The sequence below is a fragment of the Spea bombifrons genome, chromosome 10 (genome assembly GCF_027358695.1).
Source record: "Spea bombifrons isolate aSpeBom1 chromosome 10, aSpeBom1.2.pri, whole genome shotgun sequence".
Classification (NCBI taxonomy): domain Eukaryota; kingdom Metazoa; phylum Chordata; class Amphibia; order Anura; family Pelobatidae; genus Spea; species Spea bombifrons.
The window spans coordinates 14,490,980-14,635,158 of record NC_071096.1 but is presented as its reverse complement, the minus strand read 5'-3'; the positions used below and the strand labels follow the sequence as shown (position 1 = coordinate 14,635,158).

The 144,179-nt window shown below is 40.7% G+C and overlaps 5 protein-coding genes across 6 annotated transcripts in view; 4 read left to right on the top strand and 1 right to left on the bottom strand.

Annotated features, from left to right (window-relative positions):
* DRD4 (dopamine receptor D4) overlaps positions 1-10,559 on the top strand; it is a 13,232-nt gene extending 2,673 nt beyond the window's left edge. Inside the window, exons 3-4 of the mRNA XM_053448723.1 lie at positions 2,026-2,582; positions 10,205-10,559. Of these exons, the coding sequence (XP_053304698.1) occupies positions 2,026-2,582; positions 10,205-10,407 (760 nt within the window). The 3' untranslated portion in view covers positions 10,408-10,559. The remainder of the gene's footprint in view (positions 1-2,025; positions 2,583-10,204) is intronic.
* A 3,653-nt stretch (positions 10,560-14,212) lies between these two features.
* On the bottom strand, positions 14,213-25,860 carry DEAF1 (DEAF1 transcription factor). Its single transcript, XM_053448719.1, has 13 exons — positions 25,702-25,860; positions 24,636-24,724; positions 24,111-24,240; positions 23,466-23,612; positions 22,909-23,048; positions 22,627-22,692; positions 21,579-21,705; positions 19,988-20,116; positions 18,854-19,059; positions 17,215-17,277; positions 15,103-15,192; positions 14,628-14,714; positions 14,213-14,595 (listed from the first exon to the last, which is right to left on the bottom strand). The coding sequence occupies exons 1-13, from the start codon at positions 25,853-25,855 to the stop codon at positions 14,587-14,589; spliced, it is 1,437 nt and encodes a 478-aa protein (XP_053304694.1). The 5' UTR covers positions 25,856-25,860; the 3' UTR covers positions 14,213-14,586.
* Positions 25,861-26,471: 611 nt separating this feature from the next.
* On the top strand, positions 26,472-31,689 carry TMEM80 (transmembrane protein 80). The gene is made up of 5 exons (XM_053448728.1): positions 26,472-26,550; positions 27,765-27,781; positions 29,007-29,100; positions 30,672-30,764; positions 31,396-31,689. The coding sequence occupies exons 1-5, from the start codon at positions 26,532-26,534 to the stop codon at positions 31,599-31,601; spliced, it is 429 nt and encodes a 142-aa protein (XP_053304703.1). The 5' UTR covers positions 26,472-26,531; the 3' UTR covers positions 31,602-31,689.
* A 19,673-nt stretch (positions 31,690-51,362) lies between these two features.
* EPS8L2 (EPS8 like 2) lies at positions 51,363-112,347 on the top strand. 2 transcript variants are annotated; one of them, XM_053448713.1, is made up of 22 exons: positions 51,363-51,515; positions 74,429-74,483; positions 75,764-75,801; positions 85,076-85,140; positions 94,382-94,543; positions 95,506-95,652; positions 96,115-96,194; positions 98,508-98,635; positions 99,427-99,506; positions 100,093-100,219; positions 101,211-101,299; positions 102,033-102,107; positions 102,269-102,417; positions 102,939-103,089; positions 104,619-104,657; positions 105,149-105,246; positions 105,672-105,783; positions 106,843-106,971; positions 107,623-107,764; positions 108,070-108,244; positions 108,419-108,551; positions 110,001-112,347. In XM_053448713.1, exons 2-22 carry the CDS (start codon positions 74,440-74,442, stop codon positions 110,070-110,072), a joined length of 2,235 nt encoding a protein of 744 aa, XP_053304688.1. In that variant the 5' UTR covers positions 51,363-51,515; positions 74,429-74,439; the 3' UTR covers positions 110,073-112,347. The 2 variants fall into 2 exon arrangements, with proteins under 2 accessions (XP_053304688.1, XP_053304689.1); XM_053448714.1 differs by lacking the exon at positions 104,619-104,657.
* A 15,111-nt stretch (positions 112,348-127,458) lies between these two features.
* Positions 127,459-136,218, top strand: TALDO1 (transaldolase 1). Its single transcript, XM_053448369.1, has 8 exons — positions 127,459-127,643; positions 132,605-132,728; positions 132,807-132,914; positions 133,637-133,768; positions 134,169-134,344; positions 134,571-134,768; positions 135,306-135,451; positions 135,985-136,218. Exons 1-8 carry the CDS (start codon positions 127,547-127,549, stop codon positions 136,015-136,017), a joined length of 1,014 nt encoding a protein of 337 aa, XP_053304344.1. The 5' UTR covers positions 127,459-127,546; the 3' UTR covers positions 136,018-136,218.
* Positions 136,219-144,179: the final 7,961 nt, after the last annotated feature.

Here is a 144,179-nt window from a genome sequence, read left to right as displayed (position 1 = left end):
GTAGCTAAAAAAGCTGAAAAGCATTTTGTATGTATGTGTATATAAGTGTATATATACCCAGATAACTCTATTGTATAATAATTGTGTATTTGTTGAACCCGAAAAAGATATCTTTTATTTTATACATTAACTTTTCTGTGGGGTTTTGGTTTGGTTGAACACAACCCTGATAGAGGAGCTCCCCACCAGAAGATTTATGCACAGTAAAGATAAGTGTGAGTTTGTATGCATGTATGTGATTTAAATCAAGCTTAATTTTTCCATGAACATTAAAATAAATGACATGTCTTCCACTAAACAGTACAGTATAAAAGTTACCTAAAAGCAATACTAGTGCTGGCTCTACAGTTTCTAGCACCCTAGGTGAAATATGTTTACAGTGCAGGATGATCCACGGTACAGGGGGCAACAGCCTTCTGGACTGACCCTATTTTTCCAAACAGGGCTAGCCCACTTGCAGTGGTAGGTCTCAGCAACGTTACGTAACATGACGCTACGTGACCCAGCGATATTAGCGTTAAAGGTCACAGCATATTGGAATTGCTGTAGAGAACGGCTCAGTCAAGGGGAATGTTTGGGGTAGAGTGTGTTTATGTTGAAGTATTTTTGTTGTATTGGGGGAGGAGGAGTGAGACAGATCCATTTGGCTTTACATGCTCCCAGGGCCAGAAGATGCCTGTCCTACCCTACACCCCTGGCTTAAAAGATGTAAGGGAGAAGACATATATGCCATATCAGAGGAACATATCTTTTTCCAGTGCTCCCATGTGGTACTGCTGCCCATTGTGTTCAAGGAGTGATGACAGTGCCAAAGCAGGGCACTGTGGATGCACCAGAAATAGGTCTATGCTGATGACGGCTGCATAGATCTGACATTTGCACGAGAGAAGAAAATACTCTGTATAGTGAAGCTAAATAAAAAAATTAGATTTAATTTAGGGCTTGTATTTTGTCTAGCCCTGCTCGATTCTGTTCTCTTGGCTGAGAATTTTATGGCTTTTACTCCACACTTTATTGTGTTGATCTATCTAGCTATCACATATTTGTATCAACCATTAATGTAATAAAATAATGTAAATTGTGGGTGATGTTTATAGTGTAGGACAAATGATATACACAAAAATGGGTAATCTTACATGAATGAATTCTGTACAGATCCAGAGTATCTGCTAGAATAATTCTCTTGCTTTAGAACATGACCCTTTGTTCTACCATCTCTCATTCTGAAGTTAAAACCCTTTGTGCACAAGAAAGTTTTAATGTCTCCTAACTTTCTCCTCTACTTTGACCATGTTGAGGGCATGTGACCTTCGTTGTGCCTTTAATCTTCTCTGATCTTTTTCTTGCTGTGAACGGGTTTACAAAAAAGAACAATTCAGTTGATGTCTTGAAGATACTTTTTACAATAGAGAGAATATATCCTGCAATAATTCATAAAAAAAATAAATTAGATTGGCTTTTAAATCCTCAGAGTTAGCTGACCGAAGGTTTGTTTGTACATAAAACAGAATGTTGCTTAGGCACACCTTGTGGCATTTTGTGTTCAATTTCTTTATACTGTAGTAACCCAGGCAGAAAGGATTCTGGGAATTAGGGATTAATTAATCTGCAAATGGCATTTCAGAAACAAGGGGCGCTGTACTCTTAATGACTCACATAATCAACATGGCAGCCACAGCCGTGAAGATACCCTTTAGTAGGGCTGGCCTACTGCCCGTTTTTTGTGTCTAGGAATCATTGAAATTTAACATGTTGCTGCCCAGCTTTTGTGCTTTTTTCTAGGAGCTTATAATAATTGGTGGGTATGTGCATCATGGTGCTCTACAGTTAATAATTGAAATGTGTCTTTAAACACATTAATTAAAATAAGATACATTATATGTAGCAAACAATTAACACAATTAAGTTAGGATTCTGGTTCCTAAGGCCTGGTATCTTTGCATATTGTGTCCTTTTCATAATGCTTTCATGATGTATTTGGATTGTAATGTTCAATGCACAACCCTGTTCTGTGTTCTCTTACAGGTTCATTGCTGTATCCATCCCATTACATTATAATAGACAGCAGGTGGACAATCGCCAACTCTTCCTAATCTCTACCACATGGATTTTTGCCTTTGCTGTGGCCTCCCCGGTTATTTTTGGACTTAACAATGTGGCAGGCCGGGATCCAAGTGTCTGTAAATTGGAGGACAATAACTTTGTCATATACTCTTCTATATGCTCTTTCTTCATTCCGTGTCCCATTATGTTAGTACTGTACTGTGCCATGTTTCACGGACTTCGTAAGTGGGAAGAGACCAGAATGTCCAAGTTACGGAGTCATATGTCTCCTGGAAGAAAGCCACCATGCCCAAACCTCTTATTTGATAAGAGCTCTACAGACAGAACATTTGATGAGCTCCACCTTTATACCCAGCCAAACTGCCATTTCTCAAAGGCTTACGTGGACAATGGTCATGGTATACAGACTGTAGCCTACCCACACCTCAAATACTCAAATAGCATGGAGCCTGAAAGGAAACAGGCCAAGATAAATGGACGGGAAAGAAAAGCTATGAGAGTTCTCCCAGTGGTTGTAGGTAAGTCAATACCTTCAATAGAATGAATAACTGGGAAATTTTAAGATGTAAACACATATCTGGATGATGCTAGCCCCAGATAGTATTAAATGGAATGGGAGTATTGGACAGGTAGTGGGAATCGATAAATGCAACTCCTATGCCTAGGGAAAGAGGAGAGTGACTCGGAATGACAAGTTAACATTGTTGAGAAAGATACCTTTATCACAGGACCCTCAAGATATGTATGGGACACAGAGCCTGTTTGAAACAAATAAATGCACATACGCAGCAATAGGAATTTAATTGTGATTCGTGTCTTAACTGCATTTATCCACATACTGGCAAACACAAACCTATCTTGATCTTAGGTTTTGCCTGGGACAACTTGTTCTGAGCCCTAATCCCTGTGTTTGTGTGTGCAAAGGGCTCCAGGAGACGGGCAGTAGCCAACGGCAAATTAAATGTTTTTTATTAAAATACGTCTCATCTAGCAGTCATTTGGAAGAGCAAACCAAACTGTTTGCTGCACTGATACTTGGTAATAAATCAGGCGTTACTGTTCCTTTCAAAGTGCTCTTCCACAGCATTACTGAGCCTTCTAGACTACCAAGCAACATATATTAGATAACAGATGTCTTAGATAACAGTCTTTTGGGCTGGGTAATGGAGATAGATAGACATGCACAGGTATCAGTGTAGTTTAGGCCCTGGGAAACCCAAAGAAACTAGTTTTTGGTAGAGATAGTCACATGGTGCATGATGGGGAGCAGATGCCCTTCCAAACGGTAATGAAGGGTAAAATACCAGACAGTATAATAACAGCCAACTGTGCCTTGCAGATGAATGTGAATGTTTCACTGTGTTTATAAATACAGAACTGTTGATTCTATTAACCCCTGTATTCCAACATGGTGTTAATTAGCCTAACCAGAATCTCGTCATTCCTCTTTTCTGGGTGACACAGAAATGGCTTAAAGCATGCAAGATGGCACAGATGACACATAGCTGCAACAGTATTTATATTTAGGAGTAAACCATTATTTATTGAATATGGCATAGGTACGGGTAATTACAGTAATAGTACAAGGGGGTCGGATATAATAATTTCAGTTATTGTGAAGCTTTTCTTAATAAACTATTATTTGTACCAGGGTTAAAGCATATTTTTTGATGTTGTCACGTTCTGTACTTCACAGCTCTTCACAATAATAAATGTAATGGTGTTTACCAGTTAATATAAAAAATATATACAGTATATCTTAGAAACCCGCCTTAAGTGTACACTATGGAGGAAGCCATTGTAACGTCACAATGCTAGGATCTGTATGACCATCCTCTCCCATTAGGTTATTGCTCCCCTACTCCCAAGTTGCTGATTGTTGTTGATTGGTTCAGACAGCCATTGTACAGGTGGAAGTAGGAGTAGGGAGATATTGTCAGGAGCCAAAATTGTTAATATGAGAGAATCTCTTTGCCCTGGATGTTCCAATAGATTGTTATGTATAAGATAAGACTCTCCTTCTGAATGGACCAAGTATTAGGAATCGTGAACAAAATGTGACGTGACACCAATTTCCTGTAGATACTACATACTGGTGGGGGAAGCTTTACTGGAAATTAGACTTGTGCATTCGTATTCGGGCGATTATGAAAACAAACACGAAGGGTGCATTTCGTTGTTCAGCCCAAATAGCGAACAAACGAACATGGTGGCGGCAAAATGTATACGAAGACACGTCTTCTTTTACTAATCTTCCTGGTCCCTTCCCCATCTAGCCTACCTTATCTACGCAGCATCAGAGGGGTTAATGGGAGCGGAAATCCAATTGGTTGATGCTAGAGGAGTCCCCTGCTGGCAACCAATAAAGTCATTCATATGGCCCTTTCACTCCGTTAACCGCTGCGATGATGTAGTGCGTACTGCGTTAACCCTGTATTTACCCCTCCAACAAAAAAACGTAGAAAAAACTGAACACGAAGAATGTACACCAATATTCGCCCAAACGGAACACAGGAACGGGCGAATATTCAAGAAATACGCAGATTTTTTTCCCCACAAAGACAAACATGAAGAGTTGGCCGGCGCCCACGTCTACTGGAAATCATATGCAGTCAATGAAAAAGAAAGTACACCCCTCTTTGAATTCTATGGTTTTACAAATCAGGATATAATAACAATCATATTTTCCTTAGCAGGTCTAAAAATTAGGTAAATACATCCTTAGATGGACAACAGCGCATGACATATTACACTGTGTCATGACTTATTCAACAAAAATAAAGACAAAATGAAGAAGCAATGTGTGAAAAAAACTAACTACTGTTTCTATAGGGATTAAGATTCTAAGTAGTAGACAGGTGCTGCTAATCAAATGTCCTTGCTTTATTGACCATCTGCAAGTGTGACCACAATGCCAAGCAGGAAAGACATCAGCAATGATCTTTGAGAAGCAATTGTTCTTGTCCATCAATCTTAGAAGGGTTTTAAGGACATTTCGTAATAATTAAAAGCCCATCACTCTACAGTAAGAAAGATTATTCGAAAGACAGTTGCAAATCTTCCCAGAAGTGGATCTCCCAGTAAATTTATCCCAATATCAGACCATGCAATGCTCAGACAAATTGCAAAAAAGAATTACATCTCAGACTATACAGGCCTCAGTTAGCATGTTAAATGTTAAGGTACATGACAGTACAATTACAAAAAGACTGAACAAGTAGTTTGTTTGGAAGGGTTGCTAGGAAAAAGCCTGTTCTCTCTAAAAAGAACATGGCAGCATAGATTAGGTTTGCACAGTTGCATCTGGAACATTGTCCTTTGGACAGACAAGTGTCTCCAAAGTGAAGATGTTTCGTCATAATGCATAGCACAACGTTTGGGGAACCAAACACAGCATATCAGCCCAAACATCTCATACCAACTGTCAAGCACGCTAGTGGAGGAGTGATGATTTCGGCTTGTTTTGCAGCCACAGGACCTGGTGCCTGGTGTGAGGCCATTTGTCCAACAGCTTAAGCTTGGCCAAAAATCAGGTCATGCAATAGGACAGTGATCCCAAGCACACCAGCATTTGATCACATATCTCAACTTTCCTGGGAAAAACAAGTTTCTTAGTTGTAACCAAATTTTGCAAGAACAAATTTAGACTATATGAAGTTTAAAGAAATGTTTTATTTCAGTTATGCTTAACCCCTTCGTGAGAAGTTGTACCTTTTGTGACGATGTCTTAACATCTCTGCTAATGAAAAAAACCTGCTAAATAGATTCTACTATTTGTCCTGAGTTTAGAAATAATGTTTTCATTTTTTGCACATTATAGGGCAATAAGTACAAGTAGCATATTGCTATTTCAAAATTTTCATTTTTTACTAAACTGGTCATTCTGCCCTATGTGCCAGTCGGGGCAACTTTGAACCCCCATCAAACCATATATTTTTGAAAACTAAACACCCAAAGGTATTTCAAATGCTAGTATTTTAACTCGTCCTATGTACTAATTCTACCACCAGTCTTTGTCAAATGTTTTTTTTACACACATAGTACTTCAGGTATGAATTTCTGGTATAGGTATAGGTCACTGCCAAACAACACCCCAATATGCCTTCAGGAACATCTCCTGAGTACAGTGAATGCATAAGGGTTGTTTGGGGGTTAAAAGGTCATATTTGGAAGGTGCTCAGTTTTTAAAATATTTTGACATCTGGTCAGTTTGCACCCATTCCCTATTTGTGACATCTTTGAAACCAGTCAATTAACCCCATCAAACCATATATTTTTGAAAACTAGGCACCCTAGGGTATTTCAAATGCTGGTATTTTTACTCTTTTCTTGGAAGGATTTTTTAAATATTTTTTGGACATTTTTTTCAACTGGATGATTCCCCTTACGGTGTCATGGTGACATCACTGGGGTCTTTTTTATGAATAATTTTTAGAACATTTTTATTTTTTTCACTATTTTTCATTGTTTAATTTATTTCAATGAGCACATAGTGATTAACGAGTTGGGCTCCATTGACCTGCATTGGCTGCAGTACCTGTTCTCAGTTCTTTTTTAATGGTGAATACGACAGCTTCTAGGAGCGATTGTACTGGGCCACTGCATTTTGTTTTAGTGTTGGTGGATTCCTCAATGTCAAGCGTTGATTGTTTAACCTCATGTTGTGCCAGGCACATCAATTGTCGTCAAGGGGTTAAAGTAACATCAGATGACAAACAAAGACAATGCTTGTAAGCAATGCCCTTGTCACTGTTCTCTTCCTCTCTGCTCCTCATAGTAATGACGAGTTGGAGGGAGACAATTAAGAATGACGAAACAATGATTCTTGTGTCCCAGGTTTATGAAAAAAATGTATTTGATATTTTTTACTTGACTCTAAGGGGTTCATTTTTAAGATTTTTAACATGTTCTGGTCCTGTAGGGATTAAATGCATATCAGAGTCAATTTTACACCACTGTACATAAATTGGTGACAAAATGAGTTCACTTAACTCAGCAGGAAGCATTCGTATGAACTCTTCTACTGCTGAGAACTTCCTAGTGTGTGTAAGAAGTGTCAATGGAACATTGATGCTTTGCAAACATGCATGTGGGTGTTCACTAGACTTGTGCACGGTGAGCAAAATCGCTTTGGAAAAAAAATGTGTTAAGTTTTTGTTACGTACGTTTTTGGGCAACAAATTTGGTTTCCCAGACATTCTGCTCGGATGAAATTCGGGTGCCATTTTTTATTTGGAAAGAGATTAGGGTGGCATTCCTAAATGGGGAGGTCCCTGATGCCTTCCGGACTCACCTTTCATTATAGCAATTAAATTAAAAAAAAAGATTCCTCAAGAGTAAGGATGTGCAGTAGAAGTAGTAGAAGAGCACTAGTCATGGGCAGGCAGACACTGGCAGATGATAGGAACATGCAGTCCGGGGAGCAGGACTCAATTTCCACAATATTATGGAAATTAAAAAAAAGGTTCCCTCAGAGCAAGGATGGTGAAAGAGGTGCAACAGCAGTAGTAGTAGTAGGGCACTGGGCCTGGGCAGGCAGACAATGGCAGATGATAGGAACAGGACTGAAGTTCCTCAGTGTTATATCTTATACATATTATATTTTCACCAATATGTATTGCCTGTCACTGTCTTACACTCCAACTCCCATCAGCCTGTAACTGCTGCTACTGAAAAGTTAAAATGGCGTCGGCACACGCTTCCCCTTCCCCTTGTAAATGCTTATTGGCCAGAGTGAAAAAAGGAGAAACTCCCACAGGTTTTTGGACCCATCAATCGAAGCCTTTACCATCAAAGTGACCACACTCCATTTTTTTGGCTGCTTCTACCTATCAATCATTGATATGTACCCGCCTATACACAGTCCCTCCCACTTTACCTCATCAACGAGCGCCAAATGGCTTGTAATAGCGCCACAACAGTTTTCGGCAGTTTTGTTGATTGAACAGGCAACTTTGACAAAAATAAAGTTTGTATGAAAACAAATGCACAAGTTATTACATACAGAATTTGAAAAATGGATAAGAACCATTTGGCACATCTAGCCTGTCCGTTATGCCTTGTTTTAACATTAAAATTAGGGCTGGAGTGGGCTTTAAGGATGTGAAGACAGTGGCTCTCCACTTACTGGTTTTCCAAGATTTACCAAGTTTTACCAAGCATCTCAGAAGTTTCATAACAAATCTGACAAGAGGCATATTTTCCATTACAGCAGACCCTACAATCAACAATATGAGATTCACTGTGGCAGTGCGTCAAATCGAGATCTCACGTGCCAAGTGTCACTAGCTTTACCAAAAAAGGAAATGTTTGATAAACATTTTGTCCAAACAGCACATTTCCATTTATCTTCTGCTTTTGTTCTGTACGTTTCCTAAACCTGTTTAACCCCTTAAGCACTAATGGTATTTTTTAACACTTAAGGACAATGGGCTTGTAGCACTTTTGCTATCTTTTTTCCAAGCATATTTAATCACGCAAATGATATACATAGACAGTGCAGATGAAGAAAAATATATTGATGTATTTAGGTATTTGCAATAGTATGTTGTGTTTTTCCAATGTAATTGGGTTAAAATTCTATCATGTCTATATACTTTTTTTTTTATTTTGTTTTAGTTTATTTTATTTTTTTTTTTTCCCTAAACCTATAGGCCTGATCCGGGTAGCTGTACAAAGACTGTTTTAGTACTCAAGCCAGCTATCTTTTTTGTCTCTCTCTGCCTTGAGATCAGTGTAAGGCAGGGAGACGCAGCAAGCACATACAGGGGCAATGATGGTGGACATAGGTTGTGCTCAAACAGCTTAATAATACCATTGGTGTGACCAAACAGCTTAACAGTGCCATCTTTGTGCCCAAATAGCTGAATAGTGCCATCTTTGTGACCAAAAAGCTTGTCTCTGCCATCTTTTGTGCCCAAACATCCTAACAGTGCCATGTTTCTCCCCAAACAGCTTAACAGTGTAATTTTTGTCCCAAAACAGCTTAGCAGTGCCATAAATTGCTTGTCTCTGCCATCTTTGTCCCCACACAGTTCCATGGTGCCACCTTTACCCTCTAACATCTTCCCAGTGCCATCTTTGTGCCCAGTAAACTTAACAGTGCCAATCATGTCCATACCATTACACATATGCTTACACACACATATAAACAGGCTCACGTACCAACACTTATACACTCTTAGATATATAGAGTCATACATGCATACTCCCTCCCTTACCCTCTCCCTCCTTCACTCATTCCCTTACCTAAATCACAGCTTTCCCCCGGCTGTGAGCAGCCAACCATGGGGTCACATAACTCCCACTGAGCAGGGATTGTGAGTGAGGGGGTATATGTGGTTCATGAGCCCCTTTGGGGTTATTGTATGTGCATACTCTCTCATCAAACTGGTAAAAATGCATGCCCTTGCAAACTCATATGTTTGTGAATATACTGTTTAAGTTGCTTTGCAAGTGTTGCATGCAGCCTTAGGCAAGTCTGTGCCTCTTAAAAACATTCTGTTACTTTAACCCCAAAAGGGAAGGGAGTGGGAGACGTACATGGTATCTTTGCCCAGAATGTGGTTTTTTATTAACTCTTCATCAAATTGTGCGGCGGAAAGAGGTGTGTGTGTGTGACTATGAAATAACAATTAAATATCTCTCATCCTTCCCCTCTTTCCTCCTTGATGTCCAAAATGTTTGCTGAGTATGAGTGTAACAGTGTTCTACGGCCATAAATACCACTGAATGTGTATAGAAACAACTCTAACCACAAAAGTTTGCCTATTATGGTTGCCACAGACTGTATAGTGTAGGGTGGTACTAATGGTGCTTAGCATGGAAGATAACGTGTTTGCGTATGGATTGATTAGTCTGATTATATACTAATCTAATTAGCTGTACAACCAGTTCAGGCTCAGAGTGAGAGGACCTTTATATAGATTCGCACGCAGCAGTTTCATCTGCAAATAGGGATAGCCTGACCTGTAGGAAAGTGGATTAAATCAGCATTGTTTGGTCTGTAACAAAGAATTAGAATTAAAACGTTGCATATAAAACATATTACCTCTAATGGCATGTGTGCTTGAATTTCATTGCTGCTTCTACACTTCTACCACTCCGATCTTATTTAACCCCTTGTCTTTCTCTTTTGTAGGTGCGTTTCTTTTCTGCTGGACACCTTTTTTTGTGGTTCACATTACCCGGGCTGTCTGTGAAACGTGTCATATCTCTGAACCCCTGATCAGTATTGTCACATGGTTGGGATACGTCAATAGTGCTTTGAATCCGGTGATATACACGATATTCAATACCGAGTTCAGGAACTACTTTCGCAAGGTACTTAGGATTTGCTGCTGACACACCTGAGCGACAAAGAAGAATAGCTTGATCAACCAGGACAGTTCTACTGAAGCTTGGAAGAAGACAATTCCTATTGTAAATGCATTTTGACTTGAGAGGACCTGTAATAACACATATTTTATAAAAGGGTATGCATATTATGACCACACTATGGCTCTAGGGATTCTTGCCAAAAATATCTGTAGTTACTCCGATAAAAGGAATGCGCATGTCTTTAATTTTTTTGTGTCTTGATAACCTAGGACACTGCTGTTATTAATACCTTCATCATTAGTGCTGTTGCATTAAATTCTAGGAGTGGACAACCAGTATGCCTCTCCATGAACGAACAGTATAATATACAAAAGCATAAGAGAGGCTTTCAAATAGCAGCAGCTAAAAAAGGAACTGAATTGTGAATGTACACTGCAACTGTATACCCCATTGAGCTATAATTCAGTGGATATTTGTCCATTTGTCAGTGGTCATCTGGTTTTAAACGTTCATAATTTGTTTTATAATTCACTAATGCAAATGAAGGCGATCCTCTCCAAGGTGCTGAAAGCTAAATTTCTTGGGGGGAGTCATAAAAGCTCTGCAGCAAGTGGATTTTATGATATTTCTCCCATCTTATGCTTAATGCGAGGTGGTGGTTTATATAGGTCAATAAATGCATTGTTTGATACTAAGTGTGTGCTATTCATGAAATGAGATAGAAAACATTACACAGCATTTTGCCCAAAGGAAGAGTGAGTATGTGAACCCCAACAGTTCCCATTACCATCAGCTTCATTAGTCTAATAGCCGGGGTGCTACATGTGTCCAAGAATTCAAGTCAAGAGCAGTGATGGGGTTTATTTACTCCAAAAACAGTGGCTTCAGCTCGCTAAACTGAAAAATTCTGTAGTTTTGCATTGTTTTTACTTTAAACATGGCAGTGTCCAAATGTAGCAAGGATGACTGAAACCACGACACCATGGTAAAAGATAAATTCCTACAATAAAAACAGTGGAAAATCTAGGAAAAATATATAAAGGGGCACGTAAGATACCACAGCCAAAACTGGGGGGCAGTAATAAGTTCCATCACTAATCATACCACTGAAAAAAATAAATATATATAAAAAAGATGCCAAAGTAATGCAGCATACATTCGTAATTGGACTAACATAATGTTTAAAAGACAAGATTTCAAGAGTTTTCCTCTCTTTCTCAACTCTGAAGCAATACTTCTTTATATGGCTATATTCAGTATCTGCCAAAGCTGTGTACATTGGATTAGCCGTATAAATCCAGTAGAGAAGATGCCAAAATACCAGAGTATAACAGTATGCAATGATACCTTTTTTATTGGACTAACATAATACGTACTTAAAAGACAAGATTTTGAAAGTTTTCCTCTCTTCCTCAAGTGTTGTTTGAGACCTGCGAAAGAGAGTAAAACTCTTGAAAGCTTTTCTTTATAGTTTATGAATAAATGCAGAGTAAGAGTGACAGGCTCTCACACTGTCTAGTTGTGAATAGAGCCATAGCTAGCTCCTTTTGCTCCAGAGGCAAGAATGGAAAATTTTGCCCCCCACCATTTTTTCACGTTTTATTTACACTGCCCTTACACACGATTGCCCATACACACTGCCTTTACATACTTCTGCCCATAAACATGCATATACACATACACTGCCCTCATACATGACTGCTCATACACACTGCCTTTACATACACACCTGTTCATGGACACGCATATACACATACACTGCCCTTACACACACCTTCCTATAAACACACATATACACAAGCACTGTCCTTACACATGACTGGCCATACACACTGCCTTTACACACACCTGTCCATAAACACGCATATACACATACACTGCTTATACACGACTGCCCTTACACACTGACATTACACAACACTGTCCATACACACTGCTTTTACACACACCTTCCCATAAACACACATATAGACATGTACCTGCCCATAAACATGCATATACACATACAGTGCCCTTACACAGGACTACCCATACACCTGCCCATAAACACAGAGGTACACATACACTGCCCTTACAGGCGACTGCGCATACACGCTGCCTTTACACACACCTGCTCATAACCACACATGTACACATACAATGCCCTTACACACAACCGCCCATACACACTGCCTTTACATGTACGTACCCATAAACATGAATATTCACATACACTGCCCTTACATATGACTGCTCACACACAATGTCTTTACAAACACCTGCCAATAAACACACATACACTGCCCTTTTACACACCCGCTCCTATACACACATATATACATCCACTCCCTTACACACACATCCGCATTATACATATTCACATGAATATAGTGCCCAAGAATACATACATATTGATGCTTGCCCATACAGCCTCCCTTTCTCACCATCTCTTACCTTTCTCCTCTTACATATTCTGTCTTCCATCTTCCATTCTGTCGTGGGAGCACAAGGTCTGTCACTTCAGACCTCTGCTTTAGTGCTCCCTCATCACTATAGGCTGGCTATTGATGCAGAATGCCAGGACGTCATATCCCGGCGCTCGGCATCAATTTCCTCCTACCCTGACCAGCGCTCATGGTGCCTGGGAGCACACTGCCCACGGGGGTGCCTGATAAGTAAGGTTGGTTGGGAAGATCACAATCTTGCACCTGCCTTGGTGTGGACCTGGAAACCATCTCAGGGGAGGCAGCCTCAACCCCTACCCCCTCCCCTATAGATACGCTAATGTTTTAAGGGCTCTGTGGTGAATTATATTCACAGGCCCTCCTCTTGAACGTGCCAAACATCTTCAGCAATACATTTACACACAAAGAATTTCACAGCAGATCAGAATTTGGCCCATCAAGTCTGCCTGTTTTTGCCTGCTATAAAACATAAAGGCATAAATGACCAGGCTCCTCTGGCACGGAATTCCATTTTTGCACATTGTAAAAGCTGCGCAGACTGGAATGCTTGGGTATGATGTCATGCCCAGTGCTCTACTCAGAGAAGTTGCACCAGTGAACAAGTAAGGGGGATCTGAATTAGAAGCACAGATCTCTGATCCCTAATGGATGGGTGGCTACTGCTATCCTTAAATATGCCTTAGCAACATTTGATACATGATAAGATTAGTAAAAACATGTTGGCGCTAGTAAATTGTTGACAGTCAACAAAACAGTTGCTCTGATTACAATGATAATCATCGTAGGTGACATTTATAAAGGAAAAATAAACCTGTTAACATTCACTATTTGGCTTTCACTGCTAATGTTTTTTTAGCCCAACTATTTTATGTAACAGAAATATGCAGAACTGCACTTGTTAAACACAGGACAAAAGCAAAGACCTGTACAAAAAAATGTAATTTTATGTATATCTGTCCAGAAGATCAGTGAACAGTAAGATCAAGCCGAGCATTGAAAAATCTGTACTAACACAATTCAGCTGGAAGGGCAATATATTAATCTCCAGAAGTTAGCTTTCCAGTCTGGTGAGGACACAATGTCACAGGGGCTTGAAGACAGACAGATAACAATGGTAGCATAAAATTGAGCAATAGAACTTATAACAATCTGTATGCCATTGAAAAAGCATCATACTCATTCTAATTTGTTTACCTATAATACTCTTGGTAACAATATAGCGTTATGGTGGTTTTTCACGCAGAAACCAATTTCTGCTCTAATACATTAACCACCTTGTGTGTGTGTGATATATACCCTAATTTGTGTATATATATTTAAAAAAGAAAGTTATAAGAAGTTTTGTAATGTTAAGCAAAGTGGATTTGCTAGACACAAACATACCATTTTAGTTCTTCTATAAGATCCTTTAATTAATACTGAGATTATTGTCTTCATAGACACCATATCAACTTAATCCCAGTTTTAGACTTGAGAGTGATACTATGGCTATTCTTTTTGACAAATGTATTTATGGTCTGATTTAAATCAGAAGTTAACCAAAATCTTGCAGCAGCTATAGTTCTCTTCTAATATAAAGATGGAATTTCCACAGGCGATCGTCTGCATGGTGTGAGATTACAGTTTCCAGACAGTTTCCATTATAACCAAGTTGACAGGGCAGACAGGAGCACATCATCTATGTAGGTGGCCATTCCTTGACTCTTCTCAACACAGTGTATAGTCAAAAAATTAGTTTTATGCTTTCAAAAAAATAGTTTTATGCTTTCTGCAGGACCTTAAGCCCAAGATTCATCAAACTGGCTCTTTGTCTGTGACATGGACCTCTTCTGCATGGACTGATAGCGTAGAAGCTTGTGCACAAAGGTGTTGGTGATCCTTCCAGTCCTGAAAATAAGAAAACTGTAAATATATATATATATATATATATATATATATATATATATATATACTAAAGATGCATTTCCATTATTCAGAGTCCGTACATAAGGGTTCAGGACGCCAAGTACATAAAACTAAGGGCGATAAAGGAATAAACCAAATGCATTGCATATGGTTTATGGAAAGATCATCGCATGCCTAGTGCTCTTATTCTGTCATACAGGTGACATCATTGTCACCGAGCAGGGATAATGTCAATGTGAAGATCAAGCAAGATGCTGCAAAACACTGTATAATTCATTAATGGATCTGTACAAAGAGCAGGTCACCTGGCCCGGGAAATGGTTAATCAGCCACCCCAAACCCACCCATCCCCCACCGAGCTAATCCATACCTTTCGCTGGCAGAATATGGAGCAATAATTGACTTTGTGACAGCCGGTACATTCATTGAGGGCCTCTCTGCCGCAATTAACACAGGACTGCTAAATATAGAACAGAGAGCAGGAGCGTTATACAGACCAGTCACAGGGTGCATTGCTCATACAGGTAAATACTCTATGGATATCGAGTAGTCACCCAATCTGTATGATTTAACTAACTTTCCACCCCATCAATCTGGCCACTCTGATGGAGCGGTCAGATGTGTAACATAGGCTGTGACAGAAAACATGAATGTGTGGCATATAATGGAAAAAAAAGAATTCATAAAAGGATAAACTCTGGGGCTTGAGCCACTAAACAGTGGGTTACAGTGAGATAAATATTACATCTTGTAGTAATAACTATGCCGTGTGCAGGGCCGCCTCCACTATACTCTGCAGAAAACCTCCTGGGAATGGAACCTTATAAAGCGCGAGGCACGTTTGTGTTTCATAAATGAAGATTTGGAAAGTTGCCATGATATAGCTAAGCTGGGAAACAAACATGCAGGGAGTTTCTGGTGTATATTCATCTTTTTCTGGCTAAGCATCACAGGAGTTGTATTCCAGTAACACCATGACCTGCTGCCTATTTTAGCAGCGGAGAGACTCCATTTACAATGAATCAGCAGCTTATTCACCAAAACAGTCATTAAAGGAATAGTACCATCATTTGATGTTATTAATATGGAACGGTAGGACATGCCATTTGCCTGTTAACTAATCTCGAGACTTGTGTCCGATAAAACTATAGCAAAACATTTTCAATAAGGCTTTCTTTTGCGCATAAATCAATGAGCCTGATGGCTGACCATGTATAGCATTGCCATAAACAATCAGCTCAGTGTGGTGTTTTAGCAGGGAAAATCACCCAAAATATCTCATGACTTTAAATAATGGCAGCCTCCAGACCTGCAGATAAAGGAAGATTTTCGGAAGAGAATGAACAGGTTTTCATTAATGTCAGCCTACATTACTGCATAAAGCACTAAACAATTAAAAATGAATAGTATTAACAATTGAATATATATATATATATATATATATATATATTTATATATATATATATATACACACACACACACATATACATACACTATCATTCAAAAGTTTGGGGTCACGTAGAAATGTCCTTGTTTTTTTAAATAAACCGCAAATTGTGTCCATTAAAATAACATGAAACGGATGCGAAACGAGGTGACGATGAATTTTGTAAATGACTAATGTAGCTGGAAACGGCAGTTTGCTAATACAAGTTTAAGTTTAAAAGGCTAATTGATCCTTAGAAAACCCTTTTGCAGTTATGTTACACCTAGAATTGTCCTTGTTCTCCATGAAAATAGCTACGTGACCCCAAACTTCTGAAAAGTAGTGAGTGTGTATATATGTTTTACAATTCAGTCCCTTTTTTTAACAGCATTTATGCAGCCCTTTATTTATCGCTTAGGCAATTGGCATTCAATTAATTGTTTCATGTTATTGGCATTCCAAAAAAAGATGAATATAAAATCACAGAGAAATACGCTTTATTCTGAAAATGACACATTGCAGATGGTAACAATCTCTAATAATTACACATTAACTCCATGAGGGGAAGCCACAAAAAGGGCGAATATTGCCTTGTATGTCAAAAAGAGAGAAAACAAAAGAAAAAGGCGAGGGTGAGAAGCAAGACTTAAAATAGCGTGGTAATGATATGCAGAGTGAGAAGGGGAGAGAGTGCCGCCGCGTGACCGGGCTATGACGCTGCATTCACAATCCGCTGACACCTTCGAGCTTCCAGTGCTCTGTGTGTGAACAAGTATTTATACACACGGGGGGGATTATACACGCACTATAGCTAGAATAGCACAAATATAGCGATAGAAAAGATATAAGAGATATATATCAGGAATATAAAGAAATGCCTGGGCAAATACATATGTTATTTTCATGGTGCAGAATAAAAGTTATATATAGAGAAAATAAACGTGTCATCTGTTGCAAATACCGCATGACAGATTAAGAAAGGTTATTTTTTGTGCTTTTTCTCTCTATATTTTTTTATTCTTTAGTTTTATGACATACATGTATTACTATTCTTACCCTGAGGAGAATTTCATGTTTTCCGTCCATTTCTTCTGTGTGCTGAAACAAATGACTTGGAAACTGCATGGGGAGAAAGAACAGAATATACAATGGGAGATCAGTCACATGAAGACCAAAGGGTGAGGCGTCTGATATCAAGTTTGCAAACTTTAGCCCTAAAACAGATTAGCAGAACCAGGTTTTGAGGCTATTTTGGTTTGAACATCGATTCAGTTCAGTTTGTTCATGCAGTGCTGGTTATATTAGGTATACCTATGTTTAAACTACTTACGGTTAACCGATTTATTATGGTTTTACAAAAAAGAACATTTAGGAGAAAGAAGAATATTTATTTTATTACAAAGCATCAACATGTCATGTCACAGAAGTAAAATGAAAACTAATCCAATAATGGGCATGACTACTATAAATTAAAAAAGACCAGTGATCAGTACCACCTTAAGATAGTGGTGGCTAGATAGTAACGGGAGTGGAAATAGTTAATTGCAATACTGCATTAACCAAAAAAAAACAAGTTTATACAAAATATCTCAAGCTCACGGCTTTATGTAAAACAGGAGAACGAGAGCTTTAAGTTTGGTCCTGAGTGGAACTGACACTTTAATACAGTTCAGCCATTAAGGATTTAAACCAGGTTTCAGATGCAATGGGACCTGTCTTTTAAGAAGATTAAGGATTTAATTACAGATCATCTCAATGACCTGTCTCGTGGGTATGAAGAGGAGGGGGCTGCTAACACACTCAGCTGTGTCTGGAAAGGTACTAAGAACAAAACGGCTGCCTATTCTGAATGGAAAAAAAGATGCAAAAAGAACTTCAAACTTCATCTTATCTTTAAGAGTCAACAGGTGTCAACCTTTCTAGTTTTAACCTTAAATAAACATATTATCCGTGTGTTTGTTATTGTAAAAGTCAGTAAACCCTTTCACTGTAACAACAAGTCCTGTACTAAACAACCAATTATCTGGTCTTGGTACCTTGGCTATCTTAAAATTCCAATTGAAAGAAACAGACCAGAATGTCTGGGATAGTATAGTAACCAGCAAGTACCCTCAGTACCCTAGATCAGCCCTCAGTACCCTAGATCAGCCCTCAGTACACTAGATCAGCCCTCAGCACCCTAGATCAGCCCTCAGCACCCTAGATCAGCCCTCAGCACCCTAGATCAGCCCTCAGCACCCTAGATCAGCCCTCAGCACCCTAGATCAGCCCTCAGTACCCTAGATCAGCCCTCATTACCCTAGATCAGCCCTCATTACCCTAGATCAGTCCTCGGTGCCCTAGATCAGCCCTCAGTGCCCTAGATCAGCCCTCAGTGCCCTAGATCAGCCCTCAGTGCCCTAGATCAGACCTCAGTACCCTAGATCAGCCCTCAGTACCCTAGATCAGCCCTCAGTACCCTAGATCAGCCCTCAGTGCCCTAGATCAGCCCTCAGTACCCTAGATCAGCCCTCAGTGCCCTAGATCAGCCCTCAGTACCCTAGAGCAGCCCTCAGTACCCTAGATCAGCCCTCAGCACCCTAGATCAGCCCTCTGTACCCTAGATCAGCCCTCAGCACCCTAGATCAGCCCTCAGCACCCTAGATCAGCCCTCAGCACCCTAGATCAGCCCTCAGTACCCTAGATCAGCCCTCACCTCTTTCCTTTCTGATGCGGATTCATTCTTTGCTTGTTCCAGGTAGGACTTAAGTTGCTGAGCAGTACTAATGAGAGAGTTGACCATTTCCTCCAGGTACATCCAGTGTCTTTGCTGATCTGATACCTCCAGTCCATTTACACCTTGAGAAGATTCTTTCGTAGGTGTGCTTGGTGCCAGTGCCAGGGCAGGAAGAGAGGTCAACACTGCAAAGGTAAAAAAAAAAAAGGAAAAAAGGTGAAAAGGAGGAAGAACAGAAATGCCAGGTGGAAAGAAAGAAATCAACAGAAATCTTCAAGTAACACAAGATTCAAAAAAGGTCACAAGAAAGGCAGGAGATTATTGAGAAGACAGAAATGAAATCAACATGCTGTGGTTGAAACACACTATGTACACCTGAGTGAATGCAGCGTGCCTTGTATATCATCGAGGTTTACTCCCTTTAGCACATAGCTTGTTTTGTTTTGTATATGGTTTCCTTATTTGTCTTAAACTAGGATGTCATAACAGAACCTAGTTTTGAGAGCGGTACTATGTCAACATGCCGCCAACAGGAAAAACGGATTACACGCTGGAAAAAATTCATGTTGAATGCGGACCCTCGTGGTGTCAATATTTCTCTATTTACAAGACATAAAAACAGAAGAGGTTGTAAGAGGGCCAATCTACGAGTGAGAGCAAAAACATCATTTTAAAGTATTTACTAGTAGAGGGAAGAAGAGAACAGAGATAATAGATTATAATATGTAACATGCTAGAGTGAAAAAACATGTGTGGAACACAAAATTGATAGTCTTAACATGAAAAGTATTAACAATGTGAACAGTGTGTCTTCTGCCCCCCATTTCATTCTGATGCTGGCAATTTGCACCTCTGGGTGAAAACACTGAATTTATATTTAGCCTTGTGAAGTCTCACATAAGGTTAACACCACCACAAGAGAGGCTCGTCATTCATTAAGAAGAAAAAAAGTAAGGAAAGAGAAATAAGAAGGGAATAAAGAACAGTGTCTACATGAAAAACAAATGAAAGGGAAAGCAGAACAAAGACAACCAGGAGACAAAGCAAGAAAAGGAGCTGGAACAAAGACTACATGAATCCAGAGTGCATACTCTCCTAATTTGTGTGGCGTACCTGTTGCCCCTGTGTATACGTCTCCCTGCGGTGGGCTGTCAGAGAGGATGGCTGATGCCTCTGCTGTGGTTGCGCGCTCAAATGTAAGCGATTCTGAGGCGGTGATCTGGCCGGATGATGATACCGTGACTGCAGGAAGGAAAAAAGTGCGCTTGAAACATAGCCACGGTTTTCTAGTACTGCCAGGAACTCATTCCACAACTGCAACTCCCATAATGCCTAGCCAGCAAGCAGGCTACAGCTGTCCACATCTAATTCATACATAAATCTGAAACGCAGAGCCCTTATTTAATGCAAATTGGACAAACATTATTATTAACCATCTTACACTTACTTGTACTACATCTTACACTATATGACCAGCAGTATGTGGGCGCCTGACCATCACATCTATAGGAGCTTGTTGGACATTCCATTCTTAAACGGTGGGCATCAATATGGAGTTAACCCCAGCACCACCACCTACTCTTTTGTGTAGTTGTCTAGCTTCAGCTTCACAAAAAGAGCACTTCCAGTGTACTGGGCAGATCTAGCAGGGCAGAGATTTCATGAACCGACCTGTGGCAAAGGTGGCATCCGATGACAGAGCCACATCTAAAGTCACTGAGCTCTTCAGTATGACCCATTCTACTGCCAGTGTTTGTCTATGCAGATGGCTGCCTATGTGTTTGATTTTATACACTCGTTAGCAATGGGTATGGCTGAAAACACTTAATCTCAATAACTAGGAGGTCATCTGGTGTATGTTATGTTTATATAGTGAAGATGTGCTGCCTATGTGCAGCTGGAGTCAGGGGTCAACAGGGGTCAACAGGGGTCAACACCTATATTGTCCTGTAGAGTCACTGAGCAGTCAGAAAATCTAAAGTACGAGCACCTAAATTTGAAGTCATCTATATTAATGTCACAAAAGCCCAGCCTTAGAGTTATCAAAACTGATCATGTGGATCCTTTACTTGAATAGCCTGGCCCAAAAGCAAATTCTGTGATTTCCCAGCTGAAAATAAAATATTAATACGTTCTACCAAATTAAAAGCCACAATTTAAAATTCAACTCATGTTGAATGGCTGAATGAGTTCTTCTCCCAACGTCAGCTCACCCATAGATTTAATATTGGACACAGCAGGGAACTCGCTGCTAACGGTTCCGGTTGACTCCAATGTTACAGAGAAAGGGTTGCAAGCGGAGTACATGAGATGTCTAAAAATGTACAGCAGTTTCCATAAAAGCCCTATCAAGATTAATCTGGTTGGGAACAGAACCCACGATGCTTCTTGATTAGCATTCAGCGCATTCATAATAAGTTGTAAAGTACTTTGAAGTTGGCCACAGTTCACACCTGACCCTTTACATCAGACATGCCAAAAATACAGATAATGGCTTATTATAAAAAATGAACATTTAATATAAGCTTATGCTTCTTAAGTATTAAAAGTCTTTAATGTTATTTGAAGTAATGGCTCTAGCGCCCGTTCCATCTAGCGATAACGAGCAAGATAAAGAGAGTGCGGCTTCGCTGCCATTAGGTCAGTTTAGGTCATTACGTATTTTATTGTGAATAGGCTACTACTTTGTTCGTGAAGTTCTTACATGTCGTTGCTGCCGTAGCAGGCAAGAGAGTGATGTTTTTTGCCGTGTCTTTTTTTGCCGGGACAGCTGGTATCTCGCCCTCCTTTTTACGACGCTTGTACGGGACAAAGAGACGCACAGGGCCGCTCTGTTGCAGAGAACAAAGGAAAGAACAAGTCTAATTTATACATTTTAGTACATCCAATCAAAAAAAAAAAAAGGAGCATTTTAAAATAGACGGAACTGAAGGGTTATTATATGGAACAAACAATGCTTCGATTATATTTACTCCGCATATTTCAACTTTCAGAAAGAGGTATCTGGGTTTTTGACAATTAATTTACAAAACTGTTCTTTTGTATATATTGAATATTCTTGTCTTTTTTGACATGTATTATATGTATGTTGCCAAACCTCCCCTTCCCTGTTTTCCCTCCCTTTTTCTTTTGTTTTATTCAGGCTATGCTGTTAAATTCAGCTATGCTTTTGTATTCACTATGTATAATTTTGTATTATTTGTTATGTTTTTGGAAAAAACTTTAATAAAAATATTTGAAAAGAAAGCATTAAAAGAATTCGGGAAAAAAAGGCTAACCTTTCGGTATATTAATAAAGCGTAGTGTCACCCCTTACCTTTTCATGCAGTATACCAGTCTCCCTGGCTAGTGCGCTAATACCATGGATGTGGCACGGCTGGGTTTAGTGGTGATGGCCATTACCACGTAAAGCAGTTCTTTGAGGTATTATGTGGAATGTATAAACTAATTAATCAAATAACGTATTCCCTTGTGTAAGTTTATACAGCCACACACTGCAGGGTAGCACTTTACAAAGCGCTGGTCGGCAACATGTAAAACTCATGTGTCCAGAAAAAAAAATGGCTGACGGGGGACTCCAAGTTATTAGGCCCCTGAGGAGGAGTGACTGAGCCAGGGAACAAGGATCAGTAAAGCAAAGCAGTTTGTTTCATTTAACACTCAAACTGTTTGCTCATGACTGCCATGTTAACTGCATGAGAACCACCCGCCCATCGCGTTTATGTCATAATCATGTGATGCGTTTCCCTTACCAGACTCAGGTCATCACAGCAGGCTGCGCATGTACAGGAAGCAGCATGAGGGGTCAACAGGCCATCCTGCAGTCAAAGCATGTGAAAAATGAGCTGCTGGCATTGGTATATTATAGGGTAAAGAGCTCTTTATTATAAAGGTTACAGGATTAACATAGTCTATCCCATATTTCTGCCCTTATATAGAACCTGATGTTTTTGGATCTTATATCTATATTCATTGACGTGGTATTTATATTATATTTGTATTTATATCTGCAAACAAGGTTTTCTGAAACTGACCTGAATGAGGCATTGCAGTGGTCTTCCTGCGTAGCGAATACTCCTCTTCCAATCCTTGCTGCTAGCCCTGCCAGCCATAGCCTCAAACTCAGTAGGTGTATACCAGCCATCCATGTGCTTCACGCAGCGCCCTCTGCCACCTGTCAGCGCACACCGCACACCGTCGGATAAGATCTCGCCCTCAATGTCTTTACTATATCAGCAAAATGCCTCCCTTACCTACCAGTCAACCTGATCATCCTGTCTGTTCATTCATTTAGCATAAAAAAACAGCTCGTCTTAATAAACATCTACTCAAACTCCTATTTATTTGCGGATTCCCAGATGCCCTCCTTAAATTCAATTAAGTTGGCCAGCAATCTTTATTAATATTCCTGGCTGTGTTTACTAACTTGATGCCAGGCTGTTCCTATGGCTCTTCTATTGAGGTGAATGTGAATGTATGTATGACTGTCACTGTTCACTTTGGTTGTCTCTGTGCCAAACGTGTTGGGGTGGCATTCTACTGGGCCTGCTGTCTTCTTCTGGTGATAGCACAGAAGCAGGAGATGTATTACCTGATCCCAGACGGTTCTTATAAAGGATGCCACTGATATTCCGACACCGTACAGGCAACTCGTTATCATAAACAGACGGATCCCAGTTGTATTTTGTGCCATCTTTCTCAGGAACTGGCGACAGTGGAGTGGATGAGCCATCTGATCCTATTGAGAACATAATGAATTCCACATTGGCCTGGTTATTACGGTGTCTTAAAGAATACATGTTTCTATGAAAAATAGCGATGGCGGGAAGCCAGGTGCCTGCCACAAGTGTATATTAAACCAATGTGAGTGCATGATGTTATTTCTAAGACGTAGAGTAAAGATTTCAATGGTCCTACTAACTTCATTATATGCGCACAAAAGTTCAATGAGAACATCATTTAAAATGTGAAGCAAATTAACTATTCCCGCTATACAGTGTGGCTCAATGCAGAGATTGTAGAAACAGGAAAAAATACACATTAAAAACACAATTATTTTTGAGTAATGTTTCATATTCAGCATTGAGCTGTCTCCATAGAACACTTATCCCTAGCATCGAAGAGCGCTGCCTTCATCCACCGTACAGGGAAAAAATATTGTCCTATATGAACCTGGCAATATAGTTAAGACCAGCTTCATGTCACTGACAAACCTGCGGACCTCTCTATATCATACCTGGTGTCATGGGGTCTGTTGGCACCTTAAGGTCCTGGGTTTCCACAATACTCCCGTCGGTGTGCACGACAATCAGAGTGGCCTTCTCTGTGCTGAGACTATCCCCAATCTGCAGCGCCGCTCTCTCCCCCTGCCCAAGAGAGACATACACATGCATTACACGCTATGTTAAGAGAAGGCTGCGTTATCTCAAACAGATGTGGATCATTCAAACAATCTAGAATCATGTGATTGAAAGCAACTGGAAAATAAGAACGAAAGACATATGTACGATTCAGCACCATTCCTTCATCGGTCTTACGCATGTTTAAAGTTTAATTAGTAAAGTAAAGTTTATGGTATGGGTGCACTTATTTTTAGATGATATTTTTATTGAACACAATACAAACTAATAGCTTTACATTGTCTGCCTTTGACAGATTGGGACAGGTTGGCTAGGCTCGGTACAAAGGAGATTCTTATATAGCTGATCTTGTTGCCTGTGGCCACTTGGCTCTTATGAATTCCACAATATGGACTACTCACGAGGACGTGCTCAGAAAGAGAGGCTGCGCTGGCCACGGACGTCGTGAAGACATTCTCTCCCGGGGCCCCGACACTGGACACTGTGACTTCTACGGAAGCAAGAGCCAATTAGACTGATGAACGTGTACACGACCTCCTCTTTTTTAGTAAAATGCATACAAAAGTCTTTCTCTGGAATATATTTATTCCAAAAAATACCCACCTTCTAAATCTATATGGCAATATATAACTAACCTAAACACATGTATGACAGTATACACTGTGTGCCCATACAAACTGGATCTAGGAAAGCCCCAAAGCTTCGACTAACACCGCATCAGCTGGTTTCATCAGAAGTCATCACTTTGATGAGCATCCGGTTCTATGACATTTTCCAAAGCAACCATCTCTGGTTAGTAAATACCTACACTATTCAGGTCATCTTCATCTACCATGGACAGCACTCGCTTCTAGATGGTCAATTGCACATCTTATCCAATCAGCACCTCGGATAGCGGTCCAGTGCATGCAACTGACAGAGCTGAACAATAGGGGGCGCTAGTAGTTAATGCATTAAAGGGCCACATTTATTACATCAAAGCTGGAACAACTTGGAAAGTTTAAATCAACCCCAAGCGGTAACGCGATAAATGACCATGGGTTACATAGGGTTTTAGGGGCCCTAAGTGAGGCGCATGTGATATGCAACTGATGAAAAGAATATCCATAAATGGGGATGATGATGATGATAATATAAGTGATAAAAACGGTAAAATTGAGTAGCATTCAAAGCCACATATAACAAACAATGATACAATAACAAACAAACAGAATTTGGTTACAGAAACATAATATTAAAAAGAAATTCAGGTCTATTTCTGGTCTATTCTATGTGAGTGAAGATCTATCAGCAGTGGGGTATTTCTGGTGTCACAGCTGGTATTGACAGGCTAGAATGTCTGAACTAAGAATTACATTGAAAATAGTAAACACTGCCCCCTATAGGTCATTAAGTGATTACACTTGAAAACCTAAAAGAGTACAGTGCCCTCTAGCGGCCACATGTAGGTACAGCATCACAAGTCACCTGTGTACCCGCTTCCTGCTGCACTTCTGCCTTCGGGTCCAGTCATAACGGTGACCGAGGTCACCTCCGGGCTGTCCCTTACAGCTGCAGCAACAGCAGCCACTGCAGCAGCCGCTTCAGAGAGCCCAAGCCGAGCAGCCTGGGCTTCATCCATCGGAAACAACCGAATACGATTCCGGAAACAGACGAAAATTAGTTTTTTCAATATTCGATTCCTCTTCTGAACCGCAACTATAACACGCCGAAAGTAGCCGAGTACTTCCGAAAATTCCCGAGCGCTCCGCGATATTTATCAGCTCCTCTTGATCACGGAAACCACCGAGTGCAGCCGAACCGCGCCGAAGATGGCTCCAGGGCCGATCGGACACACCCGAGCGTAGACGAAGTCTTACGCATGCGTAGTAAAGCGAGGTATTGATTGGCTTACTACCTTTCGTTGCCAGTGAATGGACGCCATTTTTAATGTGGGCATGTACCAGGGATGCAATTCGCAATCTTTGTTTTCTACGTTTTATCTACAGCCAAGTTGTATAATTTAATCATAAAATACTTATGTATAATAAATAAGCCGTTGCGGTACTTATAGCTAGGTTTATATATTTCCACTCATACCTAAATGTCTTCTTATTATTAAAATATAGGTATATTGCCTACTTGAAATAAATTAAAAACATCTATATGAAATATCAAACCATCTTTTTATATGGCTAGCCTGCCAAAACAAACGCGTCCACTTCCTCATCGGTTACGTAGACGTAACGCTCAATAGAACGTGACGTCGCAACGGAGAATGTCGAGTTATTCCGAGAGTACCCGAAGAGCAGAACAAGATGGCGTTGGCCAGGAGAGGTGAGTGTGAGACGCGTTGCCATAGTTACACACGGTGCACCCCTCGAAGTTGCGCCTGTGACCCCTTTTAAATAATTCCCGTTATGCATAATTTAAAGTAATGCCCCCAGGTCGTTTTCTAATGATTTGTTCAAAATGGAGTTACTTCATACAGCGTGTATTTAACTGACATACAGTTTGATGGCAGATAAGAACCATTCGGCTCATCTACCCTGTCCATTTTTTCTGATGTAGAGACTTCAGACCTTAATCAGTCCTTGGACTTGTCTTAGATTCAAGAGCCATATACCTATCCTATGTATGTTTAAATTCCCTCACTGTTTTAGCCTCTACCACTTCTGCTGAGACACTGTTCCGTTTATCTACCACCCTCTCGGCAAATTACACCTAAGTCTCTTGCCCCCTAAATGTTAGTAAAACTCTAAAATTATAGAATTAGATGCAATGTAAGGGATGTAAATTTACCGAGAAGACGTTAGATAAAAGGAACAGCCTCCCAACAGCAGCAGTAGTAGTAGAGACTCATACAGTGAGGAAACCTAAGCATCCATGTAATAAGCCTAGAGATACCCTGGATCTAAGACGGGACTGATTTACATCAGGACTAGATGGCCAAACGGGTCTGATCTGTCATCGGATTCTATGTTTCTATTGTTGTATTTTAGTATTTTGATAAAAGCAGCCCTGTACCCTGGGTTATGTATACACATTAATGTATATTGTCATATGAGTTAACTTGTAAGGCATAGGATCACTTTAGATTGTAAGCTCACGTGCAGGGCCCTCAAAAGCCCACCACTGCTGCCAGGAACATTGTATAGAAGTACTATAAGGCTAGATGGCCGCTCACGGGCAGGGTTCCCAACTCCTGAGGTGTCTGTATGTATTAATGTATATTTATTATGTATGTGTGAACCGCACCATTTACATGGTACAGCACTGCGTAATCTGTCGGCGCTTAATAAGAATAATAATACACCAGTGTTGGCTAACGTTATTTTGAATTTGATTTGTAATACATTGTTGGTATATATAAAATGAAATTGTAGTGCAAAGTTCCAGAACTGTTGCACTTTAATAAATAACGGAATGATCTTTTTTTCGTAAGTGTTAGAATATAAATAGCGATGAAATAAGGAGAATTACGATCGTTTATTATTTAGTGTCTTTTTATTTACAGCTTTTCTCTAATTATTATTGTTTTTTTCATGCAGGAAAGAGTTCTGTTCTTGTATCCTTTTCAAGAATTTATTTAATATACAATATACTTATTTTTTAGGGTGTTATCACCCAAATTGTATGTCAGCGTTGCAATTTCATGATCGACCTACAGTTTTGCCCATTTCTGGTGTGGGTGATTGCCAGCTTGGTCAATGTGCCGGGCGTTTTTACTTTACTGACAGAGTGGTAGATAAGTGGCACAACCTTCCAGCGTAAGTGGTAGAGACTAATTCAGTGAGCGATTTAAACATGCATGGGAAGACAGAAGACAGGACCAAGGCCTGATTAAGGTCTGAGTCTGTATATGGAAGATGGGCAGACTAGATGGGCCGAGTGGTTGTCCTCCGCTGCTTCTGTATTTCTGGGTATTTTCAGTGATCCCACAAGCCACGTCCCTACCGGGAACCTTCCAAATAAGCTAGCCCTGAGACTCTTCAACTATTAACCCTTTAATAGCCCATCGTCAAGTTGTGGAGTGACTCACAAAAGGTATTAACCGAATGGCTCAAATCTGGTCCTCATGGAAACCTTCACTTGTCATTATTTAAAGATGCACTTATGTGAGGAGTCACCTGCATTCAAGCAGGGATATCAGCCGTAGCTTACTGGCAGTAAAGGCACCAATTGGGTCTCTTATATATGATCACAGCAGCGTAGAATAGGAAGGAGTCCGTTTCAGACTGTGTGACCTGAGAATCTGCCCCTTCATCGTGAGACCTTGAGATTGGGGCAAAAACCCTGAGATTTTTTGTTTTCTTCTTATAAGCAAGAAAATCTACCAGAATCAATCCTTTATGTTTGGTGAATTTACAACTGTATGACATTTTTTGTTCCGAATCTTGTCTGCCTGTTACTCCTGCTGTAAATACCCAGTCCTTAATCAGTCCTTTTCTTATATTCAGGATTGCTTTATGGCTGCCCCATGCATATTTAAATTCCCTCACTGTATTAATCCACTATTGCGTCTGCTGGGACGCTGTTGTGTTTATCTACTACTCTTTCAGTAAAGTAAAACATCCCTACAATACCACTGTGTAGGCCCCAGTAAGATTTGAACGCATGCCCTGCTGTAGGAGACCAGCGCTCTAGAGCCTCTGAGGGTTTGAGTCATTACTAAATTGTAAGTTCGCTCGAGCAGGGCCCTATTATTATTATTATTATATTATTATTTCTAATATGTCGGTGGTTGTACCTTTTTCATTTCAGAAGTTTATGTTCCTTGACTTATTCTGCAGCTCTCATCTATTCCCCTGCAAATCCTGCTGTACCTAAATGCCGCATATTATATATTTTACTTCTTAGCAACGCTGCTGCTGATTATTTATAAAAGTAAGTACACTCTGTGAGTAACCCCTGTGCATTTCACTGTGCGATGTATAAATGTGTTCATTCGCACTGAGGGATAACCCAGAAACATGTCAATGGTGTGCTCAAGTCTCTCCCTCTCTTGGGGCCCCGGTGGGAGTCTGCGACCCCTTGTTCCTGTCTCCTCATACCGGTTCGGCACGGGGAGACAAGAGCGAATCAGGGTCACGTGACCCTGCGGTGAAACAGAGAGGTAAGCCAGGGCAGGCGGGATATATATATATACCATATTTGCTCGATTATAACACGACCCCCCAAAATCTGAATATTAATTTATGAAAAAAAGAAAAAGCCTGAATATAAGACGACCCTATAGGAAAACAGTTTTACCAGTAAATGTTAATTCATGTAAACTATGTGAACAATTGTTTGTTAATAAAAGCTACGATTGAGAAAATTATAATACGAGGGGGATTTTTCAGAGCATTTGCTCTGGAAAAAACCTCGTCTTATAATCGAGCAAATACGGTATATATATATATATAAGTGTAAATGTATTTTTATGTATGTATGTATGTGAGTATGGATGTGTAATGGTGTGTGTGTGTTTGTGAGCATGGATGTGTAATGGTGTGTGTGTGAGCATGGATGTGTAATGGTGTGTGTGTGAGCATGGATGTGTAATTGTGTGGGTGAGCATGGATGTGTAAAGGTGTGTGTTTGTGAGCATGGATGTGTAATGGTGTGTGTGAGCATGGATGTGTAATTGTGTGTGTGTTTGTGAGTATGGATGTGTTATGGTGTGTGTGTGTTTGTGAGCATGGATGTGTAATGGTGTGTGTGTGTGAGTAAGTATAGATGTGTAATGGTGTGTGTGTGTGAGCATGGATGTGTAATGGTGTGTGTGAGTAAGTATGGATGTGTAATGGTGTGTGTGTGAGCATGGATGTGTAATGGTGTGTGTGTGAGCATGGATGTGTAATGGTGTGTGTGTTTGTGAGTATGGATGTGTAATGGTGTGTGTGTGTGAGTAAGTATGGATGTGTAATGGTGTGTGTGTGAGCATGGATGTGTAATGGTGTGTGTGTGTGTGTGAGTAAGTATGGATGTGTAATGGTGTGTGTGTGAGCATGGATGTGTAATGGTGTGTGTGTGTGTGTGAGTAAGTATGGATGTGTAATGGTGTGTGAGTAAGTATGGATGTGTAATGGTGTGTGTGTGAGCATGGATGTGTAATGGTGTGTGTGTGAGTATGGATGTGTAATGGTGTGTGTGTGAGCATGGATGTGTAATGGTGTGTGAGCATGGATGTGTAATGGTGTGTGTGTGTGCTAGAATGATTGTGCACTTGTGTTAGTGAGTATGAGTAATTGTGTGTAATTTGTGTAAGTGTGTTTACATATGTGTGCCAGATTGTATGTTGGAAGGGGGAAAGAAGGCACAGACAAGTTGTGAAGTTTGGGGGCCCTGTGGTTTCTAGTAACGCCCCCGCTCTCTCAACACCAACCTATATGATGCAGTCTTGGGGTTCTGATATTGTCCTATATGGCTTAATTTGTGCTTTTGTCATTCATTGTTTTCTGTCCTAATTTCAGGCCAGGTTTTCAGTTATCCTGACAGCAACCTAGCTTTGGATCTGGGTTTACTCTTCGTTATGGCTGTTCTTGAATCTGTGAGGATTTACCTTGGTGAGTAATATTTTTGAATAACAATATTGCTAGAAACTTAATGAAAGACACTATACAAATATATGTAATATCGGTACATTTTTTCTATGTGAAGTGACAGTTCCAGGCAAAGATTATGAATGAGGCAAACTTTTGTATGATGAAGTAATTATTTCTGCAAGGGCTTGGCAATGATGTTTCTAATGCCGCATAAACACAGCACCTTTAAGCGATTTAAATTTCAATTTATTAACTCTGACATCCAGCATGTCTCTGTGGAATGGATAGCGAGGCTTTTTTATATCATTGTTTCAACATTTTCCATCATCCCTAAGTGAACATTGCGATGGATCCTCAAAAATCAGCCCAACTTGGAAGTTCTGCAATACCGCCTATGATATGTATGCATTGTTTTAGCAGACTACACTTGTACTTCTACAACCAGACATGTTAAGTCCTTGCTGTTCCACGTAGTTATTCTTTATAACACGTAAAGAACACATCAGCCATCTGAAACATCTGATGGGGCAGCAACGTGGCAGCAATACAGAAGAATAGCCCAGGAACTGGCACTCAGATGAAAATTAAAGAAAGACGTGATAAAAATGACGATAATGGCATTAACTTTAATTTTATTATCTACTTTTTCCAGGAACAAAAGGCAATTTGACAGAAGAAGAACTACCCTTAGGATTTAGCTTGATCCTCACTGCAGCTAATGTCATCCTATGTGTGTATTTCTTAGTTTGGGAAACATACATTCTAAGGGCAGATGTCATCATTAACGCCATCTTACTGGTTTTCTATGGGCTGGAGGTCATCCTGGAGCTCTTCACCATTGCGGCATTCTTCCGTTAGCATGTTAGAGACTGTTCCACCAAATCTACTTCTAGTTATGTCACGAACAACTACCAGAAAACAGATAGTAACATCGTCATTTGGGTTAAAAGAAGTCCATCAGGTTCAACCTCATCAAGTTTACATCATTTTATTTATCCTGGATTGAAAGTTAAACAATACATTTGCCTTTCATTACCCAAAATCTTATTATTAATTTGCTAACTTCTATTGCGACTTCAAGGTTTTCATATTTTTGTCTAATTGAAGGATTATTTGTCATATTCTGCTATCCGAATCAGATTAGAGGTCCTATTTATCTAAAATGATTGCGTTATCTTTTATTTCATTAATACTGATGCTGGACATCTTTTAATATTTTTTTATAGATCTGCTTTTCTAATAAAAGTAAAATCTTTAATAATTGCTGTGGTTTTCATTTAATTAAGCTTTGATGTTGTTGTTTTGCACTCCCAATCCATGTGATAGAGTACTCTTAAGATACATTAACAATGTCTGGTTGAAGAGTGTATATATTATCCTGGTACTTAGTGGTTACGGAATAGAAATCTTTGGCTGTTGCTTACGCCCGCAGTAGACGTTCCTGTGCAATCAGATGTCTGAAGCTTTCTGCCTACATTTCTTTTTGTGCCAGCACTTCATCTACTAGAAAACAGCCAAACTAATCTAAAGGTATGGCCATCTCTGTGTTTTTTTCCTGGCTATTCTGTTATATTAAATCTGTGTGTACCCAATGCTCTGCAGGTTGCTTTCTTGTGAAACGATCTGCAGGGCTGCTTGCCTGCATCCATTCGGCTTGGTGGCACATTAGCCTGTCTAACAAGGAACAGACTGTTGATCCTGTTTATTAAATAGGAAAAGTCCCATCATACACGGAACTAGCCAAGAGGGGTTATTCATAGTAAATAGCTAAGTTGGTGAGTTAATGTTTATTTCACCTCAACTCTCAGTTTTGTAAATAAAACCCCTCTGCTGGGTATTTTTTCCAGTCATTGGAAAACAGAGTCTTGTGAGTTTCTGCCCCAGTGAAACATTTGTGGCTTCCAAGTGAAAGCAGGCTTTTCACCTTGCAAGGCTTGGTTATCATTAATTCTGCATCATTACAATGGTTCGGTCAAAGGTTGAGTTGGAATATTCTCATTGTCGGTAACAAAGTTCAAGGCAGGCAGTGGAGAATAGTGGTTATGTCAAAGGCAAAGGTGATAGATTAGTATTCATATGCAGGCTGTAATTTTTGTTGAAACCAAAACTGTCACCAGTGCATAGCAGTTCCTGAAGCGGCCAACCAGTGCCAGGGAAGTGCTACCACTGAAATCAACGGGAGTGCTTTCCATACATGCACACAGGTGTCTAAACAGACCATCACACTCCTTGTTTCCAAAGTTATCACTGGAGTTGAGTATATCAGGTGACAGGAGATGTATTCAGCTATACAGATCTCCTGCACAGTTGGGGTGGTTTAAGGGGCAAATGCATATGGAGGTTTCTGCAGAATCTCCCGTAGTATTTGCAAAAGGAATACCATAAAAATGAAGTGCAAGCGATGGCTGGCGTGTCCCTTTAAGTGGCTCCTCTTTTACATATGTGGGTCCTTTGCACGCATCTGCAAGGCCTTTCCATACATGATGTATGCAATGTGCGACTGGGTGTGCAGATCCCACCAATAATTGTAACAGTTTTTTAAAAAAAAAAATACATTTACATTTCTCAGACACATTCTAGGATTTAAAAGCATTGGTTCCAACCACTTGTGTTCTAAAACACAATATAACAGTTTAAACATGAAGTGTCCAGCTAGGTGAGCTATTGCATCGTTTACCCTAGGCGGTATAATAAGGACTCAAGGTGTTTGTCTGGTGTTTGTCTGTTTTATTTTGGAAAAATAGTGGTTCATTTTTAACCTCCCTTACAGAACCTCAATATACCACTAGGGGTCAGTATTGATGTCTTGCGTTAACATGAGTAACCCTTGCTAGCATTCCTTGTATTAATGATAAAGCGTAAAACACAATTAAACAATTATAAACAATGCTATGTGAATGTGTAGATTACTTCTTTAGAGTCCCTGGTTTATTTTTGGACACATAATGGTAATCAAAAGGTTAATCTCATTCTATACAAAAATTAAAGGGATAGTAACGGTTCACATTACATAGGGGCTGCATAAGCAAACTCTTCTATGGGAAGGGTTCTGCTGAATTGCTGTATTTTAGGGTACCACATTTGTATCAAGCATTCCAATTTCTAACAAAAATCATGCTGTACTACCCCTTTAACGTTGCATGCCAGCATTCTTTATATTGTTTTGGTGCGCCATACTGTAGGGTAACCTCTGATTTCTTATTCTTTTTCTTCTTGACTGGTTTACTTAAAGCCTTGCAAGCACCTTCTGTGCATTGATCTGCCCATTTTAACCTGTAACACACAAGTCTCCTCATTATATCTCTCTTATCTCTCCATTTTCTTACTATCTTTCTCCTTTCTTGTTATCTATCTCTCCCCTTTGACACTTTCTGTTTCTCCTCATCACTTACCTTGCTAAATTTCTGTGGCCTCACTCTCCTAGCACCTCAGTCCTCCACTGTCTTGGACTGGACTACCCACTGCTGGCCGGGCTCCTCCAGCAGTGGGCAGTCCAGTCCGCAGCAGAGGAGGTGTCCCCATTGAGATCTACCGTCTATGCTGGCAATTACCTTGCCTATAGGTACTGCTGCCCCTGTAAGTAACACATATACTGTATATCTTTTAGAATGAGTGTTAGCATATGGTGTAAGGATGTGTGTGCATATTAGTGTTAACATAAGGTGTTAGCGTGAGCAGGTTTGTGTTAACATATGCATGCTGCCCAACTGTCCAGATTTGGGCGGGACAGTCCTGATTTGGGCAGGACACTCCCAATTTTGGGACTCTGTCCCACCTATCTCTACCTCTGTCCTGCTTCACCAGGGCTATAGGAAGGGTGAGGCGAGAGAGGCACTGGCCTCGGGTGCAGATGTGATGGGGTTGGGGAGATCACAATCCCCCAACATTAGGGAGCGCGAGGTATGTCACTTCAGACCTCAGCTACCGTGCTCCCTAATCACTATGCACCATATCCCGGCACTCTGCATCAATAGCCAATGCATAGTGATGAGGGAGCACTAAAGCAGAGGTCTGAAGTGACAGGCCTCGCGCTCCCACGACAGGATGGAGGATGAGAAAGGTAACATGGGGAGAAAGGGGTGTAAGGGCAGTGTATGTGTATATGTGTTAATGGGCAGGTGTGTCTAAAGGCAGTGTGTGTAAGTGCAGTGTAAGTGTGTATAGGCAGTTGTGTGTAAGGGCAGAGTATGTGTATATGTGTGTTTATGGGCAGGTGTGTGTAAAGGCAGTGTATATGGGCATTCGTGTGTGAGGGCAGTGCAGGTGTGTGTAAAGGCAGTGTATATGGGCAGGCATGTTTAAGGACAGTGCTTGTATATATGTGAATTTATGGGCCGGTGTGTGTGTTTGTAAGCTGGTATGTGTATGTGCATATGTGTGTGTATAGGTAGTCGTGTGTAAGGGCAGTGTTGTGTAAAGGCACTGTGTAAGGGCAGTCGTGTATAAGTTTATGTGTCTATGCATGTTTATGGACAGGTGTGTGTAAAGGCAGTGTGTATGGGCAGTCATGTGTAAGGACAGCGCTTGCTTATATGTGTGTGTTTAGGGGCAGGTGTGTGTAAGGGCAGTGTATGTGTATATGCATGTTCATGAGCCAGTGTGTGTGTAAAGGCAGTGTGTATGAACAGTCATGTATAAGGGCAGTGTATGTGTATATGTGTGTTTATGGGCAGTGTGTATGGGCAGGTGTGTGTAAGAGAAGTGTAGGTATTTGTGTGTTTGTAAGCTGGTGTATGTATGTGCATATGTGTGTGTATAGGTAGTCATGTGTAAGGGCAGTGCATGTGTATATGTGTGTTTATGGGCAGGTGTGTGTAAAGGCAGTGTGTAAGGGTCCTGGGAGGAAGCCCTAGTAACCCCCCCTAGCAACACCACTGCTGCCAGACACAGACTGGCCATCTAACCCGATGGGTTGGTGGGTGATAGTACCACATACTCACCCATCTGCCACTATAAAACCATATGTTTTTATGTATTTACTCAATCTTTCCACAGTCCATTCGCATAGAATTGTTCTTTATTTATTTGCAATTTGTCTTCCCTTTGCTTGCTTTTAAATTATATTATGTGATGAATGACCCCTATGGAAAAACTATGGAAAGGTATACTGTGAAATTAGAGGAAGGTATAGAATTCTTAAGTTGGGGGGGGTGACATCACAACATACTAGTTTAGCCATTCTGCTTTTGCACAATTTATTATTTAAAGTGACTTGTGTTTAGCTAGGTCTCTATAGAGATGTATTGCATTCCCCTCCTCCTGTGAAAGCTACAAAGAAGTTCAATGATGAGATGAGACAGCTACAGCGGCCAGATCAGACTGGATGTGTCTACATAAAATTGGTGTTGGAAGTTGCTTTAATATACACGCGTAAATTACTTGGTACTGTCTATCATGTAACCAACTATTTTGCTTTTAGGCTGAAATGTGTTATGTGTGCAAATCTAGCAAGTTGGAGACAAAGTTGGTTCCATGGACTAGGCATGGACATGGTTACTACTACTGTGTAGAAACATACCTCCCCCTACACCTTTTTCTGGAACAAACATATTTGGCATAATGATGTACATCAGGCCTGGGTTTATAATTATGTCACCTGGTACCTTTACATAAAATGATGTCCGCCTACCTTAAATTTGCAAGTTGTTCATTGTTTATGGATTTTCAATAAATTATTAATTATTCTAAAAAAAATTGCATCCATGTAATGTTTGTTTTTTTATGTTGGCTGCAAATGGTAAATGTAAGCGTATGCAGGGGTTCCTCTGGGATTAATTTTACTGTATGCAAATGTGGGAGTTGAAGGGAAGTGGGCGTTCAACATGAGAAAGAGCATCATTATTCATTTCATCTTTTATTTATATAGATTCCGTAGTCTTGGAGTTATACATGAAAATTACATTTATCATTATTATTATATTTTATTTATATAGTGCCAACAATTTACGCAGGTGCTTCTACAATACATACTCAAGGGGTATGACAAGACTAGAATTGACAGAATAACATTTAAACAGAGACCAGCAGTGCGAGGGGTCATGCCCGCTAGAGCTTACAATCAAAGGGTGTCTGATACAAAAAAACGAATATGCATACCTAGGAACCGTCTGGGTTTCGCCCAGGGACTCAGGGTCTCCGACTTCACAAAACACTCCCCGCACGCTAACCGAGCGCGCAATATCAGCAGGACCGCCCGCCGACCTTCCGAAAAGGTAGGGATCTGGGTTGCTGAAGCCTGGATGTTCCCAGGTATGCTAAAATTCATCCTGAAGGTCATACATGTGTACCCTGTAAATGATCTAACTCTGAAACCACATCATTGGTGAACATTTTTATGAAAAGAGTATGATAAATACCTTATCAGGAGGTAATGATTTTCTGATTACAATCACCTCTACTCAAGCACAGATTTCAATTGTGATATACCAGTGAGAAAGCACTACTAGGGATGTGACTGTAAGAACTCGCCCATCCATTCTTAAGTCAACTCGGGACCCGTTGTCAAACCCTGTGAGTTCCCACATAAGCAAATCAGGGAAATGTAAAAATGTAATTTGTAAACAATCTAATTAAATATTAAAAACTCAATAAAACCATGTATGACCCACACGGGCATTAGAACCTGTTAGATCAGCCATAAGCCAGCATCCTAACTTCATAGAGGTGGACATTAGTTTCACACTATTCAGGTAACAGTGTCCTCCCGTTCTTTTGTATTTCCTGTCTGTCAGATACGATCTAAATCATTCGAGATAGGCAAATGACCTACAGATGGTATGTTTCACACCCAGCTGGGGAGGTGACGGCTGGCAGTGGAAAAATGAGCATAGTTAGCCAATGGTATGTGTCAAAACAAGTGGACTCTGAATATGTCTGACTCATTGTCTTACAAAACATAACTCCTTCATTCAGAGCAGCCGTGAAACAGCCCATGTGAAGAATGCAAGAGATTAACTGGTTAAAGCATGTAAACCTGTTCATTGACCTTGGCGGACGGATTTCACTGCAGAGCATACAGAAAGCTTTACCTTCAGTAACACAAACCACTTGGTTTTTTTTTGTTCCAGGATACAGTCTAGCACAGTTTGTAAACAGAGCTAAACTCTCCAAACCTTTGAAATATGTTACACAGCTTTCCCGATAATTGTTATTTTATATGTGATGCCAACCACTGAACACCTGAATGAATCTTTGGTTGATCTCCATGAAAGAACGTCATGGTAATATGGAAGTATCATAATTTGATGTCACTATGTTCTTTACAAAATGTTAATGGGATAGTTTAATGTCCCAAGAAGCTATTCCAAAGTATAATATTTATTAAAGTAGCTTAATATGCATTCTTGAAAAAAAAATACTTAGGTAAAAGCTGCATCTTGGGAGCCGCACGTCTCCTCCAAGGTCCGATGATTTCTACCACTTATTGGCTGCTTGAAATTGGATGGAGAACTTCCACAAATGCTCATGGGACGTCTCGGCCTCACTGGATCGCTCGCCAGTTACGACTAGGAGCTACTTACTGAAATACGTTTCCTCCTTTCAGCAGATTCCGCTGGGGAATCAAATGCAAAATCTACATAGGGCTGGAGTATACCTTTAATTTGCATTGTTGCCCAATGGATCAAAAGGTATCATACATGTTCTCTTCATATGAAAACAGAGAACTTGACGGCAGATAAGAACCATTCGGCCCACCTCGTCTGCTCATAATTCCTGATATAAATACTCAGACCTAAACCAGTCCTTGGTCTAGCCGGATGCCGGTCCCATGAACATGTAAATTCTCTCACTGTATCTGCCTCCATAACTTATGATGGGAGGCTGTTCTACTTACCTACCACCCTCTTTGTGGAGTAAAACATATCTGGTATATATTCAGTCGTACTAATGAGGACTTGATTCAAGAGATCAATTGATAATTGTCTGCAAGCTGTAAAAACTACAAAAGCTGATGTGGTTCAAGAATTGGTAAATCAGGTATTTTATAAATTCCAAAGTTCCAAACATCTCTTTATGTCAACAAATAACTCTATCCTCTGATGAACTGGCTAGCAATATGGGGAAAGTGAATGACCCCTGTTATAGCCAGTCCTGTAAAATGAAAGACCTTTACATAAAGGTGATGTATGCTCTGCCAAGTTAATGGTATCCAACCTGACCCTAAGGATAAGTCATTAAGGATTGCTTAACCACAGGCGAATCCACCCCATGTCAGGACAAACCACTACTTTCTGGGCAATATATGTAAGGGTGGGTCCCTCCTTTCTAATTGCACTTGTTTTTAGGAAAAAGGTATAGAAAGTTACTATTTAAAATAAAAATATGGTCTCAGTCCGGGATTTTTCACCATGCTCATTAGAAAATGGCCAACCAGTTGGGAGCCACTGAACCTATCTCAACTTTGCTCATTAGACTAAATTACCCTGATTTCTCCATTTCAGCTTTGCCACTGTAATTAAGAATACGTGAGTTGTTGCCATGGTTGATTTAAACCCATCCTGTCCACCAGAATAAGTACAATTTGTTCCCTGATGCATTGACCAAAGTCCCAATCATTTTAATATCACACTACGTTTCCACAAATTTATGATGCTGAACAATAAAGATTTATTTCTTGTACTTTGAACTAATATTAATCATGTTCCATCGTACCAGCATTATCACATGATAAAATAAAGCTCTGGATGATTCAATATACGCTGGTAACATAATTATTTATTGAATAAACTTGTGTTCTATGGAGAGCTCGAGGGGGGGCTTATCATGAAATTGGCTTACTGGGTAGTACAACAAACTTCAGATATAATTAGGGAACAAGAGAATTATATAGGATATGTATACTACAGGACTCCATTAAGATTGCATTGCGGCATGATGAATTTTGTGAATTAGAGGACTGCATTGGGACTCGTGGGACCCGCTAAAAAACTTACAGGCGCGGGCGGTCTTGCTGGTGTTGTGGGAGTGGGCGCCCGCTCCCACCCCGCCCGCTCCCACCACAAATCACGCCCACCTCCTTACCTGAACTGCAGATTTCCCATGCAGTCCCTCAAGGCTGCCTTCGAGTTGCTCCCTGACAGCTTCTCTTGCTCCGCCCAGGAACACAGCGGAGTACCGGGAAGTGATGTCACATCACGTGACTCCGCTTTGTTCCTGGGTGGAGCAAGAGAAGAGACACTGTAAGGGAGCAGCGCGAAGGCAGCTTTTGCGGGACTGCACGGGAAATCTGCAGTTCAGGTAAGGAGGTGGGCGTGATTTGTGGTGGGAGCGGGCGGGATTGACCACAAATGTGGCGGGAGCGGTCGGGATTGGACAAAAAATCAGCGGGAGCGGGATTAAAAAAGCAGTCCCGCGCAGGGCTCTATTGTGAATACTTCATACCAAACTATACTGAGAGTTGCAGATGAGACAAAATGAGGCATTTCATTTGTGCCTAGAGGGATACCAACCGTTCCACACCGAGGAAGCCAATGATGGCCGAAACGTATGTCTGTGGTTGTCGGTTCCCTCATGAGGAGGAAATTTGCCTCACGTTTTGGTTCTGGACTGACCTTTTGGGTAGGATCAGACTGATATGTAGATGGCGATTTTTCCTCTGTAATAGCACAAGAGACCCCAATTTGATGCTCCCAAGCGGGGATGCTCCCAAGCGGGCAAAGTAGGGCAGGCTATGAAGCGGCTGTATGTTCTTAGTGAACATCTCATACTCTTTTTGTGAGACATTTCACACCAAAGATTTGACTGCATCATATGTTACCACGTTCTTACTCTAAAATTTGTCACCAAAACAAAACTCTTAGCCAGCTGTAACTGATCAGCTGCATGTTTTGGAAGGAATATATCTACTGAATGGGTATTTCTTATTAATGTGGATATGAAATATAATTGGCCTTCATAATAGCTGATAACTGCCTACGCTTGATGATTTCCTGTCTTTATCAAGTCAGGTTACCCCAAAGAAACAAGAATAGCAAGAATGTCTTTAGTCATTTGCAATTTAAGAAGCTCCACTGGGCAGCGTTTGTTATTAAATATTAAAGAGGGACATATTTGGAGAGGCTTATGTCAAGGCTCAGGTGTTATCCACTGGAGGTAATCGGCTTTCTCTCTGAAGGTGTCCTCTCCTAGTCTATCATCACAAGCTGATTACAAAAGCTGATACCTCAACCCTCAGGGAAGGAAGAAACGCTGCGAGAGCACTCAGCCATTTAACATCCTTTCTAGAATTGCCTTATAGTTCTATGTTAACCCCTTCATGCCACAGAGACCTGTTTTACAGCACCTTTCATTTCTAGTTAGTAATTACTTATTGCCTCCAATTTCTCCTTGATTGCGTTTTGTATCAGTGCAAATTGGAGACAATGACAACTACTTCTCATAGTATTGCGAATAACACACTTTCTTAAAGTTGTGTTTTTCATCAACTAAAGACAACAGTAAAACACTGTTTTTTTAAGAGATGATGAGGTGCTCCACTGTAATTGAAGTATAATCTTTCTATTTTTATAGTAGACTCTTATACTTTGACACACATTATATTTTATTACTGGTATTTTAGTAGCCTGCATGGCTGCATGCGAGCGTTGATGCCAAACGTGAGAGATGTGTGACATCTTGACATTTGTTACATATTTTTTTTTTTACAAACGTACAATTAAATATGTTACACACAGACCCATAATTACACGTTTGGTACTATTCTTCTTTAGACTCTGTCATCCTGATAAAAAAAATATCTCCTTCCGTTCACGTGCTCAGCACAAAGTGACTCACGTGGTTTATGGACTGAATAATATTTTGATACTGTGTGTATTTAATAGGGTTTTTTTGTGAATAATGCCAGCGGACTTTAAGAATGTTATTGAAATGAAATGAGCTTCCTACAAGGAAGGGACAACAGCTTATGTAGACAGTACATGAAGAAATAGGAGTTGCTCAGAGTAGTTTTATATGGATTAGTAGGAGAACATATAGCGAGTGGTTATATTAATTAATTGGAGGGATCAATGGGAGAAGATTTACGGATCTATAAGTAGAATTATAGGGAGGGATTGTATAGTGCATCAGGAGGAATTACATGGTTGTGAAGCTTTAATTTCCATCCGTTTTCCTGCTGTTCCGTGTGTCTTAGTCTGCCTGCCTTCATCTCTGTTGTTCTTACCTCCATCACCGCCTTTGCTTTCCAATGACTGCCCAAATGCATTATACTGTCATATATACACATTTTAGAAGCCAGTAATTAGACCAGGAAGTAATGCATTTATAGAGATCAGGAAGTGATGCATTTATATGGATCTGTAAAAGATTGCAAAATAAGTGCCAGTTGTGATGTATTTATGAAGGGTTTTAATAAACAGAAAGACACAGATCGATGCTCCCCAATGAAAAATACTATACATCAGCAAACTAGTTCAGATCCCGAAGTAACATAACATCAGACACAAATTCGAGCGATTAAATGTTAAAAAGATCAACAGCGTGTGCTTCGCTTCAGTTAGCAACATTTATGAAGCTCATTATTAGCAGCTGCTTATCATCCACTATGGAGAGACAAAATACACAGTCTGACATGCTAGGATAGGTTCAAATTAATAACTGGGCAACAGATCTTTTTATACTCCTGATATGAAGGGGGTAGCAGCGCAAACTTCTCTGAGGGGATAGGACTGAGGGCAAGGTTCAGCAAGAGCGATGAGCAAAACGTTATGCAAAGATTATGTCTGTTACACTATGGCCTTCTGCCAAGAAACAATTAAAGGACACAGATAAGAAAGAACACCACAGAGAAAGAACAGCTGCACGTGCACCGTAGAATGACTCCCATCATACTAGGGCCACCACATCAGCCATTTTTCTAGGAAACCTATACTACTCGGCAGTATGTGAGATGTATAAATTCCCAGAAGGGCATTCCATATGCTACAGCGTACATTTGTTGGTCACCAACATGTGAAACGTAAAGGTGTCCAGGAAAAATGAGCTTCCTCAGACAGCCAGCTACCCCTCTCAGAGTGTCACCCAAGACATATCTCTAGCTGACTTGGGTCTAAACACTCCTCTGGTTGCCAGCAGTACAAATAGGCCAGATTGTAAATTAATAACAGATGATGTTGGCAGATGTTACATGAAGCATTGTGATTATTATCATATATGCTAAGGAAAGTGGCATAGTGAATAATGTTGTAGAACAATAATAAAGGCAGGTGGGGCAGTAGGTAGAGTTGAAAGTTCTGAACTTATTTTAGCCTCTATTTCTAACCACAAAAATGTACTTTTACAACCACTTGATACAGAAAGAGACGTGAAATAGGACATTCCAGGAATGAACGAGATGTCCCAGATTTCTCAGGCCTCTCTAAGGTAGCACACAAGAGACCCATTGTTTTCTGGGTCTCTCACAGTTTCTCCTCCATGTCAGCGATTTTCCTGCAGCTCTGTTATTAGTGATGTGCTTCCTGCTCGTGACACAAAGCAGCATTTATTATTTGCCGACCAAAACACTCTACCCATCTTTCTGTAAATTCATAAGCTCTTTACGTGACAGACAATAGACACACAGTAAATGTTGTATTCTGTACCTAAACCTTCTTTTACAGGCAAGCTTACAGCATTGTCACATTAGTCTTTAAAGCAGGAGAGATCTGGCAATTTTTAGACTGGGGGAGGGCGTGCACAATTAGTCCTGTCCAACACACATCCACCAAAGGGAACAGAATAGAACTTCATAAAGTGATCGCAGAAAGGGTCCAGTCAAGGTGTAAATGTTGCTTACATTTACTGTAGACATTCTTGTGGCTGTGTTTGGAACTGCAAAAAAAAGAAAAGCTGCGGGGGCCCAGCCTGATCACTTCATGGAGTGTCAACATGCGCCACATTAAATTTGGCACCAGCCGTCTGTTTAAAATAAGTCATTGGATTGCCTAAGGCTAAATGGTGTCGCTGAAATACCTCAATATCGAGGCATTCAACAACAGAGAAAACCCACCTCAGTGCACACTGTGACCGCTCCAGAGAGCAGTCACAAGCATCATAGCAAGAGATTTTGCCTCGTGCAAGAGGGTGGTGCCCATTAAAAACTAAACAAGTTCTCCAGAGGTACTGCATTCAACCATGCATGTTAAGGGAGCCCAGCTTACTAATCATGACATGATTAGAAATATAAATAAACAATAAGAAGAAACAAAAAGAAAAAAATTGGAAAGCCTATGAAAGAAATAAAAATGTGATAACATGTAAAAATAATTCCCCACCGTTGTCACCATCAGGGGAACCATCCGGTTCTACCAAAATGTAAAAAAAAGTCCTCAAATTTGTGCCATATCTTCACAAAAATGCTCACATGGAAAGAGTTAAAATACGGGCATTTGCAATGCTCACAGAGTGTCTAGTTTTAAAAAAAAGTTTTTTGATTTGGTGGGGTAAATCAGATGGGTTAAAAGCTTTCCCAAATATGACAGGGGCACAGACTGACCAGATGTCAAAATTCAAAAAAATGCACACCTCCCATATGTGTCAGACCTATGCATGGATGGTATCACTGTACTCAGGAGATGTTGCTGAATACATATTGGGGTGCTGTTTAGCAGTGACACATACCAGGAGCTGTAAATAAATATGTAAGGTAGTATGTGTGTGGAAAAAATACATACAAAAAAAACACTACTGAAAACATTGACAAAGGCTAAAATGTGTACATGTAAATAATTAAAATACCAGCATTTAAAATACCCTGGGGTGGGGTGATATACAGAATATATATATATATATATATATATATATATATAGATAGATGATAGATAGATAGATAGATATATCATTTACTGGGTTAATTTGAATTGGCTAGCTTCAAATATCTCCCAAATAGCACATGGGGCAGGATGACCACATGTTAAAATTCCAGGTTGCACACTTCCCAAATGTGGCCTTTTAGCCCCCTGACAAAACCATGCATGGGTGGTATCACTGTACTCATCAGATGTTGCTGAACACATATTGGGGTGTTTATTAGTGACATATACCAGGAGCTGTACATTCATACCTGAGGTAAAATGTGTGTGAATCTTCCAAAAAAAATTGTTACCACAAAATTTGACAAAGACTGGTGGTAGAATTAGCACATGGAAAGACTTATAACACTAGCAATTGAAATACCCTGGAGTGTCTAGTTTTCAAAAAGATATAGTTTTGATTATGAGATTTGGTAATTACGGGTACTTATTGCTCTATAACTTGCTAAAAAACATAAAAACATTGGGTATTTCTAAACTCAGGACAAATATTAGAATCTATTTAGCGGGTTTTTTCATTATCTTTTGTAGATGAGTAAAATATTTTTCAAATAAAAGTCAGAAAATGGCATTTTTTAAATTTTTCACCATATTTTTACATTTTATTTTATACTTATTTTTTTTACAGTAAATTATATGATATGAACAAAATAATGGCATCTAAAGAAACCCCTTCTTGTCCAACCCCCCCATTATATAACTTGGGGTGTGAGTACAGTCAGGGGCATAACTAGAAGCCACTGGGCCCTGATGCAAAAATGTTATAGTTTTTATAGTTTTTTTATAGTAAATTATATGATATGAACAAAATAATGGCATCTAAAGAAACCCCTTCTTGTCCAACCCCCCAATATATAACTTGGGGTGTGAGTACAGTCAGGGGCATAACTAGAAGCCACTGGGCCCTGATGCAAAAATTTTATAGTTTTTATAGTTTTTTTATAGTAAATTATATGATATGAACAAAATAATGGCATCTAAAGAAACCCCTTCTTGTCCAACCCCCCAATATATAACTTGGGGTGTCAGTACAGTCAGGGGCATAACTAGAAGCCACTGGGCCCTGATGCAAAAATTCCCCCCTGGGCCCCTTCCAGGGCCAGGGCCTAAAGTCTGTAGGGAGGAGGCTGGCCCCCAGTCCCCTCCAGGAGCCCATGGCACGGACGCTTCCATGACACCCCCCCATTTCAACAGCTGGTCTGTGCCCTCCTTGCCCCCTTCTTCTACCATAAAACATATATAAACACACAAATTACACACACTTATTCATACTCACTAACACACACTCCATCTCACTCCACTCATGCCCACATGCAATTATACATCCATGCTCACACACACATACACAATCACACATTTGTGCTCACACACTTACAGATCCATGCTCACACACACACAAGTACACATCCATGGTCACACACACAAAAGTACACATCCATGCTTACATAAATATATACCGTATTGGCTCGGATATAGGCCGCACCCTAAATGTTTTTTAAAGAAAAAGTTTTGTAATAGATATGCTGCCACTCGCCACTCTGTCCCCCCCACCCTCGCGATATGCTGCCACTCTGTCCTCCACCCCTCGAGACATGCTGCCGCTCTGCCCCCCCCCGACTTACCAGAGCAGACTCCTGGGTGTCTTGCGGGGCCGGCGGGGGACATCTACGTAATACGCATATACAACTTCCGGTGCCGGCACTCAGTGGAAGTGCCGGCACCGGAAGTTGTATACGCGTATTGCGTAGATGTCCCCCGCTGGGAATTCCCGGCAAGGAAGATTGTTAAAGCACATCGACCAGACGTGCCGGTAGCGGAGGTTGTTTACGCGTGCATCACCGCAGCCGGTGAACGTCTGCGCAATGCGCTTAGACAACCTCCCGTGCCTGCGCTCCCCCCGTGCCTGCAGCTTTTCCTCTGTGCACAAGCAGCCTCGATTACATTGCAGGGTCACGTGACGTCACGTGACCTCGATACGCTCCTGTCTCCCTGTGGCAGTTCAAAACAGTATAGAAAGGGCCCTTCCCACCTGGATCGGTGCGAGAAGACAGGAAAAAGGGGTCGCAGTTATGCCAGTAAAAGAGAAAGATGAAAATTACAGCTAAACAGAAACGTTAAAACATTGTCATAAAGGGTACAAAAAATAAAAAAACAGCTCTGTCAATTCGGGGGTTAATTATATAAAACAATACAGAAACATTTAAGTAGTCCGCTATATACATTTTATATATAAGGCAAAATATTCCATGATGTAAGAGTTATTTCTGAGAATGATGTTTGTAATGCTGCACTTAGCTTACGTCCCAAGCCTGAAACGGCCAAAGAAGGTCAATTTTGTTTTGTGGTGTAGCTAGAGGCATATTTAGGGAACTTTACTGAGATTTGTGTCACTTTGTGACCCATTGATATCTATATAATTGAGTAAGCGATTTTGAAGTAGAATAATGTATTTTATTCTATAAAGTAGGGTGACCACATTGGCCATTTTAAAACCTTCACTATATTTGCATGTGCTGTACTAATACAACCGAAGCCAAATGCTAATCCAAAGGATGTTTATGGAGATCTAGGAATACACATTTTACAAAATGTAGGCCTTTGGAGTTTTAAAAACACGCATATTCCACCTTTTAAAATGTTTGTTACTCCTTTAACAAATTAAGCAAACTTTTAATCCAACAGAAGTTTATGGAGATCTTGGAAGACACATTATACAGAAGACACTCATATTCCACTGCTCTATAGTATAAATAACAGGGTGTGCCAGATTAGTCTGTAATACCCAAGTGCACTAAACAGGTTCCTTTATTGCAGAATTTGTAAATGATTGAATGCTGTGGTATGTATGTATGTCTCCAAGTGTGTAGCTTAGTGTTCATGCTCTATTAAATGCACATGAATGTTGGGATTTTGCTGTCTTAAAAGGACAAGTTAGTATGTGGTAAATTAAACAGCATTCCAGGCAAAACATTAAAGAGATTAGCTGGTTACCTATTTATAACGCCTGTTCTCAGTGGTGGATAAACAGGGTAATGAACCCTAAACATTGAAGAAAATACTGAGGGACCTAACCAACGTGGCCATTAGCAAGGCCCCCCATAGCCTGCATAATGACCCCATAGCCTGCATAATGTTACACATGAAATGACATTTCACTCAAGAAATAACATGTTTATCACAACGTCATGAGATATCACATGCCATTTAAATCACAGATCTCATGTTGTATATTTCCACAAAAATATGAACAAGGCCTTTCCTTCCAAAGTTTATTTTTTCAGAGATAGTTTATTTTTAGCTCCAGTCGGTAGTGAGTAGGCGAAAAGACTGACAACAGTTGATACAGAAGCTGAATGTCCTCGTGGACTAGTTGCACCTTTAACCTGCTGTTCTATGAAGCCAATGCCATGTCAACAGCTAAGGAATTGTCCGTGGTGCTTTCATCTTCATATGCCATCTGAAATCTATGCTACCTTATATGCTTTGGGTCCAACTCATTTTACAAAACCTATGTTCAAAGCTCATATTCACCTTCGAAAGAATAAATTAAAACTACAGAAAAATGAACAAAGATATACAGTATGAACCAAGAGTACTCCCCTTTAAATATTCGAAAGAGGAATTCTTCATATACTGGTGAGCATCTGGGGATTTCTCATGGTCACCATGGTATATATCAGTATAGAAAGACACCACTGTTCAGTATTTTGTCCTCTGTTGAGAGTTGTGTGTATTTAAGCAACTTGTAATGATTCAGCACCATGCATATTGGGAGGAAGACATGAGTTAGCATAAGATTTAAAGATTGTCACATACAAGTACATCTCAGAACATCTGTCCTTCAATCCCATATCATAATGAATACCCCAAAATGTTTAGATGGCATGGGACTACCCATAGGGTGACCTATATGGTTTAGAAATATAGGACTATGTTCCTTATGTCATAAAACAGTAATTGCATATAACAGTCTAGGACAACACACTAGAATGTTGTATAAACCTTTACTGCACCGCACTTATCATGAGTTCTAAGATTGTTGTTATGGTGACCGCAGTCATTACTTCAGTAACATATGCGTATACAGTTAACAGAACTGACTACACATTAAAGTAGGACAGAATAAGCCAAACTTTGCCCTTCGCATGTTGTTGGCATTGGATTTTGGTGTAAACAGAAAGCTGGGAAAATAATTCTACTGTTGATCATGTATTATGGCGTGGGACACATTATGTCTTGAATTACACATTTTGTATTGCATTAATTGGGGTTTATTCACCTCACTGTGAGCCACACGTGAGTTCCTGTGAATGGAGACATCTCATTTGTTTGCCTCACCTGCACATTACGAGGGTCTGGCCTTAGGAAGTTCCCCCGCAAATAGCCAAGTTGGCCACATATAATTCATAATAAATGCTGTGTGAATAAATAGTTTACTTCATCTCAACTCACCTTCAACTCCTTGTTTGGTGAAGAATATGTTTATTCTATATACAGAGGAAAAGGGACTAAGGAGCTAAAGTGGAAATGCTAAAGATATCAGTTCATAACGCTAAATAAACCTATATAAGGGTGCTTGGATGATTATTTCTTCCAATTAAGCTATCTATCCATTTTACTTTTCTTCTTTAATGGAAGGTAGTTTGTTTTGGGAACAATCTATTCTAAAGTTAGGAAGGAGTGGTGGAGATAACATCAGTATAGGAGGATATCTCATACGCTAGCTCTGTCATATTTTGACATACACCTCAGATTCCATATTTTAAAATAGTCCATTACTTTGAAACCACATATCCACAGAGCAATTATGCTGATTGACAAACAAAAACACAAGCTATAGTTTAATACATTAATTATGGTAAACACACTGTAATGGTGACAGTTCCACTTTAACAGCTAAGATGGCACGCAGGTATGAAATATCCTAAAGTAAATGTGGTATTCTGTACAAAGCAGGGCCAGCCCTTGAGATGTGCAACCTGGGAGCCTTGTGAAGTGACGTGCGGTGTACACTGGTTAGTGTGACGGTCCAACACATAATGCCCACTAACAAAAAGGATGAGGAACCTTAGGGGCCAGTAGAAGAAGACACAGGTGGTAGATACCTCTGCATGACAGGGAATAGGGAACACATATCACTGGAACTGTCATAGGACATCTGAAGACCAGCCCTTGCACCAAGCTGCAGGCGTAGTTACAATTACATGTTACAGGTTCTGCATACACACTGTACAATGCTTACATGAACTTAATGCTGGTGAACATGTTAACCCACATGACCAATAATACTGTATAACAAACACACTATAAAAGAATAGCCGTGTATCTCAATACTGAGACATATTTATGAAGCAAACATGACTGAAGAGGTCTACTGATATAACTCTTTGCTCTAGCATTGCACCATTCCAGTTTTCATAATTATATACAGTGTGTATAGACACCCTGATGGCTATATGTAGAAATAAAAACATACAAAGAGTTTTTGGTAGTGGCCGAAATCTTTAAATCAGAGCATCCCAAGGGCAACCCCAGCCTTCGCCCGCATGCAAGGTACTCTTGTCACAGGTACAGAAGAGATTCCAAACCAATTACACGCACCAATAAGTGGGCCAGTCAAGCTTCATTGGCTACAGGGGCACAATACAATTCCAAAATATTGCCCCAGCTGGGACAAGGGTAAGTTACAACTAAAACCACCCTAAAACATCACTTTTATTAACGTGTTTGTTAAAAGGTATAACCAAAAAAAGATGTTTAAAAACACCAGTGTCACCAGTCCTACCGTAAAAGGTATACATCACTGTGACATGAGGGCATATGCCCACAGTCATATAACACAGTCATATAACACTATTAGTATCACATAATATATACTGTTGATGGCTGCAGTCCTAACAACAAAAATAATTGAATTATGACCAGTGACACGGGCTTATTAAAAACTCAGACAAATAGCCCCCCTGACATGTTTCGCTCCTCAGAGCTTCATCAGAGGTCTGGGCTAATGGCTGAATACCTACCCTGCAGATGACCATGAGTGCAACACAATGTCAATATCTGGATGTGCAACACAATGTCAATATCTGGATGTGAGACCATGTACCTATGAATGCTTGTTGTCTTTTAACATATTTTATTTATAAAATGCCATCATATATACACACAGCTTCTTACAAAACATACATTCAAAAGATACCGACAACTCTTAATATTATTGTCTTTTATTAATATAGTGCCAACAATTTACGTAGCCCTTGTAACAATACATATATTCTAAAGAACCGACTGTCTATGTATTTAGAGTGCAATTTTAGCAAAGTCCCTGTTGGTGTAATGGTCAGGTGTCCTAACACTTTTGTCCATATAGTGTATATAATGCCTATTGTCCCATGAACAATACAATGCGCTATTAATTATTTATTAATCTTAACAAGAGGGTGATTTATAGAAATAGTGAGGATCATTAAACATGTTTTCCGTTTTCTTGGCAAAATCCTCATGCTTTACATGGATTCTTTTACCTTGTTGACTCCAAGTAGGGAACTTTAGGATAGGAAGTCTATTAATGGCTTCAACTTCACCATGTAAGTCTGTGACTACTCCTTATAAACATTGTATTTCCAGGAATTGTATCTTTATGTGTTTTCTCACAGGTATGTAACACACACATATTTCCATGTCCACACACACACACAATGACACACAGGTACACTCACAAACATCCTCACATGGGCTGGGCTGTCAGTCAGGTGTCCCCTCCCTGTGCCATTAGACTTGTCCTTCTGGTTTAGCCCCGCCCCCACATCGCACGCAGAGTCACCTGCAGCGAGAAGGCAGCCAGCCGCAGATTAGTGGCATCTGCTCGCGGTGACGGTGACCGGGACCTTGTTCGGAGGGCGACATCTCTTTCATTTTCCTCTGGAATTACAAGGAGCGGGCATTAAAAGCTCAAAGGACGCGACAGCAGGAGAGAGCTCCCAGGGTGAGTAGCCTCTGCAATACCTTGCGTTAAAGAAGGGACACGCTTTCTCTGCGGGAGGCTTGTAATGGGGTCAGATTATATAACGAGAAAGTATAGTGACAGATAGGAAAGATTAGAGACATACTTTGGGGAGAGAGTTCGTGGCTTGTGAATGGCGAGAGGTACAGCAGCGGTGAGGGAAGTAGGACAGAAAATGTTATAGTGACTGCAACAAGTAGAAAGGAGGGCAGGAGAGAGAAGGGACAATGAGCGGAACAGAGAGGAACAAGTGAGAGAAGGGGCAGAATTAGGGGCAAAACTGGCAAAACGAGGACATAAATGAATTAGTATGGTGGCCGACAGGGCTAGGATACGGGGAGGACTGGGGTCTAGAGCTCCGAGAGAAGACAGTTACCTAAAGTCCATGCATTGGAGGGGCTCTGGGCAGAAGCACAAATGGTTCAGTAGAGTATAGTATAAAGTGTGAGAGCTGTCATTACACCCGTATGTGTTACATCTAATAGCATTGTGTGTGACAGCAGGCACTCGGCGGAGTGTGGTGCAAGCATGGCATTATGCAACAAAGAACCGAGGGGGTGGGGGGGGAGGGCAAAGCTCATACCTTTGATAGTGCACACTGTCATGATATAGGTATAGAAGAAGGGGTCTTCTCTTTACCTATTTCTTAATGGTGGGGGGCAAAGCTCATACCTTTGATACCTGTGCAGTGTACACTGTCATGATATAGGTGTAGAAGGAGGGGTCTTCTCTTTACCTATTTGTTTCTTAATGGGCACCTTGGCAGGGTAGGGTGTAATATGAGAGCTGGGGCTGGCATGGCCCAGGCTGTGCTTCTTGTGTGTATTACTGGAAGGACAGGCACTGGGTTCTGTAAGGTGAGAGCATGCGGCTGGCACTGCAGCTATTCAAGTTTAGTATCAATAAAACATAATTCGCTGTACTTGGCACAGTGCTGTATATACTGCATTACAGGCAAGTGTCAGTGGTCATTAGATGCCTAATGCAGTTAGAGTTATATATTTATTTTATAAGATAGCAGAATATTGTTGTAGAACATAACTGTGGCTATTATATACTTTAAACACTATTTATGATTAGTATACATTGTAACATTACAGACACAATAATAATAATGATTGTTTGTTTATTGTCAGGAAGCTGAAGTGAGATACTTGACATGCTTTAATTACCGTATAACCCAGCAGTGTTTTCATTATTATGAGCTCCAGGTCAGGGGTGGGTTGGAAACGTTCTGCCTGGGGAGGGGGCAATTGCAAGTTTGTCAAAATAATGAAGAGTCCAGAAGCTTATTTCCAATCGACATACTTGGTGTTAACTATTCAGTCACCTACGCAGCACCCGTGTAAAAAAGGAGAGCAGGAAGGACGTCACGCTGTGAGTGCTGCGTAAAGCCCTTCTGGCTCTAGACAGCTTAGTGTCTATATTTGTAACCCTTGGTATGCGTCCATAATACAACCAGGTCAGGGGTTTCACCGCCATGTCTACATATTCAGCTACGTTATATGTCACAGCATGTGTATTATTAGGAGGATAAACTGTTATTTCCAAACTTAGTATTGATTCTGTACCCTGCACAATCAAGATGGACACTAACCTTACTGAGCATGCGCACGATGGCTACACTCACCTCGTACTTATATCGCTACAATCATACCTGCATTCACACTTCAGCTATCCTGATGCATAACACAGTATTTATTTGTATTATATCTGGCATCATTCCTTTTGCATATGTATGTTTAATAGTTGTGGTAAAATGTGATGGTTCTTTAGCATGTACAGAAGGTCTTATATTGCTGAAATAATACTTTGCTTCGCTATCAAGACATTGATATATACGGATATAATCTACGTCTTTGAACAATTCAGTGTTCTCAGTGAGTGGAGATCATTTTGTGCCAAGATACCCATAAGGTCAAAGTGTATTGAGAAACTCCTAGGTGACAAAAATTGTATTAATTTACTTTGCAGAGGGAATGCGTTTCCATTCGGTTTCTTGCCAGAAAAACTATATGGTCTATAGAATCAATATGCCTTTAGCTGGATAATTTAAAGAAATACACTCAATTGCAGCATGTTCATTATCACACATATTACCTGAATGGTAACTGAATAATTATGAATGTTTGCTATCAAGATTATGGAATATTAGATTGCATTAAAAAATATAGTGTGCTCATTATCAGTGAATGAATGAGTACAGAGATACTCTCATCATGCAGAAGAGCATATATAGCATTGGAATTTAAGTGTATAGAGACGCTTTGTATCATTATACTGTGTAGAATATTTATAGGTTTCTACTATCATGTTGCATTTTTGTTAATTGTACAAAAAGACGAGGTAACTGGAGCTCCAGTGGTCGGACTGCTAGTCCCATTATTCCAGCCAGAGGCCTACTGCAGACAGAAGATATTACTGAGAGTAATGAGAGATGTTCCCTAACAACAGAGGAATGCCAAGATTAGATCAGGAATAAACAAATACTAATTAGAGGTTTTGTCACAAGCTTGGGTCTTGTTTTTGCATCAAAGGTTCCAATTCTCACTATAGGAAAGAACAAGTGTCATAAATAATGACAATCCCGTGTTAAGAATGCCAGTGTCTAAACCTAACCTAAAGCATGTTTTAAGTGCCTTCCAGATCGTCTAATTGAAAGTCTCGGAATGATTAAACTCTTTTATCACCTCTGAGAACCTGCAATAGGACCTGTGCCTTCCACTGCAAGTTTATCTGGTAGATCATACCTTAAGCAAAGCACACATAGCTTGTCCACATGGAGACACAAACAAAAAGAACCTTTGACCCAGTTTGTCCTTCACAGGAACAATGTTCAATTCAATGTCAAGCATTCCTGACATGGGACCCATGCACTGGGATTATAAGGGGAAGGTGGCAAGCTTACCGTTGACTTTTAAAGCTTCTGCACAATGAAGGCAATCATTGAATAACACGACATTAATAATTATCTAAACTAGCTGTTTACTTAAGTAGTTGTCCTGTAATTTTGAAAGCCCTCTACCTATTTTACTGGGATTAGAAAATGTAATACCATCCGTTGTATTCATGTCTACTGAATAGGTGCCTGTTTTATTAGACGTGCTCAGTGCAGGATGGCAGCTGTGCCTGCTATGTACCTGCCACTGTGTCAACATAAAAGGTACCTCCGGTCTCTCTCCAATCCGTTGGCTAAGGCCCAACACATTTCATTTAGTGGGGCATCCAGGACTGAGAGGAAGGGCGATGTTAGCAGCCTGTTTGTATAATTGTTAAGGGGCCATATTATTTATACATGCTACAAGCTTCTAACAGTGGTTGAACAAGTCTTGGTGGAGATGATGTGGATGTGGACTCTTTCCTACTTTCCTACATCTTTGAGTTCTTCAGTAGGGAAGAGAGATCTGTTTTGTTGATCTTGGTACACAAATAATTTAGGATTTAATTATCTTTTTTGTAATTCACACTTAAATCCATACGCAAGGACATTGTAGAAAACAAAGGCCTGAGCCTTTGCAAAAGAATAAAATTCAGCAGTCAACTACATCCGAGCACAATGCTATTATGCTACTTCCAGATCATATAAACTCGCAGATCATAGAGAAGTAAATATCAATCATTACTATTTATTCCTTAAGCATTATATAGGCAGGCATGACATTATTGCTCTCTTAGGACTAATTGAGAGTTTGAATGCTACATTATGTAGTGAATGCCCTCCTTTTATTCAGTAAGCATTGTTTCACAACCCCCAAATTATCAGATCTTTAATACACAGAATCAAGATGATGTAGCAATGGCCGCCAGAGGATCCTTGAAAAAATAAATAGTAACATAATGATTGAAAGCCTGTCAGTATATAGTGAATTCATCATGTTTATTGCAAAAAAACCCCCAAAACTTGTCATTGTATAAATTTAGACTTTTCTATCAGAAAATTCAGTATGAGAAGGTTTTTAATCTTTTTGATGACCTGGATCCCAATTGTTGGTATTGGGTTTGTTTAGGAGTTTTTTATATAATGTTATTAGACTGTTCTTGGATGCCTCTTTTCTTTTTCTAAACCTGTGTTGTACAGCGCCGAGTACCGAGTACGTTTTCAATTTGGTATGCAGCATTACGTGGTTATCGGAGTGGGCTTGCTCCTTGGGCTGAGGTAGCCAGCTCTCTCCGGCTCTGTTACAGCAAAGAAACACCAATGTGATCAGGTAATTCCATGTATTACATCTTCAACTCTTCTCAGTCAAGTGAATCCTACATGTGAGTTACCGATCAACGCAACTGGAGAACTTCTTTGTTCAGACAGGGTACCTCTAGCTCAGCAAACCTTGGTACTCTTTAAATCCATCCTGTTAGCATGAATGTTAGAAATCCCTCATGCCAATATTACTTTTACCTGAGGACATGACAGTAGAGTCAAGCAGCTTAGAGATGAGAATAAACTTCAGTGTTTGATACTACTAATTATCCTGCTCGATCTACTTGATTCAATGACCCATCTAAAATCCAGACTTTGGCTGAAAATGAAAATTGCCCAATAAAATTATACTCATAAGCAAAGAATTTCCAAGGCACATATCCAAAATAATTGCTAACTGTTCAAATAGAAATAAATGCATAAAATACATATTTAGCAATTGTATTTCATAATCAAAGCCTAGCTGATGCTGATTCCATTTCTAAATCATTGAAAAGTGTTAATTTGTGTTTGCTCAGGCCATAAACTCAGCTCCCAATTCAGTGGCATATAATCTAGTGTAGATGTGGCATAGAGGCTTCTTTTAATTTAAAGTCCATGTGTTGGCATTGTCCATGATGTACAGTTTTTCTGACTTTTTTTTTACATAGTCCACAATGTACATGTGAAAATAAGTCAGTTTACGTTGTGCTAGTGGTCTGTGCACCCCGTGGAATCTCGAATAGTAGAAGTTGTTTTTTTAATGATTTCAACATCACTTTTATTAGAGGCTGCACTATAGAATGTACCGTATTTTCCACCCACTATTAACACCAATTAAAGGGACAGTCTAATGTCCCTGACACTCCCTCTAAAGATGAATGCATTATGCGTGTGAAAGTACTCTGTGAGCACTCTAATATTCATTCTTCTAAAACAAATAAAGAAATATGAAACTAAATCCCTTTTCCACATATGCACACGAGGGTCCAAATAGAGCCCCGCACCCGCATGCAGCATTCATCGAGCCACTGCTGGGACTATGCAGCTGCCATATGCATTAAACTGCATGCAAGGTGTAGATGGGTCATTGAATGTTGCCAGTGGTCTTCAAAAACAAATTAGACATCACCAATATTTATGGATAACAATATATTAGAGGATTATTGCTCCCACCCCAGTGTAAGGCGTTTTAAAGTAAAGGGAGGACACTTCAGCACAGCGTTCAGTGTTCTGCGCTTTAATAATATCACCATAAAACGGTGAACTTTGATCCTTCAAACAAAGCAGTAAAATTATCTTTAAAGGCACAGTCCCTTTTACGCTCTAATGTAATATAGACATGTAATATGGTTATGTGTACAGCAATTAAGGTGCAAAGTTAATGTGAAGCAATCACAGGTGATTGCAACACTTTTGGCAATTTGTCCCAAAATGATTGAGACATAACCAATACCAGGTACGGTATATATTTTCTCATTGGTTTGGAGAAAAATCCCCATCTGCATGCAACCAATTTGTATTTAAACGATGTATTACTGACTACAATTAATTAATCCCAAAGCCCTGGGCCACCAGTAGTTACAAATAGGTAGAAGAACATCATTCCAGACTTATTTTGTAAAGACATCTTTCCAAAATCATAACAGCTTCAGGTCATAAATCTTTATTTTGTTTTCTAGGCACATTTAAGGCAGTTCCTATTAGCCATTAGATGTATTGCCTGGTTTAATATAGATTAAAATATCTTAGCAGCAGAGTACTTACAATAATAATAATAAGCAAAATACATGCAGTGTAGCAAGAGGATAGCAAGAGCAGATGAGCGATTCAGGCTTGTGTGACGAGAGGTATTAGTTCTTTGAATTAGGTTTTGTCCCTGCATATAGGTGGAATTAGGTGGCATACAGTATTTTTATTGGATGGAAGCAGACCCGGACTGGCCATATGACACACCAGGTGAATGCCTGGTGGGCCGGTGACCTATAGTGTCTTATACTTACAGATACTGCCCTTCTAGCATACAGCCGTATACCCAGCATATACCCAGCATACCCAGCTGGTGCCCACACATAGCATCACTTATCTATACTATGTGTTTGGAGAAGTTAAGATGTATGGGAAATATATTATTCCGTGTATTAGGAGAATGGCAGAGGAATGAGGCCTTTATAGTAAGCAAGTAGAGCAGAGGTGTACCCACTCTGTGAGCTAGAATCTGAAAGGATTACCCCCTTTGTATTGGGCTGTTTTGAGTTGTGTGTTGTGTAGAGAGATGTGAATTTTATTGATAATTTCAAGAACAAAGAGGAAATACTTCCCAAAGGAACAGGCATGGCATTTCTTTTAAAGGATTGCTGTTAAATGTATTGCACGTGCCGAATGCAGTATACGGGGACAATTAGCAAAACTAGGTAATCGGTGGCAGTGGAGAAAACTACAACTTAGCGATGGTATATGAATGATGGAAATGATTACGTCCACAATGTATTGGTAGCGGAATTTAAAGGGTGTCATGTCCATGCGCTGCGTCAGGTGAAGGGGGTGTTCTTTCTGATGTTTGTACATATGTTGCTCATATCTATGTGTCATTAGCAAGATTTTTTTTCCAGCTGGTGTGACGTGATGGACGTAATAGTAATCAAACAGGGAAAGATACCTTAACAAGGAAGTAAAAATAAAAAAATATCATTTGTAGAGCTGCGCTCTATGTGTTTGCTGTACCCTAGGGTTGCCACCTTTTGTCGAGCCATTTCCTGGACGCTCACTGAGCTTGGCTTAGTAAAGTCAAAGCAGAGGAGAAATACAAAGAAAGAGAGAAGGAGAGAGCAAACGAAAGTAAAAGATATATAAATAGGTAAATCTGGTCTATAACAAAAAACAGTACACCTGAAAAAATACAGGTATGCAAAGCGCAAAGAAGCAACAGATATAACATTATACAGTAAGAAAACATTTAGCAGTTCCAGGGTGGTGGTCATGCAACTGGAATAACACCTGAGGATAGTGGTGTGGAAGAGGGGTGTAAATCCATAGGCTGGGGGGTCAGGAGAGTGAGGACTGGGAATAAATCCTCCTTGATGATGGATTACTCTCTTAACAAATTGAGGACCGTGATCTGTTCCCTACGCAGGCAAACTACAAAGCGGCCTTTACACAACACATTAGGCAAGCGAGATGAGTTCACTCCTGATTCTTTACTATATGTTCTGATGTCTGTTTAGGAGGACAAAGATCTACTTTATAAATAAGTCTTGCAAGTAACTTTTTTTAGGTCTTGCTGTCACAGAGGTAGTCACCTGCTAAAGAAGATAAACCGGATTTGTCCCCCACTGAGATCATTTTGTGAAACAGTTCTCACTCAAACCTGAATTGCAGCTCCTGTATAGAACTGTATTAACTCTTTCGTTTCCCAAAGACTCGGTCTCTGCACAAGTCAGGTTGTGAGATATTCTCTGATATGTGCCATTGGCTGCTACAGTAATAAGACCACTTTTGCATCAAAATAGTTTTTTTTTATAAAGAGAACCCTGCTGTCTTTAAGGATTTTATAGGTAAGCCTGGCTAGAAAACTCCCAGATATGTCCACTAAAGTTTAGTCAAACTTCAGTGCCCCTTCAGTCCCACTTTAACTAGGTACAGAAATTCTTCACCTTTTAACTTTAAATCAAGCCATCTAGTTGGGACACTCCTCTTTTTAATTACAAGTGCTTCAATCTTGGACTTTATTTAGATCCTTAAGATATTTGAATGTTTCTGTCATGACGCATTTGTAATCATTCCTCTCGTGGGAGGAGATACAGAAACGTAACAGAATATAATTATGGTTTGCACAGGTTGTCCATGGGCAACATTATACAATGACACAGGCCGGAGGCACTAAAGACCCATTCCACTGATATATTACTACTGACCATAGTATTTCCTTTCCCATATCAATGTGACACAGACAGGAGGGATATATAAAAATGTCACCGACCTACGCAGTTGAACACGTTAGACATACACACACAAAGGGAGCTGTTACATTACTGTCATTCCAGACAGTGTGCAAAAATTAACACAAACACGAATGACGTACGCTTGAACCTCTAACGCCACGTTTAATGGATCAGTCCTTGTGATAACAATATAAAAAGAGCCGCGTGTATCGGTGCTTGGAATTTATGACCTTCCAGCTAAGGCGTACTATTCTTCACGGCATTATCACAGCATTAGCAGGCATTAGACCCAGTGAACAGTGTCAAGAAGCAGCATAGTCTCTTGGTGCAATCAGCTGTGACCCTATAGCCCATTTACACCTTATATACGTCTAGTGTTACACTAATACTGTGAAGTCAGTAAGGGGATGTACCAAGGACCTTGCTTAGGTAGCTTTCTCTAAAACACAGGTATAAAATATGACGTAGATCTTTGTAAGGGGGCCTAAGCAAATTTATTGAAGTAGACCTGGCATGGATTCCATATACAAGGAATGCTATACACATGTTCATGTTTTTGGCCAAAGTTACATTATCACAGTTGAACATTACCCCTAGGTAGTGTTCTGCTGAGTGAATCAGTGTATATATAATAAATTAAGAATGAGTATCTTATAAATAGTAAAAATTCACACCCAACATAACAGTGTCAATTAGGTATATACTTGAAGGACTCCTTATAACATACCCATTTAGTGCTGGGAGCTTAAGTGTTCACCATATTCCCCATATACAGAGCACTCTCTGAGAAAGGCTAAATTGGGTCTTCAAGTGTGTTTATCATCCTAGAACTAGGTCTGGGATAAGTGCAGAACAGGCCTCCATCCCAACTCTTACATGGCCTTACAATGTTCTGCAGTGACCAAGGTTGCTCTTTGGGTATGGTGCATGGCTGAATGGCCCCAGTCCTGTCCCTACCACCTGCAGCTTTACCCGCTCACCTTTGGTGCTACCCCTAACTACCTCCAGCCACATCCACCAACAGAGGTGTTGAACACCTGAAATGATGAGGGAGATATGTAAAGACTGATGAATATAAAAAGGATGAATAACTCATATTTTATATGACATTTGTGTCTAAACGTAAAATTACCTATATGCATTAGTACCTTGGGGTTAATAAGCAAGATTCTTAAAAGGTCAAGGTACACTCAAGAACTCACATGCAAACAGTAGCTGGGGGTTTAACCAAAAACATCTAAAAGCAACAAAGATATTTGGAAATAAAATGTTTATATGTATGTAATACAAACATAAGATTGTAAAGGCTGATAAGTGTCTGGCTCTTCTGACGTCTACTTAAAATTATTTTAAGGTATTCGTTATTTTATATCCTTAATTGAATCCTATGATTAAAACCTTGTGTTCACTCCTACAATTTACAGTTGGTTTACAGAATGCTATTCTAGGTACCTATAGCTATAATTGTATGTGAGAAGTTAATCTATAGACACTGCCACATCTGGGAACGCAGATACTTTCTGTTGGTTACATGATGTTACATCTACAAATAAAATTACCCAACTATTAGAGTAACAGCAGCGGTAAAACCTCATTACCGGGCGTGGTCTACACCGCAACAATACCCTCCAATGGGAGATCCACTTATGCCTTAGTTCTATACTTGTTTTGAAACAATTCACTAGTGTTGACCAGTGCTTTCGGTCTGGTGCTACCAAAGAAGAAGTTTAAGATGGGGCTTAGGGTCCACACTAGTTTAAATTGAAAGCAATGTAATTATGTCAGATTGTATTTATTTGGGCAGCTGCGCCCCAGTCTCCTCCTTAAGAGATTTCTAGGTTCTACCTTCATTTTACCAAGGTGGCAGGTTGGCCCTGGAGGAGCTGGTCCTGATTCTCTCACTTGCTCAGTATGATCACATTACGCAGTAGTAGCGGCTTGCACCATCTTCAAGCTGCCCTGAACATAGACTCAAGGTTGATTGTGTTTATTAGAGTGAGTGTGTGTTATTTTGTCTACAGATAGTGTGTATGTTTGATGTGGGTCTGGGTATGTGACAGTGAGTATGTGTAAGAGTGAATGTGTATGTGTTAGAGTAAGTGCTTGTGTCCGTGTTACAGTGAGTGAGTGTGTGTCTGTGTGTTACTGTGAGTGTACGTGTGTTAAGAGTGTGTGTTAGTCTGTGTGTAACTGCGTTAATTACAGTGGTGGGGTCACTTTTTTGAAGGCAGAATAGCCAAATAATGAGAACATTTGACTGATGTACTTTATCAAGGTAACTATGGTCAATTATAGCTTTCTTTTGTTGTATTGCCAACTCTGTCCCACGTTAGCTTATATGTTTTAAATCAGTCTCCATGTTTGCTAAAATAGGCACTCAGAGTATACATTTAACTGCGGTCTAAGTTGACCTGAGAAGAAACTTTGCAATAATCAGTCAAACCCCGATGAGCTCTATCCTTTTGCGTCAATAATTATTAAAGCTGCGCAGAGACTTTTTACCCAGTTGTACTTAAATTACCGCTCATGTTCACAATATTTACCATCAGCTTCCTCTCACTCTTTTCCTATTTGGCGGATCCTTATTTTTACCTTTGGAATTTTCTTTAGATTTTATCATTTGTTGATGAAGATGAGGTGGGGGGGGAGGGGGTAAAGAAGTGTCCAAAATGGCCATCACCCTAGAATTGATAGCATTGCTGTGCCCCACATATTTGTACTTGCCACTGTCCTAAAGTTCATGAAGGTTATTTCTATAACCCAGGTAGAGGCCTGACCTGCAGAAACCTCCCGCCCAGACAGATATATGCTGGGGAAACATTACACTCCTCCGCCTAGTGTCTCCAGCAGAGGATCTTTGGCAAGGGAACAGAAGGACACCTGCATGCTATGAAATATTAACAGAGCAGGGGTGTGGGGTGCACGGCAGCAAGCGAGCGGAGGGGTGTAATGTTTCTGTGCTTTATGGACAGCACAGAGCCTGCTTATTTCTGTTCACCTGATCTTAACCCCTGCGTGCCAGGTTCCTGCACTCTGGCAGCAGATGAGTTAATTCAACAAAGAATCCAAGAGTTAGTCCGAAATAGAAATGCTCTTTTGTTTTGTAAGAAAAGGGGAGTTAAAATAGCTTTCTGGCAAATACCGGTAATAAACACATAGAAAGCAATGCGCTGAATAAGCATGTATCGCAGTGTTTTTAGCACATGAAACTGTAGCGACTTAGAAATTCTTGGTCAGGGACAGGAAAAAAAAGAAGCTTTGTACAAATCCACTGCATAACCATGTATACATAAAGGACAACAGTATGTGCTGCGGAAGGTAGCATTCAAATGTAACAAAAATAATACAATAATTACACTATGTTACGCAAATAAACCTTGGCAGCCTTTCTGTTTCTGCAGCAACAACATTTCAGTGCCTATTTCCATATCACATGACAAATAAGTATTCCCTTAAAAAACTAGGGATGAGGCAAATAAGCAAATACTTATTTCTGGTACCAGGAATGGCCTTTGCAATTCTGCATTTTGTTAAAATTTTTTACATTAGGTCAGTTGGCGGAACAGTACAGTTAAAGTGTGCAATGCTACATTGTTTACATAAAGTATATGGTAACTATGTTTACCAACACTCCAGTTTCCAAGCAGGGCTACCTTTCCAAGCAGGGCCACCTGCCACTAAGCTTGGACACATGGAAAGTTGTAAGCAGACCTTTCAACAATATATGGGCAATGTGACATAAATAATGAAGCCTGAGATGAGCTTAGGCCAACCTAACATTATCTGGTTTAATAGGAATTAATTATAAAATATGATCCTTCATTTCCAAACAATACTCCCTTAGCGAGGACGGCAATTATTGAAACAGGTGTACAGGGTCTGTTAGTGTTTTATTTGTAGTCATCACCCAACTTCCGGAAAGAAGTATTGTACATAATGTTCCCTGACATCAGCTATGGTGATGGACGCTGCTGAAGGATACATCTTCTACCTTGCTGCCTTGAATTGCCTTTTTTTATTGCAAATGGAAATAGATGGAAAAAAGCTATACATTTTCACATGCTTCAATTGAACGCACAGATAACAGAATGTTCATTCATGATTATGTTTTGTTGAATTGTGGTTGTATATCCTAAGGGAAATGTAATAATTTAATTTGTAGAGAAAGGTTTAATATAACATAAGCCATTTGTGTCTTGTGTCCCCCACTCTATGTTGCTTATGGGTTCTATAGCATGTCTATTTGAAGTGGAGGGGTTGCATTCAGTTTGTTTGGGGTATTGGAGTCTAGTACTCGGCTGTAACCATTTGTCTCACTCCTCCGCATTGTCTGGTCTTTTTGGAAAGTTGTAAGAGCTAAGCAGGAAGAGCTACCTATAGATGTCCCTCAAGGTGTCCTCTATTTGATGCATGTGGACCTATGTGGGCAGAGAAGGGTTTGGCTTAGCCTGCGCATTAGCCCCTAGGCTATGAATATTGGTATGTAGACTGGCACCAGGGACATGTTGTCAAAGCACAGTTATGATTAGAAATTGTTATATTTGAAGGGATTGTGGCCCCTTAACTGCAAGCTTCCAAGTGCACATAAGAACTTCCTCAAAACACAACACACATAGCCACAAATATAAGTGCCATTTTTTTATGAAAATGTTAAATATTCTTGCATATATCTTCAAAATCTAATCTAATTAGAAGTCAGATGTATAAACTCTTAGGGTTGTGTGTGGTCTTATAAACACGGAACAATGTTGTAGAGCAGCATCTTACAGGTGTGTGTATATGTGTTTATTTTCATTTGCTAACATTATTACAATGAAAGATCAAGATAAGCCTTTCAGCCACGGTGTTGACTTTCCTTAAAGTAAGGCTGCTTGCGATGTTAGTAATGCTATTAAAGCATGGCGGTGTTGTATTTTACCTCTCTCCATAAATCACTATGTTGGACAGGTGAGTGTTTGGTAGCATTCTTTCCTTGATTACTACAAATAACAGGAGGAAGTGTCTATTACGGCAGTGTATGGCTAGAGATGTAGCTCTCTCATACTTGATACATACCAGAAGGATCAATGGACCGAAACGTAAGCCTTTTGAAACAGGCAGTATCACACACTGCATTAGAGAGAGAATGACTTTGTTATTCCTCTAACAAGTATATTAGTGGACCACATTATATTTATGTCTAGCTATGTGTCCTGTATATAATGACTTTGCAGTCTAAGATACTTAATGGAAAATGGTGATATCTGTATCACAGATTAATAAGGTTCAAATTCAAGGAGGGGCAAACTTCTGGTAAACCAAGGCTGCCCCCAGCGTTCTTCCGTTTCAGCTCCTTATATCAGTTAGAAAGGGGATGTGTCTGGGTTAAGCAAGGAGGACTATTCCCAACAGAACTGAAAGGGGCTGGGATGGAGTAGGATCAGGGTAGAACCTGGGCAGAGAGGAAGTGAACTTGGGTGGGACCAAAGACAACTCCCCCATCCCCCACCTTGAGGCCATAGTGTACTGTATGCGGAATGGAAGTCCCAATGTCTGAGATCAACGGTGCTGTACATACTTGGGGACATTTAGGTCCTGATCCCCCTGAAGTTTCCCTCTGCTGCTCCATATGGAACATGGGAGGGAACGCCTCTGTGAGGAGGCAGAGTTAGCCATAAAAGAGGGTTGACTAGATAGAGAAGAGTCCAGAGTCAGGGGAACAGGGGTGGGAATTTGATGCATCTCTCTACGTGGAATTTGATGTTTGCCCAACAGGATCGGCAATGCGTTTTAATACCTGGTGCCTGAATGAATCTGGAAATTTCCTAGCTATGTGCGTAATGTAATGTGTGCAGGATAGTGAAGGTCGGCAGGAGGTTTAGAGAACACTTTGGAAACTTGCCTCAACAATAGAATCTCCATAAAGTATATAGAATAAATAAATGCCATGTTAATATTAGGTTTTGATTACAATTCCATTAGAAGCCTTTGCAAGCTATAATACTATAGGTGTAGCTGACTACACCACAATAAATACATTCCTAGAATACTAAAAGCCTATAAATCATGGTAGATGAAGGTCAAGTGTTCTATAAATATAGCTATAAATTCCTAACTACGTTAAATAGTGTAATTGCTCTGAAGTGCAGGTTGAATTATGCCGTTTCTATCTTTTGGGTCCCTTATATATTTACAATGTACTAAGACCAGATTTGTAGCATGAGTATGAACTGTCTAATGACATTTTTTAAGTAAATGAATCATCAAATGTAAAATGTAATAATAAGAGATCTGTCTGTTAAATGCATACCTTCTATCTGTCTGGGATATATAGGGACATGTCCTTAAAGGCAGGAATAAGGTTTGGAACTTTCTGTTTTCGTTACTGGAGTGCCACATTTATTCCATTTGTCACTAGGATCCATATGGAACAAGAAAGTGGTGTAGTTAGATCTAAGAAGGTGGATAGGTCCTAGTGGGAAGGAAGTCAGTAAAACCAGACAGACAATGGCCAAAGCTAAGCGCTATTCCCTAAATTAGTCATCCTAAGTATACCAGTTTTTGCTGTACAGTCCTGATTTTTGGCACTGTCCAGAGAAGCTCATCAATTGCCCTGCTTTTTTGGCAGTGGGCATCATAGGATGGTTGGAGAACTCCTTTGCACTGCAAGGTGGTTCCTTAGGTAATTTGGGTGAGTGGCCATGCCTCGGACCCTGCCCACTCTACCCAATTTGGGCACATGGAATACATAGGTTTATTACTCAAATGCATATCAAAAGGATGTCCTGGAGTTCGGGCAAACCAGCTGCCCCAGAGGCAGATCCTGGGAGTTATCTTGGTCCTTCTGCAAGTGACTTCCCAATCACAAAAGGTCATGAAAATGCCATTGATGTAATGGTGTGAAAGTCTAAAAAAATAGACATAATGAAATTTCATGCTAAACTTGTGTAGACGTCTATATTTGCTCCATTGTTTAGATGGAGAAACTCCCACTGCAAAGCTTTCAGATAATTCAGTTAACTGGATTTAGTAGAATGTGAAATATGTGACCCAGGCAGTAAGCGGAATCGAGAAGGACTTTGTCAGCCCCTAGTATATTCATATCAAGCTCACATAACATGAATTACGTGACCCCGCGTTAGTACAGACACTGGTTTAAAGAGGCCTGTGCTCCACAGCATCAGGAAAAATCAGACCTGGGCCGGTTCCAAAGCATTTCTATGCAAGTGCTTAGTTTCACATCTGAACTTGTATTCTAGAACATCAATGAGCATGGTAGAAGATATTGTATTATTTTCCTGCAGACTCACAAGAGGAAGCATGTCTGCCAGGTGATTAGATGCATAGCGTCCCCACCAATAAAATAAATCATATGTGGTTTTGGCAATTTTCTCTTGGCAGAACACCAAAGAATAACCCTGTATGATTGTTTCAGTACAGTCCAACAAAAAGAAGTTTAAAAGGCAGGGCTTAATTTGGGTGCCTTGGATTGTACCAACATGTTGTTTCCAGATTGACCTCACAAGGACAGTCCTGGCCAGCGAGCGACAAAGGGAGACCCTTGTCTAGTGCAGGGTTTTAACAAGGAAATATACATGAAGATCAACCAGCTTGTACATGCAGATGCCTGAAATATAAATCTATTGTGCTTACCCCGAGTTCAGCGTAAATGCCCTGTAACATGTAGTATTTATAGCATATGAATAAAGTGTTGAAATTTGTATGTAAGTAAAACCAGCTATTTCTTGTAGACTGTGTTTTTTTATAACTGGCAAACCGATCTTATTTAAAATGCATTTATGCCATTATTAACATTATAGGGCTGACCACATTCATCTCAGGAGGCAAGTTAACCCAAGTGCCCCAGTAATATAATGTTGCTCCAAGCACATTTGGTAGGCAAAAACACTTCTTGCCTCTTCGATACCTGGGCATTTATTTTCCTATATAAGGCAGTAGAGTTTCGGTCTGGATAGCCCTGGTAGTGAAGCAGGGGAGTACCGAAATCTCTCACTCTTGCTCCCAGCTGCTCCACAGAATCAATGATACTCAGGCGCCGGGTACTTAGAGTCCATCATGGAGAAAAAGAGCCGTCTGTATTTCTCAGTTCCCCCCCAAAATAGTCCACCAAGAAGAGGGATCTAAGGCATCTGAGCTCAGATCCAGATGTAGCTTCTGCTGGAGGCCAAATGCAGTTCCACGTGATGCCCTCTATAACCAGTATGTGCCATAACTAAATGCGCTAATGGAGCTCTGCGTGCCCTACGTACTGTGTAAACTGGCTGGCGCTGGTACAGATTAAAGTTTACAAAAGACATAATGGCACGAGCAAAAAAGAAATCCCTCTCTTCTTTGGAGAGGTATTAACCCCTTGCCTGGCAAAGGGGCAAACAAGGAATAGCATAGATTTCATAGTCGGATCCTCTTGTAAATAAATGGTTTGTGGTGTTTGCACTTTGGTTGCCAGAGAGGGTGAAAACGGATGTACACTAAGCGGAGGTTAAACAGAAGCCAGGCGTGTTCAAATAAAAGAGATGCTACCATGTATATGATAACTGCGTGTCACTTCTAGCTTTTTTGCATGCGAATGGATAGGGGGGATTCATAAGATCTAGATCAAATGAGATTTCCAGGGTGTCCAAGAAGACCTCTCACACCTGCAGAAGACGCTGCATGGGACACTTACCAGAATTTGCAGCCAGGCAAAATATTCCTTATTCCACCAATCAGTGATAGGAAAATGCTTCCACTGAAAGTAATGAAAAGACTTTACACATGCGCATTGAGGTCTAAACTTCAGTGTCCCAGACAATACCGTTAAGGGTTAGTATAATCACATGTATGAATACATATGTATGCAGAGCCAGATCAGGGACAACAAGGCGACCCTGGCACTTTAAGACCGGTGACAGCCAATGACATAAGTGCGGCCGACGGCTACACACTATGTCTTTATGGTCACACAGCATTCAGCCAGGCATATCTGGCCCATGGCCGCACACTGTAGCACCCGCCTGCCTGGGGCTCTATGTATGAATACTAATTTTCCTAATCAGCAGTTTATTGCGTTGTTCCTTTGAATCAACAGAGGAACAGATAGATACGAGTGTGGCTGAAGCTTTGATTTGAACTGATTAGTTTGTCCTGTTGCATGGAGCTGTAGGTGTTTGATGATGGGTCACATGTGATTTTCCTAGCATGTAAGAGGTTGAGATTACACAAAAAAGGAAAAAAGCGAGCTGTGTTGTCTCAAAAGGGGGTGCTGCTAGAAGTTCCTTGCCAGTGTCACCTCCCCAGCAATATTCACACAAAACTACTAGAAAACAATGTGAATGGTCTGAACTAGTGCGCTCGTTCCGACCATTTACAATTTTTCAAGAGGTAGAGATTGTCAGCTGAAGAACAAAATTAAATCTATTTAAAGTATTGTGAGTGGACCCCATGCAGGGCCGGCCCAAGACAAAATGCCACTTGGGGCGAAGTTTAAAATGCCGCCCCTCCCCCATAATCTACCCTTCCTCTCCCTGGCGCCGCCCCCATTATCTACCCCCCCCCCCCGTACTTACCTTTCAGCAGTCCTGCGGTGAGTCTCCCTGCTTGGTCTCGGTGCCGGCTTGTAATGCTGAGCGCCGGAAATGACGTCATTTTCCGGTGCTCAACATTACAAGCCGGCACCGAGACCGAGCTAGAGGGCTCGCAGAGGAGAGAGAGAGAGAGGGGCGCCGAGCGGGTACTGACAACTTGGTAATATAAAACCACTCTCTCTCTCTCTTCTCGGCTTTAAAAAAAAAAGGGCTTGGGGCCTGGAGCAGGTTGCCCCACTTGGCTTTATTGTCGGGCCGGCCCTGACCCCATGTGCAGATTTATCATTGCTGGTAAGTATGTCTAATGCTGCAAATAACTTCATATCAACCTTCCTGCTGCTGCAGTGGTCAGCATGTGTCTCTATAACTCAGCATATTTTTGTAAATGTATGAGTTAGGGATGTAAAGGAATCTACCGTGTAATATTCTGAATTCTTGTTTAGTAACAGATAGCTGTTATCAGCTTGACCTCAAGAATCTTCAGTTCTCTTATCTGTCAATCTTTAGTAGCACAATGTATACGTCAATGAGATCTATACTGCGTTTATCTATCCCCAGGTACAAAGGGTTGAGTAGGGTGCAGACGTTTACAAAAGCGGGTTACTTTCCTCACCATTAACTCGTTCAGTCTGCAAAACAGTTGTGTTGTAAAGTCAACCTGTATTGGGGTTAAAAGTACTTAAAGACAATGATATACAATTAATGAGCATTTAGTAGAATGCAAATTATGAAGATTATAAGCATTAATTAAAAGCAAATGTCCAAAATATGTTTTTTGGCGAATTGAGTATTTTTGGAGCGTCATCAAATGGTAACATTAGCTGGGATGATTTTTACGGTTCTTATATATTACTGCAAGAAAATGACCAAAAAGAATATTGGGCCTTATAAAATAAGATCGGTGAACTTGGCAGAGACAACATGAAAATACCAAGTATACCAACTAATTTTCTTCTTTGTATATACAAATGAAGTGCCAGTGGTTGCCCATTCACAGATACATACAAACCCATCCACAAAACTGTTTAGTAACTGTCTAACAGACGATGGAGTGAAAAAGCATCTTTGCAACATTAGGATTAGTAAAGCGCCACAACAACTAGGCATTCAGCCAAGACTAGATGGGCCAAATGGTTCTTATTTGCAGACACATTCTACGAGTTTTTTTCCGGAGCTCAGTGAGGTGATTGTTAAGCTTCTGTTTTTAAGGAATCTATATCTTCTCTCTTAGTGACACTGGAGAAAAGTCTATATAATCCCTTTGTTTAAAAATGATCACAAACTACCAATACTCTGAAAACTACAGCCCAACATCAATTGCATTAAAAATAATGTAAGTAACAAAGTTAGCTGAAATCAGCACAGAGATGTGTAAGTCACATCTCTTGGGGTTTTATGAACAGGTGAGTAGGAACTTAGATCATGGCAATATATATATATATATACAGATTACATCAAATTGTGTAGAGTTGTACACTGTGATCAGGATGTTCATTGTTTGTAAAGGAGTTTGAATAAATTTGGGGCACTGGGTAAAAAAATAGCAGATGAGATTCAACACTGATAATTATAAAATAATGCATTTGGGAAGCAAAAGTAATTTGTACAAACTAAACGGAGTAGTTCTTGGAGAATCAATGTTGGAGAAGGGTTTTGGAGTACTAGTATACCATAAACTCATAGTATACAATATCATGCAGCAGCTACTAATGCAAACAAAATATTGACACATGGAAAGAAACAGTATTTCGGCAAGAAGAGAAAATTTTATTTTGCCGGCTAGACCTCACCTAGAACATGCAGTGCAGTTTTGGTAACAGATCCATAAGAAAGATATTGTGGAATTGGAGAGACTACAAAAAGGGGTCTACTAAGTTAGTTGAAGGAATGGAAGGTTTATTGAATTAGAATGAGTGCTTAGCCAGACTGGCCTTTTAACCCTGAATAAAAGGTGTGTCAAAGGTGTACTTTGTTCAAGTAGAACAAGAAAAAGGTTTTATAGTGTTTAGCAGCTTGCAGATAAGAGTGTCTCCATTGTTGGGATGGGATGAACTGAGTTTAAGACAAAAAGGTATGTTGAAAAACCACATTTTCTTATCTAGGTGTTCCAGGTTTGGTAACAGATACAATTCTGTGATTGATACATATTCCGTTATTTGTTATGTTCTGCTCAAATTGAGATATCTTTCATGGATTGTTTTTTTTTGACATCCAACAAGGCGAAAAGAAGAGGAAACCTTAACTGATTGAATAGTATGGTTATTGTAGGCAAGGCAAGGGAAATTATGCAATAATTACTATTCTAGGCTTAATCAGTATTGACCAGATGACTCCTGTTAAGGACCAAATAAACATGTTTGATGCCTTTGGTTGTCTGATAACATTGTCATGGATAATACCATTTGTTCTTCTTGCAGCCATGGATATTTTTCATATTTACAACTCATGCCAGCAATTTCACACAGAAACAAGCATCTGTTTGATTACAGCGCTTTAATCATAATAAATCTATACATGTGAAGTATTGCTGGACTTGGCGGTGGGTGTTGCCAAATAATATCTTGTTTTCCCAATTGCATCTATTCTGTACAAGAATCCCAAAGCAAAATTGTGTACAAAATACACTTTTCATTTTTACCACATCAGAAGATGCTGGAGAGGAAATGATTACATTGAAAATTCTTTAAAAAAAAAAAAAACTTTTTAGAAACATATAATTTTGTTGAATGTTTTTAAAATCAATGGGAGTAACAACAGCCAATCACATGCATGCTATTTGAACAGTGATGTGTTGCTAGCATACACATGATTGGCTATGGCTTCAGTGACTTCAGTGGAATTGCTATTGAGCATGTGCAAGTTGTGTACCTACTTACCGTTTCTGGTTTGACTAGAAGCTGTCAGGAGAGGGGGCTTTACTTACTCAGCAAGTCACCATGTATGTGAAATTAGGTAACTGTTCGGTGTGTTTTGGCCCCGTTAAGAGACATATTTGTGCAGTGTATCAGTAATTGAGATGTTTCTAATGCTTGACAAGCATAACGTGTGTTTGTCTGGGTATGTTATTGTGTGCATGTGTTTGGGAACATTATTGTGTGTGTCTGGGTGTGTGTTGGTGTGTATTGTGACAAACCTCATAGCATGAGGGCCATAATTGTCATTCAGGAGGTTTTAATTCCCAAACCTGTGTCTGATGTAGGCCTCATCAAAGTCCTGGACTGGATCCTGCAAATCCAGCTTGGGTATCCAGTTTGCTACAATACTGGAGTTGGAGTATTGGCCCTGCTCTCCAAACACTCCACTTCAGGGACCCATACTTATAATTTGCACAACATCAGTGGCAGGGAAAGCACAATATATCCATTCAACCCCATTCAGCAAATTGTGTTTTACATAAGATGCAGATTTCTAAATATCGAATGTAATGGAAAATAAATTTTAACTGAAAGAAGTAGAAATGTTTCTCACACAAGAATAGGTCCTCCGATGTCAGGTCTTCTGGAGAGAGGACAGCCAGGGTGACACCAGCTTTGTTTTTATGTCCACAGAAAAGTGCAAATGAAGCTTCTGGGTACAAGTTTTTCTATCCTGTTGTGTTTTAATATGTAACTAAGTATAGGGATTGATTTATCTATGGAATTTTAAATACAGTTTAGGTAACCCAAAAATAAACATATTTGCAGCCATGTTCAAGGAAGTAGGCACTTTAAGTGAAACTTGAGATGCAAACCATGCCATATCTGACATGTTTTATTTGAGCGAGGGAGACGCAGTAAATTGTAAGCAACTTGGTAGTTGAGGATGCCCTAATTCCTGTCTTTGCCACAGAGGGACCGGTAACCTCAACAAACCAATTCCTCTCTTTAAGTTTGCTTTACTATCCATTACTTATATGTAGTGGAAGGAATATTTCTATAAGAAGCATCACTTGGCCCTTGGCAGCTGGTGGCGTCCATGTGCCATCCATCAGCTTATGTATTGGCAGCACGCTCTGAACGATCTTCTAGCAGCAGTTCAGCTGCTAATGTGTTGTAATTAAAGGTCAAGGTGCTCTACTGAGTGTTTTCCCTTTTATATTTCTCAAATTCGTATTTGATCTGTTTTATAATGGCATATATATATGAACTGGCAAAGTTTGGGCCGATGTTATTATTTTCTTTATTTGTTTTTTGTTTCAATAATGCACACAAATTAACAATGTACTTAATAAAGAAAGCATTAAAAATAACAAAAGAGTCATGAAAAAAATGATATGACTGTTCTTTTATGGGAAATGTATCTATTGATCAATGATGACTAGCCTATTGTTTTTTTAAGTATGAGTTTTTGGGCAAATCCATAATGATTCATCCACATGAAATTTTAAATATTTTTAACCAATTAAGAGATAATCACACTGCACATAGTGTGGCACCAGTCACAGTTAGAAGCCATTATGAAAGAAACCAAATAGAAAGAATGTGTATGACTCGTATAAGAAACTCCATAACCAAACAATGCTGGTCAGGGCAATTTGTGCTAAACCTGTAAGTAGAAATGTTGCCCGACGTCCCATTTTCGATACAGGTAGACAGGCCAGACCTCAGGTACGCCCATGATTTGCTTTATTGCGTTTGTTGTTTGTAGACTACAAGCTCTGTGGTCAATGGTTTATGCTCCAGGGCCTAAAAATATCAGTTTGTAGTTCATGTTCGATAACAGACCAGCATTGGGAGCTGCTACATTACTACAACTGGTTTGGCATACATTCATAGGGACCGTGGGGCAAATGTTCTCAATTTCTTCCTGTGGAAAGAATCACACAATCATTCTTCTGGCCTCTAACCAGTGAAGGGTAAAAAGAGGTATTTTCAAGAAGGATAGAGAGTATAAGCATACTATTAGGAACATCATGGGGAGAGGGGAAAAGGAGAATTTTCTGGAATATTATTTTCAGGTTTTTGTTAATGGAAATTTGGTACTTTCTACTAGTAGTAATAGTTTCTACTTTGTCTTCTAGAAAAAAAACACTTTTGCTTGACCAAGGATTGCATGTCCATTTAGTGATAACATAGTCTAAGGACGTCTATTAAGCATATTCAAATTTCACCGCTAATTTTCAGAACTGTATTTCCCCCAAATTTTCCCTTAATATTTCCTCCAGATTTGTCTTTAGGTATGTTTATGCCGGTTGACCCTTACACCTTCTGATTGCAGTTATTCCTTTTTTTGCAGTCGATGCAGCGATGAGTCAGTCGGGATCTATAGGAAGCAAGCACGGATCCACCAAGTAAGGACAACATTACTATCATTCCTTGCACCAAATAAGAAAGTTGGCAGTTAACAGCTATATTTTTAATGAAAGCTATAGGGCATGTATACAAATTGGTATGTGCTTCATAAACCATACATTTTACAGATAAGTAGGCTTGATGTTTTTGGGCTCACTGTGAACTGTATAATAGTATGATCTTGACACCAGATGTCATAAAGCTTCATAGATAACAGCCATACCTTAATACCTCAAATAGCTACTAAATGCTTTGGCTTCTCTGAAGTTATTTCTTAATCACCATTGAAATGTTAAACATATAGGTTTCAGATCATCAGAGTGCCTACTGATGCTGTCAGTGTGCGGCTCTTCTGCCAATTTGTAAGAAACGATGACCCTCTTACAGGGTTATTCTTTTAGGGAATGTGTGACGAAAAAAAGCACAAAAACAAGCGTATAGAAAAATGGATATTGATATTGAATTAGGTCACTGTTACAGGTTGTAAAACATATAACATACAGAAAACTTTTAATAATAATACAAAACAAAAAGGGATACTCAAGCACATTCTTGGGAAACCTCTCTCAGCTCACAGGCTTCTCCCAGACGCCATCTTGTGCAGCTTCGTCCTATGTCTCCTGACCCAACACCTCTGTTCACTGCGCTCTCCTTTCTTAGACTCTTCTTTGCAGCACCTAACTAGTCATTCCAGAATTCCTTGTACCTCCCAGAAAGTGGTTCACCCGGCCCCTCTTTCCAGAGATTTCCTGTATGACCCAATTATGAAGGAGACAGACCCCTGGGGGGTATCCCACCTCTGTTGGAGCGTTTGTTCCAAACCCTTTGTAGTGCATTACTATGTAAATGACCTTACATTGTAAAACCAGATATCTCACCTTAAAAAACCCAAATCTTCCCAAAAACATTTTGTATAAAATGTAATGTCACATTTTAAAGGCACCCTTCATTTCTTACAAATTGATAAAATATTAAATGTGTTAATATATTTTGACGAAAACGTGCGTTGTAACACATGTAAAGTGCTACCCTGTAATATGTATGACGTATAAACCCACTAAATGGAATTAGTTACTTCAGGAAGCACTTTACATGCACTGGTCATCAACAGGTAAATTGTTCATCTATCTCTAAAAATGCTGAGAGGGCATGCTTAATTGGTTCTGATATTTAGCTGATTCTCCGAAAAATCCCATTACAATATACAGAGCATGGGTTTTAATGTACAGCACCATGTGCTGTGATTTCTATTTATTTATCTTATATTTGTATTTTTTAGTGGTGGACCGGCAAGAATGAGTGCAAAGGATTTATTTGGTAAGTTGACATTCCTTCATATTTTATTTTAATAATTTTAATACAGTAAATGTGGGTTTTGGTGATTATTTATATAGACTGAAATATAATTGTATGAAAAAGACACACATAGGTGTTACTGGGCAAGTCATTGTGGTATCAGCTGGACCCTATGCTGGCATGGTGCGTCAGATCCATCAGCCGACCTAGTCTGGCTAGGCGATGGCTTGGTTTGTTCTGAGGCTCATCCGCATCACAAGTTAAAAAACAAAACTACACCGATTTAACGGAGCTAATCCAGTTACACGAAACATTACTTGCACCCTCTGGCATACTAAGCACGTACAGATCTGACATTCTATTCATTCAGTGTAGTGAGACAGGATTAAAGAATTATTGCTAGGAAGTGTTTGGCCAGTAGCAGATTCTCCATAAAGTATACAGGCATAAATTATGGGGATTTGTGTGTATAAACTATTGATTAAGGTGTTTCCAGTTACTTGTTGCCCATCATCTGTTAGCACTTGGTAGTTTTGGAGTCATGAATGCAGTGTATTTTGTATTTTAATACTCATAAGCACCTTTGGTTGTACATCCAATCATTTTCACTGTAATTCATTTTCTGAAATAAGGGTTACATGATCAGAATTGCAAAGCTCAGTAAGTGCTGAATCTATATACGTTTCTAAAGCACTTTTGGCTTACAAACACACATCAAGGAAAAATACTTGATAGACCTACCTAAGACGATTTTAAAATATCCACCATTGGTACAATAGCCCAGTATTAAAGTAATCAGTGTATAAGGGGCTTCCAATAGGTGTAAATATATGTGTTTGGGGATTAGGGACCATGACTCGATGCCTTAATGGGAATAATGGGAGAAGGCATGGTTTAATAATCACAATGATAAAAAGCCTCTCCTTATGCTAAATTGTCATGGAAAAAAGAGCAAGTGGAAGTAATTGGCTGGCAAGCACTCCCACACAAGCCTCGACTAATTGCTACAAAATATAATTGTAAAACAATCAAACGATGCATTATTTATAGACATGCCTCAACAGCTCTTTACATTCTGTTAGCTTTCCTGCTAAGTCTCAGGGGTTTAGCCAACTCTCTGATCCACAGTCCGGAGGTGAATCATTCATATTTTACTTTGATCTAATGCCATCAGAGAATCATAGTTGTGGATTGTGTTATTTATATCTATACTTAAATGTAGGTGACAATTTAAAATAGCTTTACATTCTCACATAAGGGCCATTATCATAACCATTAGCAGGTTGCCACCTGGCCCAGTGGGCCGGTTCCCAATAGCGCATTTCATGTACACATGGCCCAGAGCTGCAAAAGTAAGGGAAATATAGTGTGCAGCTATGTGTATACAGAAAGTGGCCACATGCATGTCTTTTGCGAGCCACAGGACAAATTGTAATCCTTATTAATGGGATAATGTTCCAGGAGTCTAAGGATCAGCTCATTTATAATGTTCCTAGGTGTGTTGGTTTATATGTATTCTGTGTTAATGCCTCATTTAATACCTCTTAATAAAGCAAACAGCGATCTTTAGTACACAATAGGGTTGTATCATTAGGGCTTTTCAGCCGGAAATAACAATGTAAATATGCTCCACAGATATACACTTCAGATCTAATGTCACAATCAATCTAAATCTAAAGTCATATCACAAGTATTAAACAAAAAAACAATATAGATGGACCTCATTACGGACGTAAAGAGAAACACCACTTATGGTGAACCTAAATAAATCCAGTGTAGTTTACCTGTCAGAAAATAAGCCATATGTAAATTCTCATTCAAGCCCTTCCGGGCTGCCATTTCAAGAGTCATAATCTAACAGGCTTCCCTTTGAAGCAATCTTTTTGATCTATTGCCTTCTCTCAATAATGGGGGAACATAATCAATGGCTGTGACTCTCAATGAAGTTATGTTTCATCATTAAAAAGTGTTTGCCACCGTTGCCAAATTTTATCCCGATCGAGACCCACAGATTTTTTCCCTTAAAGTAAGGTCACTCTTTCCAATCCCATGGGTATGTGGTCTTCTAAATTACATGATCTGTCTGACAAGTGATTCTGTGTCAAATAAATTGTTTCTGTCTATGCAGATGGTGAAATCTGGTGCTTGGTATCATATAGCTACCAGTTACACTTCCAGCCAAAATGAGCCATCTCCAGCAAAAAAAATGATTTAATGTATACTTTTCCCACTGGTCTGTTTTTACAGTTTCTCTTGTAACACATCACAGGCTGTTGTTTAAATATGTCTTGGAAGGAGTCAATTCTCCTGGACCAATTTGTCCAGTGCCAGCATAATAGAAACACCAATTTTTGTTCTTTTTTGAGGTTTGATACTGGTGCCTTGCAGGGCTCTTTTTATTGCTGCTTTCAGAACACCCTTATGGTATCCTCTTAGGCAAAATCAATTGAACATTTCCTTTAATTGTATATGCATTAATGCCACCTCCAAGTTGTTCCTCAACTTAAGAATTGTGAATACAGCAGGGATTTTATCAGTGCCTTTGGATGGAAGCTGCCAGCCCTTAAAAGTGTTTTGTGATGAGTGTCCTTCCTGAATCGGGGATAGGCAATCTGTCTGTCCTCTTTTCTAAAGATATTCAAATCAAAGAACTGTGTGTTTTCATGACTATAATTAACCACCGAGCAATGGGTTCCAATAAACCTCCTTCCACAGAAACAGTCAGCCTCCATGGTGACAGGGTATTATGTTTGTGTATTTTAAGTACACTTTAAATTATAGGCATTTGTGTCAAAAAGTCAAACAATTTGATTGATAAATAACCAAGCAGCAGTCATCTGCTGCCACTACAACAGGCAGCTCTTGGTTAAAGAGACCAGCAGTACATATTTTAATCTACAGCTCCGGTCCTTACAGGCAGCTGATACATCAGGTTATCTGGGTAATAATTAGCATGTTGCTTAGTGTGCCACAAATTTCATTGGGTAATTACATGCTGATTAGACAGACAATAAAATGTTGGCAGGTTAATGGCACCTTGTAGACCTGATTGGACTACCCTATCCTTTATTATGGTCAATTATGTGACGCAAGCCCTTAAACAGTAATGCAGGTAAAAATAGAACTCATAAACTTGTTATATGGGAAGGTATAACTTGAAGAGAACAAAATATAACTTGCAGCGTTAGAAAGTGTGGCAGCTTTGTATACCGCTGAGTCTCCGAGAATCCCATGGCCCTCTTTCACAGGATGAACTAGCTCAAAGTAGTGCCATCCGCTTGCAGCTACTTAAAAGCAACAGCTGTCAAAATATTTTTTACTTAAATTGAGCATAAAATATTAAACTCCCTCGGAGTTGTACATCTGTGGGAATGTACGTCTCAAATGGCCCAAAAAGGGACACTTTTGTTTTTGAGTATGTAGTTATTGGCGTGGCCAGGGCCGAAGCTAAGTAATTTGTTTAAAAAATGGTGCATTTTTTAAAACAATTTAATAATAATATAATATTTCCTATAATGCTTTTTAATGTGAATTCCGGGGTGAATGATAAATGCATAACCAGCAAAAATTCTAAGGCTCTAGGCAAGAGGAACATCAGAGGAAGAAAGAGGTACAGGGGGTTTAGGCACTAAAAGAGTGACTGGAGAGTAGCTTGGGAGGTATGAGTCTTGACATCTTGACATCGCATGAGAATCTCCAGGTTGCATTGTCAACATATTTTGCATAAAGAAAGAAAAGTACAGAAAAATAAGGAATGTATATAATAAGTTAAGAGAGGTGAGGGCAGAAGATCTCAGGAACCCCACAGCTCGTATAGCCCCATTGGGCCCAATTTACCATACTAATGGTTTAAATTCCTCTGATGCTGTGAAATTCCAGCCACTGAAACTAGATAGCAATGTAAGAGGACACAAAATGATTTGACCAGCTGCTCCATCACCCTAATCGCCTTCATTTTCAGAAACCATGATTGTATGGTGGAGGAGCGTGGCACCCAGAGGATGGAGGACATTACACTAGTCTCTAATAGTGGAATAACCAGAATGGTTGAATAACCAGGCAGTCCTACATATGCAAATATGATGGCCCACGTCTCCAACACTCTGGATCAGAATTTGAAAAAATTCTTGCTAGCGACACAGGAACTCTGTACCAAAAAGATAAATAAAAATGTTCCTTTGTTTTCAAATAGCCTCCTGTAAGAGTTCAAGTTTAAGTACAAACAGCATTGAAAGTTTGCAACCTCACTGCATCAAATTTGAGATTTGAAAAGCTGAGAGTACAGCAACATCTCTCTTAAGTCAGTGTTTGATAAAGAGATTGGGCAATAACATTGGCAATACCACGATAGTGGCTGCCATAATATGTGGATGAAAGTCTCCACCTTCTCTTATGGAATGGAACGTAGCTATAATGTGCCGTATCTGACCAAAAAACGTAATATTTTAAGGGGAGGCCATCAGGCCCAGGGGCCCTACTGATTTCATGGATTTAATTGCAAGCAGCACTTTTTCACACTCAGTAATTCACTTCTCTAAGAGCTCTGCCTGAGCAGGATCAACCAGAGTAATATTCTCTTATCTTCTATGCCCTTCCAAGGCCACCCGTCTCCACTGTAGATTGTACAAGGAACTGTGGTAATCTTGGAATGTCTTCGCTTTCTCCGTTGAAGCGGACACCACCCCAGCCTTAGGAAATGCAATTTTAGGAATACATGCTTGTTGTTGCTTGTTGCAAAGCACCAAATGCTTGCTGCATTTATTCCCATGCTCATAGAACACCCTATTTACTTGATGGTTAGCAGTTCGGTATAAATATCATCCAAAAGGGAGTGAGTAGGTGTTCTCTAAAGATGAGCAATTTGTGTAGTTAAAGAAAGGATCACATGGGTGTGTTGCTTTTTTTACCTGGGAACACAATTTAACAGAGAAACCGAGAATGACCTCCTTGTGTGCTTCCCAAATGGTTGGCCTGGGCGTGTACTCAACCACATTATCCCTACAGTAGTTTTGCAATGTTTGCTTCAGCAGACACACCAAATCTGACAGAAGGGCCTTGTTAAGTCTCCAAAAGGGTCTGGCCGGTTTAGAGGAAAAGGTACCAAGTCATTATAAGAGGTGAGTTGTCCGACCAATTGATTAAGCCAATATTTACCCACCTCAGAAGGTCCAGGGGGTAATGCCCAATCAAGAAGGCATCAACCCTAGAGTATATGTGATGGTAGAGAGGAGAAAACGGTGTAGTCCCTCTCTCCCAGGTGCCGTAGCACTGAGGTCAGCAGTACAAAACATAGTACCAAAGGGCAAAACAGAAGAATGGTCAGAGTCCAAATTTCAGGGCAGACAGCTTCTCACTCATAAACGGTAGACAGGCACGGGTTAAGGCAGATGACAAGAATCCTAATCCAGGGACAGTCCAAAGGTCAAAACTGGGGGCTAGTTTTAATATGGAATTATTAAATTGCAATAGTAAAGCAATTAAATGCTTTTATGTAATATATTTCCATTGTGACACTGGAATAACCAAGCACTGATGGCTGTGCTTGGTGTATTTTTATAGGGTCATCCATTAGCACTGGAGCTGTACTGGATTATGTATTTGTGCTTCCTGGTGCTTATTACATTGAACATTTACTTGAATGGGTGCACATGCCTCATGCTTGTCTCACACGCACACGATAGAAGGAGGCAAGGACTTGCTCCCCCTTCTTCTCACCTCACCCCTTTCTCCCCATGTCTCTCCTCATTTCTCTCCCATTTTTCTTTATCTCCATCATATCTCATTATCCTTCCTCCACACTAGTTCTCCCTTTTCTTCACTAACATCTCTCAGCTTTCTTGATATCACTCCCCTTTCTCCCAATCTCTTACCTTAATGTTTTTCTTCTTCTTTACATTGTGATCTTGAGGTAGAAGCACAAGGTCTGTTCCTACAGACCTCTGTTATAGGGCTTCTGTGCGGTGCTTGCGGCTTCAGTGCTAAGCACCAGGATATGACGTCATATCCCAGAGCTCAGAATCAATTGCTGGCAGCATCAGGAGGGAGCCCCTGATTGGGTGTCCAAGCCTGGGCCTCCTGGTAATAAGACTGGCCCTCCCAGGACACCTGAACAAGATGTCACATTAAGGACTATCCCAGGAATCTGTAACTAGTTGACTAGTATATGCATTATACCCATTGAAATAAATGAAGAAATATTAGTAAGATGTACTCATATAAACAGGTAAAAAACTTAAAGGAACATGCATCAATGTATCAATGCAAGCTATAACTTTATATGCAGTTTTCTTCTCCTTGTTTGATGTTTCAGAATTTGTTGAAAATTCTGAAATAACTGACATTTTTTTTAACATGACATAACCAAAGTAGCAAGTTCAAAATCTACACTTTTTTGGATGCTAATATCGTCATCTGCACTAACACTTTGCACATGCAAAAAAAAAAGTCTGGAACTGTACTGTATAGATTCTGTTAACCTGGCAAAGGATGGGTTACATTAACTGCACATTCATCAGGTTGTAATTTACAATAAATACAATTTAACACAAAATAAAAGAGTATGATATTTATATATATAGCTTTAAATTTCAGTGAATTTGCAGGGTATAATATAAATGTACACACAGCCTGAACCCCTGGCATGGAAGCAGTTACAACTGAAATGAATTGTTCTCTTTGTATCATCATATATGCAAGGGACCTTTCAAGCACCATATGCAGAGCTGTCAAGTTTGTTATAGGAAAGATCATTAGTGTGAGTTTTTCATTGTTGGTTCCATGTTTGAAAGAAAGGTACATATTGTTTACCAGCCAAATATATCAACCCTCTTAGGGTGCCTGGGGGCTACCTTGTTGAAACATGGGATTGAATAAACTTAATAAGTCAACTTCTGTCATCTCTATAAATCACTCAACCCCTCCCCCTCATCTGGCCTGCCAAGTCCTAAAAAATAGGTAGTAATAAGGTTGGGCCAGTTGCCACCATAAACTATCCTCCTCTCCACATAGTCTGCGCAGAACTTCCAAACTGGCAGTGTCCACAGAAATATCAGTGTATTTAGCACAGATAAAGTGCCTTTACAGAGACACTGGTGTGAAATGGCAAGGTCACTAAAAGTTATCCCTAAAGACCTGTGGGGAATTTAGCAAAATGACAAAGTCTGTCGCTTAATGCCTGTGCTATCCCACTAACACTGTGCTTATTATGTTATTCTTGGCCCTGACACAGAGGTTCTTTAGTATAGTTCTGAGGATCTGGACCAAGGGTAGGCAACTTGTGGGGTCCGGCTACCCGTCGCATGAAACATGGCCAGGACTGCCCGATGCCATCAGTGGGCGTTCCCACTGGCATCAGTGGGTGGGGCCACCAACGCCTCTCCCAGAGTTCTTCGGGCCAAACCCGGAGAGTTCCCAGGTATTGCAATGTGTCCCCGAAAAATCTGTATAAGGGCTGTACTCCCTGGAATGTAAGTCATTCCAGAATACACAAACAGGTCATACCTACGTAAATACAGTTACAGGAAAATGTGTGTAAACCCTTTGGAGTTACCTGCAAATATTGTCCATTAACTTTGATCTTAGTCACAACAATTTACAAATACAGTCTGTTTCAACTAATAACATTCAAACAATTATGTGTTTTCATCTCTTTATTGAACATAGAGTGCAAACATTCACAGGGCAGGGTGGCAAAAGAATGACAGCATGGGGTCTCCCTTGTGAGCAGTAGCTAGATTTGTTAGCTTCCAGCTTTCTGATCTAATTTTCAGGCATTTTCCTGTGTTTTGATGTAATTAGTGCTCGAGTCCGTATGACATCAGTAAGTAGGAAGCTCAAATTTGAAAAGGTTCGCAGTTGGACTATCTTGATCCTCCTGAATGAGCCCCCCAAGCACAGGTACACGCTGTACCTAACAGGTACGCTCTGTGATCAGCAGCAATGAGGCTAAAAAAATTAATTAACATATTCAAAAGACATTTAAAAACGTTTAAAAACAAAAATAACATATAAAATAACAAAACAATAATTAAACAGACTCCAATTATGTCACCATAACATCACTAGTCCCATCCCGTTCCAAGAGAGATTCCTGAGATCTTTAAAGACCTCAAAGGGATCTACAGTCAAAGATGTATTTGTCTTTGGTAAGGGGGCGACCAATCACTTTAGAGAGTCCCTTTAAACTCTCGGCCAATCAGGTAGGGAGCTACCCGACACACCATATATGGAGTTCCGGGGGTGCGGACTTAGCGACCAATGAAAATAATGAAAATAGGAGCTACATCCCACTCCCTATAGGGTGATCCGAGCGACCAATCCCGGATGTGTCTACCTTGCTCGATCTAAGAACGTACTTCAGCTGCCGGGCTTAACCTTTATTGTATGCGGCAGCTGGGGATACGTTCAGGGGCAAGGGACCTAGTGATTTTAGCCTCTTTCTCCCGGTAACATATTTTATGTAGTCAGGGAAAAATACGGAGCTTCCGTGACAAATACTGTTTTATTTTTACTGTTGTTGACATATTATCCATAATAAATTACATACTATACAAAAAATGTAATACAAAGAGAAAGCCCTATCGGTGTTTGAAAACACCATATATAATTTGTGTGGGTACTCAAAAGGGAAAACATGGTTGAACAAAAATATGCTAAAACCTCTGGTCACGAAAGAGTTAGGTTTGATAGACTCTGAACTTATGTGAACTATGCCATTTTGCAGAATTGCCTAAAAAATAAACAAGCCGAGTTGTCAGAATATGGTGGGAGTCCGCAGAAGCCGAAGACATTGCTTACCAATGCAATGTTAGTTAATTTTTTCATTCCACAAAAAAAATTCTGTTACAGATGTGGTGCCAAAGACAATCTATACAGTAGGGTCAATCATCTCTGAGTGCAGATTAGTATATTGCGATAAAAGATCTAAGCTTTAAATGTTTCTATAAAGAGTTGCGTGATTGTTAGCCATCTCAGGTGTGTTCAACAGGTAGGGCGTGACCAGGCTCTAGGGTTAATCTTCAATGAAAATAGATGATGGAGTTGGAAGAGGTGTGTTGTGGGACAGCTGGGACGTTTTTTCCTGTTAGTTAAACGTCTGTCTCCGTTGCGAAGTGTGCAAGGGATACGGGAACCCACCGCTGACTCAAGGTGATGTGACTATATTAATCTGTATGCGCTATATTTACGCGTGGGTCTGCTTAATATACATGCGCTGCGTGTCAAAGACAACTAGTTACGGCTTAAAAAAAATTTGAGCAATGGATTGTATTGTAATGATTTTATTTTTAAATTGCAGAACAGAGAAAGAAATATTCCAACTCAAACGTTATCATGCATGAAACGTCCCAGTACAACGTAGAGGTAAGTGGGGGATTGTGATGCAGGATGGAAGGTAATCGAGCAAGATATTCATATTATGTCACATTTAGCAATGTACATTATTCCCGTAAGCAGTAAGTTCATAGTAGAAGAGCTCAATAGCAAAGCAACGCGGCTGAGCAGAGGACAGTTCATAATTTAAAGGGCATTAAATACAGAACAACAGAGGAGGGCAAAGTGCAGCACGGAAAGTGTTTGGTGTAAGCTTCAATAAACGAGAATCAGGAAATGTTTTATCATCAGCTTAGAATGAAGCATACAAGACACAGCTCAATAACACATAATAAGAAAAACACAGGAAGGAGTTTAGTACTGGAGAGTTTAGAACACAGGATGGAAGGCAGCTTAAGTCTTAACATATAGGCAGACTAGGCGGCTGATCCGTTGGAGGGTTTTCTCATGATGTTCCTTAGAATGTTTGAAAGTAAGTGCATACAGAAAGGGAAGCCGGACAAACACTTCACCTAAGGTTCTACAAACCCTACAACCACTCCTAAGGAAAATGTATGGAGAACAGATCTGTGAAACATACTGGGAATAATACTGAATGGCTGATGTTCAGGGAGCTGTAATAACAAAGTGGAGGCATGTAAGTGACTACTCATTAATACATTGAACCAGGCCAGTAGGCCGGGCCGCGGCAGGGCCGGGTTGACTTAGGGGCTGATGGAGCTGCAGCTCCAGGCCCCTACCTTAAAATAGGCCCAGTCAGGACCGGACTGACTGGGCCTATGCAGCCTCTACGGCCGCATTAATGCAGGGCATAAGGGGCACCTGCCCCTAAAGCCCGCCGCAACTGCGACCAGGTCCGCCACTCTAAGGGGCCGGGAAGCCCCCACCAGGGCCAGCCTCACGGGTGTGCGGCCGCACAGGGTTTAAATTAAATTATAGTGAGAGGGGGGTACATATTGAGAAGTGGGGAAGGGGGTACATAGTGAAAAGGGGGAACATAGTGAGAAGAGGCAGATGAGATGGGGAGAGGGGGTAGTGTGAATGCGTATGAGAATGAATGAATAAATGTGTGGATGAATTGTGTGAATGCGTATGACAATTAATGAATTCATGTGTGGATGAATTGCTTAAATGATTTGTGAGACTGCATTAATGAATGTGTTAATGATTTGTGTGAATGAGTGAGTAAATGCAAAGATGGTACATAAAGGGTGGGCTTTAACAATAAATAAATAAATAAATAAAAATGGTCTGCTCAGGCTTAAATGCCGGGCCTATTTTTTGTCCCAGTCCGGGCCTGCATTGAACAGTAACAGTTTGGAAACACCAGGGCCTAAAGCAAGCTAGCCAGGTGCCCAGGACACTTAGCTGGTAAGGGACACCACCTGTACAAGTGGCTGGTGGAGAGGAGCACTAAAGCCAGAGTTTGCCTAGGGTGCAAGGAACTATTAGGCTAGGTTTCCACTTGGGTTTTTTTAGCTAAAAACGCCTATAAAAACGCCAATAGCGCCACCTGGCGTTTTTTTGTGAAAAACGCATGCAGCCAGATGTTAGCTGTAATTCAATGGGAAATCGCAAAATGCCATTTCCACTTGGCGTTTTTCTGTTTGGCGTTTTTTCAGTCCTCTTTGGCGTTTTTCTGCTTTTTTGTGCTCTGTGGCAGTTTTTCAAAACTGCAGCATGTTGACACTCTGGCGTTTTTTGCAAGAAATCTTGGCTTTTTTTCTCCAATAGAAGTCTATGGGAGAGAAAAAACGCCATGAAAAAGCCATGTGGGTTTATTGCCTTGGCGTTTTTTATGGCGTTTTTTCCACAGTTACAATGCAGAGGATGGACCCAGTATCTGTGTGTCCTATGAGAAATAGGCTGAAAACAAACAGTTTCACACAAAACAAAGTCCTGGACTGGTTCATATTGAATTTTACACCATTTGGAACAAACATGCCATTACAAACAAACATACGCGACCAGATCCTGCGTGCCAAAAGCAACAGCAAACAATTTGCACCATCATTTTGGGCCAATCTTCCCAGAGGAGCAGACATTCGGAATAAAGCATGCCTTACAAACCACAGAAAAGAGACAAAAGGGTCTACCAAGTAAATGACATCAGGAGAGGGCAGATACTTGCCATTTATCCTAATCCCTTTTAGCTGGGTGAAACTTCTAACTTGTAAAGGCTGGAAAAACTGCCTAAGGCTAGGTTTCCACTTGGGTTTTTGTCCGGCGTTTTTTTCTTGATGAAAAACGCCAGGAAAACTGCCAAGAAAACTGCCGCTGCATTTACCTGCGTTTTGGCGTTTTTTCTGCAGTTTTTTCTGGCGTTTTAGCCTTTCTGTGGAAATTGCTTTTTTTGACCTTAGGCAGTTTTTCCAGCCTTTACAAGTTAGAAGTTTCACCCAGCTAAAAGGGATTAGGATAAATGGCAAGTATCTGCCCTCTCCTGATGTCATTTACTTGGTAGACCCTTTTGTCTCTTTTCTGTGGTTTGTAAGGCATGCTTTATTTCGAATGTCTGCTCCTCTGGGAAGATTGGCCCCAAATGATGGTGCAAATTGTTTGCTGTTGCTTTTGGCACGCAGGATCCGGTCGCGTATGTTTGTTTGTAATGGCATGTTTGTTCCAAATGGTGTAAAATTCAATATGAACCAGTCCAGGACTTTGTTTTGTGTGAAACTGTTTGTTTCCAGCCTATTTCTCGTAGGACACACAGATACTGGGTCCATCCTCTGCATTGTAACTGTGGAGAAAACGCCATAAAAAACGCCAAGGCAATAAACCCACATGGCTTTTTCATGGCGTTTTTTCTCTCCCATAGACTTCTATTGGAGAAAAAAAGCCAAGATTTCTTGCAAAAAACGCCAGAGTGTGAACATGCTGCAGTTTTGAAAAACTGCCACAGAGCCCAAAAAAGCAGAAAAACGCCAAAGAGGACTGAAAAAACGCCAAACAGAAAAACGCCAAGTGGAAATGGCATTTTGCGATTTCCCATTGAATTACAGCTAACATCTGGCTGCATGCGTTTTTCACAAAAAAACGCCAGGTGGCGCTATTGGCGTTTTTATAGGCGTTTTTAGCTAAAAAAACCCAAGTGGAAACCTAGCCTTAGGTCAAAAAAAGCAATTTCCACAGAAAGGCTAAAACGCCAGAAAAAACTGCAGAAAAAACGCCAAAACGCAGGTAAATGCAGTGGCAGTTTTCTTGGCAGTTTTCCTGGCGTTTTTCATCAAGAAAAAAACGCCGGACAAAAACCCAAGTGGAAACCTAGCCTAAGGCTAGATTTCCACTTGGTTTTTTTTTGCTAAAAACGCCTATAAAAACGCCAATAGCGCCACCTGGCGTTTTTTTGTGAAAAACGCATGCAGCCAGATGTTAGCTGTAATTCAATAGGAAATCGCAAAATGCCATTTCCACTTGGCGTTTTTCTGTCTGGCGTTTTTTCAGTCCTCTTTGGCGTTTTTCTGCTTTTTTGGGCTCTGTGGCAGTTTTTCAAAACTGCAGCATGTTGACACTCTGGCGTTTTTTGCAAGAAATCTTGGCTTTTTTTCTCCAATAGAAGTCTATGGGAGAGAAAAAACGCCATGAAAAAGCCATGTGGGTTTATTGCCTTGGCGTTTTTTATGGCGTTTTTTCCACAGTTACAATGCAGAGGATGGACCCAGTATCTGTGTGTCCTACGAGAAATAGGCTGAAAACAAACAGTTTCACACAAAACAAAGTCCTGGACTGGTTCATATTGAATTTTACACCATTTGGAACAAACATGCCATTACAAACAAACATACGCGACCGGATCCTGCGTGCCAAAAGCAACAGCAAACAATTTGCACCATCATTTGGGGCCAATCTTCCCAGAGGAGCAGACATTCGGAATAAAGCATGCCTTACAAACCACAGAAAAGAGACAAAAGGGTCTACCAAGTAAATGACATCAGGAGAGGGCAGATACTTGCCATTTATCCTAATCCCTTTTAGCTGGGTGAAACTTCTAACTTGTAAAGGCTGGAAAAACTGCCTAAGGTCAAAAAAAGCAATTTCCACAGAAAGGCTAAAACGCCAGAAAAAACTGCAGAAAAAACGCCAAAACGCAGCTAAATGCAGTGGCAGTTTTCTTGGCAGTTTTCCTGGCGTTTTTCATCAAGAAAAAAACGCCGGACAAAAACCCAAGTGGAAACCTAGCCTAAGGCTTGGTTTCCATTGGGGTTTTTTTTGCTAAAAACGCCTATAAAAACGCCAATAGCGCCACCTGGCGTTTTTTTGTGAAAAACGCATGCAGCCAGATGTTAGCTGTAATTCAATGGGAAATCGCAAAATGCCATTTCCACTTGGCGTTTTTCTGTTTGGCGTTTTTTCAGTCCTCTTTGGCGTTTTTCTGCTTTTTTGGGCTCTGTGGCAGTTTTTCAAAACTGCAGCATGTTGACACTCTGGCGTTTTTTGCAAGAAATCTTGGCTTTTTTTCTCCAATAGAAGTCTATGGGAGAGAAAAAACGCCATGAAAAAGCCATGTGGGTTTATTGCCTTGGCGTTTTTTATGGCGTTTTTTCCACAGTTACAATGCAGAGGATGGACCCAGTATCTGTGTGTCCTACGAGAAATAGGCTGAAAACAAACAGTTTCACACAAAACAAAGTCCTGGACTGGTTCATATTGAATTTTACACCATTTGGAACAAACATGCCATTACAAACAAACATACGCGACCGGATCCTGCGTGCCAAAAGCAACAGCAAACAATTTGCACCATCATTTGGGGCCAATCTTCCCAGAGGAGCAGACATTCAAAATAAAGCATGCCTTACAAACCACAGAAAAGAGACAAAAGGGTCTACCAAGTAAATGACAGCAGGAGAGGGCAGATACTTGCCATTTATCCTAATCCCTTTTAGCTGGGTGAAACTTCTAACTTGTAAAGGCTGGAAAAACTGCCTAAGGTCAAAAAAAGAAAATTTCCACAGAAAGGCTAAAACGCCAGAAAAAACTGCAGAAAAAACGCCAAAACACAGGTAAATGCAGCGGCAGTTTTCTTGGCAGTTTTCCTGGCGTTTTTCATCAAGAAAAAAACGCCGGACAAAAACCCAAGTGGAAACCTAGCCTAATACAAGATGTTAATGGTACATAGTTAACAGTTAACTGTGCTTGTCATGCCTTACTTTCACAACAAAACACGCTTTTATATCAAAGGTCAGTTGGAACCAAAAGCCACACCTTAAATTGTCTCAGAATAGTCCAAAGTTAATAAAGAAAATTGACCTTTGGAAATAAGAATAATTAGAATATACTACAGGGATCGTCAGGAGAGGCTAATTCGTCTGCTACCCACACAGCACCAATTATCTAGATAAACAAAGAGCATTATTTCCAAGCTCATGTCTCTAGTGGCAGCAGTAGAACTTGTGACACATGATTGGCAGCATAATGAGCCAAAACACAACACAGCGTTCACACAATAGATAGTTTTCTGCAAACCACAAAATGCTTTTCCCTTTGTGCCATCTAAAACATTTTTATTAATTTTTATACTTTCAAGGAGGCACAAGTGTATATTTTTTCAAATTTTAAGGATGATGCATTTAGTATATTACAGTTTTATATTATTAGTATTACATTTACAAGAATACACAGTTTTGAAATATTGGCTGTCATTTTTGAAAATAAGATTCTTAAAGTCTTATAAAATAGAAATTCTTTAGCTTTTACACACCATCTGGGAACAGGCATAGACTTTTAACTGTGATCATAACGTGGACCTAACTTCAGAGCTAGTGTTTTCAAAATGTCGGGGTATTAACACTGCTCGGCAGTGTTCCCTCTAAGCTGTGCGCTTGTGCGCATGCACATAACTTTTCGAGGGAGCGCACACGTCGTAAAACTGTGCGCACAGTACCTAATGGGGAGCTGGGGGGGTGGGCAGTCCGTCCAGGGTGCCGTCCAGGGTGATGCTGGCACTCCTCCAGAGACGGTCCGCTGCTGGAGGAGCAAGCTCGGTTGGGGAGATCAAAAATCTCACCTCAACCGGCTTAAAATCAATCAAGGGAGCGGGAGGTCTGTTAATGCAGACCTCCGATCCTGCTCCCTTGTGATGCGTGGGGCAACTGATGCTGTGCATCGGGATTTGATGTCAGATCCCGGCACACAGCACTGAAGCCACGCCCACCGTCTTTACTGCACCGGAAGATCAGGACACAGAAGAAGAAGAGGCAAGAGGAAGAATGAAGAGGAGGAGGAAAAGTAACTAGAAAAGTAACAGAAAGGTAAGAAAACATTAAGTGAGAATGGATTAGTAAGTGTGTGAGAGTGATGGGTGTTATGCTGTAGTTTATGCTCAATGTTTGTGAATGAGTATGTATGTGATAGCATGGATGTGTAAGTGGGGGGGGGTAGCATGGCATAGGGAGGCTGTAATCACATTAATATGATGCCCAGGTTCCAGCATGTACTGGCTGCCTGGGCATGATAGGAGTGTGATTGCTGTTAGCAATTATATATATATATGTATATATATATATATATAGATATATAATGTTGTTGTTGGTTTTTTTGTCCAATTTTGGTGTGTTATTTTTAATAAAGTGGGTTTTTTTTTTTAAATTGGGGGTCATTTTCAGTTTCGGTCCGGTGAATGCTGAATTTTCGGTCCAGAATTTCCATTTCGGTGCATCCCTATATACTAATCCAGACACTGAAGCAGTAGGCCTACACCACATCAATGTTTGGCTTAGTATATAGTGATAGGGGTTATGCTACATTATTGGCAATGTCTGGCTGAATGTATAGTGATAGGTGTTGTGCTGTGCCTCAGTATATAGTGATAGGTGTTATGCTGCCCCACCGTCAATGTTTGCCTCAGTATATAATAACAGTTATGCTGCAAGACCGTCAATGTCTGCCTCAGTATATAGTGATAGGTGTTATGCTGTACCCCTGTCAATGGTTGCCTAACGACAGAAGCTATGCAGTTTTTCCCAATAAAAAATTATATATATATATATATATATATATATATATATATATATATATATATATATATACACACACACATATATATATTGATCCTTTATGCAGCCCGGAGCCCCCGCTCGCGATTCGCTCATAATTAACTTTTGCGGTGAGAATTTCACCTTTAAAATAGACCATGGAGTCAAAAGGGTTTTTTTTCAGCTCCACCAACTTCGCTTTATATGGACCGTAGAAGCATATTGTGCGCACAAAATTTTGGCTCTAGGAAAAATTTTGCACAACAGAAATTTTCTGCGCACATCACCCAAGAAAAATTAGAGGGAACATTGCTGCTCGGTCAAAAGCAAGGAGGTCAAAGTCACGAGATGGTGCTCTGTTAATGCCTGTTAGTCAACTTTATACAGCCAAATACCCTGAGAATAATTTCATGGCTTGCAAAATATGATTTTAATCATATCATTTAGTAATGTAGCACAGGTGTATGGAAAATTATTTGATTTCATTGAACATATTCAAGGTAACAGTAATATATAAGCTAATATAATAAATTTTTTCATCCATACTAAGGACTAAGGTCCCACTAAGGGGTCCAAGACATTAAGACCAGAGCCGGCCTTAGGTGTTCCGGCGCCCTGTGCGAACTACTCCTCTGGCGCCCCCCCTCACTACCCCCCCTCTGCCCCATCAAACTACCCCCCCTGTGCCTTCAAACTACCCCCCCTGCCCCTTCAAACTACCCCCCCCCTCTGCCCCTTCAAACTACCCCCCCTGCCCCTTCAAACTACCCCCCCCTCTGCCCCTTCAAACTACCCCCCCCTCTGCCCCTTCAAACTACCCCCCCCCTCTGCCCCTTCAAACTACCCCCCCCCTCTGCCCCTTCAAACTACCCCCCCCTCTGCCCCTTCAAACTACCCCCCCCTCTGCCCCTTCAAACTATCCCCCCCTCTGCCCCTTCAAACTACCCCCCCTCTGCCCCTTCAAACTACCCCCCCCCTCTGCCCCTTCAAACTACCCCCCCCTCTGCCCCTTCAAACTACCCCCCCCCTCTGCCCCTTCAAACTACCCCCCCCCCTCTGCCCCTTCAAACTACCCCCCCCCTCTGCCCCTTCAAACTACCCCCCCTGCCCCTTCAAACTACCCCCCCTCTGCCCCTTCAAACTACCCCCCCTCTGCCCCTTCAAACTACCCCCCCTCTGCCCCTTCAAACCGCACAGGGCGCCACACTCCAGGGGGCGCCGCCGCCGGGTCCTCCACCGCCGCCGCTGCTGCCGCCGCCACGGGGTCCTCCGCCGCCGCGGGGTCCTCCGCTGCCACCGCCGCCGCCGCCGCGGGGTCCTCCTCCTCCTCCGCCGCCCCCGCTGCACCTAAATGAAAACGTTGTTTTTTTTGTTGTTGGTTTTTTTAACTTTATTTAACATCCTCCATGTTAAATAAAGTTAAAAAAAACTTTATTTAACATGGAGGTTATTAAATAAAGTTAAAAAAAACCAACAACAAAAAAAACAACGTTTTCATTTAGGTGCAGAGGGGGCGGCAGCGGAGGAGGACCCCGCGGCAGCGGCAGCGGAGGAGGACCCCGCGGCGGCGGCGGAGGACCCCGCGGCGGCGGCGGGGGAGGACCCGGCGGCGGCGGCGCCCCCTGGAGTGTGGCGCCCTGTGCGGTCGCACAGGTCGCACACCCCAAAGGCCGGCCCTGATTAAGACATTACACTCACTGGACACCCACTCCCCAAGAACATCAAAGCCTGTAGAGAAGTCATAGAGGAGCCAGGAAATCCTGCTAGAAAGTCCAGTGGCTAAAATGTATAACACACATAGATACTTCAGGTAGTGATCCAAAATCTTAAAGTCAGCCTAGGGGCAATTTGTTCCCTGGTCTCTCTGCCAGCCCTCCCCGCTGAAGGGTGATAAGAAAAAAAAACGGCATTTGCATTTTTAGTCTATCAGTGAATGTGAACCGAATCTCTTTCATTCTGGTCTTTATTCACAGTATTAATCATGCAAGTATTATTAAAAATAAGTGGGTTGTACAGCGCTACAGAATTCAATGGCGCTATATAAAACAATAAATAATAATAAAATGTGAAGAAAGGACTAAAGAAAGGGTGGAATGTTAATATAGCTGTAAAACAGATGTGGTAATGGGCTGTGAGGATAAAGAAAAAAATTCACATAAGGGCATAATGAAATATTCAAATATTGAATATTCAAAGTGTGCATGTATATGCTACTGGTCTTATTGTGTAGACAAAGAAGTTTTATACCTCAGGAGGGTAGAATAAACATTTCAGTAGCCTGCATTTTCTTTTGCTAGCATCTGGCTACATTTATGATGGACAAGAACGATGCCCTTGGAACAGTGGACGATGCTGTCAAACGACTGTTCCAGTTGAACTCAAAGGACAAAATCTGGGCCCAGGAGATGCTTCTTCAGGTCATGTCCACCTCCATCAGTCTTCTAGACTCAGGAACGCAGGTATGAGAATATAACCATCATGGACATGAACCATAGCGTCCCTTCATATGTCATGCAGTGTAGCATTGCAGACTGGAAATCGTCCAATGGGTTTTGTTAATAATTACATATCCCTATGATATCACAAGGAATAATGTGATGTTATTGGTACACAAAACCTTAATTAAAAATCCAACATTATAAATATTTTGACATTGTAACATAGACTAAATATGTTATATGATTTGTAAACTCAATTTGACATGTCTATCTATCTGTGTGTGCTGTATGTGTACGTGGTCCTTTGCTAGATTGTGACCAAGTATGACCTCGTAATAATAATACATTTTTTCAGTTGACATTATGTAAAAAAAGCCATATGAGATGTATCCACCCTGGAATTTCACTCTGTTAACTCTCAGAGAAGATTGTGCTTACTCATTAACAGGACTGAGCGTTATGTTCCTAAGTAGAGCTCAAAATGTGGTTTTTGTAGGCTGTAGAAGCCACCACTTGCAGTAATAGCTCTGCCAGTCAATACATTTCTCAATGAGGGCAAAAAAACAGTCCCGCCAGGAGAGTCCCAGCTTTTCACATGGTAACGAGTAATTACATTAGTATTACATTTGTTAAACAAAATTGTGCCGTCCTCAAGCCCCCAGTACAATATTTATAGAAAAAAAAATCTAAAAATCCAAAGTAGACTTACATATTAAAAAGGCTCCCCTTCTTCCTCCAACCGTATTGTGATGGGATGGGGGGCAAACACACTGGATGAGAGGATGCAGAACCCTCTGCCTTGCTTGGCATTTAAGTTTGGATTAGATTTACATGTGTTATTATATAGTAAACTCAACTGTCTATACTCTTCTGCAGTATTTTTGTCATAATGAGTTATTTTACCAAGACCCCCAGATGGTTATGTTATTAATCACAAGCAAACTGGTTGAAATTGGTTTCCATCTCATGTTTGGTTACAATAGGAAGAGCTGGAGAATTTCCCTCTCTCCATTGTCCATCACTGCCAGAGTGTGCCAGGACCCCATCGTTATCCACACGTCCTGCTCTTAGTATGTCAGGAAGCAGATCAACACAAACCCGACATCCACTTCTTTAACTGTGACATGGAGGTGAGTGACAGCAATCCGAGCTAATCATTTTGCACCAATGATGATACTACTTGGACATTTTCCAGATTCTTTCGGCATATATGCAAGTATGCAAGTGAAGTACCATGCAACCTAAATACCCTGCCCATGGTAATGAGCAGGATTTGCACATGACTACAGCCAACGTCATGGAAAAAATAGACTGACAATTACAGTATCGGCCCCTTACACTGTATAGGTAACATAAGATATCTCACTTATCCATATGCATTAAAAACATGTTTCTGCTAAGCAGATGGCGAGAGTTCGCCTTACATAGCCTTCGGGATGGAAATGTATTATCTTTAGTAATCAGTAACTGGGTATTAGCATACATATGTTGGCATGTGACGCCTATTTGAATTATCTTTACATTGTGTTGCACTATGAGCTTGTGGAAAAGAACATCCAAGAACATCCATTAATAGTTTCTCATTCAAACAGGCCGAGTTGGTTCAAGCAGATATCACGAGCGCTTGTGCAGACATAAAGCAAGGGAAAAAGATGCGACCACAGACACTTAAGTAAGTTCTAACTGGAAAATCCAAGCGCTTATTATTTCTCTCGGAGCTGGTAAATAAAATGTTAAGGTGTGTGTTTGAATGCGCACACCCACAATCTCCTCCGTTTTGTTTCACTTTCAGCAAACCTGCCATATTTGTAGTTTTTTTTATCTCCATACCATATGTTTGTGCTGACATAGAGATAAAGTTTATGATACTAATGATAAACTTCCCCTATACATATCTACACAAAACAACTGGCAAAAAGTATAGGTGGAATTTTTATCTTATCTTATTACGTGACACCTTGTGCCCTACACTTGAGAGCAGAAGGAAATATTCATCCCAGAAAATAAGTAGAAAGTAGCACTTTAAACCCTATGGAAACGTTTGCAGAAAAAGCCTTGTTCTCGTGTCTGAGTTGTAGCCGATGTTAATTCCACATGAGTTGTTACATATATATCACGTGATCATGTGTGAATGTGGAAGAAACCCCGAACACCCATGGTTACACTGGAAATCTTGCCTTCCTAATCTATAGGTAGATGTGTGTTTTATGGAACTTAATGCAGTTAAGCACCCAAAATCGCACTCGCGTTATATAGAGCGTAATATGCTCATGAGGTAAGCACAGGGAGGGTTAAAAACCCCAAAGGCAGATCCCGATGTACAAACCAGTCTCCAGGTATATCGGCTGTATGGTATCCAAAATTAAGCTTTTAATATCAGATAAAAAGACATTATCTAAAATGCTTACAAGATAAAAATGTGAGCACTAAAAGCAGTTCGGTCAGCAGAAGTCATTGTGTGATAGTAGCTTGTAGTTGTTACTGTTGCTCGAATTCACACCGGTAACAGAAGTTCGACCCGCTGAATGCCAGGTCCACGAGCGGCTCCATCTCCACTTCTTGCTTGACGATGACACAAACAACGCGTTTTGCCACGCAAGATGTATATGTGCTCTCCATACCATAAGCCTTTTTATACCACGGGTCTTTATTAACTATTTAAATGTCTACATTCACTCAATACAATCTACCTCCATTCAATAGTTAAGTGCATTATTTTAGAAAATTAGAATTAGTATAAGAAAGTGTGAATACATACTGTATATAATACAACTTATTCCCATAAGCAAATACAAAACCTACTAAGTATGTATGCAGTATGTATGTATATGGTTTATAAAATATAAACATAAATGTAAATATAAATGTCTTCAAATAATTTAATAGAAAAAATAATTACACCTCATTAATGTATTACACATTATTATCTGATTATATACATATAAAACCACATTAACATATATATGCATGTATTTATTATAAATCTGCAAATCAAAAAATAACCATGAGACCTAATTATTAGATCTAAAATTTAATTGCATTACAACAACTATTACACATATTGTAATTGACTATCATATAATTCAAATCCTCCATGCTTCTTTGTCAAAAATAGGAACATTAATTATGAAATGCAAATTTGATGTTCCTCCAGAAATTATAAAGTTACATTTGTAAAGCTCACCAAATTAACAAAAGGAAATATTCCTAAAAAAAGATTAAAAATATTATTATTATTTAACTTCAGCTCACATTGGCCACACAAAATATAATCCTTAGGGTTTATGTGCTTTTGCAAAATGAGAAAATGGTGTCTTCTGATGTCACCCATATGCTCATTCACTCTAACAGCTAGCTCTCTATTAGTCTGTCCAATACATTGCATAGGTGTATTATATACGTGTCCCACATTATTGTGCATTTGTTTCCTAAAGTCAAATAAAGACATTTATAAGCTGCTATCACACAAAGAGAAAAGGAATACAAAAATACAAAAAAGGGAATAAGGGCTGTTAAATATACATGTTACAAACCTTTTACAGCGAAGGAGGAAAGTCACTGTTTAGGGTTTGTAGCACGTATATAGTAGAGCACCTATTCCCTTTTTTTGTATTTTTGTATTTCTGTTCTCTGGGTGTGGAAGCCGCTTATAAATGTCTTTATTTATTTATTTTGAACCTATATGATCAAACTGGTCTGGGTAGGGACTGGAATTAAAATATTTACCAATGGATTGAAAACCTAAACTTTAGAACTTAACTTTATTGATGTGTGAATGCAATGTATTGAATAACGACAGGTTATAGTGAAAACCAGACACAAGCTAACTTTCTGCTGAAAAACTGTCTCTCTAGCTAATAATAAAGAACTCCAGATCTTGGGGGGGGGGGGGATCCATGGCGTCTAACATATTGGACGACATTTCTTTGGGTCACTGTATTATTGCTAGATTTTACAAATGATTGAACTTTATTTTCTATTACAGGATTAATCAGGAGAAAATCAAACAAAGGGAGTCAATTCTGCCTCCTCAGCCTCCCGCCACAGCTCCCAAACCAGCTTACAGAGACAACAGAAACCGTGTAATACCCCCTCCTCCACCCAATGAGATTGGTAAATTTACATAAAGTGTCCTCATATTCTTTTCCCTTTCTTGCAGACCATTTTTTTGTTATTACTGTAATTTTATTTGATGCAAGCTATCAGGGGTGTAGAGCAATTATTGGTGGCATCCTTAAACATTTAACGAGAAAATAGCTTAATGTCAATCAATAGCTCCAAACTTCCCACAATGCAGGAGTTAATCTATTTAAACATATCCTGAAAATGTCTGGACTTTTGGCACATATGGGAACTAAGCATTCCGGGTGTCCCCAAGAAATCCTGACACTTAAGAAGAGGGAGGTATTGTATTCCTTGTAATGCCCGTTGGAATGCCAATGAATAAAAGGTCCTTATCCTTTTATTCATTGGCATTCCAACGGGCATTGCAAGGAATACAATACCTCCCTCTTCTTAAGTGTCAGGATTTCTTGGGGACACCCGGATCTTCTGGCTTCACTACCTCGCAAAGGGGTAGGTGCACCCATTGCCACCTATAGCCCTGCATATACCCATGTCCCAATCAAGGTGTCCCAGTTTGGACACCAGGAATGTTAGGGTGTATTCTACCAGGCCCCCAACCACAGGAAGTCCAAAAGCTTGGGGCTATGATTTACTGAAGGTGTAAAGATGAAGCAGAAGGAGAGAAATCTGCATCAATTCTTATGTGATATTGGGACACAGATTGCTTAGTTTACACATCCGCCACATATAGCACTTGTAGGTAAAGTAAAGTATAATTGTGTTGGTCTTTTTAATTCTTATATAGCAGTGTTCAGAGGTATATGTCTTTACTTCCACAGAGTTTGATCGACGTAGTAATGCCTCCATAGAGCCAGAGGAGTCTCGGGAAGTGTTAGCCCAAAAAATTGAGAAAGAAACCGTAAGTGTGAAAAAAACCCATGACTTTGTATATATAAAAAAATATAACTTTTTTCATGCTACAATAGTGTCGCCTAATAATCTGAATGCATGATCGACGTGGCCTGTTTAAACCTGAGTTATATGTGACATTCTTCATAGGGATAGTTAAATGCCTCTGATTTCTCTACCAAAGACGAATGCATACAAAAGTTCTCTGTAATCAGTCAAAAGAATAATGCATTAATGTATTTCCCAACGGTTCCTTCTTTTGGAGGGTGTTCTATCTTTCTCCCTTAGTGTCTTTATTTTGTATGAGAGAATATTTGCTGGGTAAGAGTGTATCATAGTGTTCTATAGCTCTAAAAAAACACAGTAATTTGTATTTAAGTAACAGATGTGTTTAAAATTACGCTGTGCAAAGAAAATATACTTACTTATTTACTTTAATATATATATATATATATCTACAGGTAAGAAAGTCATGTAAAAGACTTTTTGAAATATTGGGAAATGTATATTAACCCTTTTTGCTTACTATTGGTTTACTTGTACATTGGTACATTGACAGTTTAGGATTTCTCATCTTGTCTGTATCTGTATTACAGCAAGTCTTAAACTGCACACTGGATGACATTGAGGTATTTGTGGCCAAGCTGCAGAAAGCAGCCGAGGCTTTCAAGCAACTGAACCAGAGGAAGAAAGGAAAAAAGAGTAAAAAGAAAGGTCCAGCCGGTAATAATCCATCTGTTTATATTTTTTGTTATTCTGTAACTATTGTGACCACAGAGCAAAACACACTGGAGATAAATAGAAACCTAAAGAGTATAAAAGGACTTGCATAGTGCATGTTACTTTAATTCAGCAGAGAAAAACATTAGTTTAATTAAATAAGGAGCATTAACATTAGCTTCTCAGATCTGCAACTAGCCTTGGTAGGACCTGTGAAGCTCTGAGTTGGAGTTTACCCCAGAAAGAATCCTTAATTGCAGCCCAAAAGTGACCAGGTGAGCAGCAACAAATTCCCAAGATGAATATTGTTGTACAACAATTCATCATTACCACTTCAGCAGTCAATTCATATAGCTCCTGCCTTCAAAAACCATTTACATGCTCTTCTTCTATCCATAGCTTTACACAATTAACATGTACTTCTTGTATTTCATAGACACTGAATGGTCCTGTAGCTTCAGGTTGGGCGATGATGCTGGAAAACGTAGCCCTATTAAAAGAGACAATGAATGGCATTATGAAATAATTAATGTGTAACTTATGCTATCAGAATACACTCACTTATGTTCAGAGTATGAGAAATCACTTGATATAATGGTTAAGCGCAGTAAAGTGTGACACACATATACTGTAATTACTTAGTCACATGATCTTTGTGTGAACGATATCCGTCCCCTACAGGATCCATAACATCACATGTAATGCTCCAGCACCTCGTATGATGCCATAGCCGTCATGTTGCTTGACTGAAAATTCCTGTTAGTGCTATACAACAATGTGATGTGGTGGAGCCTTGTTTTTATTCAGAAGGATAAGCTGGGAAGATGGAAAGCCCTATTCTAGAACTACAAATATAAGTTTGTAAATGAGCCTTTACCAGGCCACATATTTCTACCATTTCATAATTCTAGTTTTTTTGTGAGTTACCAGAATGCAAACAACAGGTATAAGCAAACATCATGGTAATAGCATTTTATGTTTTTCCTGATAACAGAGGGAGTCCTCACATTAAGGTCAAGACCACCAACAGAAATGGAGTTCATCGACTGCTACCAGAAGATCAAACTGGCTATTAATCTTTTGGTAAGAATTGACCCTGTTTTAAAGCTTTGGAGTCTTAAGTGTTAACCAGACCTCATGTCACATACATATTTATAAACCTTTCTATGTGAAGGTTTGGATGTTGTTCATAAATGTGAGAGTACTAGTACACCTGATCCAGTCACATAGTGACACAGAAAGATCAAAGACCATTTTATACCAAAGTCAGTTCATAAGTCCCTTGCTAAAAACTCACCATAGATGCATACAATCTATCCTCCCAACATCCATCACCTGCTTCCCAAAAGAAACCATCTGCTCTTTCCAACTTCAAGAACTCCAGACCAGGGACTTCTGCAATGACCCTCACTACAATCAATCCAACCCAAGCAGTCCCACACCTTGTATTATTCCCTATCAACCACCTAATAGACGGTAAACTCACAAGAGCAGGTCAACTTTATTGGCTTTATTGTTTTGTATATTGTCAATTTTAATGTTATTATTTTCTCTCTCCCAATTTTTTAATAGGGATATATAATTCAAGGGCATTCAATAATTAAAATGTTATGTAATACGCATGTGCTGAAACTCATTAAGTAGCTTTTTTTGTACCAACATGAGGTCCCGTTACATTATTTAACAATTTGTCCTTACCATATCCTCATCCATTTATCAAATAATATTGACTAAATAAGTACAATATTTTAAGAATGTATTCATCTTTTATTCAATAACAAGTTTTCTACATTTTTGTACATTTTTTTGTTTTTAGGCCAAACTAAAAAATCACATTCAGAATCCCAGTTCTGCTGAGCTGATTCATTTCATCTTTGGACCGTTGGAGCTGGTGAATATATTTCTTTTTTTGTTTAGTGATTTAAGGTGAAGGCATTTTATCTACAAAAATAAGTTTGGTGATCTGGATCTAAGAACTAAAGAAATGGCACTTTGCCAAATATCACTGTTACTGTCACTAAATAATTTTGTGTGTTGTACTTTTTCTTTTAGATAATTAATAGCTCAGGAGGTCCAGAGCTTGGGAGGTCAATCACCTGTCCTCTGCTATCTAAAGAGGCCACTGACTTCCTTAAGGGACATTTGACCCCTAAAGAAATGGCAGTCTGGGAAATACTGGGAGAGAGATGGACTAAATCCAGGTGAGAGTGGAATTAGGTGATATTGCCTTTTGCAGAGCCGCCCAACGTTTTACTTGAGGCTATGGGACATAATAAATTCATTGATAATTTGCTGCAGTAACAGGATATAAACACACTGTGAAGTGCTTATTAATGGTACAGCACGTTCTACCTGAACACATGTGTTAGGAACCCACCATATGTGTATATCACTGTGAGTGTGAACAGACATATTTTTTTCAGGAACTGCATGATTCTTCTCCATTAACTTTTTTTGTCCTTTTGTTAAGTTGTGCTCCAATTTTGCTGACTGCAGATGTTTTATTTTCTTTCTAACTGCCTTACATGGGGGTGGAGGACAGGAGTTAACTTCAAAACAGGAAAACATGCTCTACTAGCTTACTTTTAAACCAAAATATCTCCAACACAATTGAACTGAATTACACAAAAAGCATAAGTAATGTGATTATGTTAAATGCTGCGAAAGTTTCTCTTCGATTTAAATTCCAACCTTATAATAATCCCCATTGTCTATTTTCCAGGGCGGAATGGCCAAGAGAACCAGTGATTCCACAGTATATTCCAAAATTTAATAATGGGTGGATGCCCCCAACTGAAATATTTCATGGCGCACCCTGGGAGCTGGACATAGGACACCCACCAGATGTTATGAAATCTAGGATCCATGAAGAGGTGAGAGAGCTTAAGATAAGGAAATCATAAGGACCATCGGGTTGGATTTAACATGTTTAGAATTCACATTCTAACAACTCACATTTTGTAACCAGGATGTACAGTATGTGTGCGCTACTTAATCTTCCTACTTTCTGAAGCTCCCACGCATAGTTAGCTATCGTTGGCCAAGATCATTCCTCGTTGTGGTCCTTAAGGGGAAGGGTAGGCCAAACTACCCTCAAACTACAAATAGATGTTTTTTAAATGGGTCTACCCTAGGACCGCAAATAGAAGTTTTTTTAAAATGGACCTTTACTAGGCCACACATTTCTCCCATTTCATAATGGCAGGGTATGATGAATGAAAAAAACGTACTGGTCGAGTGTTTACGTACAGGGAAACATAGTATGGTTAGTCCTAATCTGCTGGCAAAACATACACAGAATATATATATATGACAGAGCACATATTATTTTTATTATTCTACGGATAAAGACACCATTATGCAACTACGTGTTACACCACCATTGGCATGGCGATCCCCAGTTGAAACATACATTTCAGAAAACCATAAATTACAAATGAACACTTGATTTGGCTAATATCACTGCAGCCATATATATAAACAGTGGATATAAAAAGTCTACACCCCCTGTTAAAGTACCAGGTCCTTGAGAAGTTAAAGAATGAGACAAAGATAAATCATGTCAGAACTTTTTCCACCTTTGATGTGACCTATAACGTGAACAATTCAATTGCAAAACAAACTGAAATCTTTGAGGGGAAACACCTCCAAAAAACTAGGGGAACACAACTAGGTAAGGAACAGCCAAACCCACTAATAAGATGAGGTTTCTGAAGACAGTTTAATGTCAAAAGTTATGCACCATGGCAAGACTGAGCACAACAACAAGACAGGGGTTTCCAGATGTTCTGACCACGTTCAAAGAAACGTGCAGTGTTGATGACCATAGATGCAGAGGTTGGCCAAGGAAATGAAAGACACATCCTTACTTCCCTTCGCAATCAGAAGATGTCCAGCAGGGACATCAGCATAGCATTAGCAGAAAAGAGTGGGACCCTGCTACACCCATCTACTGTCTGGCGAAGTCTGTACAGAAGTGGTCTTTATGGAAGCCTTTCTGCCAAAAAGCCATGTAAATAAAGCCAAATGACTCAACTAACACAGGAACTGGACTGCACTTTGATAATTCGTATCAATCCCACACATATACAGATATACTCAAATATAAAGTCTGATGCAGTGCCTTCTAGTGCAAATAAACATAAAGTACACAATAGGTAGTGGTTTTCTATCCTGTCCATGTAGAAATATCTGCTGTGAACTTATTTGAACCAGGTGAGACTGTATTACAAATCAGTGGCATACTCTCAGATATGGGGGGAGTCTGATCAGATACATGTCTACATTTGTTTGCTATTTAATAATTCCCTAGATATATGACGAGTGCTCCTTTGCATCGGCTGCATGTGTTACAAATTCTTTGTCACTTATGTTTTGCTTTAATTTGGTTAATGTGTTTCAGAATCGGAAGCCATCAGATAACCATGAACCCAAAACAAATGTAAGAGAGATAACAAACCTGTAACCTGATCTAGAGTATGCCATCCCTTTTTTCTTCCTTACATATCGGGTGGCTTTTTAACTCCGAGAGGAATGTCCAAATTGACACTACTGAAAATAAATAGTGGAATAGTAATAAGGACAATCCGCAGTGATTTTCCCATAGTGCCAACGGAGCATTCACAGCAAATCAGCCCCAATGTGGTAGAGTGAATGCTCTGAAATAGGAACACTTAAAAAAGCCCAAATTAAGAGACTACGAATGGCTCTGGCACCTTAATCAAGCTTTGCACATTTGCCAGATACTGCTCAACAAGCTCTATGCCCCTATCAGTCGCCACTTTAACCAACTGCTGCCACTACCTCACTGTACTGAAATAAGGGATCAATGGATTGATTCAGTAGGACACCTTGTGTATGTCATTAGGTTTCTGATTGGAAAAAACACCATCTTTATTCAGGAAGACAACAGAACTGTTTTTCATTTTCTAGCTTCCTCCACCCAATGGAAATCCTTACCGCTCATCATCCTTTAAGCAAAGTCAACCTGAAAAAACTCTTGATCATTCCACAAGTCCTAAGATCAGTAGGTAAGTACTGGTGATTATGAGGCTGGATGTATGGTGTTGAGACATTGTTTTCTTACTAAGGAAATTTTTTTTAATTCTCGGTACATTTCTTACTCGATGCCAGCAATGACGGAATGTATCTGAATCACTTTTCATTTAATCTGCATTAGTTTCTTTTGTTCATACCCATAAACAAATGACTTTTTTGTGTTTAGTAAAGGTTAATGCCGGAATATGGCACCTGCCGAGACAGGAGCTACCTTCTGTGGCACCTGCCGAGACAGGAGCATGTTTTGAAACCTTGGATCATTTGTTACCAGATAACAGTACTTAAAATTATTATGAATTGATCTTCTCCCCAAGTCGTTTGGGTTCTGTCACACTTAACCAGATTTTGGTTGCCTGAAATATAAATACAAATATTATCTGCTTCTCTCTTCTGCAAGGCAATATGAGGCTCCAGTGCCTGCCCAACCTCAGAAATTCGCCAAAATTCGCTATGACTTCACTGCGCGGAACGCAAATGAATTGTCTGTACTGAAAGATGAAGTTCTTGAGGTAAAGCACAAGTTTATACACCAATATTGGTTTATACTTAAACAAATATCAGCATTACCCTCTACTACCAGGGGGCATCATTGTACTCACTGCTGAAGCATTCGGGACTTGGGGACTTTCATGAGCCACAGCAGACCATTGATATAAAACATATAAATAATGATGAAACCCTCTGTCCCCTCATCTTCCTTCATGTCATTCAGTTAATTAAAGGATGATCTCCCACCATAGCTTTTGGGGGTTTAGCATATAGTTTGGCCACTGCATTTTAACCCATCCTACCTGACAAAGCTCAACGTCCTTCTCTTAGTGCCTGTTAGTAAACCATGAAATGCCTCTGTCATCTCATTAAGGAAGATCAATGTAGTTAAAGGGATTTCAGTAGCTTAAACGGGACTTCATTAGGTCTGCCATAAAGAATTAGCTCTGTACGGTGTTTGTAGGTAACCTCACGTAGAGACTACATTACTGCCTAAAATACCACATTGGAAACAAAATATAACACAAAACCCACATTTCATTAATGCTGCACTGCATTGTTGTATACAACATTATATTGAATGCTGAACGAGGATTTCTATTCTGCGGGGCCTTGTTCTGTGGAAAATTAACAAAAATAAAATAATAGACAATGTAAAATAAAAAAAATAAATACATTTTTATTTCATTTAACAAAGATTTGTATTATTGGTATTATTATTATTTAGTTATATATATACTGTAATAATTAAAACATTAGCTGCATGTTTTATTTTTTATTAATTTGTATTATTTGTTCACTTGAATTGGCAGGATTAAAAAAAAAATGTGGAAATTTCATGGGGGGGGAATGACAGAATTACATGGGGGGGGAATGACAGAATTACATGGGTCATATCCATCAGCAAAGCACATGGGGGGCTGTTTATTGTCTTTGATTTATAAGCATGGACGAGGGAATGGTGCAGGACTTCAGGACACATTAAATAGTCCCTTACTTTTAAACTAAATATGTCCAAAATAATTACGCATCCCATGCTTGATATTGCATAGACTTAGAATATGTTTGTTGTCCTACAGGTTGTAGAAGACAATAAGCAGTGGTGGAAGTTGAGAAACAGGGCCAGGCAGGAAGGTTATGTTCCATATAACATACTTGATGTCGTGTCAAACGAAGAATCATCTGAGCCAGATGGACCATACGGAATGGTAATGTTTGAAAAACTAAGAATTGTGACAGTATGTTGCTCAATTAGTGTGCTATATGCTTCATCTGTTTTGATACTCGGAGCATGATGGAAGCCAGGGCAATAGCATATACAACACATTAAGATTTTGTGTTAAAAAAAATGGATTTACAAAAAGCGTTTAAAGTGATCCAAACTGTATTGTTGATTATATATGCGATATGAGGTTGTATACATCCTATTAACATCATCTTCTTCACTAGCTTTAAAGATGCACAAATCTATATTATTTTATAATTTCGAGACAGAGCAAATGTTACACAGAGCAGCAAAATTGTATTATATACAATGTATTAAAAACTATATAACACAAACAATAGCTTTCTAGCAATTTCGGGTTACTATCAAATTGTTCTACCTTCTCTTTTTTTAATTTATATATTAATGAAACTTACCTAACACAGGATACCATATGACCTGCTATTTACACTTAAAGATTAAATTGTGACAAACAAAAGATAAATTAAGGACAAATTAACAATGCACCGATAAAACCGCAGTTTACTTCTATTATTTATGATGCTTCACTAGTAATGTCCTGAATATTTTCTCATTCAAAATGACCTCACAAAAAATATTTTGCAAAAAATAATGTTCATTTTGTTTTTAACAGCCTGGATCCAAATACAGAGGAGACCAGAGTCCTCGAGGTGGGGGACCAGTAAGCCCAGTATACAAACTTCCTGGGAGTTACGCTGGAGATAAATGGGGAAGCGAGATGGCAGGATGGTCAACTAGCCAGAACAACAAGGAACGTACGTAACCATGTGGGACTTTTACTTGTCTCGTGTAGCAGGATGTTTCAAAAGGTTTTAAAAATGGTAACTTGGATGGATCAAAATCTTAATATTTTTATGTATTCAATGTCAGGACACATTTTTCTCTTGGGCGCCTCCTGGGCTCCACCTTGCCAATCACATACCACATACCTTGTTGGCACGAAAAGGGTTACTCTTTAGGGAGAATACATTTATTTGTTATTCTCTGTGTGATATTTCCAAAAAGTCTTTTAGGTGTTTTATGCAATTAACAGTGTGCTCTCCCATTCTTCCTGTTACAGAGTTAATCCACCACATGGACGAGGTGAATGACGAGCTTCTAAAGAAAATCACAAGTAATCAGCCACCCAAAAGGAACTTCAGAATTGAGAAAACTCAGGTCTATGTTCCACTAACCTTGCAGTCTGACCCAGAGGAGGTCAAAGCTTGGTTGGAAGCCAAGGGCTTCAGTAAAGGGTACGTGCAAAATTTTGACTAGTGGAAAATGTTAGGGATAGTGGTAACTGCCATATTTTCAAGTATATAAAGTTTTATTATATAGATTTTTTGGGGCAGAAAGGATCACAACCCAAACAGTGTTCTACATCATGACAATAATCTAATGATCGTTTTGCTATCTATTTTATTTAGGACCTCAGGGCAACTGGGTATTTTAAATGGAGCACAGCTTTTCTCTCTGAATAAGGAAGAGCTAAAGAAAGTGTGCGGAGAAGAGGGGGCTCGGGTGTACAGCCAGTTGGCTGTTCAGAAGTCTGAGTTAGAGGTAAGCCATAATCCAGCTAAAATAACTTTTTGTAACCAAACAAAATTAATAACAAAACAGCTTTTAAAGTGCATACAAATAAGAGTCCCCGATACTTACTAAATGCTACCTCTAAGCAAGTGAAGGTGAGAATGAATGCATGAGACAGTGTTAGTATATGTTGGTGCGTGTGTTTTTCAATGTGAGGCCAAAAGCCACAGCCCTTATACCTTAAAGAGAGTCTTAATTGAACACAGAACGCAATGTGCTTTAACAGCCATACATTTTTTGGTTAAACTGTTTTTTGTCTGTAGGACCTATTTTGTTTTTGGCAGTGCTCTCTCTACCTGGTCATATAGAAGCCCTAAGTACAAAGTACACCTCTTTTAGAGGGACAGTTCCTCTTTGAGACTCCCTGCTACCCCTGGCCCTACTTTTCTGCGAGCTCAGAATGTTTGATGTGCATGTAGATATTAAGGAGTAACAAAGCTGACATTAATGTGTACAGAATTGGGAAGCGCTTAAATGTTAGTTACATAAATAGCTGTATATAGATCACAAAGTCACCTAAAATGGTCTGGTAAAGACCTGCCCCTTTGGATGTGCACCCAAAATAAACAAATCCCTCCGCTGACCTGAACTGTTTTGATATATGACTGACTATTCACTGACTAAACACTGGCAGTCTGTAAACTATAATAATTATGGTATAGTAGTAATTCTGCCATATGTCCTAATGTTTATACATTTGTTATAAAATTAATTCTGCCTTTTTTAATTCAACACAGTGCTGCCATCTAGTGGTAATATTTCTAATATATTTGTTTTTCAAGTCAGATTTTTTTACTACCTACTTTAAGTTTATCACACCATAGTGTATACAAATATTTTTTATTATTTACCACAATTTCCGAGTGCCCCTTTCAGTTGGTAACGTTAAATGAACTAATTGGTCCATTTAATGTTTTGATATTGACCTCCATTCATTATTGTATATTTATTGTATTTTTACTTACAAGTGTCTAATGTATTATTTACATGCACAAACTCTATTTAAGTGGAGTGAACATGAGAGATAATTGTAAACTCCGCCACAAGAAGTACTTTATTTTAGACATAAAGTGAACTGTTTAGGAATTGTTGCCTTTGAAAAATAGAATAGTACATGTATTGAATTACATTTATCTAGATACATATTCCAGTAAAGATTATCTTAAATGTGCCTGCTAATGTAGTCAAAGGTTTGAAGACACTTAAGTGTTGTTACGTATGATCTTAGAACACCATAGCCCTGTGATGGGCCAGGTGGCCGTCTTGTAAAACCTTTTAGACGGATGAAAACTACTCTGTTTTTCTTTAGGGTTCATTGTTAACTAACGCCTGCCCATTATAGTCCTGTTAATATTGTCAGGGATTCCTATTAAAATATAACCAGAAAAAATACAATTTAGTTTGAATTCTCTTTTTCAGAAAAGTCAAGGTGACTCAGAACTCCAAGAAATAATGAAAAAACGTCAAGAGAGGATTGAATCTCCCAACTAGCTCAACGCCTTCCTCTTTGCCACCTACTTTCTTTACTATCTGCACTTACTTTTCAAAAAAGACCCTCAACGCCTTGCAGAATCACCCGCTGCTTTGTAAGCCAGCTTTATGGCTGAGAAAGGATTATGGTTTTATATGTTTAAGAGAAAAGACTATACATACTATATATATATATATATGAGTGTACATGAACATGCGGTAGGCTTTATTGCATACTTCATTGTGGAACGCATGTTGGAAAGTGGTGTTCTGTTTTCACCCCAAAATTCTACTCAGAAATGTGATCCACTCATTTTGTTTCGGGGTGTTATATCTTGTTTAATTAGTAGACCTTGAATGCCACCTTTAACCCTTTTCCAGACATGTAAGCTATGCACTACTTCCTATATAACCATTTTCACCTCTCTTTTGGATAGGGGCACCGGTTTTGTCTGGCTATGCCTTGCATGTAAATTGAGCCCTGGCAATAAAGCCGACTGCATCTGTATGTATAAGTATATATGTCATATATTTATATATTAAATCTGCTGGACTTATTTTGTTCTCTTGCCACTGCAAGTTCTTTCCTTAACCTCTCAGCTACTGGAAAAGACAGCTTCTCCTCCCACTGGCAGCTGCAGAATTAAACAGAGGGTAGATCTTTAAGTATTGCATGAAAGTATTATTTTTCTATATATATATATACATTTATATTCATATATTTTATAAAATAGATTTAACGCAGCAGTGGCTCACATCAGTCAAAACTTTGAGTGGGGTCTATTCTAGAAATGGAAACGTAATGCTTATTTGTTAACTAAACTTATGCATTTTCACTACTTCAGCAAAAAATGCAAACTTCCCAGGGTCGGGTACATGAAACCCCCCACTCAAGTGTGAGTGAAAGGATGCTGTCGGATAGTGAGGATAGAAAGTTTAGTCAGAAAGTTCCAGGGTGGATTCCTCTCAGTGGAACCCCTTAGCACTGCATTAGTATTTAATATTGTCACGCCTACGTTCTCTGGAGTTATATCTGTACATTTTCTCTGTAACTATGGTCGATCTAACCTTGTATATCATAATGTTGCTCCCTCCCTAAACAACAAACTTGTTAGCAGTCACAAGACTGCGACATCTTATATAATTTATCCTCAATAAATGTATAGAGATATCATTTAATTTCTAAATTAAACAGAATCCCAATCCCAAGAATACATAATGTCATATAAACAAGTAACCAAATTCCTGAAGCCCAAGATCTAGAAACAAGGAGCTATATGATCAATTTCTATTAGCTGTAATTATATTTTGATATATTTTCTGGAGAGTAGAACACTCATTGCCCAAAAATTAGCAGGTATATAATTAATTGTATAATTCCGATTCTACAGAACTTCTACAGAATCGTACCCTCTGTATTGCCTCTTTCCCTGCTATCCAGCACCTTAGCTTCCAGGAAATGTGTTCGGCTGAATGCATATCCGGCACGCTAAAATGTGAGCTATAGTAACCACCAGCCAACTCCAGAGCTGGCGCGTGCACAAGTTAAACAGGGTCTAACGAGCATGAGAAGCAAGGGATCCTATTGACTTGGGAGCTCTTTCCTGCCACTGATCACCTTCTTCAGACAGCAACAATGGGACAAAATATGGCACCACAGATGGGGGTGGGGGGGCGATGCTCTGGAGCTTCTCCTAAAGGTAAGTTATCTGCTTTACAGGTTAAAAATGGATATTAAACTACTTACAAAGTACTTTAATATGCATTCTTTTTTGGTGGTGCCCCAAAAATACATAAGGAGAACTTATGTAGTGAAATAATGTCTGTATCCAAGCAGGGTTCCATTATGGTGGTGGCTGCATAAATGCCATTTACAATTTCATTGTACAGTGCTTTCAATTTAAACACATGAAAATGTACTTTACATCATATCATGCTTTAAAACGAATAGTCAGAAATCTGAAATGTCATATGAACTCCATACTATTACATGAATTTATGTGATCTGATATATATTAAAGGTGTGAATGTGCTAGAGGAATGTGTCCTAAAGATGCATTATTAGATTTAATATAGAGTGCGCAGTAGCAATATGTAAATGGAATCATTCTGGACTCCTATATTGTTATTGGTCTTACCAAAATCTATTTTAACTCAAATGGTAAACATGAATAATATATTACTGACTGAAACCAGATGCCTTCCCCCTGTCGATCTCCATCTGTATGTCTTCTATTTCTAGCTACAAAATGTATATTGTAATTATTCCTTTAACAAAAACACTTGTACAATGTGAGACTATACAATAATTGATATGTGTAAGATTTATTAAACTGGTTAAATTATATACCACCCGTAATTGTGTTTTTGTTTATATAAAAGGATTGGCAAGGTCTTATAGAAATCCCTATACAAAAGGTAGTATTGGGCCATACACAACAGGAAACTACCCTAAGCGAGACATTCCATATACATGATATATTCATATGAGGATCACAGTTATCAAGATTTATTATCTTAATGTGTAAACTCTCAAACACCATGCAAAGTGTTTCCTACAGCGAAATAAAGTTAAAGACCAGTTCGCTACACACTTTACAACCTCTTGTAAAACAGTGTAACAGTTTTCTGTTTGTTATTCCGAAGAAATTGGGATGTTGATATTTATAATACTATTCCTTTTTCTGCAGGTAATATATCACTAGGTAGTAACTATACTAAGAATACACCACACAAGGTTGATGACATCTAGGAGAGTCAGGCACACGGGAGCCAAAGGGGACTACTTAACAGCAGAACACTATAAGAGGCTTTTAGGTTTAGAATACACTTTGGTTTTGTTGCAAGGTATCTTAGGAAAAGTTATTATGTCAGCTGAGATGTACTCTCTTTTTTGTAGCTACACATTCAGCTGAGACAGGAAGCCAAGTAAGCAATCTGCAAGTACAGCATCTTAAAAAAAGGTGTTGGGATCAAGCAAGACAAATCATATTTGGCAGACAACACATGTAATATGCAGTTCTGGAGTCCTATATAAATCACATTTACCTAAAGGGAATAATGAAAGAAGCATTCAAGCTGCACAGAAAGGATACAGTCATCAAATAAATGCTACCTAAGTCTTTGTTGCTCTAGACCAGTGGTTCTAAACCCGTGTATCCTCAGGACCCACATTTGTCTTTGGTTATTAAGTCGCGACTCAAAAATAACCTCAGAAAAGATGAGGGAGTGGAAAGGCAGGGCTGCAGCAGGAAGAGGGGAGGAGCAGAGTAAAACTTTGTTCAGCTCCAACTAGGAGCAGACAGCGACCGCAAACCAATCAAGCAACTTGCTTTGCGGTCGGGGAGTAATACTAAAGTACATGCCAGACCGGAGGCTGCCTGATGGCCCTGATTGTTGCAGCCGCGGTCCTGACAGCCTGCGGCTCGCGGATTGCCGCTAGAATGTGTAAGGCAGCCCAAGGAAAGTGACATTTTCCCGGAATGCCTCCAGTCCAGCCCTGACCCTCCACGACCCACTGAAGACAGGGTCGCAACCCACTTTTGGGTCACGACCCATGAGTTGAGAACCACTGCTCTAGACCCTCTTGTGGGTTGATCCACAGTGGTTAATACAGTGAGGGAATTTACACATGCATGAGGTAGTCATATGGTTCCTTGATCTAAGACGAGACCAAATCTTTACAGTAGAAACAATGAGCAGATATTCTATGTGTATATGTGGAATTGCAAGTAAAACAAGCAAAAGAGTTTCAGACAGTGCCCTAAATGTTTATACATGTGCAGTCCATGGGGGAATTGCCACCTACAACCCACCAATGCAATTCCCCCTGATTAAAACAGAGACACTTACTGCAGGAACCATGAGAAACTGTCAATGACCAGATCACTTACCGGAAGCATACATGGCCCGTTGCATTGAGACATCAGTTTGTAACTTTTAGAGCACAGGTTGTTTTTTCTCAAAACTCCATTTATAAAAGAACATTTTGCTCTTCACCAAAGTTAAATGTTAGAAAGGAACTTACACTTCTGAAAAAAGATTAATGGGTTTGCACAAACATCATTACATGTCAACATAGCAGTCAGCAGGGAAAGAAAACAAAAGATTGAGAAAGTGTCTAAAAACACTGTATATATGAGACGAGCTGTTTTGGATTCCTGCACAAGACATTTAGTCTGCCCTATCATTTGGAACCATTTCAACCAGGAGAAATCTGTTGTTGGCAGAGCTGGAGGTGGAGGGGGCACGTTTGTGCTTTATGACCCTGAGAATCTGTTTACTACAGGATCGTGAGATTCTAAAACTCAAAAACAATGTGTGTGGTGCGGGAAGAGTTCTATTAAAATATATTTTCGGAAAATCTCTCTAAGTTGATAACCAGTGTCATGCCCTAGCACCAATTTTGCTAGTATTTTGCCCTTACGTCCCCAAGCTAATGTTACTGGCATTATACTGGCATTAGCCCTTTAGGCTTACAACCCCAGAAAATGTTTGGTTGTAAGCACATACAGTACCATGCATGTATCATTACAAATGTCAAGTAATCTAAATGACACAGAACCTGTGGCTGGTGACACTGTTGTTTACAGTAGCATGGATACCATGTCGATTTGGCACCCTCAGCTAGTGATTTTCCTTTCATTTTAAAATGAAGGCATTTTCCAATACATTTACGTTTTGCAAAGGTTTAAACAAAAGTCAGTGTCAGGCTTTTAGTAAGATTGGAATATATTTGTTTGACCCGTATTTAGTCATGGACAAACAACAGTCAAGGAAGAAACAGTCAAGGTGAAAAATCTTCATACTCCCACTCAGGATTGCTTGGTACCCCCAAGTAAACCAGTTTATATCCCAAGAGGTATTTGATATGAAAGAATTATTATCCTGTCCATCGTGTCTGCAGTACTGTGGGTTTTATTATCTAGTAACATAGAGTATAAGAAGCAGATGGAAACAAGGCTAGGGATAATGGTGGCCAGATGCAGTATTTCTTCCACAACCGCCGTAATTAACACACACACACATACTCTAACCACTTACTCTAAAATTATACACTTATTATGCACATACACACACATTCTTCCTCTTGCTCCTCCTTTCCCTGTCCCAGGCCCCACTAATTCCAGGCTCTCCCCAAAACACCAACACCATAAGCTAACACACACATGCTAAAAATATACACTAGCATATACTCTTAACACCACATGCTGCCCCATATCCTAACATACACCATACAGTAACAGACACACACGTGCTCATAAACACTAACATCATTCACTAAAACACATGCTTTAATACCTTATGCTCACACACCGACTCTAACACACTATGCATGGACTATGTACCATGCATACTGGGATTTGAACCAGCCATCCTAGGCAAGGGAGACTGATCATCTACTGGTATCGCCAGCAGGAGGCGCTCTGGCGTAACTAGATTTCTAGTCTACTCTTAGACTGTGGCACCTGTGGCTCATCAAGGGCCTTTATAACTCAAGCAGCCTCCCAGCTTCTCTTGCTGGAGCATTGTGTTTCCAGGCCCTATGTTGTGTGAATCTGGTTTATTGGTGCTGCACTTTTCTCTGGTTTTGACCCCTGCTTTCTATTAAGACACAGGCTATGATCCTGCTGTCGTCTGCCAGTTCCACCAGTCCCCGCTGTTGTCTGCCAGTCCTCCCCAAACTCCTCTTTGGTCTGCCAGTTCTCCCTCCTCAGACTCCACTGCCAGTTACACAGTCCTCTGCCAGATCACGAGACTCCTTTCTGTCTGCGATTTCCTATGCTGTGCCATTGGATGGTACCTAAGAGGAAATATAAGGCTGTATTAGACAGCTGAGGACGCGATCACATCCAGGAGCAGAACATCCAGGAGGAACAGAAATCAATGCGTCAGAAAAGTAAAAAAAACAAAAACTTTTATTTCTGTCCTTGGGCAGCAGCAATCAACAACCCCAGCAAGCAGGGCCAGACTTGACGCGTTTTGCACGCTCGTGCTTAATTTAAAGCAGTCACAGATCAGCTGTCTAACAACCAAGTGCATCTGAACCTGCCTGCCCCACACAGGGTTCTGAGTCTGAGTTTTTCCAACACAACATTGCCACAGCATCCCCGCATACATAACAACAACTGACACAAAAAACTCCTTTCACTTGATTACATCACTCATGCCAAGAGAATACTGTAATGTGCGGTGGCGTAACTACAACCACTTGTTTCTGTCTCTTTTATTATTATTATTATTATTAATTGTTTTATATAGCGCCATCAAATTCCGTAGCGCTGTACAATGGGTAGACAGGACATACCAAGTAGTATGTAACATAACAAATTGACTAACAGATACAAAAGGGCCCTGCTCAAACGAGCTTACAATCTAGAGGGATTTAGGGTGTATTATACAATAGGTAAAAGTGCCATTGTTAGGGATAGACCAGACACACTAGTAAAAGTATTGCAGGAGAGGGACTAGGAAAGGTGATCTAAAGGAATATGGGAGGGCGTTAGTGTGCTATGTTGTAAGCATCCTTAAAGAAGTGGGTCTTGAGGGATTTTTTGAAGGAATAAAGGCAGGGGGGGAGACGGATAGACTAGAGGAGGGCATTCCAGAGGATAGGGGCAGCCTTTGAGAAATCTTGTAAGCGGGCATGAGAGCTAGAAATCAGAGGAGAGGATAGAAGGAGATCATTGGATGAGCGGAGAGACCGGTTATGAGTGTATTTAGAGATGAGTGAGGAGATGTAGGGAGGGGGACCGCTGTGAAGGTGTAACGATTATGGTGAGGTAGGACCCCAGATGGCAGAGTTAGCCAGGCCAAACAGGAACCAGAAAGTCAGAGAACCAACTGGGTCAGACACGTAATCAGGATAAGCCAAATCAGAATCCAGAGACGAGGTCAAACAAGCCGAATCAAATACCAGACGAACAGGAATCAGGAGCCGAATCAGGAGACAGGAACGAAGTCAGCAAGCCGGGTCAAACGAAGAAATAGTCACAGCAACTCGTACAGGAAAACCACAGAATACACCAACCAAGGGTGAACCAGAAGAGGAAGTCCAGGTTTAAATAGGGACAGGTGGAGGTGTGTCCTGCATTAAGGAGGTCACCCGAGGCTATAAGAACACGTTATGTATGTAACATGTAATATTACTTTTTGGCCACACGGTGGCGCTGTGCTACCTGTTTGCCGCGTGGTCGGCCACGCGGTGAAGACGCCGACCGGGTAGCGGTGGTACTAGCTGCCCGGGAAGCCGGCTGAGGAGGCAGCGTCGCGGGACCAGCCACGGCGCGGGACCGGAGAGGCAGGTAAGTCCTTACAGTACCCCCCCTCGAGAACCGCCCGAAGGGCGACCAGGACCCCTGCCAGGCCTCCCGGGGTATTTGGAATGGAAGAGGCGAACCAGCCGAGGCGCGCGGACTTCGGAGGCGGGCACCCAAGATCTTTCTTCAGGTCCATAACCCTTCCAGTGAACCAGATATTGCAGAGCACCCCGGAAGATGCGGGAATCGAGGATGGAACGGATCTCGTAGTTCTCCGAGGAAGTGACAGAAACGGGACCAGGACTGGCCAGAGGACGAGTAAAACGGGAGAACAACACTGGCTTCAGGAGGGAGACATGAAACGTGCGAGGAATACGAAGGTTACGTGGCAGGTTCAGTTCATATGTGACAGGGTTGATACGGCGGAGGATGGAGTATGGTCCAATAAAGCACGGTGCTAGTTTTTGCGAAGGACAGCGAAGGCGTATGTGACGGGTAGAGAGCCACACCTTGTCTCCAGGCATATAGGAAGGGGCAGGTAACCTTTTACGGTCATAATACCGCTTTTGTGTCTGAGAAGCAGCTATGGACGCAGAGCGGACAGAGGACCAAACAGAAGACAGCTGTTTTAGGTGTGCGTCCAAAGCAGGTACCCCTACCTCTGGGGTGTCTGTAGGCAAAACAACCGGGTGGAAACCGTAGACACAATAAAAGGGAGTGTGTTGGGTGGAGCCTTGCACGGAGTTATTGAGGGCGAACTCCGCAAGCGGGAGGAGGTCAGCCCAGTCGTTCTGGTTGTCGTTAACAAAAGCTCGTAGATATTGTTCAAGGCGCTGATTAGAACGTTCCGCTGCCCCGTTGGTTTGGGGGTGATAAGCCGTGGAAAAGGACAGGGTGATACCTATGGCTTTACAGAAGGACCTCCAGAACCGGGAGATGAACTGGACTCCACGGTCAGATACGATGTCCTGGGGAATTCCGTGGAGTCTAACAACTTCTCTCATGAAGATGTCCGCGAGTTCTCTGGCTGAGGGAAGTTTAACTAGCTGAACAAAATGAACCATCCTGGAAAAGCGGTCCACGATGGTGAGTATGGTGGTGTAGCGGCGGGATAGAGGAAGTTCCACTATGAAGTCCATGGCAATATGGGTCCAGGGACGACAAGGCACTGGAAGGGGCCGTAGGTGACCAGCTGGAGGAGTCCTGGGGGTCTTGGTAGTGGCACATATGCGGCAGGATCTGAGGTAATCAGCCACGTCTTGTCTCCAGGAGGGCCACCAAAAACGGAGGCCTAGGGCCTGGCAGGTGCGTCGAAGACCAAGGTGGCCAGAAAACTTTGTGGAATGGTGTAACTGAAGTATCCTTTCACGGTACACAGGAGGCACAAACAGTTTGCCAGGTGGGGTATGGGCTGGAGCAGATGGTTGGCTGGCTTGAATGCGTTGCAGGAGGGGAGAAGCAACGGCTAGAGATACAGCGGAGATAATACGGTTAGCTGGGACGATGGGTTCCGGGTCTGGTTTCTCCTCTGTGGCTGTGCAGAACATACGGGATAAAGCGTCGGCCTTGGTATTTTTAGACCCCGGGCGATAGGAAATAACATAATTAAAACGGGATAAGAAGAGAGTCCATCGTGCTTGCCTGGGGGTTAAACGTTTGGCATCAGCAATATACTGGAGGTTCTTGTGGTCTGTGAGAATAGTAACAGGTATGCGGGAACCCTCCAGGAGATGACGCCACTCAGTAAGGGCGAGGATGACTGCCAGTAGTTCCCGGTTGCCGATGTCATAGTTCCTCTCCGCATGAGAAAAGCGTTTGGAAAAGAACCCACAAGGATGTAGCGGCCCTTCATATGTTTTCCGCTGAGATAAGACCGCTCCAGCGCCGATTTCTGAAGCATCTACTTCTATAACGAAGGGTTGAGAGACATCAGGGTGAACGAGGACCGGAGCAGACACAAACAGATTCTTCAATTTCTGGAAGGCCTGAACAGCGGAGGCAGGCCAATTATGACAGTCAGACCCCTTTTTAGTGAGCGCAGTCATGGGAGCCACAACCTTAGAAAAGTCTCGGATAAATCGTCTATAATAGTTAGCAAAGCCGAGGAACCTCTGGAGGGCTTTCAGTCCTTGTGGTTGAGGCCATTGCAGAATGGCATGCAGCTTGTCAGGATCCATTTCGAACCCTGTATCGCTAATGACATAACCAAGGAAGGGTACGCGGGAAACTTCAAATACGCATTTCTCCAATTTAGCGTATAAACGGTTTTCACGAAGGCGTGCCAGGACCTTTTTAACGTGTATCCGATGTGAAATAGGGTCCGGCGAGTGGATAAGTATGTCATCAAGGTAGATGACAACGAATTGGTGAAGATAGTCCCGGAAACAGTCATTAACGAATTCCTGAAATACTGCTGGGGCGTTACAGAGCCCAAATGGCATTACTGTATACTCGTAATGGCCAGAGCGGGTATTAAAAGCTGTCTTCCACTCATCGTTCTGACGGATACGAATGAGGTTGTAAGCACCACGTAAGTCCAATTTAGTGAACACCTTTGATCCCTTCAGGCGGTCGAACAACTCGGTAATGAGTGGCAAGGGGTATGTGTTTTTAATGGTGATTCGATTGAGGCCCCGATAGTCTATGCACGGGCGTAGACCGCCATCTTTTTTAGACACAAAAAAGAAGCCTGCACCGGCGGGAGAAGCGGAGCGGCGGATAAAGCCCTTTTGGAGGTTTTCTTGGACGTAGGCCTCCATGGCCTCAGTCTCGGCCGGGGATAACGGATACACTCTGCCCCTTGGGGGTACGGTGCCAGGAAGCAGGTCAATAGGGCAATCATAGGGACGGTGAGGAGGCAAGGAGTCAGCCTCTTTCTTATCAAACACGTCAGCATATCCCTGGTATTGCGGAGGCAGGGTGGTGGTATCCAAAGAGGCGATTTTCACTAAGCATGGTTGAGGGAACATGCAGGAGGAGCACCGCCAGGAAGTGATCTCACGGGTAGACCAATCGATGTCAGGGTTATGCAGCTGCAGCCAAGGGTAGCCCAAGACAATGGGGGCAGCTGGAGTAGTTATCACATGGAGCGTTATAGTCTCTGTATGGAGAACCCCAACTCTGAGACGAAGCGGGATAGTTTTGTGGGTCACCGCTGCAGGTTGAAGAGGTCGACCGTCAATGGCCTCCACGAAGATCGGGGAGGTTTTCTCCTGCAAGGGTATATTGTGGAGCCTGCAGAAGTCATGGTCAATAAAGTTTCCTGCAGCTCCAGAGTCTATAAGGGCGGGAGCCAGAATGGTGCTTTCCTGAATAGTGAGAGATGTAGGCACAAACATACGAGGCGCCCGGTCATGGGGAAAGGCAGCAGAAAGGCCTAGAGGAGGTACCCCAACCCTCCTTAGGCCTTGTAGTTTCCCTGCTTCACAGGGCAGGAACGCACATAATGTCCTTGTTTCCCACAATACATACAGAGGTTCTGTTGCCGCCGCAGGGATCTCTCCTCCTCAGAGAGACGTGTGGAGCCGATCTGCATGGGCTCCTCAGGCGGAAGAGAAGCAGAGTCAGAAGAAGCCGGACGTGGAACAAAACGTACTGGAGCCCTCCTTTGGCGATCTCGCTGTACCTGGCGTTCCCGGAGGCGCAGATCAATGTGGCCAATGTAGGCGATGAGTTCTTCCAAATCGGTGGGCAGGTCCCGGGCAGCCACCTCATCTTTTAGGCGGTCAGATAGGCCATTAGTGAAGGCAGCAACCAAGGCATCGTTGTTCCATGCCACTTCTGCAGCCAGGGTACGGAACTCAATGGCATAGTCAGATAAACTGCGTGTACCCTGACGCAGTGAAAAAAGACTTGACGAGGCAATATGGCCGCGACCCGGCCTATCAAACACTTGACGGAAAGTGGTTACAAAGTCAGTATAATCGTTGACCACTGGAGAATTGCGTTCCCAAAGAGGAGTTGCCCAGGCCAGAGCCCTGTCAGTGAGTAGGGAGATGACATACCCCACACGAGCTCTGTCGGAAGGAAACAAGTAGGGAGACATCTCAAAGTTAATGGAGCACTGATTGAGGAATCCACGACAGGTAGCAGGATCTCCTCCATATCTGGGAGGAGGTGGTAAACGGAGGGTATGAAGACCTGGATCAGCAGGCGGTGGGACAGCAACAGGTGCAGCAGCAGGCACAGGAGGAGGACCACGTGCTGGATCGGTCCTCGCCAGGAGTGTTTGCAAAGCCTGCGTAAACTGGTCCATGCGATGATCCAGACTTTCAATACGGGCTTCACAGGTAGACATCTTCTGGCCAATCTCCGCGGGGTCCATGGTGACCCTTGGTACTGTAACGATTATGGTGAGGTAGGACCCCAGATGGCAGAGTTAGCCAGGCCAAACAGGAACCAGAAAGTCAGAGAACCAACTGGGTCAGACACGTAATCAGGATAAGCCAAATCAGAATCCAGAGACGAGGTCAAACAAGCCGAATCAAATACCAGACGAACAGGAATCAGGAGCCGAATCAGGAGACAGGAACGAAGTCAGCAAGCCAGGTCAAACGAAGAAATAGTCACAGCAACTCGTACAGGAAAACCACAGAATACACCAACCAAGGGTGAACCAGAAGAGGAAGTCCAGGTTTAAATAGGGACAGGTGGAGGTGTGTCCTGCATTAAGGAGGTCACCCGAGGCTATAAGAACACGTTATGTATGTAACGTGTAATATTACTTTTTGGCCACACGGTGGCTGTGCTACCTGTTTGCCGCGTGGTCGGCCACGCGGTGAAGACGCCGACCGGGTAGCGGTGGTACTAGCTGCCCGGGAAGCCGGCTGAGGAGGCAGCGTTGCGGGACCAGCCACGGCGCGGGACCGGAGAGGCAGGTAAGTCCTTACAGAAGGGCTTTGAAAGTAAGAGTGAGGATTTTGAAATGAATCCTGAAGCGCACAGGCAGCCAGTGAAGAGACTGACGGAGGGGAGAAATGTTAGTAAAGCGATATGTGAGAGGAAGATAAGTCGGGCAGCAGCATTCATGGTGGATTGTAGAGGGGTGAGACGGTTAAGAGGGAGACCGGCTAAGACAGAGTTACAGTAGTCAAGACGGGAGATAATCAGGGCATGGATAAGAGCCTTAGTGGCATGCTGTGTTAGGAAGGGACGGATACGGGCAATGTTTTTAAGATGGAGGCGACAGTTTTGGAGAGGTTGAGTTTCAAGAAACGTTCAGACATCCTGGTAGAGACAGATGCAAGGCAGTTAGTTACATGATCTAAGACAGAGGGAGAGAGATCCGGGGAGGATAGATAGATCTGGGTGTCATCAGCTTACAGGTGGTATTGAAAGCCAAAGGATGAGAACAGTTTGCCAAGGGAGGAAGTGTAAAGAGAGAACAGAAGGGGCCCTAAAATTGAGCCTTGGGGTACCCCAACTGAGAGAGGGAGGGGAGGGGAAGTGTTACTGGAGACAGAGACACTGAAGGTATGATCAGAGAGGTAGGAAGTGAGCCATGAGGGAGCAGTATCACGGAGGCCAAGATCATAAAGCATTTGAAGGAGAAGAGGGTGGTCCACAGTATCAAAAGCAGCAGAAAGGTCCAGTAGGATTAGCATGAAATAGTGGCCCTTGGATTTAGCAGTGAGTAAGTCGTTAGTAACTTTAGTACGGGCGGTCTCAGTAGAGTGTCGAGGGCGAAAACCAGATTGAAGAGGGTCAAGCAGGAAGTTGGAGTCTAGAAACTTAGTTAGTTGTATATAAAAAATTATTTCAAGAAGCTTGGAGGTGAAAGGAAGCAGAGAGATGGGACGGTAGTTGGAGAGACTAGTCGGGTCGAGGGTGGACTTTTTCAAGATAGGAGTAATGGTAGCATGCTTGAAGGACGATGGGGCAGATCCAGTAGTGAGGGAGAGGTTGAAGATATGAGTTAAAGTAGGGACAAGGGTAGATGAAAGAGACTGGGTGAGATGGGGTTAAGGGGGCATGTAGTTGGACAAGAGGAAAGAAGAAGAGCATGTACATCCTCTTGAGTGACAGCAGAAAAATGAGTTAATGTAGTGAGGGGAGAAGAGGTCAGTGGGAAGGGGGGTGCATAGTCAGAGGGAGGTGACTGTGCAGATATGTCATCTCTGATAGTTTGAATTTTATTATTGAAGAATGTGGCAAATTCAGATGCATTAAGGTTAGTGGAAGGGGTAGTAGGGATCGGTCGAAGCAGGGAATTGAAATTTTTAAAGAGTCGTTTAGGGTTATGGGACAGGGGGGAGATGAGGGAGGTGAAATAGGTTTCTTTAGCAAGGTTAAGAGCAGAGTAGTAGGAACGTAGCATACATTTATAGTGCAGGAAGTCAGACATGGAATTAGACTTTCACCAACTGCGTTCGGCAGTGCGGGAACATCGTCGTAGGTGTCCTGTGTGCCAGGGTTGGAAATGTGAATGTGGTGAGGAGCGAGTAGTAACTGGTGCTACATGCTCAAGAGCAGATGTGAGAATGGCGTTATAGACAGAGGTAGCGTTGTTAGTGACATGTTTGAGATTGGAGAGAGGAGATTGAGTAAATTGATTGAGAAGTCCTGGAGGTTAATAGAGCTAAGGTCTCTGGTTAGGAGGGGTTGGGGTGCAAGGGGGCGAGTATTAGGCAACATTAGAGAGCAGGAAAGGAAGTGGTGGTCAGAGAGGGGGAAAGGGGAATTAGAAAGGTTAGTGAGAGAGCACATGCTAGAAAAAATAAGGTCCAGGGTGTTACCATCATCATGAGTTAATACGTTGTTGGAGATCAAAAGAGGAGGTGATAGAAAGAAATTTTGAAGCCATAGGACTCAATGGGGTGTCAACTGGGATATTGAAATCCCCAAGGACAACAGAAGGAACATCAGAGGAGAGGAAGAGAGGGAGCCATGAGGAGAAGCGATCAAGAAAGATGTTAGCCGGGCCAGGGGGGCGATATATAACATCAATGCGTATGGAGATGGGATGAAATAGTCAGATAGCATGGACTTCGAATGAGGAGAAAGAGAGTGATGGGGCAAGTAAAAGTACCAGTAGGGGAGAGTAGGAAGCCTACCCCTCCACCATTCTTGTCATCAGGTCTGGGTCAGGTCTCTTCTGTCCATTAGCAACGCAATGTCGAACCTGATGTACTTCTGCTTATTTTGCCGGTAGAAAGATGTCTCAGTGAATCATCCTCATCCCTTTTATATGTTTCCTTCCTTGAGACTCATTTTGTTACAGTACTCTTATCCTTTAAACTCCGACAAACGTGTTTCAAATGATACTGTTTACAACTATGCCAATTTACATTTTTGAATCTGCAAAATCTTACATTGTGGTCTGTTGTGCCACATCTTTAACACAAATTAAACATTGAATTTGAAGATTTAAAATGTTGCTTTATGTGTGTTTTGTCTCACAATATTAGTTTCTTGTATACTTCCATCAAGATTTTTACAACAGACTGCAATGTTTCTGCTTCCTTCACAGCTTGCTCCATAATTGCAGCTATTTCCTGTGCTCTTGTTAAGGTCAGATCATCCTTTGGCAATGATTTCCTCTGAATAGCTTCTGCTTTAAGGCCCACAACAACTTGGTCTCTGATGGTTATTGATAAATACTTCTGAAAATTACAGGTGCTAGCTACTTTATATAAAGCCACTGTAAATAATTTTACATCTTCATGTGATATCTGCTGCCTACTAGAAGATGTTTATCGTTCTGCAATTTTAAGTGGCTTTGGCTTAAATGACTTAAAATTAACATTTTAGATGTTGTTTTTTCAGGGTATACTAAGTCACATAATACAACTTTTTACCTACAGCAGTTAGCAACACAGACACGTGCTCTCCATCTGTTATAACGTTTGCAATTAAATACTCATCAAGTCTTTCCACCCAGGATAGCCAGGTTTCTGATTCTGCATCACATTCTGACCACCCACAGCCATTTGCCTAAATATATAACTGTGTTAGACTATGAGTCTTCCCCAGCAGCTTATGAAAGCATTTACAAGGCAGCAGATAGTTTACCTCTTCAAAATATATACACATGGATGCCACCAACTGTGCAGAAATGTTCTTCAGTGAGTATTGTACAATTTTGTTTCTGTGTTAGTAGACACTGTCTGTCATTTATATTTAAGGCTGTATTCCTGGTATATATGTTTGTTGAAGCTGAGTTATACTTTCTCTTTTACTATGTCACCTCTGGATGATCAGCTTTAGATTTGGGCAGGTGTGTGTAAGGGTATTGTATGTGTATATGTGTGTGTATGGGCAGTATATATGTGTGTGTATATGGCAGACCATATGTGTGTATATGTGTGTAATTGAGCTTTGATCTTTCTCAAAAAATATCCACAAAAACAAAACAAAAAATGTATCCAAATAGTTTTTGGTCCATTTGGGCCCACTCAGCTACAGTCTATTTGGGAGCTTGACCGTTGCTGCCACTCGACCCTGGGCATGCACGTGTGTGACTGCTCTGCCAGCCTGCAACTTGATTTTTTTTTTTTTTTTTTTCCTATTGACTAAACAGCTATAAGGGCGGTTACAAGACTGTCCTTATCCCTATTTCCCGCTTTCTGTGATGGACGGGAACTGCAGAATGCCCCGGGAACACTTGGGCAAATCGCAATTCAGCCGCGGTCCGCTAAACGTTCGAGCTGTTGTCGCTCCCCCATAAAGCCTTCTATCTAGAAGGTATTTAGGAACGAGGGAGGTAATGGTGACAGGCCTCCGGGGATATACAGGGTTTGAGGTCACCCCATTAGGATGATCCTGTATTTTGTACACCGGAACTGCTCACAGCAGGGCGCCAGGGGAAAAGGGCGCCAGGCAGACAGCTTGAATGTTTGGGGAGTGGAGGACTGTATTTCAATGTCTGTCCTGTACTTCAATAAATGGTCTTTTGTTTGCACCCTTCCTCAAGTCTCGACTGATGTTTGGGTGGGGAGAGAGACTTTGGCGGAGATACTCTGGACGAGTATTGGAGCTCCGCCACACCGGCACACTGGGAAAGTGGGCTGTGTCGGAAATGGTCTTGAGGAAGTCCACGTAGGGGCAGGAGAACAACTAATCTTAAAAAGGGTCTGATCCAAATTGGTCCGGCCCAATTAAGGAAATGGATTGGGAACTTAATGACATCTTGTTACGTGACCCTGCAGTAAAAGCGCAACTGCAGCTGAAAGCTTCCCTAAAAGGGTAAGGGGTGTATGTATGTATGTATGTATGAATAAATGTTTATTTGTATGCTAAACTGGGTGTTAGCATGAATGTATATGTATAAGTGTGTCTGTTTGAATAAATGTGTGCTTTAGCATGAGTGTGTAAGTGTGCGTTGAGTGTGTGTGCCATAGGGGATGATAATGGTAGAGGATGTTTGTGAGGGCAGAGTATATGTGCGTATGAGCATTTGTGTATAAGTGCACTGTATGTGTGTATGTGCAGGCATGTGTAAGGTCAGTGTATGTGCAGGTGTGTGTAAGGGCAATGTACCGTATGTGTATGTATGGGAGGCTTGTGTAAGGGCAGTGTATGCGTATACGTGTGTGTAAGGGCAGTGTATGCGTATACGTGTGTGTAAGGGCAGTATATGTGTATATGTGTGTGTAAGGGCAGTGTGAATAAAATATAGCAGACACAAAAAGATATAGCTACGGCTCTGATTTATTTAAACAAAATGAAAACTGTTAATTTCATGCTTGCTGACATAACAATTTGAAGTTACAGAAACAATGGCAGGGTCTTGCTCATAATATTTTGCAATCTAGAGGGCATACTTTAGAAATGCCAGACGATTGTCGTAATTTAGAATGTTATTATAGTTTCCACATTTGCCAAGTAAACCCTACCAATCGTTTACAACCCAAAGCGGAAGAAATTTATTTTACACGCCCCTCTTACCTTACAGCCGGTAAACACCAGTCCCAATAATTCCTGCCCATTGATTGGCTACCATGCAACATCACTGCTTTTGCATTGGTCTATTATCGTGTCAGTCGAATGTCGATTTCTCTGCAGGCTTTCATCCAGATTTGCATTGAGTGGGCCGGGTTGCAGCACGCGCTCATCTCTTCTGCTCTTTTGATTGGTTGCGGATCGCTCTCGCGCTCGCTCTCGTGTGGCCCGTATCGCGTGTTGTGTGTCGCGCGCTCGGTCTTTCCAGTTTCCCTCTTCCTATTGGCCGCCGTGCTCGCGCCCCCTTCGCCGACCGTAGGTATATATAGGACCCCAGGCCCCTGGTTCACATTTGTCATGTCCAGTACCCCTGTTAAGAAACAGAAGATGGAGTCTGCGCTGGAACAGCTGAAGCAGCACACCGTGGTGGTGGCCGATACTGGAGACTTTAATGGTGAGCACCGAACTACCAGACTTCCTTTATTAACCCCTAGCACTCTAAGCCATGTGTGTCAGTGAGCATGTGAATGCTAAACCCCTCCAGCCCTGTCAGCTCCTGGGCTACAGCCAGCACGTGTGTATCGGGCTGTGAGTGGTTTCATGTATGTACGCTTATGACCAATGTTGGCTGGGCGATGAGGAGGGAATCGGGCAGATTAGCCAATTAATAAAAATTACATTTTAGATATTATAAACACATTAGTACCAGGGGGGGCTTTAAGATGGCTGAGAATGAATGAAGTGCCTAGTACTCTAACACAGTAACTGTCATTAATACGTGCGTATTGTAGCTGCCGTGTTATATGCATTCTTATAGAGCATTGAGTTTGGATTTATTGTCCAAGCTTTATTGATTCGATTCAGGAGGCCATAGAAGCAAAACCAGCATTGGTGCTGCCAGAGTCACTGGTATATTATGGGATTGGGGCCTTCTGGTTCCCTGCTCCTTCAGTAGTCTTCTTGGGCTTGTGGCCTCAAGATTTGACATGCGGCAATAAAGTTTTAGAAGAATAGGTGAGTTTCAGGGGCTTTTGATCTGCATGATCTCCTTTCCTGATCCATGTCACAGAACAGGTAACCGGCATGCGGTGCGCTGCGTTATGGGGCACTTTCGCAGCTATTCCTTCACATGGGATCTGGCTTAGTATATTAAGTCTGAGTAAAACTTACTAACGCAGTGGCACAACATCATTTAAAGGGTTTAATAGTTAAAGGTTTATCCTGTTAGGACACCTGTTACAAAGTTTGCTTCCTGTTAATTGAGAATTAAGATTCGAGGCTTCAGCTTTAGAGAGCTGAATGTAAATGTCCGTTTATAATTTTTTGATGCCAACCTGCTTTGCATTGGTAGGAATTCCCGGTGCAGGGAGTGGCAGAAAATGCTTGGTAAATAAAGGCGCAGTGTGCTGTTCCTTGGTGCTGTGATGGAAATTGTATTGTGCCACCAAATGTGAATGATAATGGAGCAGGTAGATGTATATTTAACATCGTAGATCTTATACAGTGTTTGTAAAGGGGTGCTTTTAAATGATTTATTTATAGGGAAACTGGATGTTGCAAGAAGACTTTCAAAAGAAGTGCATTGTGTCATGCTTCCTTAAAATATAAGGAAATATTAGTTACACCGGGTGATGGCAAACCTGATTGGAATGTCATCAGTTTCTGGTTTTATGTAAAGTGTTTGAAATCTAGATTTGTTTTTACTTAACAGTATTGCGGCACCCGGCTATGGGCCAATGCTGGTTAGGGTTGCAGTAAGCAGATGTGAAATTGGTGGCAAAGCTGGTTTATTTATGTTTGAGGCTTTAAAGGGGTACTCCAGATGCCAATGCAGCCCCACCAATGAAGACATATTAAAGCATTTGTATACCTGCAAAAAAAGTTAGAAAAAAATGCAGGGCATCACCCTCTTCTCAATTATTACACCTGTTTTGCCTGCTGAAAGCACCCAATCACCAACAGAAATGTGCTCTGGTTGAAATCAACAGATGCGTTTGTGCGCGGCGGGCTCCTTAAATCGGGGCCGTGTGTTCCCGTGTGAGCCAATCCCGGAGACGGCTGGCGGTGAGAATAGTGTGGTTACGTAGTAATAAGAGGATGGCGTGTACAGCTGAGGAATCCTTCCAAAAGAGGGACGCACACTAACAAGCCTGTAAATACAGATTTTGACCAATGTTTACAACAAAGCAGGGAATCTGCATGAGCCCCTCAAATGCTACTGAAAGGGGCACTCCAGCCATCGTGTGCTTTAATGCCTATGACAGCGGGTCCTCTTAAATGCCTATGCTGTCCACCCATATGCCTTGTACGAGATAAACTCACCACCAGGCTGCTAAAGTGCTTGTTCTGCGAACTGTGTGCTGGGGCCTATTTAATGTATCTGAATCAGCGTTCTTTCCTGCAACTGATTGGTCGCTTCAGGCAGCCAATCAGTGGCAAGAATCAAGCCACGCAGGATGGGGAACTGCAGCTTCTTCCTCAGGTAAATGCAATCTTTAGGGAATGTCAAGCATTAAACTGTCCCTTTAAAGTTTATTTTTAACATAAATATTGGAGAATCTGCCACACAATTTGAGTCAGTAAATTGATATAAAAGTCACAACTTTTATTTACTGTACAGCCAGACTTTTTTACAATTTTCTCTTGGCCGATCTGCATCACGTGCAAAATGTTCTAGTTGTGGGGAAGCTTTCATCTCGTGTGTATTTGTAAAAATTCTAGGCCAGCTGCTATTACAATGGGTTGTATGCTGGCCCTCAGCAGCTGCGGTCAACAGAAAAGAACTATCCAGCAAATCGATATCCCTTAAAGGGACGGCGGTATTGGCTTCTGTGTAACTGGACATGTTGTACTTTCTTTGATAAAATACTGGTAGTTTTGTTTTATTTGGGGAATTTTGGGATTATCTGTTATGTTCGAGTGGCTCATGATGACTTAGTGAAAGTCAGATTTAAACACATTTATAATAGTTATTTTGAGAACTGTAACATAAATTTATGAATTAATGCATTTTTATTATGGTTTAAGTGCATTCGGTGTAAATTAGATTTCGAGCTAAACTTTTGTTTTTAGTGCAGACTTTTAACCCCTTTAAAGCTCTGAATCTAAAAGACTTAATCCAATTAAGAAGAAAAAATGTGCTGTGCAAGTAGTCAGACTAGGGTTCCCTTGTATAATAGACACAGGGGCCTTTGTGTCTGATATAAAACAAGTCTACATGAAAAGATGACAGTGGGTCTGGTCATTCCTGCCATGTCATCTCTGACCCACCCTGTGATGTCCTAATGGATGTTAGGAGTCTGACCAAGTCATGCGTACCTGGTCGTGGAGTAAGTGTTGCATTAAGCCTGATGTATCAGCAGAAGTTACACATTACACAAATGGATGACTGGTGTCGAGGTTCACGTTCCATGTTCCACAGACCTTTTCTCTGCTGGTTTTCGGTGGAAGTAATGTCCTCGCAGTCAAATACCAATTGATAAAAGGATTATCTGTGCTACATGGAGTATTGTCCATGCTTGCTGCAGTGCTCAACCTGCATTGTCCATGCTTGCTGCGGTGCTCAAACTTAAGGTCCTGTTGAGTCACTCATTAGAAATCGGCTTTAATTGGGGGCTTTACCAGTGTTTTGGATTTCAGTGTCAATTAAGCAAACTTCCTAATCGCAGACAGAATTTGAGTTTGATGGCAGATAAGAAGCCCATCTAGTCTTCCTATAAATATGTAAAACTCCGTAAATGACTCGGCCGAGAGGTTTGGCAGCTGTAGAATCCGGCTCAACACAACTGTCATTTCACTCTACGACCAGTCTGTTCTTTGTGAATAGACGTCTCTGCTCAGGTTTGGTTTATATCGTGGCCTTGTATTAGCTGCTTTTTGGGTTATATGGATGTATGTTGCAGAGCTGTACAACATGCCATATAAACTTATATTATGCTGAAAATAACTTTTTCAGTTCTGTCTGGAATTGCTTTCCTCGCTCAGTACTAATCACTCCTATTTCTGCACAGTCACTGTGAATAAGATGTTGCTCATAAACTACATTTGATTTTGCTTTTGTTCTGCTTGTTTGTTTCTGGAAGAACACACCTAATCCTGTAAAGTGAAATCAGGAGAAGCCTTTTCTTTCAACTGTATGAGTAGGGGAAGACATTGGAAGTATTGGCATATTTGGCTTGGCCAAATAAAGTGCTTTTTATTACATGTTTAAACTGGCTAATGTAGCTAATTTGTGTAAATACTATAATGGAAAGTTGCGTTCTGTGGAGTCAAATGAGTTAATCTAGCAAGGTGAAGGAATGTACGGTTTTCAGTAATATTACAGAACAATTTAATGTAGCATTTTCAGTGTTCAATAGATTCTGGTTTAGAACACAATACTTTGAAGAACTCCCATGTAAATGCATATGAAAGTGGCAGGACTACTTTAACGTGCATTGTTCCAAAACAAGAAAGCGGCAGAAACTGCAGCCCTGCAGCTGGCCACCTGCTCCATAAGCAGAGCAGGAACTTGACTGGCGGTAGGTATGTGATGTGCTGGGAGGTGTGATTGGCTGTACACATCTCCTGCATGGAAAATATGGCGGACTGGAAAAGGGGCGTATGGGCGATAAATATCTGCAGATATCACAAATTTAAAGTCACCACACAGCTATCCTATTAAAGTACAGATTGTCCCTTTAAGGTTTGCTTTCTTTAATTCCAGTGTAACAGCTTCAGTAGTGGTTTCAGGCAAGTGTTTTCTGATGGGTTTTTCTCCAAATTAATCTAAATAAGGAATTGGAATAAATATAATTCGAGGATATATACCTGCATGATATAAGGCTTGTGTATATTGGGAAGTACTGAAACCTTTGTGGCTACGTAATGTTTTGCCCAATATTGTATCCTGACCCCCCTGCCTGTGTTGTAATGGTGGTCATTCTTGGAGTGGTCTTATAATGAATAACCGGAATCGGCACTGGATGGCACCCTGCAGATTGTCGGAAAAGTCTGAGACCCCTTATCCTTTCCTGTTGGGTCATGTTCTTGTGATTGGATGCTGCCATCTGGTGCCATGGTGTTCCTGTTCAAGGTTGTTTTATCTTCTGTTGGCAGAGCATGAACAATCTGTAAATTGTCATTGCAAGAAGACACTTCAATGTGCAGTCGGTTTCAGCAGATTACCTTTTTTTCCCCAGGGATCAGTGAAATGTGCATTTTTAGGGATTATGTATAAAAGCCCAGCTCACTTGCGCATCCACCTTTGTGTGAAAATTGCTCTAGGGGCAAGAAATGCTTTGCGTCATCATCCATTAATAATCTTGAAGTACTATAACAACCCATGATTTTAGTTCCAACCTTGTGCGTCTTGTAGCTTGTGATAGGCTGTTCTCTGCTCCTGTTCTGACCATCTTTGCTTTCTTTGTTATGCAGCCATTGAGGAATACAAACCACAGGATGCCACCACAAACCCATCTTTGATTCTGGCAGCTGCCCAAATGCCAGAGTACCAAAATCTGGTAAATGATGCGATTGAATACGGGAGGCTGTCTGGTGGGTAAGTAAATGCAAGAAGTTATTTTGTAAGTAAAAATTGATCACCAAATTATTAAATTTGAGTGTTTTTACCTTTTAGTTCACAAGAGGAGCAGATAAACAACATCATGGACAAGCTTTTTGTATTGTTTGGCGTTGAAATCCTTAAGAAAATCCCAGGTCGAGTGTCCACGGAGGTTGATGCCAGGTATGATTTCAGTGCGATGTATTTTGCCTGTATGTTTCTTGTGCTTCCTGCAGACCACATTGCGAACTATATTACTGTCTTTATGCTATTCTAGCTATAGGTTGGACATTTTTAGGGGTTCATCTCAAGTATTGATCCCTTTGTAGACCCTATGGATTTCCCGTTTTGTTGCACTGCTCTGTTTATTTTTCCCATTTGCTGTGTACCTTTCCCAATAAACGTAAAAAATGAAAAAAGGAAGCATAAAAATTGTTTCAAAGTCTTAACTGACATGTACATGAGATGTTGGTGCATCAGATATTCTGCAGTTGCACCTCATGTGAAAGAAATTGCAGAGGATGTAGAGAAATGGCTGCATTCCTGGATATATTGATTGGGTGACGGCTGCATGAAAAGTGTCAGAGGAACCCCTTCTGAGTAAACTGGACGGTCAGCGTATTTGAGCTACCGATTTAATAATAAAAAACTTTTATTCTAGTTCCCGTATGGTTCTTTATCTGCATGTGCCTTACCTGTTCTCCCTATATTGTGCCCAAAATGACCATTGCACTTTAAAATGGGTTAGTTGGTTACCAAGTACACAATTTTGGACATTTTAAGAGTGTTAATACAAGCAGTTCGTGTTTTATCAATGTCGTTAAATCTGTCTTTCTATGCATTAAATTGGTTTATTCATATAGTAGATTTGGTCCCTGTGTGTAAATGCATTTTGTTGCCAACAGGCTTTCTTTTGACAAAAATGGCATGATTGAGCGTGCCAAGCGCATCATCCTACTTTACAAGCAAGCTGGCATTGAGAAAGAAAGGATCTTGATAAAACTGTCTTCGACCTGGGAGGGGATTCAAGCTGGCAAGTACGCATCTTTTCATTCTAAAGGCAAATGTTTCTACGGATTCTGAAACGCTCTGGTTTGAGTAACAATGTGCGTATGATTATATCCAAGTTCATTTTGTCTTTGCTTGAGTTATATACATAGTCTTACGGCAAGATGCGCTAAAACATGTGTGCTTCACATCAGTGTAGCGGTCTCCAGGCCCATGCAGAATGAAAGGACCAGATGGCTGGTGAAGTAGCTTTGGCACTTGCAATTAGACAACTGGCCATGGTGGTCAAGCAACCCCTGTCATAGGAAGCTCCTGAATTAATGCGAATGTATTTGCTCAGGGTATTTCACAATTGTTACTCGTAGCACGACTATATAACGGAGGAAGCCAATGTGAATTCTACAATGGCTAACTTGTTCCTTCTTGCAGGGTTCTGGAAGAGGAGTACGGCATCCACTGCAACATGACCCTACTTTTTTCATTTGCCCAAGCGGTTGCCTGTGCTGAGGCTGGAGTCACCCTGATCTCCCCATTTGTGGGTCGCATTTTGGATTGGCATGTTGCCAACTCTGACAAGAAGACTTATGAGCCTTCAGAGGACCCAGGTACAATCCTATATTTGTCTACGTTCACCTTTTTCTGTCATTTTACTGGAGGTTTTAAGTTTCTTCCTTGTCACCATATGGAAGGGGTACTGTGTGGTTTTGCCATTTCAAGTAACTGCCTATGTATCATGCTTGTCTTGTTGAAACCTTTTAACTTGTGTAGCCCTAAAGTTTATGTAAAGTATAAATCTATATAGTAAACCTTTCGTTTTTTTTGTTCTTGCAGGTGTTCAGAGTGTTACCAAAATCTACAACTATTATAAGAAATTTGGCTACAAAACCATTGTGATGGGTGCCTCCTTCAGAAACACCGGAGAGATCAAAGCACTGACTGGCTGTGATTACCTTACCATCTCCCCCAAACTTTTGGGGGAGCTGAGCAAAGACAATTCCAAACTCACTCCACTACTTACTGTCAAAGAGGGTATGCTTGCTTTCATGCCTCTTCTTAGGTCAGCTTTACAATAGTTGTGCACAGCAGACATAACTGGGCCATGTTAAGATTTGAGAATGGCAGATATGGTGAGGTATACAAAGAGCAATATATTTGGGCATCTGACAGGAAAAAAGCTTTCATGCTGCTGTCAAAGAAACCAGAAACTCAATTACATTTCAGATTACGATTTGTATTGTTCGTCTTCTATTGAAGCGCAGGCTGTTCATGGTAAATGTCTGCATGTAGCGCCACCCTGTGGTCAAAATACACAGCATGCTTACATTAAATGAGCAGTTAGGTCCATCTGGTGGTCACTGAGCAGAATGCATGCGTTGTCTGCTTGAAGGTTGCCTTCAACTGAGATCTGTTTAATTATGCCACCCCATGGACAGTTTGTGGTTTTAACTTTTAGAATGTACATGATCGAGACTACACTAACTTCTAGTGATATAAAAGTTTTTATCATGAGCTATGCATATCCAAGGTCAAGTCTTGTGCATGCTGAGAACAGACTTTCTATTACAGCCCAGGCCAGCAATCTGGAAAAAATCCACCTGGATGAAAAAGATTTCCGCTGGTTGCACAATGAGGACCAAATGGCGGTGGAAAAACTCTCTGATGGGATCCGGAAGTTTGCTGCTGACGCCATCAAGTTGGAGAAGATGTTAAAGGTGTGTGTTTGACATCATAATGTATTTTTCTGGTGCACAACAGTTTCCACGTTTTTACATATGACAGTGATTGGGGTGGAAATACATTGATAAAGTTCTTTAGTGACATAAATGTAGTGTATGATTCTGGAGAATTGCTAAACGGCTGCAAGCCTATAGCAAACAGTGGATTGATTTTGCCTGTTGATGTACAATGTAGATACTTGAATTGTGCGTTCTTCATGTATAATCTGAGCATTAGAGTTTGAGGCAGCAGTGGATATGTATAAAGTGATTAAGGCAATTTGAGAAGTAGTTTTGTTGCTTTGTGCTTATTCATGACCATTGGCATGCTCCTGCCAGACTAATCTGTTGGTTGTGATAACAATCTCTGCCTTTGCACCAGAGTTTGTATAACTCCTGGTTGTCCTAATTTTTCTCTAAGGAATCCCCGATATCTTTGCATCACTGATCCACTTATTTCGAAAATTTCAAAATTCTCTTGTTTGTGCTATAAAATCTGTAACTTCATTAAGTCTTCTCTCTCATTACAGGAGCGGCTTAACAGTGCAGAAAACGGAAAATAAAACTTGTTGCTTTGTGCGTATTCATGACCCGGTTCATTCCACTTTTCCAATCTCATTGTTCCATGCAGTCTTCATTGCAAATCTTTCTAGCTTTAACATTTTAACTACATCATAAAAAAAAGTAAAAAAACAAAACTAATTTCATTCAATTTTTGTACGTGGTATTTCTGATGCACTGATTAAAGTCAGTACTTACCCAAATAGTCTGTTTTCTTTTGTGTCCAAAACACCATTGAGCAATTTCAGGGTTCATTACATGAGTTCTTGGGGGGCGGATGGTCATAGTACTATCCTTTGTTCTGGTGAATTAAAATGTTTTAGATGTCGCTGTTAAAGAAAATTATGTGGTTAGCTCAGAATTGTACCAAGTTCAATTACAGAATTTAACGGTTGCTCACACTAAGCTTTAATTAAGATTTCTTGTCTAAAACATGAAGTCAAATGGTAGCTGGACTAGCCCAAGATTGTCATTGGGACTACTGGCAATAACCCAAGTTTACTGAAGCTCTACTTAATATTCAAACAAGCCATATAGTTTAGCTCAATGTCAAAGAATCACAACCTTGAAGTCTGGTGTGGGGGTGCTTGAAAATGTAATTTTGGATTACTGGAGAAAAATGGATCCTCTTTTAATAAATCTTGTCAATCACCCTGGAATGAGGTGGTACTTAAATATAGGCACTATAATAGCCTTTGTTCAGATTTTCATAAGTCTTTGATGCATTTCCTCATAGCAAGCTAGCTTTGATCTTTAAACTTTTCCCAGTTTGGTGTCTCCACCTCTGGTATGATGCTGAACGGACTTCAGTCTTGGGGCGCAAGTTGCTTCTGGGTCGACAGGAATAGCACTTATGGCTACAAACTCAAACATTTAAAAAGGGAGGTAAGATCAGTCCTAATGGGCTTAATACAATGCTGGAGGTACCTGAGCTGGGTACTACCAGAAAATTGCCTGTCTCCCCAAGATTACAGATAAGAATCCCGATACCTTGGTTGTTCCCTCCCCCCCGCAAGAAAAAGCTTTAAAAACAGCCATAAGCCTTGTGCCTCGTGTCAAAAGACCCTGCACAAATCTTCTGCCGGGCTCTGTGGGGCCTGTACGACAGCGGGCCAATCTTTAACATCTGAGCTAACTGCCTATCTGAAAAGTGCGTTGCAGTCAACATTTAATAATTTTAAATCAATGGCCAGCACCTATCCAGCCGAAGCACAGACGTTTGGCCCACCCAGGTATAGTCCTGCCCTCACGTCGCATCTACTGGAGGACTCAAACTCAGACCCAGAACCTCTTCACCCTCAATCCTCTGAAGAGGGCGAGATAAGGGAAGAAAACTTCTTCCAGTAGAAGAAACGGGAAGGTTAATATCTGCAGTCAGAACAACTCAGAATCTGCAGGATGAAACAGACGCTACTAAGTCAAACCCCATCCAGGGTCCCATTAAAAAGCCAAAAACCTTTCCTGTACACGACTCTTTAATGACCATTGTAACAGAACTGTGGGAAAGCCTCAGGCTCGATGCAGCAGTGGACAAAAAATTGGTTGCCCCAAAAAAGTGCCACCTCGCTTTAGGTCCAACCTTACAAGAACAAGGTGTTATATGGACCAGGCAGAGAAGATTCAGTCCTTTTGGGACAGATCATACAGAAAAAAAGGGGTAGTCCAAGAAATACTGATTACAAGCAGACCCAAGTGGGGAGAGGACTGACACAGTTCTCCACCACATTGGACAGAGATTACTTCAGACCCAGGGATTCTATGCATAATCCGCCAGGGTTACACGAGGGAATTCAATCGTTGACCTCAAAGTTTCCTTATTTCTCAGCCGCAAAGGATCCTCAAAAATGTTTTTGTCTGTCCCTAACTATTCAGTTCATAAGAACTAAATCCTATAAGCGCTTTGATCCCAGTACCCTCTCCTCAAAGGGGAAAAGGCACCTCCTACTACGTTTTTGTGGTATAAAACGATAGCGATATCCCGATCTGCTATTACTCAGCGGATGTCACTCCATGTTCCGGAGAGCTGCTGCCATCCGCACCCTTTCCTTGCCGAGACAGGAACAGGCCGCAGCCTTCCATTCATTCACTTCCTACACCTTGAAAATGATTGCATTTTGACCCCTTGTTCCGGTGGTGCTTTTATTTAACGTTCCTACCAGGAGACCCGGACTTAATAGGAACCCCTTTAATATAACCCAGGTAACGCTAACATTATATATTATAGGAAAAGGAGAAAATCTGTGACACAAACATATTGTTTCTCTGTTGTTTTATCATGTAGAGTCTGATGTAAAAAGAATAAATACTCTGCTCCGTACAACGTCTGCTCTATTACAGAAATAAGCAGCCGGAGCGTAAATAACCGGCATCTGGAGCAGAGATTGAAATAATTTCTCTGAATGCCCAGAATATTTTGGGGAAAGTATATGTTCCAATACTGGGTGTAATGAGGCCGGGTGCAAGTTAAAAAGCTGACAGAAAATGGAACGTATAAAATGTACAATAAAAAAAATATAACAAGTTACCGACTGCCATGAAATCGGCCCTGAACCCCCTCAACAGTACAGAGTGTCAGCTCTTCATCCTCAGGGAATGACAGATGACTGACTGTCCATTCAACAAAACCACCTGTGCTAAAGTAATCATTACATTTGGTTGCTGTGGTCTTCACGGTGAGAACTGAGGAGATAGCCGGCCTTTTGTGAATTTTCCCTCCTTAAATTATGAACCATTATTGTTCTTTAAGTTAAAATAGAATGTATAAGTTTCTAGGCGCGTACGACCCGGTCTGTGTTTCTGTTCATAAATAACATCGGTTACAGTGAGGAGTATCGTGGAAATATTTGACCTTCACCTACATATATATGTATTTGTAAGCTTATTGAAGCAGGATCCTTGTCGCTTATTTGTTATGAGTCTAAATTATATATATAATGTGTATAATATAAGCATTATTAAATAATCCACTTTCCATTCATTTTTTCCGGTCACAGATGAATTTATATACTAAACAAGGCTCTCTGAGGTATCAGACAGACTGCGCTCCTAACAATGCTTTCTCCATCACAGTAAATATAGGTTTGGGATTCTATGTTACTGACCATGGTGCTGAATATAGAGACCAGAGACCACAATTTTGTTAATGATGATGAAACCACGCGGGATCAAATCGTAACATAGTGAATCATCAGCCAGTGTGCTCACCATGGGGTCTGACGGAATTCCTTTTGTACGCCTGGAACATTGGACAAGTACTTTAAATGCCCCAGTTTGGGTCAAGAAGTGTGTCCTATATTCAGAAAAATATAGATTTCTTCTTATCCAGCCTTTTAAAAACAACAAAGTGTATTTTTTCAATCATTTTGCAAAAATATTTCTGTTTTATTTTAAAACAATAAATAAAATGAAGTAGAACTTGTTCAGCCACTCATAATATTCATATTATTGTATACATGCAGTCTCCTCATCTGTATTTTCTCAATTACTTGAGATGTCTAATGTCCCTAATGTGTATATTGTGTCTCTACCTTATTAAGGATGGCAACATTGTTAAAATATACAGAAAACTAGTTAAAAATACATATTGACCCTAATATAGCTGTTCGAATCCATACAAACAGCGCGAGACACATTGCATTGCAGCATGAGCCTTACCAACTGTCACGGAATTCTGGCACATGCCTGGCTTTCAACTGATGCTGAGGCAGTGCAGCCACTTTCTTCAATACGTCCCCGTGTTAAAGAAGCGACTCTGCACAGCGGAAGATTTTTTCACTTTTTTGGTTGTTGGTGGTGTGGCTACATCATCCAACACAAAATGGAAAGAAGCAAGAAGGATCCGTCGTTGGAGAAGACCCTGGAAGAAGCGGCCATCTTTGGAGAGACTTCAGCAGGTCAACTGAAGACGGCAGAGAATAAGAAGAGAAAGAAGACCCAACCAACAACAGGGGGAGAGACGAGGAATGACGCTAAAAGGCGAAGAACAGGAAATATGGAGGATCTCATTGGAAAGAGAACGAGGACGTCTTTTCCACTGGAGAGGTTTTCCTTCCATCGTGTGCTTGGAGAGGGCTCCTACGGGAAGGTATGTAAAGATTACTCACTTCTAAGCTGGTGAGCAGGACTCTCTTTACCTAATGTATCGGTTTGTCGGTCTATTCTAGTTTCTCTGTTCCCCCCTGAATGTATGTTAGACGTTCTGCGTAGATTGTTGGCGACCTATAAATAAAGGATAGTAATAAAATGAAATATCTTTATTTGCTTTATCCGCATGATGTCTGTGCTGTTGATGTCAGGGTGATGAGGCTCACACTGTCTGCTTACACTGTGAAGGAGTTTGAAGTCAGGGAATTACAGACATCGTCCCGCGAGGATGATTGGAGGCTTTATTAGTTCCATTTTATATATGAAATACATTGAGATTCGTTAAAAGTATTACATTATTTACTGTTGATTGTTCTCCAACTGACACTGCTGAGTCTGCTCCGTGTCCTCATGACCTTCTGCTGATGAACGTTCATAAAGATACAGGAGAAACTCTGCTTATATTGTATACAGAGTCCGTGTAATAAGAGACTGCGGTGATTGCACCAATATTCACACTTTATCCCGCCGCCGTGTTTAGACAGAGCCCCGTATTTTGCTTTTAATTTCCGTATTAGAAGAAAGCTCCCCGTTCTTCCTGACTGCGATACTTACTGCCCGCTTTCCTCCTTCGTATGAGTTTTACATTTCTTCGCTACAAATGGAATTGGGAAGAGCGATTATTTCCATCCATTTAGCTAAATGTGACAAGTATTTCTCATGTGATGTGATGGCTTCACCCGCTGTTACTTCCAACAGTGATAACATGAAATAAAGATTATTTTACACTTCTGGGTGTTTTTGTTGTTAATGCTAATATTAGTTTTACTTCAGTATGTTTATATTGTTTGTATTTATTTTAATGTTGGTATTTGCACCATTTTACCATTTTTTGGGGATTTGCATCATCTAGTCAATTTTTGTTCCTGCTTTAAAGACTGGATCCTTAATCAGGATTTTTTTTTAGATTTAGGATATCTTTGTGTTCGTCCCGTGCATGTTTAAATTGCTGCACAATTTTAGTCTCTGCCATGTCTTCTGGAAGGCTGTTCCCCTTATCTATTACTCTCTCAGTAAAGTAAACTTCCTTATATAATATCTACGCCTCTGTACCTCTAGTTTCAGATGATGATCTCATGTCCTAACGTTTTTCCTCCCGTTCATGTATTTAAATGTTTCTGTCACATCTCTCTCTCTCTTTCGGATTCGGGAAGCCGTATGCCTATTGCCCGTCCTCTGTATGTTTAAATCCCCTCGCTGTATTACTCCTTACTGTAGGGGACCTCATGAGATAACAAATTCCCGCCATATCAGATTAACCTGCAAGCCCAACAGGTGTGAGGATTGTGACGGACTCATCGTATGGAGCAGCGGTATAGAGCTGCACCGCGTGAGCCGTACAAATAAAAATGAGACCTCTATTGGCCAACTGAAGTATAATGGATTGCAAGCTTTGAAGACAATCTAGGTCTCTTCTTCAGGCATATTGTACATAGGAATAATAAGCTGAATAAAAGACATAGATCGTCTATAAAGCTTGCAATCCGTTATACCGCAGTCCCCCAATAAAGGGATCGTCTCTTTTGCTCTTTCATATGGAACAATCTCAGCTTCTAATCCATTTATAAGGGTAGCAGGTATTCTGTCAGCTGTGATATCTGATATTGTGTCCTTTCATGTATAGTATGGATAAATACTGTAAATATATATATAATGCAGCCCTGGCGTTTATTCATTAAGTTGAAGTTCGATGAAGCAAAGTCACTGATGTCATTAAGTCATGAAGGGCCAGGCCTGACCAGTTAACTCTTACAAGACGGTCGCGTTGGTCCAGCATAATGCGACGTGTATCGGACGCCGGCTCACGCGATGCCGTAGAGCGGAAGGAATCTGCACATATTGTGAAAGGAATGAGTGGGATTTTGAGGTTTTTATTGAATATAATTCATCCTATCAGTGAAAAAAAGCAGAATCTTTCTAGAAGACCCACTGTACAACGCTGCGGAATAGGATGGCGATATATAAAGCGTTAAATACTAATAATAAGACTAAGTCTAATTTACTTGATGCCTTGCTTTGGCGATCACCATCTCGTAGCTGACGGCACATACTCTGTCAGAGTCGCTGATACCCCCTCGGTCTGTTACAAATGCCCCTGGAAGGGTTTTCTGTAAAAGGATTTGAATTTGTTGATTACTAGACTTGTGCATTCGTCTTCGGGCGAACATGAAAACGAACACGAAGAGTTCCGAAGACACGCCGAAGAGAAGACAGCGGCGGTAAAACATAGGCGGAGACGAAGACTCACACCACGAAGAACCTCGTGATCGTCTTCGTCTACCATTCTCCCCCCCTTCTAACTTACCTTGGCATCGCGGCATCGCGGCAGTTCACGGAAGTGGAAATCCGCAGGTTCGCTGTCACGGGTTACAGGGCAGTGCGAATGAGCCTATTGGTCGCCTACAGGGACCTCCTCTGGCATCAACCAATTGGTTGATGCCAGAGGAAGACCCTGCAGGTGACCAATAGGCTCACTCGCACGGCCTTTGTAAGTTGTAACCCCTGACAGTGAACCTATGGATTTCCTCTCCCATTAACCCCTTCGATGCTGCGTTAGATAACGGGAGCGGAAATCTGTAGGTTAAAGGGCCGTGCAAGCGACCAATAGGCTCACTCGCACGGCCCCTTAACCCTTTCAAAAAAAAAGTTAACCCCTAATGAAAGTTAAAAAGTTAACCCCAATGCTGCAACTTACCCGGCAGATCCCACTGGTCTCCCTGTTCTATCAGTTAAATGTCCGTACGAACGACTTTATTGGTCGCTCGTACGGACATTTAACTGATAGAACAGGGAGGTCAGTGGGATCTGCAGGGTAAGTTACGGCACCACGAGTTTAACAGTCTGTACGAGCGACCCTATTGGTTGCCAGCAGGGGGCTCGTCTGCCATCAACCACTGGCAGACGAGCCCCCTGCTGACGACCAATAGAGTTGCTCATACGGACATTTAAACTCCTGGCGCCAGAGCTGCTGCGGTACGCGTTAACCCCCTATTAACCCCTTAACCTGAAAAAAACGAAGAAAAACCGAACACGAAGAATGTCCACGAATATTCGCCCAAAGAGAAGACAGGAACAGGCGAATATTCACGGAATACGAAGATTTTTTTTCCCCCGAAGACGAGCACGAAGACGAACACGAAGAGCCCCCCGGTGCCCAAGTCTATTGCTTACAGTATAATAAGCAGTCAAAGGGGTTTATTAACTAAAGCGAGGGTTTGCAGGATATTTGCCATTTTAACTCCTTGACTTCACCATATGAAGGTCCAACCCAGGTGACCTTCTTCTCTCCATTTTTTAACCCCTTCCTTACCAAGATTTTTAGTATCTAAAGACTGTATTGTTTTTGCCATTTTTTTTTACCATTTTTTGGTTTAATTAAGATGACTCTATTCTGTGTTTGATGTACCCGGACCGAAAACCTTAAATGAGGCAGATTTCTTCAAAGTCTCCTCACCCGCTGAATTATGCATTATACAGGGCCAGCTCAGCCCTTCTACTTGCCAGTGTTGACCCTACATAATGAATATTGTCTCCCGACAACTCTCATCTTAATGATTAAACCCCAAAGATTCTCTGTATCGCAGAAACCCAAACAACTCCCCCGATCTTTATCCCCGAAATTTGTATAAAATGACAATTACATTGCTTCTGTTTTATGTCCTTAAACTGCACAACTTAATATCCATTTCCTTTTTGTTCTAACTATATTTTTTACTACTTCAATTCCATTTCCCAGCCTTTTCATTGTTACAATTGTTTCCACTTCATGATAATGAATTTTATCACTAGACTAAAGTAAGCAGAATGTCCAGCTTTTGCTAAACTGCAACCCCTATCATTCTCAGCAAAGCCAAAATCCATACACAAAACAAAGAGGGTTATGACTTCACAGCCGTAGATGCAACTTTTAATTTTTTTTTACAAGGAATTGCAACAATAACACAAATAAAATAATTTGAAATGTTTTATGACAATTGACGTGTAAAATAATGTTCTATAGGCCAGTGATATAGCTCCTGGA

Bases quoted from the DNA above. Each gene is read 5' to 3' on its own strand.
- DEAF1 (XM_053448719.1), bottom strand. From the start codon at position 25,855: ATGGATGAAGCCCAGGCTGCTCGGCTTGGGCTCTCTGAAGCGGCTGCT. The intron at 23,049-23,465 runs GTAATACATCTC...GTGCGCTGACAG, and splicing joins TAAGAACCGTCTGGGATCAG to GTGGCAGAGGGCGCTGCGTG. The intron at 22,693-22,908 runs GTCAGTTTCAGA...CTTTGACTGCAG, and splicing joins CACTGCAATGCCTCATTCAG to GATGGCCTGTTGACCCCTCA.
- TMEM80 (XM_053448728.1), top strand. The intron at 29,101-30,671 runs GTAAGTACACTC...TCCTAATTTCAG, and splicing joins GCTGCTGATTATTTATAAAA to GCCAGGTTTTCAGTTATCCT. The intron at 30,765-31,395 runs GTGAGTAATATT...TACTTTTTCCAG, and splicing joins ATCTGTGAGGATTTACCTTG to GAACAAAAGGCAATTTGACA.
- EPS8L2 (XM_053448713.1), top strand. From the start codon at position 74,440: ATGAGTCAGTCGGGATCTATAGGAAGCAAGCACGGATCCACCAA. The intron at 74,484-75,763 runs GTAAGGACAACA...TGTATTTTTTAG, and splicing joins AGCAAGCACGGATCCACCAA to TGGTGGACCGGCAAGAATGA. The intron at 102,418-102,938 runs GTGAGAGTGGAA...TCTATTTTCCAG, and splicing joins GAGAGATGGACTAAATCCAG to GGCGGAATGGCCAAGAGAAC.
- TALDO1 (XM_053448369.1), top strand. From the start codon at position 127,547: ATGTCCAGTACCCCTGTTAAGAAACAGAAGATGGAGTCTGCGCTGGAA. The intron at 127,644-132,604 runs GTGAGCACCGAA...TTTGTTATGCAG, and splicing joins CGATACTGGAGACTTTAATG to CCATTGAGGAATACAAACCA. The intron at 134,769-135,305 runs GTATGCTTGCTT...TTTCTATTACAG, and splicing joins ACTACTTACTGTCAAAGAGG to CCCAGGCCAGCAATCTGGAA.